The 144,179-nt window shown below is 36.5% G+C and overlaps 4 protein-coding genes across 7 annotated transcripts in view; 2 read left to right on the top strand and 2 right to left on the bottom strand.

Moving 5' to 3' along the window:
- Positions 1-11,086: 11,086 nt before the first annotated feature.
- On the bottom strand, positions 11,087-11,548 carry LOC148944423 (uncharacterized). Its single transcript, XM_089099924.1, has one exon. The coding sequence runs from the start codon at positions 11,546-11,548 to the stop codon at positions 11,087-11,089; it is 462 nt and encodes a 153-aa protein (XP_088956050.1).
- An 18,124-nt stretch (positions 11,549-29,672) lies between these two features.
- On the top strand, positions 29,673-103,027 carry LOC148944422 (gamma-butyrobetaine dioxygenase-like). Of its 4 annotated transcripts, none has more exons than XM_089100133.1 (8): positions 29,704-29,790; positions 35,311-35,427; positions 48,986-49,307; positions 51,292-51,623; positions 60,937-61,042; positions 68,803-68,988; positions 72,638-72,827; positions 101,963-103,027. In XM_089100133.1, the coding sequence occupies exons 3-8, from the start codon at positions 49,038-49,040 to the stop codon at positions 102,097-102,099; spliced, it is 1,221 nt and encodes a 406-aa protein (XP_088956259.1). In that variant the 5' UTR covers positions 29,704-29,790; positions 35,311-35,427; positions 48,986-49,037; the 3' UTR covers positions 102,100-103,027. The 4 variants fall into 4 exon arrangements, with proteins under 4 accessions (XP_088956257.1, XP_088956259.1, XP_088956261.1 ...); XM_089100135.1 differs by having other exon boundaries at positions 35,311-35,444; XM_089100132.1 differs by having other exon boundaries at positions 35,311-35,474.
- Positions 103,028-116,437: 13,410 nt separating this feature from the next.
- Positions 116,438-144,179, top strand: part of LOC148944420 (uncharacterized) — a 72,204-nt gene continuing 44,462 nt past the window's right edge. The window contains exons 1-6 of the mRNA XM_089099731.1: positions 116,438-116,692; positions 127,710-127,852; positions 129,038-129,119; positions 131,375-131,991; positions 139,289-139,533; positions 143,157-143,705. Of these exons, the coding sequence (XP_088955857.1) occupies positions 116,458-116,692; positions 127,710-127,852; positions 129,038-129,119; positions 131,375-131,991; positions 139,289-139,533; positions 143,157-143,705 (1,871 nt within the window). The 5' untranslated portion in view covers positions 116,438-116,457. The remainder of the gene's footprint in view (positions 116,693-127,709; positions 127,853-129,037; positions 129,120-131,374; positions 131,992-139,288; positions 139,534-143,156; positions 143,706-144,179) is intronic.
- On the bottom strand, positions 122,024-124,792 carry LOC148944421 (uncharacterized). The gene is made up of 2 exons (XM_089100382.1): positions 124,756-124,792; positions 122,024-124,103 (listed from the first exon to the last, which is right to left on the bottom strand). Exon 2 carries the CDS (start codon positions 124,101-124,103, stop codon positions 122,433-122,435), a length of 1,671 nt encoding a protein of 556 aa, XP_088956508.1. The 5' UTR covers positions 124,756-124,792; the 3' UTR covers positions 122,024-122,432.

Here is a 144,179-nt window from a genome sequence, read left to right as displayed (position 1 = left end):
TTGTGTGTGTGTGTGTGTGTGTGTGTGTGTAATTTATTGTGCATTTGTGTTTAAGTTTTTTTTGTGTTCATGTATAAGTTTTTGTGTGCGTGTGTGTGTGTGTGTAAGTTTTTTTGTGTGTGTAAGTTTTTGTGTGTGAGTTTTAGTTTTTGTGTGTGTGTGTAAGTTTTTTTTGTTTGTGTTTGTGTCAGTTTTTGTGTGCATGTAAATTTTTGTTTGCATGTAAGTTTTCGTGTGCATGTGTTAGTTTGTGTGTCTGTGTGTGTGTTTTAGTTTTTGTGTGTGTGTGTGTGTCAGTATAGTCGTGTGTGTGTTATTTTTTGTGTGTGTGTGTTAGTTTTCATGTGTGTGTGTGTGTTAGTTTTTTTGTGTGTGTGTACGTTTGTGTGCGTGTGTGTAATTTTTGTGTCGTCTAATGTGAATTTCAAGCATTCAGTCTGGTGGACTAAGACCCCAATTCTGAGCTAGTGAATTTCCACCATTCTGGCTGGTGGACTAAGACCCTAATTCTGAGCTAGTGAATTTCCACCATTCAGGCTGGTTGTCTGAGACCGCTATATTGAGCTTGTGTATTTCATCCATTCAGTGTGGTTGACTAAGTCACTTTGTCTGAGATTGTGAATTTCCACCTTTCAGGCTGGTGGACTGGGACCCTAATACTGAGCTGGTGGACTAAGACCCTAATTTTCCAACTCTTGCATTTCATGACAGAAATTCAAAATGAACAAGCCTGAAATAGCAAACTAGTCATCCCAAACTATTGGTTTCAGACAACAAACACCAATGATGGACTAAGAATCCTAGCTCTGAAAAGTTCAAATAGCAAACTACACATCCCAAATCGTAATTTTCTGACAACATACACCTATGAGAGGCTATGAAACCTATCTAATAAAAGCCGGAAATAGCAAATTAACCATCTCAAATCATAAGTTTCAGACAGTACTCACCTAAGAACGGCTAAGAAATCCAGCTCGGAAAAGTAAAAAAATAGCAACCCCAACATCCCAAATCATAGGTTTCAGACAAAACATACCTGTGAAAGACTAAGAAAACTAGCTTAGAAAAGCCCGACATAGTAATTTACATATCCCAAATCCTATTTTTCAGACAACACTCACCTAAGAACGGCCAAGAAACCTAGCTCAGAAAAGTCAAAAATAGCAAACTAGTCATCCCAAACTATAGGTTTCAGACAACAAACACCTATGAAAGGCTAAGAAATTCATCTCAGAAAAGTCAAAAGTAGCAATCCAACCATCACAAATAATAGGTTTCAGACATCACACACCTATGAAATAATAAGAAATAACACTAAGAAAAGACCGAAATAGTAATTTACATAACACAAATCATAGTTTTCAGACATCATTCACCTATGAAAGACTAAGAAACCTTAGCTCAAAAAAGCCTGAAATAGCGAAACTACTCATCCCAAACTAGAAGTTTCAGACAACAAACGCCTATGACTGAATAATAATCATAGCTCTGAAATGTTCAAATAGCAAACTACACATCCCAAATCATAAGTTTCAGACAACACACACCTATGAACGGCTAAGAAATCTAGCTCAGAAAAGACAAAAATAGCAAACCAAACATCCCAATCATAGGTTTCAGTCAACACACACCTAGGAAAGGCAAATAAATCCAGCTCAGAAAAGTCAAAAATATCAAACTACCTATCCCAAATCATAGGTTTCAGTCAACACACACCAACGAAAGACTAAGAAACCTAGCTAAGAAAAGTCAAAAATAGCAAACTACTCATCCCAAACTATAGGTTTCAGACAACATTCACCTAAGACATACTATAAAACATTAGCTCAGAAAAGCCTGAAATAGCAAATTACACATCCCAAATCATAATTTTCTGACAACACATACCTATGAAAGGCTATGAAACCTAGCTCAGAAAAGTCGAAAATAGCAAACTACACATCCCAAATCATAGGTTTCAGACATCACACACCTATGAAAGACTAAGAAATCTAACTCTGAAAAGCCCGAAAAAGTAATTTATATATCCCAAATCATAAGTTTCAGACAGCATTCACCTACGAAATACTAAGAAACCTTAGCTCAGAAAAGTCTGAAATAGCCTACTATTCGTCCCAAACCCAAAGTTTCAGACAATAAACACCTATGAGTGACTAAGAATCCTAGCTATGAAAAGTCAAGAAAGCAAACTATACCTCCCAAATCATAATTTTCTGAGAGGACACACCTATGAAAGGCTAAGAAATCTAGCTCAGAAAAGTCAAAAATAGCAAATTAACCATCCCAAATCATAGGTTTCAGTCAACACACACCTACGAATGGCTAAGAAATCCTGCTCAGAAAAGCCTGAAATAGCAACCCACACATCCCAAATCATAATGTTCTGACAACACAGAACTATGAAAGGCTAAGAAACCTAGCTAAGAAAATTAAAAAATATCAAACTACACATCCCAAATCATAGGTTTCAGACACTACACACTTATGAAAGACTAAGAAATCCAACTCAGAAAAGCCCGAAATAGTAATTTACATATCCCAAATCATAAGTTTCAGACAGCATTCACCTATGAAATACTAAGAAACCTTAGCTCAGAAAAGTCTGAAATAGCCAACTATTCATCCCAAACCCGAAGTTTCAGACAACAAACACCTATGAGTGACTAAGAATCCTAGCTCTGAAAAGTCCAAAAAGCAAACTATACCTCACAAATCATAATTTTCTGAAAGGGCAAACATATGATAGGCTAAGAAATCTAGCTCAGAAAAGTCAAAAATAGCAAATTAACCATCCCAAATCATAGGTTTCAGTCAACACACACCTACGAATAGCTAAGAAATCCAGCTCAGAAAAGTAAAAAAAATAGCAACCCACACATCCCAAATCATAGGTTTCAGACATCACACACTTCCAGAGACTAAGAAATCTGGTTAAAAAAAGTCAGAAATAGCAAATTACAAATCCCAAATCATAGGTATCAGACAACACTCACCTATGAAAGGCTAAGAAACCTAGCTCAGAAAAGTCAAAAATAGCAAACTAGTCATCCCAAACTATAGGTTTCAGACAACAAACACCTATGAAAGGCTAAGAAATCCAGCTCAGAAAAGTCAAAAGTAGCAATCCACCCAACCCAAATCATAGGTTTCAGACAAAACACACCTAAGAAAGACTAAGAAATCAAGCTCAGAAAAGACAAAAAAAGAAAACAAAAAATAAAAAAACAAAGTAATAACAAACCAAACCCAAACGAAACTAGAAGACCCATATATCGGACAAGACAAACAAATAAAAATATTCATCCCACACGATAGGTTTCAGACAACATTCACCTACGAAATACTAGAAAACCTTAGCTCAGAAAAGCCTGAAATAGCAAACTATACATCCCAAATCATAATTTTCTGACAACGCATACCTATGAAAAGCTAAGAAATCCAGCTCAGAAAAGTCGAAAATAGCAAACTACACATCCCAAATCATAGGTTTCAGACATCACACACCTATGAAAGACTAAGAAATCCAACTCAGAAAAGTCCAAAAAGCAAACTACATATCCCAAATCATAAGTTTCACTCAACACACACCAACGAAATGCTAAGAAACCTAGCTCATAAAAGCCTGAAATAGCAAAATACTCATCCCAAAGTATTGGTTTCAGTCAACACACACCTACGAATGGCTAAGAAATCCTGCTCAGAAAAGCCTGAAGTAGCAAACTACACATCCCACATCAGAGGTTTCAGACAACTCATATCACCGAACGACGGGTGCTCGGGGAGAGCCTTTGTGGGTCTGGGGGTCCCTGGCGGGCCGGTGGTCCTTTGGGCGCTGGGGGGGACCTTTGGGGCCCGGGGTTTGGGATTTGGGGTCCGGGGATGGCATTTGGGGGTCTGGGTGGGCCTTTGGGAGCCTGGGGGACATTTGGGACCGGTGGAGGGCCTTTGGGGCGCCGGTGGCCCTTTGGGAGCTTGGGCGGCCTTTGAGCATCCGGGGGGGGCAGTTGGGGGCCTGGGGGACATTTGGGGACCGGTGGAGGGCCTTTGGGAGCTTGGGGGGCCTTTGAGGACCGGGGGTTCCTTCGGGGTTGGGGTAGGAGGATTGGAACCCTTTGGGGTTGGGTTAGAGGACCTCACAACACTGTTCAAATGAAACTTGTGTATTATAACGACCACAGAATTTCACCATTAAATTCTCTTCTAAAATCGTTCCTAAAATCATCTTTTAAAATGTCTCTAACCGTTTCGCCGAAATAGTTCCATAACCTGTCTAAAACGATTTCGCCCAAATAATCCCTAAACGTAAATTCAGCGTGTTCCTTTGTTATTGGCATCTCTGTGCTAACGCATTTCAAATTAATATGAAACCTTTTCGCGCGCTAAAACAATTCATCGCTAAGATGCTTCTTGCCTAATTGTTTCCATGGCCTTTGGTTATTAATATCCTTTGGAGTTCGACCAAAAGAGTTGTTTCCGCGGCAAAGACATTAATGACTTGGATCTATTCCTGGAGAATCGTTTCTAGGCGAGAATTTTTAAAGTCTGACAGATGATGTCATTGATTGATTGATCTGTCAAGAAAGGGGAATTAATTTGTTGTTTCTAAGGGGAATTATTGATTCACGATAGGTGAATTGAGGTCGACAGCAAAGGTGTTCCAAGGTCGATGTTGTTGTTGTTGTAAGTGCACGCTCTCAGCGAATGTCATGGTCGTTGTTGTTGTTGTGAAATTTAGGTCATTGACCCCATTAACCACGTGTTCTCCCTAATGACTCTATGCCCATATATGGTGTGGGTACCGGAGTAGCACCCCCTCCTCTACTAATTTAGCCCATCTTAGTTCTAATTTAACAGATCACTGTAATAAATTACAGAGTCCCTTCCTTTAATCTATATTAAGTTACGAAATTCGAAATAGACTACTAAAATAAACCAAAATTTTACAGTGATCAACAACAAAATAGCCTACTGTCATGTAGAGTTTGTCATGTTTGAGTATGCCTTTTGTATGCTCTATTTTGATTCTGGGCAAACTCCATAGCCCTTGTGGCATCAGATCAAAATTCGTAGATATTCATTTCATTAAGAATAGTCAGAAGGTCCAAAAATAAAAACCTTTTGGGTGGGACAAGGTGATGCAACTACAACGGCATGACCCCTAAACTACAGTCTTTTACATTATGGCACAGATATATTTTAATAGAAAAAATTGGTATCTTGCACCTTGTTTAAACAAAATTCAACCAATAAATCACAGTGCAAAAACCATCAATGCCAAACAATCAGAGCCAAAGATGAGTGCTAACATGAACCAAATTTAATCCATGGAATTTTTGTGACATGGTGCTAAAACAAGCTAAGTCCAAGCTGCTTAATTGATGGGAAGCGATATGAAAAGGAACAAAGTGCTGACTTGGTGCAAAACCAGCTAAACTTTGATTTGCTGCAAAAACTAGTTTAGTCCTGATTTCATACAAAATGGACTGAAGTCCTTACTTGGTATAGAAACAAGAAAAGTCCTGACTTAGTGTAAAAATAAACTCCCAATTGAGTGCAAAACCCGCTAAGTCCAAACTTGGTAGAAAACCAAGAGTTAATTCTGGAGCCTAGCTATGGGAATGGCAATTATGACTACTTTTCAGATTTAGATATTAATGTTTCACACAAAAAATTAAGCAAGAAAAAACAGGTTTTAATTTTAATAAAGCAGTGAGACAATAAATAAAAACAAATAAACACTTTAATTAAAAAAATTTCTGAATATTTTGGCCCCACGTCTGGGAGCCTTCTCAACATAAAAAAAAACGAAAATATATTTAAAAAAAAGATAACACGCATAGAAATACAACAACTAAACACAAAGGAGAAAAAAAAATACAAATAAATAAGTAAGAAACAAACTCGCATATTAAACAAAACTTCCAGCACTGGCGTTTTAACGCACCAGCAAAAGCAAATATCTATTTTGATACCATGTGTCACTCTCCTCTTACAATCAGCATATAAATGGAAATATATTAAACAAAACTTCCAGCACTGGCGTTTTAATCCAAGAAACAAAAACGAATGTATACTGATACCATGTATCACTCTACTCTTACAATCAGTGTATATCTATTGTACAATGATTGCAATGTACACTGAATATACAGTATAATGAACTTTTACGGAAATATAATAAAAGTTATCACAAAATACTGAATGATATTTTAATGTAAGTTTTCTTGTTTATATATGTTTCCATAAATACATAAATTAGGGTAACTGTCAACTCAGGCAGTGTTTTGTTGATGGTTGATAATTTTAACTAATTTCCAGGAAGATTTTGCACTGAAGGGAATTGAGATAGTCAGGTGTTTGTTATTCAAATAAGAGGAGTAATCTTCAGGGTTATAATTTTTTAAATTGTTGAAAAAATATTTTAATTAGTCATTGGTGAAAGTTGGTTAACAATGGTATGATCAAAATTGGTGCATATATTTTTTTTATTTTTTGCATAAATTATCCAGGTGAAATTACAAAAGGGGATGCCATAAATTCTTATGGCAGGTGCACGACTTGCCACGGTAAGGAATTTAATTGGCCAAAAGCCATATTGGCAAGTGTGTATCCCTCTGAGGAGTACTGATGTGAGGTGATAACTTGGGAAAACTTCCTAAAATTTGAGGTACTTTTGCTTGTAGTTTTACAAAAACATACATTTATTAATGATAACTTTGCAAAAATTGGGACATTTCTATTTGGCTGATTGTTGGGTTATACTGTTTTGTCTTAGGTGATTGGATAGATAAGTAAGGTCAAGACCTAGTTCAAGTACTTATTCATCTCAATTGCTAAAGTAGGAAAACAGTTTTTTTTTTCTAGCCAAATAATTAACTTTAATACATTAAGTTCAGCACAAAAACTAGTTTAGTCCAAATTTGGCACAAGAATGACTGAAGTCCTTACTTGGGGCAAAAACAAGTCCCAATTTAATGTAAAAACAAGCTTCCAATTCAGTGCAAAAACTCCTGAAGTCCTGACTTAGTGCACATAACAGCTAAGTCCAAGTCACAAAATTATGGGAACCCCATGGAAAATGAAGAAATTCACAAATTCAAAACTAGCTAAACCTTGATTGAAAGCAAAAACTAGTCCAAGACAGTGCAAATACAAGTCATGCAAAAACAAGCTGAGTCCAAGCTGTACTATTCTGGTAGCTTAGTGCAAGAATAAGCCAAGTCTTGAAGTAGTGTAAAAACAAAATAAGTCCTAATTCAGCTCTTAATATAAAACAAGCTTAGTTGAGACTTGATGTAAAAATAATCTAAGTTTTTAACAGATAATTTTGGATAATTTCAAGTCAAAGCACATAAGTATATGGCTTCTATAACACTTATGAAAAAACTAAAACTGAAAATTCCACAGTAAAGAGGCAAACTGAAGCTTAGGGTGTGCATTCTGCAGTGTAAAATCAAAACACATTCCCAGTTAAGAGTAATCTTTAAGTCAGATTGAACATACATAGTTAACAACACTCTGAGAAATCTCAAAGGATTCCTTTTTTCATCCTTGTTTGAAATAGTTCAACATCCCCCTCAACTCTGAAGTTGAAAACCAGAATGCATATGGTATCTTTTAATTTAGTTCAACATCTCATTTGACATTTCCTGAAATTTTCAACTTACTAATCTTAGCCATTCCTGCAATACTGCAGCTACATCCATCATCAATTGGGATACACACAGTATCTTTGAGTTCAACATCCCCCTCAACAGTAGCTGAATGTTTCAACTTGATACCCCTCCCTAACTGTTCTTGAAATATTAAGGATATGCTGTTTTGACAGCCTGTATGCTGTCTACATATACTGTCTTTTGATTTTGTTTAACATCCCCCTCGACCTTACGTGAAAGTTCCAACTTAATACCCATAGCTGATCCTGAATCCAATATTGTAAACATTTTCTTGATTATGACATTAGTAAGTTGAAAATGCTCAGACTTCATGAAATGAATATTATTTTGTCCCGGTGAAGGCCTCAAGACTGTAATTAATTCAAATGTTATATGGATGATGAACACATCGATCAATGGAAGTCTGTATTAAAAGAGCTAATGGAAGTTTTTATGGTTTTTATGGAAGTTTTTGTTTTTATGGAAAAGCAGTCCAGGTAGCTAAAAGTGTCATGACACCCACCTCAATACCAAGATGCCAGTGTTTGTGATTCTCCTCTTCAGACTCTTCTCTTTTTTACAAATACTTTGTATATTCCCTATACCTAGAGCAGCTATGTAAAAAGCTTAATAAAAGATTTCATAACCACCAAACTTCAGCATTTCAAATTCAACTTCTGTTCCCTGGCTGTACTGTTGATGCTGTATTAGCTGATGTTGTGAAAATGCTGCAAAATACAAGCAGTTCTGTTTCTCTGAGACTAGCCTCCTTGCTGAGCTAACTGTCTAACAAGCCAAATGGAGGTCTATGGGTGAGTCTCATCATCCTGATAAAGTTTCTGAAACTCTTGGTGTGTGCAACAGCTGTTTTTTTTTCCAACTGTGCATTACCTCTTGATTGTATTCTCCCTGTTACTACAACATCTGCAGAATGTTCATTTAGCATGCTAAGGCAGCTTATAACAAACTCCCAAAGTCAGACATGAGAGGACAGGTTGAATGGTCTTGCAGACATGTCTATCAATTACAATGTCAAGGTGAATATTGGCAATGTTCTAAGCAGCTTCAGGGGGAAATCAAGACAGATCAAAATATAAGAAGCATTGACAGTGCTTATGTTATTTTATTACTATTATTTATTGAAAACCTGTATTCACACAAAAAGAATTGACAGAGCACTACAAAGAGAAAAAAAAACAAAATATCACTATAGAACTATGACAACATAAGTAGAGTTGAAGAGGTTTGCTCAAAACATGTCTTGAAATTTTTGGGTTATGTTTCTCCATAAGTTTAGCAATGGCTATAAGGAATCTTCTATGTGAAGACTATTGATGAGCTTTGAATTGCATGTCCAAATTGAATATCTCAGTAGGTATTTTGTTAAATGGAAAAAGTAGAGCAGATTTTTAATTTATCAGCAGTTGTAAGAATCTCCCAGAAGGGTGCAATGTAGGAGAGGGCAACAGTGTTGTACAGCATTGCAAAATCGTGGCAATTGAAATGAAACTTAGCATAGACTATGGAAGCACATGAAGCTGATATGCAGTGTTTGATGCTGTCTGTTAGGAGACAACAAGTGTAAGAAATGGTATTTCCAACAGGAATACCAAGGTAATTGATTTGGTCAGATCTTTGAATACCAAGTACACTTCGACAAGGAAGTGGGCTTTTCCAGTTAAAAAGCACTATGCTGGACTTTTCAGCATTAAATTCAAGATCAGATTTTAAGTATTCTGCTTGTAGTTTTTGGAAAGTTCCAGAAATTTTTTCCACAATTTGGCTGATGTTAAGAATGTCATCAGCATAAGTGACTAATGAAATATTGAGGCCAGAATGAATGCAAGACATCTTGCATTGGTCATAAGCTTTGAGGACATAGTTATTGAAATAACAATGCACCTTGCCTGGCTCCTCTCTTAACTGGTACAGTTCTGTGCAGCAGCTTAACCATTTCATCTTGCATAAGAGGAATTTTAAGACAGACTTGTAGCTTAGCATACATATCCCTTTGAGATCTGATGATAGCCAGATTCACTCCTCTTTTAAGAGCCCTTAAAAACACAAGAGGGTGGATCAGGGAGTCAAAGGCTTGGCAAACATCATGACTGACAAAGGCAAGTGAACTACCTGCACAAGAAGCATCAAGCAGACCATTAGCAATAACTGCAAGGGTGTCTGCACATCCAATACCATGTTGAAAGCCAAATTGATGTAGAGGTGTGTAACCCTTTTTCTTCAAGCTCTTTTATGAGCAGTAATTCATAAAGCTTACATAAACTGGTCAATAGAGGTACAGGCCTGAAAGATGTGTCTTGATTTAGATTTTGTTGTTTTTTTTTGCAATAGGACAAAGATTTCCCATGCAGGATGTTGATGGAACCAAGCCTTGTGAGAAAATCATTTGCAGCAGTAACATAAGATGTTCTAAAAGTGCAGGGCCACCATTTTTGATATGTAGAGTGTGAATTCCGTCTATGCCTTGTGACAGCTTTGGCTTAAGGCACATAATAGCATCAACCACAGACATTACAGATACTGTAAAATCCGAGTCAGATAATGTATACAGAAATCGGTCAGGCTCATCAGCATATTTGTGTTCAAGTTAGTGGTCTGGTGGACAGGATTTTGCCTCATAGAAAGAATACCACTCAGATAGAGGATCATCAGCAGTGGAAAGGGAGGTTTTTGGGGATCCTTGGATGGAGTGTTGACCAAAGAAAATAAGGATTATCTTTGATTTTTTTTTTTTTTGTGCTAACTGTTCTGTGATGGTTCTGAAGTTCCTTGGCAAAATTTTCTTTGTTGGTATCTTTTTTAGTAATATAGTAATTAATGAGCACAAAAAGGGACTGTGACAGTAATATACTTAGTTACTGGACTTCCAGTGGCTTTTAGCGGGTATGTCCCCTCTGAATGGAAAATCTCAATACACCACTGGCTGAGTTACATGAGGGTTGAATTACACAGATGTTGAGTGGAGTCAGTTTGAGTTGCAAGGATACTGAGTTGAGTTACCATTGGGATTCAGTTAAAGAGGGTTGAGTTGTACCAGTCTTCAGTTAAATAGTAGTTGAGCTGCATGAGGGTTCGGTTGAATGAGATTGAGTTGCAATGCACAAGGGTTCAGTTAAATGAAGGTTGAGTTGCACAAACGTTTATTTAAATGGGGGTCAAGTTGCACAGAGTTTAGTTGTTCCAGGTTTGAGTTGTATTATTCAGTTAAATAGGTTTCAGTTACAGAGTGTTCATGTGGCACAAGTTAAATTAGTTAAAAGGGGCTAGGTTAAGCTAAAAGGGGTTTAGTTACAAGAGGGTTTACCTTAAATTACCTTAAATCATATTGTCCAGCGAAATAAGGAAAGATCCTGTAGAGTCGCTGGTCAGTGACGATGGGGAGTCATGGTTTTGGTGACGTCCCACTCTGTTTTCTATGATTTGGTGGACCAATTCTTTTCAATGGTGATCTTGAATGCATTGACAGAGGGAGCGGTGACAGCTGCATTGGGAAGACTGTTCCAGGGGCCCACCACTCTATTGGAGAAGTAGTGGTTGTAGAGTCTGCTGTGAGCTCTCTTCCTAAGCAGCTTCTTACTATGCCCTCTTGTCCTGGATGATTCGTCAAGTTGGAAAGGACTATGAGAAGAAGAATCGGCATACAGTAGCTTGTAAGCCATAATGACATCGCCCCTCCACCGTCTGTAGACGAGTGTTGGGAGCTGTAGTTTGTTCAGGCGAGATGGATAGTTGAGGTTCTTGCATCCATCAACAGCTTTGGTTGCGCACCTTTGAACAGACTCTATTTTCTGTTGGTCACTCTTATTCAGAGGCGTGGCAACACACATCCCAAACTCCAGCAATGGTCGCACGAGACCCTTGTACAGCTTCGTCATGACTTTAGATGATCTGCTACGTACTGTACACTTAATCATTCCGAGGGTCTGAGATGCTTTGGCAACTGCTGTTTGTGTGTTTGTTGAATTTTAATTCTTCATTGACGACTATTCCCAAATCTCTTTCAGCTGCAGAGGAACCAATCGATTGTCTAGAGCCATCCCCCCCACTCATATGGTACTGCCACTTCTCATTCTTTTTCCCGAAATATACCGCCTTGCACTTCTGGATGTTAAACTCAAGCTTCCATTGGCAGGCCCAAAGGAAAAGTGCATCCAGGTCTTCCTGTATGGTGGCTCTAGTCACTGTCAACTCAGCGGGCCCAATAAGCTTTGAATCATCGGCATAGAGGCTCATCTTATTTCTTACAGCCCGTGGAGCATCATTAATGTAAATATTGAAAAGTGTTGGGCCCAAGATCATTCCCTGGGGCATGCCACTATCAACTCCAGCAACTTCTGAGAGAAACTCTTGCCCGTTATCCCCAAACATTCTAACTCTCTTCCTGAGAGGAACTGCATCACCCATTCAACAACCTCCACATGTATCCTGGTAGCTAAAAGTTTAGTCTTCAAACGACGATGGCAAACTTTGTCAAAAGCCTTTGCAAAGTCTAATAAAATCATATCAGCAGGGATACCCTGGTCTAGCAGTTTGGTGACATATTCATATGCGTCAATAAGATTTGTCTCGACCGAGCGTCCGGATCTGAATCCATGTTGGCTATCAGTAAGTAGTTTGTTGTCAATCAGGTGTTTCATAACAGTGGTGTTTGCAATTCCTTCGAGGATTTTACTGACTGTTGAGGTGATGCTAATAGGTCGGTAATTGGCAGCACAGTTCCTGCTTCCACCCTTGTGAACAGGCGTAATATTCGCATTTCTTCAATCTTGAGGGACTTGTTTTGTGTCAAGAGACTTCTGGAACAGTTTTGCTAGGGGGAGGGCAAGCTCCGCATGAGCCTCTTTCAAAGTTCGAGGGTGTACCCCATCAGGGCCAACTGACTTATTTGGGTTCAATCTTTTGAGCCGTGATTCAACATCCAAAGTGCCAACAGTAATAATTTGCATCGGTTTCTGAATATCATATTCCGGCATTTGTGGCAAGGGGTCATTATCTGGAGGTGTAAAAACTGACTTGAACTGCTGGTTCAGAGCTTCAGCTATATCTCCAGGGTTGCTTATGGTATTCCCATTAACTGAGAGTTTGGTTACTGAATGTTTTCTGGGCTTTTGAGTGGAGGCATACTTCCAAAATTTCTTCGGATTTGTTTTTGATGCTGAAGCTAAAGACTCCTCATACTTGCTAGTAACTTCTCTGGAAAGGTAGCAGACTTTGTTTCATATTTGTTTGAATTTGTCATGATTAGCCTGCGTTGGGACGTCCTTGTACCTTCTCCAGAACTTCTTTTTCTTCCAGACTGCTAGCTTAATTTCTTGTATGATGAAAGGGAGTGTTCTTGGTCTTTGTTTCCAAGTGGTTGTTGTGTGTTTATCGATTGTCTCACAGAGGACCCTTTTCATCTCAAGCCAAGCTCCCTCTACATTATTCTTTTTGACAAAAGACCAATCTTGGTTAGCTAAATCTTGCTTGACCTTGTTGTAATTTGTATACACATGTTTTCTAAAATTGTTTGTCTGCGGGGTACAACTTTAGTCAACAAGTTATGGCTATATGGTTGCTTGCCCCAAAAGGTGGCTCTGGGTCTATACTTTGGATTGCCTCCTCATCTTTGACAAATAGGAGATCAAAGAGAGATGGGTTCTGGCCCTCTCTGTACCTAGTTGGGAAATCGACTGTCTGGTACAATGAATATTCTTCTAGGCATTCAAGGAGTGTGCCAATCTGGTCATCGTTATCTCCTGTAGCACCATAACCACTAATCCATTGGATCTGAGGCAGGTTGAAGTCTCCAACAATTACAATATTATGGCAAGGACAACTCATTACCAAACTTATAAAATTTGCAATCGCGTGGTGAGAACTTTTCTGACAGGGAGAGCTTGGGCTTCTATAAATACAGCCTATAATTAGGGGGTGACCCTTTAGCTCAATTTTCATCCAGATCTGATCCACCCACAGCTCATACTGACAACCAAAATTAAGGTCTCCTACCTTCAGTGATGACTTGACGTACAGGACAATTTCTGTTCCTTCGGGTTTCCACAGATTTGAGATTATTCTGAATCCGGTGATCTGGATTTGCATATCAGTCAGTGGCACCAAAGTATACTTTGGTTTAACTTCAGTGAAGGCAAACACACTCACTTCAGGTCTTGCTGAAACTACAGCTTTTATTTCATCAATTTTTGTGGTAATGCAATCCATGTTACTGTAAAGCATTAATAGTCCGTCTTCATTTTCAATATGAGCATCACCAATATCACTAAATTCCGACTCGCAAGATTCAAAAGTGGAACTATCCAAAGGTTCTCCGCTATGAGTACTTGATAATGCACTTGCAAACGATTCATCATTATTGGTCCCAAATGTGGGGCTTGCGTTTGAATCACTCACACTAAAGTCTCTATGTACAGTACTATTTACATTGTTTTGACAGGCATCAACTCCTAGAACTCCATCGCCTGTGACCCCAGCGCAGCTGGAGACTGCTGGAAATTTTTTGGGACAATCTTGTTGCCTTAATCACAATATTTGATTCACCACCTGCCCGCCTTCTGTATAGTTCTTCATATAACTTCTGCCTTTTGTCACGGTCTGTTTTCAATACATCATTTCTGAACTGAACTGCCCATTTTTTCTCAAATGATCTCTGGAGAATCAGCTTCTTAATCTGTAAGTCAGGGACAGCAAACATGATTGGGGGTGGGCGTAGTGGATTTTGGGCTATGGAGACAGTGGGATTCACTAGGCGGCGGACGTTTGAAATAGGGACACCAGGTAAGCCGTATTTGTTAGCTAGGTGCTCGCCGACAAACTGGGCATCATCAGTTTGAGTAGCAACTCCAAAGCCCACTATATTCAATCTTCTCTTCCATCTGTCGTGGTCTTTGAACATTAGCACTTTCACCCTGCTTTCAAATTGTTTGTTTAGGGCTTCCTTTAGAGCAGATGTTTCAGCAGTCACAAGGTCTCAACACTTTTTGGTCTGTGGCAGCTCCCGAGTACTGCTCCAGGGAGAGTACTCTATCTTCAAGGCCTGTGAACTTAGTGTCTATTTCAGCTTTCAGTTCATCTTTAAAGCTCAAAAAGGAGTCTTTAACCGCTTCTTTGATTTTCACATCCAGGTTCTTTATTGTGTCGCCAAGACAACCTAGTGACATTTTTGTGCTACTGTCCGCAATTTTCGCTATTTCTGAGGCATTAATACTGCCTTTTGGGTTGCCTTTGCACATGGGACATTTCTACTCACAGCCCATGTGGCAAGTCATCTTCGTTAATAAAATATATTCTGGTTCCGAAAGATCAAGGCATTCTGCACACAGCCATCGCTCACAATCATCACAGTTCATAGCATTAGAACCTTTGTTCAAATTATCTTCACAGGCTGCACACTTGTCCATACCCTTCACCGGGCTAACACTTATCCGTTTGCTCACCATTTCTGGTTCGGGATAAATAGCGAAAGTTTATCAATTCTCTTGGACAAATAACTCTTTATCGCATCAGGTTCAAATTCACTGGGTGTGACTTTGTTATTATTTTTGTTTACAATCACTGAAAGGGAAAGGAAACGCGGCTTGCAGCAAAAGCAAAAAAAGGAATAAAAGATACAGACTTGTCCCAATGTGATTGGCTGAATTTATTCCAGCTGGAATGGTGTTCTGATGTCACTGCTAAATATCACTCCTGGCTATACATATTCTTCATATATATTCAGAAAACAGAGTCTGAGAATATTTAATGGTGAGTTAACAATCACTTGCAACTTTTTTCTCAAAGTTTATCACTTAAAAACTTAATAATACTGGGAGAATGCTTAAATCAACTTCACTCAATATCAGGATATCACAGAATATGTAGGAAAATAGGGTTTGTAGGGTTTAGTTGCACAAGGGTTCAGACACATGAGGGTTCAGTCACAGGCCCACCCTGTATAATTAAATGGTCAAAATAGAGCAGAAACTTCAGCTTGAAAAATTGTGAGCTGGAACAGTATCTTGAATTTCTTGGTTAGAATCAAAGAAAATAGAAGGATTAGTCCCCTGCTGCACCAGGTGAGAGTACCAACAATTCTATTCAGTCTGTTCTGTCTTACTATTACCTTAAACTGTACTTGCTAACAATAGGACTATGGAACAGCTGCAGCCTGTCTGAAGCTAAAGTCCAGTCTTAAACCCCAGAAGCCTTCAAGAAATAAGGTTATCAAGACTGAGTCAATGCTGAATTGAGGCTAAATTGAGAAGCCAGAAAAAAAAACCTAAACTTTCAGCTTTGAAAAAAAAAACCTAAACCCTGGCTACTTTTGATGTCTTTGCTGCATCCACCATCTTTACTAAAAAAAAAACCACAACAAACAAATTCTTCACAACAGAAAACAGGAGTGCCTAGTCATAAACTTTCAAAGTCCTAAGTGGCATTCCTTAGGGAACTGTTCTTTGTGCAAATAGCTTCTTCTCTATATTAATGATATATCAGAAGTCAGCAACCAACTAGCCCTCTGTATTTACAACTCAAACTGTTTGGTGCAGTAAAATTCTACTTTAGCTACTTTTGCCTATCTTGGAAAGGGGTTAGGTTAGAAAAACAAAACTTTCAGGAATGGGTCTACAGGCTAAAGTATGTCTTGGGGAGGTATTTTGAAGTACCTACCTCCACTCCTTCTCCCTCTATTGGGTCCTAAAATTTGCCTACATGATGGATCTATACCTATTGAAATTTTGACAAAAGAACATTTTACCTTAATTTTCAGTTATCAGTTTCTTTTTCTCTGGCTTTATTTCTGAAAATGCAATTCCTGATATTTGAGTAGAACTTTGAGCCCTATTAATGTTCTTTTTTCAAAATTTAGGAAATGTATTTGCATATCTTTAAAACTTTATGAATTGGGATTGAGCAAAGTTTTGAAGCTGAAAACAATGTTATTGTACTTCATTACAGCAGAAGATCTACTTTGCAAGGTTTCACTTTTATAACACACAAATTTTTAAAGGTCATCAAAGGTCAGGATCCTCTAGAGGGAGAAGGAGTGGAGGTGGGTACTTCAAAATACCTTCCCAGGACATATTTTAGCCTGTAGAACCATTCCTGAAAGTTTCATTTTCCTAACTTATCCCCTTTCCAAGATAGCCAAAAGTAGCTAAAGTATAATTTTACTGTTTGGTGTCTCAACCTCTTTGGTTACAATAATCTACAGCACTAATGCAGCATGGAAGACAACCTGATATTATCTTTCATGCTTCCTCCATCCTGCCTAAGTGGTAGAGAACTGGGAACCACTACATCTAGTGTCCCAAAATTCCATGAACATTCTAGCCTATACTATTGGTCTTCATAGTTAATTTGAATCCTAGACTCATCAGAAGAGTAGGCCTATCACCAGCTGGTTATATAGAATATTCCAGAAGGTATACAAGGCACTTGTGAGACCTAACCTGGTCTTTCCTCTAAAATGCAAAGGTAGACTAAAGTAACACTACTTTGGAAATTGAAGCTATTTTATTTATTTTTTTGGTTTTGCTATCTAACATCACCTTTTCACCTGCAATTCCCTGATCTAAGCAGCTTAGTCTTTCTAATACTACTTTTATGTCCATGCCTAACCTTTTCTTGAGGCCTAATATATAAAAATAGAGGATTAATGGGTTTGACACTCAAACACTAATTAATTTATAATCTAAGAGTGAAAATCCTTTCCCCTTCCAAAATTATGTTCTTTTTCTCCTAAAACTTTATCTTGAGTAGCTCTTAGTCTAATGGATATCATTATAGGCCTATTAATCAATTTGCCTATTACAAGGATCAAGTTCATGCCTCTGTAGCCTAACTTAAATAGGTTGCTGCACTCTAGATACAATACATGAGACATAATAAAAAAAACAGAAAACATGGCCTTTTAGGAAAAAGTAAATCTACTTAATATAACTGGATAAGGTACAACTTCTTTTGATATTGCAGGTTGCCAAAAAAGAAGCAAGCAGTAGATCCTTAAATTACGCATTTCTTGCTTTGAACACTTTGTATTTCTTGCCATCCATAGAAGTTGTCGCTAACTCACCGATAATCGACTCGCGGTCTAGTCCAGTCCAAGAGTGGAATTATCCGCCTGTTTTGAAAAGGAAAACTCAAGATCCGTAACAAAAGCCACATTGGAAATCATTGCGATTTGAATTTCTTGGACTGAACATTGATGATTTAAATATTTAATAATAAATTGTGTGGTGGCAGGTTCATTTAGCCTAGTCTATCTAAATTAATACGATTCCAGCTACTATGCTGTTCTGCTCATCTTCATCTAGGAACCAGGCACCCTAACATCAGACTTTAACTTATATAGAGCAAACAGTAAAATGTCCCAAATAAACCAATCAAAGCTGAATTTTTAAGAAAAAAACAGATTTCTTAATCATCTACTTGTTTACACTAATTGAAATTAAGTAGGCAATAAGCCCTCCGCAGTAGCAATAATACCAGATACCTCTTTGACCATTCAAAACCCTTTTCTACTATAATCCTTAGTTTTAAGGGTTGAATAGTTGAATTACTCAAGGATGTCAACAATATGCCTTTCAAATTATTTAAGGTAGCAATCTTTTCGGGTTCTGAGACTGCTCTTAAACTTATAAAAACTATAACTTAGAATGTTAAGGAAATCCATCTGCAGGAAATACGGGTGCTAGTCTAAAATTTATGCAAGATCGACCTATCAGTGGGTTTCCAGCATATTCCTAGTCACCTAGACGTCAGCTATAATGAAGTAGTGGATAGTTTTGCTGCAGAATCAACAAAGTCTATCAACCCACAACTTGCTTTAAAGTGTTCAATCAAGCTTAGAGATGCAATTGGAAACCACTATTCTTATACAAAGACACATCCTGCTATGGCTCCAATTCTTATTCAAAAAGCCTGAATACCACCGAGCTTATTCCAAAATAAGAAGCTTAGTAGTAATACTGAACCGAGAAAAATACAGACAAAAGCAGCAGAGCAATCCGAATCGTAGACTCTTTAACTTGGCTAAGCAACCTTACAACACCCTCAATTTAAATGTGCGGCAAACACTATTGGAATTTATAAACTAAATGCCTTTGCTCGAAATTATAAACTTCCACCGGATTTTAACTTGATTGTGGGTGCATCTTTACTAACTTTCATTTAATAAGCATTTTGCAGACAGGCAATCGATATTTTAAAATACTTAAATGTGCCTTGATGTAGGTAACCTGTTCTGTGTTGGCTGATTGAATATTTTGTAAGCTTCTTATTGATTTTTCCTTTGCTGAAAAATTTTGCTATTTGTGCACATTGTTACCTTATGCAAAAGCGATCCAGAACGAGCAGGAAGAGCGTTTTGGTACCAACCAAGTGGGAAAAGGTAGCTCGAGTAATTGCACTTCTCACAAGCCAATCAGAAATCTGTATTATGTTGTGCGCTATGAATGTTGTATTATATGCAGTGTAAGTGCAATGTATTATGATTGTGTTATGTGCATTATAAATGTGAATATATGCAGTTGGAAGCCAAAAGTAGGCTGTTTAGGATTCCATGTGCTTTTTTACCTAGAAAAAGAAGGAAAAGAGTCAGCATAGCAAAGTCTTTACCACTGCTAGAGTCAAAATAAAAAAGACTGATTCTATTTCTTTCTCTAGAGTCCTCCCTGTTGTCAATATTACAGTAAATGTCTCTTCATATATATTTTTTAGAGTTGAATAATGTCTACAAAAGATTCCATTACTTAGCTTATAGAAACGCTAGTGTGATAGGCAAATTTTCAATGTAAAATTAATTTACTTAAGCTTACTTAAGCAATTATTTTGATTCGTAATCCGTTGCAATGGGTCTAAGGTCACGTGCGTTTTGGCTGCTTTTATGTTTTTGTATTATGTTGATCAATGTAGTAACTTTTAAAATGACACTTCCATTTTAAATGTTGTTGATGAAATGCTAATGATGAAAAGTGAAAAATTCTCTCCAAAGAGCCTAATTACTTCGACATTTTGTTTTATGAGAATTTCAATACGTATTTAAATATATTAATTTAAAAAAACAAAGTTTTTCCGAGGGAAGCAAAGAGCAAACTTGAAACTTAAAACGGACAAATATTATTACTTCACAGCCTATTTAATATATATTAATACAACTAGTATAAATAAACAAACTAATTATGTTTCCCTATGCTTTGATGATTATACAAAACTAGAGCTTTACTGAAAACACAAAAGTCAAGTATAAGAAACAGGATTATTGATTTAAGAGTCAAAAGTGAGTATGTAGCGTGACAACGCTAAACGAACCTATAAAGCTTTTCATAGTCTTACACCAGTTGTGACATTAGTAACTTTCAGTATACAATTAAAATTATCTTAAAAACATAAGCGTAAAACGAAATATTTTTTAATTACCGCGAAGTAATTGGACATCATACAGAAATATTGGATTGATTTATCAAGCAGCATTTTGCTCTCACCAGCTATAATACCAATAGTGGGTAATATATAGTCTTAAATTGTAAGAAATATGCTTTAGTATCACTTGAAATAAAGATCAAATAAGACATAATATGAACTTTGGAAATCCGATTATTTCTGTCTATACAAGAGTGAATTTCAAGCCATGATACAAATTCTAAAGCTAGTCTATATTCCCAATACTATCAAGATAGCCCTAATTTGAACTTGTGTACAAACTAATCATGGGATGTCCTTTTAAGAACCAAAACGAGAGCCAGTCATTGAACTCAGCCATAATGCAGAAGTGATACTAAATTAAACGTAAAAAAAATAAACAAAATTCTAAAATGGATTGTTGTTTTATCTTAAAAGGGATTGATCCTAAAAGGGATTGATAATATTTCGATTCTATAAAAAGTGTCCTTAATTGGTTTGATTTTACTGTACCAAAACTCCTATATTATTTTGTGTTTTCAGTAAAGCGCTAGCTTTGTATAATCATAAAAGCATAAGGAAACATAAATAGTTGGTTAATTTGTACTAGTTATATTAATACATATTAAATATGCTGTGAAGTAATAATTTTTGTCCGTTTTAAGTTTCAACTTCGCTCTTTGCTTTCCTCGGAAAAACTTTGTTTTTTAAATTAATCTTTTTTGGTTTTTGATTAAAATTTAATGCACAAACAACACTGCCATGATCTTTTTTATTTATACGGAATAATGTATGTTCGTTTTAAGTTTTAATGTCACTTCTTAGTTTCAATTGAAAACTTATTTATAATACAGTTTCTAATTATCACCGATCTAGGGGAGATAAGACAGCTCTAAAAAATATTGCAAACAACCTTGACAGCTAAGAAAAATTTTAGTCTATAACATTAAGTTCATTATCCATACTTCACAAAATAATGCATGTTTTTCAGGAACGTTTGTTTTTTTATCAACAAAAAGCTGTTTTTACTCGGCCGACTTCGCCTGAAAAGCCATAATGAAGACAGGGCTTATAAATCACCTACTGACTAGCAGAAACTAGAAGGTTTTTGTAACAAAAAGAAAACTGTTTAAGGGCTCATTTAGAAGCTTATATTTATACTTAATCACTTTTTATAAATTTGACTTGATAGCACATTCCCACAAAGTGCACTTTCGGTTGTTTCCCCAATTTTTTTTTAAATAAAACAAGTGCGTTTTCCAATGAAATGACCAAGAACAAACGATTTCAAAACCTAGGCAAGAGCAAAAACTAAGGGGACAAGGACTTCCCTTCTCCTCAATTACCGCCGTTAGAACTAGCACACAGGCTTCATCACAGAGTGAAGTTTGAAGGTTCAATTCAAAACTGTTGATCAATCAAGCTTAATTTTTTTATAGATGTTTAGTTTAGTTGAAAAGTTTTTAGTTTTAGTTAATTTGCTTTCGCAATAATATTTTACTATTAATATGACTAGTTGATTTATGCAACTTACTAAGAGGGTCTGGGGGGAGGGGGGCAGTAAATGTGAGGGGATCTAATAAACCTCCAGTCAAGGGATTTGGACCATAATTATCGTAATGGTACAATTTTGTGATTCCTTACTCTCCCACTTAAGAAGCGGTACCCAAAAGGCCAATTTTAGTGCTATGTTGAACGTTCGGACGGTTGCTTTTATAAAATTAGTGGAGATGTTAGTAATAGGCTTAAATCGGCCTTCCTAGACTAGTCCTTAAAAAATGAATGTCAATAAACATCATCTTTTAAACTTCCGCTGGCCCAAAAGCCCCACACTGTGAAAGAAAATCGTTTGAGATTCAACAAAATTGTTTGTAATATTTATCAACAACAAGATTGGAATTTCAACAACTGAAGTTGAATATTGGAGACCATTTTGGAATTCCATGGATCATTATTGAATTTTCAATTTGTTGAAATTCATATTTTGTTTGTTGTTCTGAGTCCAGTTTAAGCGTGCACCATTTTGGAAAATTATCTTCTTTGGGGAAGCTATTGGTTCCTTTACGTGTAGGTAAAGGACTGAATTACCCTTACAGGCGTCTTCTTTTCTTCGATATATTTGCTTACTTGGTTATTCAGTGTAAGCAGCAAATTTATGGCAAATCCAGGGAAGAATCTTTTTTGAAACGCTTTTTGGGTCTCATTACAAAAATGATGTTCATCGCATCCAACAAAAGGATTTTCGTTCTTAATTAGAAAAAATTGGATTCAGAAAGCAATATATTTTCACCGTTAGTACTGTTAAGGTTAGGGTAGAATCTTAAGAGATTTTCTACCTACAGAAACTCACAAAAATGTATTTTAAAAAAGCGATTGTAAAAGTTAAAGATAATTTTTGTACGTAAATTGCTGCGTGTTCATTTTGCAGACAAGAAAGCTCAACTTATTTCAAAGTAAAAATATATTTCCTTATTTTTATAATCATCTTTTTTTACTCAAAATTCAATTAGCATTCCCCTTATTCTGCTATAATTCAAATATTTGAACTGAACTTATACTGAACATATTACTTTCAATGGTCTATAGTCAATTTTAAAATAATATTCAAGAAACTTCAAACTACTGTTGAAGTTCAAACCGTGTTGATTGATATAGCCTATTTATGGTGAAAATTAAATTTTTTCTATAAAAAGTACATTTTTTTTCAATCTTAATAATTTCAATAATTTGTTGGAATTCAATAAGCAAGTCACAAATGCAATAGAAAAATTGGATTTTTTTTTACTTGTTTGAATTCGAGCAAAACATTTTGTTGGAAATCAATTTTTTTTTTTTTTTTAGTGCAGCCTTTCCACTTGAGACACTACACCAAAAGGGCCGTTTTTAGTGCCATTTGAACTTGATGATGGTGGAATTTATATGAAAGACGTAGATATGTGCAATATCTTTTATATGAGCTATAAAAGATCTACCAACGATGTAGCCTGCTAGTGCCACTCTTTGATAAATAGCACAAAAAGTGCCATTTTAGTGCCGTATGGCAATTGAAGATGACAGAATTTATAAAAAGCTCGTAGATATGAGAAATAGCTTTTGAATGAGCCGTTAAGAATCTCTTTATGATGTTCTGGTAGCCCGCTAGACCTGTTGAAAAAAAAAAAAAAAAAAACGGGATAAATATAAGTGCTACCGATGCAAAAAATTGATTTTCCTTGTTGTTCAGGGAGGGGGACTGTAACTTCCCTGTATAAGGTTTTGACCATATTGATTCCAATGGTACACTTTTCATTTTGATATGATGCCATTTTCGAGGGATGTGAGGTCTATTTTCGAAATCAACATAAATTTCTTTTCGAAATAAACTTTTACTTTTAAGACAAACCGAAATAATAGTTAACGTTCCTGAGTCAGTGTCAGATGGGAATTTTTTTCACTAGGCAGTTTTTTTCAAAACACGTTTTTTAATTTTTGGTTACTATTTGCCGTGGTTCGCTCTTTAGTAGATTGCAGTTGCTGCTGCAACCATGATAACTTGCCGGGACATGCTTTAAAAAAATGAGCCTAGAAAATGACAAAAAAAAACAACAGCGGATACCGATATTCTCGATACGATACATCCGATACACACGATACCAATACGCGCGATATGGATACGCCCAATACCACATACAGCCCTTCCCCAGGGACTATGGAGGGCCATATCATCATCAAAACCATAAATATTGGACCTTTGAACTATTTTAAACAAAATGGCTATCTCAAAATTTTTATATGACTATTTGGGGGGGAGGTGCCTGTAGAAAGGGGGGGGGCTTTTTGCCCTCCAATCTTTTTGGTAACTTAAAAAGGGCACTTACACATTTAGTTCCCTTTCGAATGAGCTATTACACACCTCTCTATGATGCTCTGGCCACCCCCTAGCCCTTCTAGAAAAAAAAAAAAAAAAGAAAGAAAAAAAGGGAGACAGATCAGTGCTACCGTACCCATACAAAAAATCATTTTCCTTGGTGTTCAAGGTGGGGGACTGTAATTCTCCATCAAAGGGTTTTCGACCATGCTGATTCTAATGGTGCACTTTTTATTACGATTTGACACCATTTTCAAGGGGTTTCAGGCTCTTTTTCGAAATCACCATAAATTTCTTTTCGCAATAAACTTTTACTTCTAAGATTAACCGAAACAATAGTTACCACTCCTGATTCAGTTTCAAATCGCAATTTTTTCTCACTAGACAGTTTTTTTGAAAATATATTTTTAAACTTTTGATTATTGTGGGCTGTGGTTCACTGCGGGTCTTTACTAGGTTGCAGCTGCCGCTGCAACCTTGATACTGTGTGGAATAACATCTTGCATTAAAAACATACCACGTACTGCATTTCCGTCCCGGCCAAAGGCAGAGAAACAGGACATTTGTATCTGTGCTACGAAGACCATTGCAAAAATATGGTCAGCATACAAAAATATTGTTGTTAAGTGTGGGAATAACGTTTTGCTGCAATGAGACCCAAAATAAATTAAGTAAAATTTTAATATTACTTTAAAGCATGGTTCTGCAGTTTATTTTTTCACTTGGTGAAGAATAAGCTCCCTGGCACAGCGTTGCCAGGTGCCTGACTTTAGATAGCGCACCAAGGGAAGCGAAAATGCACCATCGGCGCATTTTTGCTATATTTTTTGGGGTGGGGTTCGAAATTCAGGGTAAATTAGATCTTGCAGGGATGAGTGAAAAAAAACGAAAAAAAAAAAGAAATTCAGAGACAATGTTACCAGATAGTGTGAATTTTGCTTTTCAGGATACTAGAACTCAAAATTGATAGGATTCAGTCTTCATTGACAGATTTCGGCACCATATTCCGAAATCTGAAACAGTGAAGCATTTTTCGACTGATTACATGCGCTTTTTTGGTCGAAATTTTCTGTTCTTAGTCTCTGGCTGGACAAGAAAGATATTAGGCCCGTTTTTAGCACTAAGATCTTTCATCTTTCTGCAAAGATTATCGGTTTTTAACTCATCTTTGTTCTAAGATCTTACAGCTCACTGATGTTAGCAAAAAGTGTGAAGAACGCCACTGTTTTGCCCTATTGAACAATGATGAGAGAACTTTGATGATCTACTCATCATTGTTCTCAGACCGCTGATCAGAGCAGAATGATGAAAGAAGTTTGCTCAAAAACGACCAACGATGTAAGATCTTTGTTCAAAGATTTCACTTTTAAGCGTTTTCTGACAAAAGATGTAAGATGTTAGCACATTGATGAGTGAAAAAACGCCCCTAATTTCTTTTGTCCTTGGTATTTCATAGAATTAACTAAAAAAGGGAATTAAAGAAGATCTAACAAAAAAAAAAAAAAAAAATACTTGCTAATATCTAAGGTAGTATTTTACATCAATTTCTGGCTAATATGCTGAATTATTCCTTATCAACAATAGAAATTGTGTTTAAAGTACGCGATGATATCCCCTGCAAATATTTAGATAACTTCAATGACCCTAACCATGAAGTGATCTGGGCATTATGCAAGCCAAAACATTTACCATGAGATGTCTCTTGCATCAATATCGCAAGTATCTACTATCCTGATAGCGCCAAGAACAGACGGCTGTTGGTATCCTACCTTCAGTCTACGTTAGACACATTACGTCAGCGGTATAGCCGCCCGGGCTTCATAATAGCTGGTGACTCCAACCAAACAAAGAAACAATGGCTTGCTAATACGCTAGGTATGTCACAAGTGGTCAAGATACCCACCCATGTGACCGGGAGCACCCTTGACCTTATTCTTACAAACCTTGCTCCATATTACAAAGACGTGTCCTCGAACGGGCCATTGGGCAAATCGGACCATAACACTCTGCTGATGAAGGCAAAAAGTGAAATCAGGAAGCTTAAGAAAATAAAAGTACTCCGGAGACCTATCACGAAGTCTGCTATTAATACGTACGGAATGTGGGTCGGTACTCACTGCTTCAGCGAAGTATACAGTGAAAGCGATGTCAACAGGAAAGCAGAAATATTTCAGTCCCTACTCTATGACAAATACTTAGAAGTTTTTCCGAAAAAGCAATTTGTCTTGAGCGAATCTGACAAGCCCTGGATCACTCCAAAAATAAAACAGCTGATTCGCGAAAAAAACACTGTAAGGCAGTCAAGTGGTGACGCAACGTCGTTACGATTATTAAGAAACAAAATCGTTAGCCTTTGTCGCGAGGCAAGAAAGTCCGTCGGAAAATCCCTTTCGGACCCTGAAATAAAAAGGATCCCCGTAAATGGCACCGTCTAGTAAGGCAGATTGCTAGAAAAACAGTATCATCCAGTATCCGTATTCTGAACGATGATGGGTCACTCGTGCACTCGTGAGTGCAAATGACGTCAAAAATTACTTTACTGACATTTGTACATCCTTTCCTGCACCAACTAACACTGAAATAGAGAATCTACTGTCAATATGCCCTGACGAAGGTGAAATCGAAATATTTGAGTATCAAGTTTTCAAAGAGCTGAACAAGTTGAGTCCATCCAGTAGCTCTTGTCCTGAAGACCTGCCTATAAGGTTAATACGAGAGTTCTCTCTTTTCCTGGCGAAGCCACTTGGACACATCATCAGAGAATGTTTCGCCCAGTCAACTTTCCCGTCGTGCTGGAAACGCGCATTTGTTCGTGTTATACCGAAGACTAAAACACCCAAATCTTGCAACGAGTTACGACCGATATCAATCACATCTGCCTTTGCAAAAGTCACCGAGTCATTCATCCTGCGTGAATTGCTCAAGCAAACGCGGGAAAACATAGACCGTTACCAGTATGGCGGCCTCAAACGTTGCAATACCTCGATATACCTCGTGCGCCTAGTTGACATTATCTTTAAGTGGCCTGACAAGGGCAGTACCTTCATCGACCTAGCTCTCACCGATTTCAGGAAGGCATTTGACCTGATTTGTCATCTTACGGCAGCAAAAAATATGCGAGCAATGGGCGCGCAGAAGCTGTCTCTTGCATTAGTGATGAGCTTCCTTCAGGACAGAATGCAGTGTGTATTTCCATTGTTTGAAGGTGACTTGATCTCATACTGGTCTAAACTTACCTATGGAGCCCCTCAGGGTACAAGACTTGCTGGTTTCATATTTATCTCCCTCATCAACTTCCTCCTTCAGAATTTCGAAGAGCGACTCAAATTCGTCGACGATTTATCATTTGTCCTCAAATACCTCGTGAGAGAAGGTGTAATCGAACATCAGTTCAGCGAGACCCTTCTGGCATCCTTCTCTGAGGACTGTGAACGTTATAAGCTGACACTGAATGCAGATAAATCAATGATCCTCAGGTTTTGCCCCTTAAAACGTGATCTGGAATTCCCGCAAGTCCCTTTCCCTGTTGTTCCATCTGCAAAAATCCTCGGAGTCACATTATTGATGGACTGCACATTCACCGAACACGTGGAGAAGGTTATTAAGGCTGGCAATGCATCACTTCAGACCCTAGTCCTGATGCGCAGGTTTGGCTACGACACTCAAAGCCTAAAAAATGCCTATATTACGTATGTGAGACCTCTACTCGAATACGCCGTCGCTGTCTGGGGACCTTTTGTCCAGAGCACCCACTACCTTTGCAATGACCTTGAATCTTTGCAGAAACGAGCTGTTAACATAATCGTTGGTAACAGAAGTGACGACTACAACAAACTCTTGCAAGAACTGAACCTTGAATCTCTCAGCGACAGACGATTATCACTGATCATGTTCCTCGGCAAGCCACTGCTATCTTAGCCCCACCACAGACTGATGCTCCCACCTGATGCTCATGTTAATCAAAGAACCAAATACCAGTCGAAGCTACAACCCCCGGTCTGCAGGACCAACCGCTACAAAAACACGTTTGTCCCCTTTTTCGTAGAAGCATACAACAAGACTTAGTGTTATTTGTATTCACGTGTTAGTGTTCTTATAGTGTTATTTGTATTTTTTTCCATATTGTTGTAAAGACGACATAAATTAGCCATGGCTACGCTGTTCGATCTTAATAAACCTATGTCAATGTCTATGTCTATTCTGGTCTTGCAATATAGATAAGCTATACAAAAACGTGGAAGTTAAAGCCGTATTTGATAAAGATAACTAATAGATAGGATTTTCTAATGTGAAACTAAAGAGAAGCATGATTCTTAAAGGTCACATCTCTCCAAAATGTCATTTATGTAAGTGACATCAAAGTTTACTTCTTTATACATGTTTTTATGACATTGCAATTCTAAGCTGCAAAAAGATATAAATTCTCGAATTTAGTTCTGATAGCGAGATGTTTCGTAGATTTCAAAATATAAAGTGGAATGACCAGAACGACCTAGTCAAATATAAGAAATTCGGCCGACAGTTTTAATGTAATTCTCCATAAAATTGCAGGCTAAATACAATGTTCTGAGATTTTGTCCTGAAACAAAAGCCAAAGACATACATATGAGACAAAATTATATTTGGCCAGGTCCTTCAACAGTTAACCAAAATGTCATTTAGGTAAGTGACATCAAAGTTTACTTCTTTATACAATGTTTTTATGACATTGCAATTCTAAGCTGCAAAAAGATATAAATTCTCAAAGCTAGTTATGAGAACAAAATGTTTGGTAGCTTTCAAAATATAAATTAGAGCGACCAAGTCAAAGATAAGAAATTAAACTGGCCGTTATTAATGCAACTATCTATGAAATTGCAGCCTAAATAAAATGTTCTGAGATTTTGTCCTGAAACAGATGCCAAAGACATACATATGAGACAAAATTGTACTTGGCAAGGTCCTTCAACAGTTCCGATTGTTATTTCATTTGTGTTTTCCTTTTAATGAACTTCGAATTAGTTTTGTACATTTTTTAATCATATATTGTATTTATCTTCGACTAGTATTCAAGATCATTTTCAAAGTTAAACAGCAAACCCTCCTTCTATATCACCCAAAATTTCCTCAAGACTTTCATCTTCATTTTCATTGGATGGTTTTTGATGTCATACATGCCAAGGGTAAATCTATTCAGCATAGCAGGTGTATGATCGAAGTCCCTGCAGCACTCTCCCTGACAATTTGCCCTAAGTCGGAAGGTCACCATAGAGTTAAGCAATTGCAGCTGCATCCTATTTCGAACGTCGTACTTGACAAGATTCATGACAAAAAACACTCTCTCAACAAAGGGGTTGCTGATGGCTAAGAATCAAACAGAAAGAGCTACTTGAGCTAGATCAAACAAAGGTCAGCTTTTCCCACTCTGTTCTGTATTTTTTATTTTTTTTATTGAAATTTGACTACTTTCCCATTTGGTTTTTCACGCTGAGGTAAATGCACGCCTTAATAATTTAAAATTTAGGTCGTCATGGAGCCTGGAAAGCGATATGAATATCCCTACGGAGTTTTGAAAATTCCACCTGTCTTTATAGACAGATACCTGAATCTGTTAGTAAAAGTTGTCAGTAAACACTAGACTTTAAAATTTTGAATTTTGTCATTGTTATTGTGAAGGCAAAATGCGCCCACTTTGCCCCGAATTTTTTTTGACATGCGCAAAATCGGCGTAATGCGCCAATTTGAAAAAGTCAATGTACAATCAACTCAAAAAGCGCCCAAATGGCGCAAATGCGCACCACCTTGTAACTATGCCCTGGCATTCTAAACAATACTTGAAAATTAAAGACTTGAGCACAAAGAACTAAAATTCGAGAAGAGTAACGGTTGGATAAACATCTTCTTTCTTAAGTATATATTTTTACTGTGTTTTATCCTGCTTAAACATTTGCAATTTCAATTATTGTGCCTTAACTATTTACATTTTCAATTATTGTGCCTTATTAAAGCAGTGAGAATTTGGCTTGTAAGGTCAATATGAGTAACCTAGACCCCCAGTTGGGGGGTCCACCTATATCAGGTGCTTATCAGTCACCACCCTATATGATCATTCAACCAAACACCGGTGTTGGTGGACAATATGGAAGTAATGTTCAGTATGTTTCAGCCCCTATGTCATACAGCCAGTATCAGGCTCGCCATTTTTCTCAACAGGGGCGGTGGCAGCCCCATCAACAAGTTGTTCATGTCCCAGTGAATAACTCTAATGGACAACTTAGTGCAGCCAGCATCAGTGGCTACAATCTACCTGTCAATAACAGGTTCCAGGTTCTTGACAATAATAATGACTTCCCATCTTTACCAGCAGAATTTGATGAAGATATGTTAAGTGTTAATCCAATGTTGGCAGAAAGAATAATAGCCAGTAGTGAGGATAGAAAAATTAGATTCCCAAGTCTTGGATTGACCCCTTCTTTGGGGAGGGAACGAGAAAGATCCCCTGGTGTGAGTATACAGAGCAAAAATAAAAAACAAGAAATGGAGTTAGCAATTACAAAACATTGTTATATTCCTATAAATGAATCTTTTCTAATAAGATTAGAATTTGAAGTGATAGATAAGAATCAAAAATTAGTAGATGAATTTTCCATACTTAAATCACTAAAGGAGTGTGATTCCCCCATCATGCTTGAAATTGAATCAAATAGAGAAAGAAACTTGCTGTCAGTTTATGCGAACAACAATGAAGAATCATAAAAAGTTCAAAAAATTCAATCAATAGGAGGTGTAAAAGTGAAAGCTCAGAAGACGGAATACACGAGAAGAGGGATTTTCAAAGGAGTGCCCTTGTACTTGAGTGATGAACAATTAAAAGAGTGCATAGAGTCATCAGTTCTGATCACTGAGGTTATACGGCAGAAGAGATACAATAGAGCATCAAGGAAACTTGAAGATAGCTATGCTGTTATGGTGGTGTTTTCTAGCAATTACTTGCCACCTATTGTGTGGTGTTGTGGAAGGAAAAAGGAAGTTTTTGTATATAATCGTAGAATTCTTCAGTGTTTTTAATGCCAACATTATGGTCATCTACAAAAAAATTGTAAAGCAAATGAGCCAGTTTGCTTAAGATGTTCTGGAAAGTATGAGTCTGTGAATTGCTCTCGCAAAAATAGTGATTCTACAGAAAAAGTACAAACTTATAGATGTGCTAATTGCAAAGGCTGTCACTCCTCAACATCTAGGGAATGTCCTATCAGGCAACAAAATAGAAATGTATTACTGATGGCAGAAAAATACAACATGGGGTACAAGAGAGCCATGGTTGTGTACAGAACATACGCACAAGCAGCCAGCAAAGAATCCCTCAGCCACAGCTCATTGAGTCAGGAAAGTAAATATAATACATCAGCAGCAGATATTCTTATACCTATTGTTTCAGCCTTGGCTATCACACCTGAGATTTTTCAAACAGTTATCTAAACTTTGACCAGTGTAGAATTAGACAGTCTCAAAATTAAATGTGCTATTTTAAATTCTCACAACAATGAACAGAACAACTAATTATCTGAAGATAATAACATGGAACTCACAATCATTTCTTAGAAATAAAAAAGAAATCTTCCTAAATTGTATGGACAAAGAAAATGTTGATATCTTTTGTATACAAGAAACTTGGCTTCAGAATAAAATAATTCAAAAACTATATCCCTACCAAACTACAAGGAAGGACAGAAGCAGTGGTAATGGTGGTGGTGTAATGGTAGGAATACATAAAAATATACATTTTGTTCCACTTACAATGCATTCTACGGACTCTATGAATGATAAAGGAAGAGGTAATTGGGTGCAATATATTCATCAAAGGTAAGAAACCTCTATATATAATTAATATTTATAATCCTTCACGGAACAATCAAATTGGTACCGAGTTACTTGCTTTAGTCAGTGAAATCCCGAGCAATTGTGATTATATTATTGTAGGAGACCTGAATGCTCATAGTAGTGTATGGTGCTACTGCCCAATTATAAACCAAGCTGGAACCAGTGTGGAATATCTACTCCCAAATACCACATATTGTTTATTGACTCCCAAAGGGTTCAAAACAAGGCATAATTCCCAGAATTTAACATATCCCACCATTGATCTTCAGTTTTGTAGCCCCAATATGCTACTAAAGCAAACATATCTGTTTTAGATTCTGCATCTTTTATAAGTGACCATAATTGTATCTTAATTGAAGTAGTCCAACACCTATCACCACAAAATGAAAAACAAACACCACCAAAATATAACTTGAATAAAGCAAAATGGAATGAATATACAATGAAGTGCAGACAAACTTCATTGTAGGAAATTATAAAGGAAATTTTCATAAAGGAAATTATAAGCCATGGTATAAGTAGTTGTGACCGTATAAATATTTTCCAAAGTGAAATTTTAAAAATTGCAGACAGTACAGTGCCAAAAATTGTTGGCAGGAACAAACATAAATGGTCTAAATGGTGGAATGAAAGTTGTGAACAAGCAAAAAAAAATTTCAACAATCTTAAAAAGAAGTATAATTGTGTAATCTGTATTGAAAATCTCATAGAACTTAAGAAGGCAAGAGCCAGTTTTAGACGAACTATAGTTAAAGCAAAAGAAGAGTCATGGAAGAAGTTCCTTGATGGTCTTGACTATCGAAAACCTTCCTCCAATGTTTTCAGATTTATAAAGTCAATGATGGGTACTCCACCAGCCTGCTTCAATCCTCCTCTATATTTGAATGGTCATGCACTAGTTACAGATGAAGAAAAAGCTATGGCAGGATTGGAACTTCTCCAATGCACTGTGGGTTGCCATGACCCAGATTCTGAGGGAGATGCACGTACTATTTGGAAAATAAACCACATCAACAACAAGAGTAATGAAGAGCCTTATAATGATCCATTTACAATTGCTGAGCTGAATAGTGTGATACGTAGCTTGCCAGCTACTGCACCAGGTAATCATGGAATTTACCCCCACTTCATTTAAAATCTATCTGAGACTTGAGTAACAACTCTTTTAGACATCATAAATGATCAATGGTTCCATAATGAATTTCCAGAAATATGGAAAGAAGGTGTTGCAGTTGTGCTACCCGAGTATGGCAAGGGCATAACCAGTTTAAATAGCTATAGATTTATTACCCTGTTGCCAGTTATTGGTAAAGTTTATGAGAGACTTTTAAAAAATAGAATAAATTACATCACAACAGAGAAAAAGAATTTGAATGATTTTCAATGTGGATTTGTCAAAGCTCGTAGTACAATTGAAAACTTGGTAATGTTTCAAAAAACTGCACTGCATTGCTTCCAGAAAAAATTAATTATGGTTGCAGTATTCTTAGATCTGAAGGGTGCCTTTGATAGCATTGTTCATAGAAAAATTCTTAATAACCTTATAGAAGCCAAATTTAAGGGAAGAATACTTGCAGTAATTTATAGTTTCTTAACCAAACGTAATGTCAAGGTCAAAGTTGGAAAACAAACTACAGTGGACCAAATAACACCTATGAGATCTGTTCCCCAAGGCTCTGCATTGGATCCTGATTTATTTAATTATAGTGTCAATGACATACCCATAGATGATGGATCTACTCACCCATCTGTCTTTGCGGATGATATAGCATTATGGGCCACAGGTAGAACAATCGAAGAAGTAAAAGATGATTTACAAAGTTCACTTCGAGCTCTGGAAACCTGGGCCTGTGATGCTGACATTGAATTTTCCTTGGAAAAAACAGTAGCCATGTTAATCACAAATAAAAAGCTTGTGACAAAGCCAACATTGTTCCTTGATGGGCATCAAATTAAATTTGTTGAAAAGACTAAATTTCTGGGCTGCAAAATTGATTCTAAGTTATCTTGGATAAATCATGTTAATGATGTAAGCAGATCATGCCAAAAAGACTGAATGTGATGAAAATGCTTACTGGACCCAAACATGGAGTAATAGCTCCTTTCCTTGTGGAGTTTTACTGCAAATATGTTCATCCAAGAATTGAATATGGCTTGCAGATATATGGTTTGTCAGAGATTCGTTCTCTGAAAAAACTTGACACAATCCAAAATTCAGCACTTTGGATTGCCTTTGGAGCCAGGAAAACAATGCCTACAAAATTTCTACACAGTGAAGCTGGAGTACCATTAAGTTTGACCCGTATGAAAATTCAAGCACTAAGTTATCTTCAAAAGGTTTGGATCAGTGACAATAATCCTATTAAAACCAGAATCATCAAGACTGGTAGAATACTCACAAAAAATCCATCCAGGAATAGGAATAAGCAGTATTGCATTGAATTTGCTCTTTCATTGCTAAATGAAGAAGAGGTTAGACTGAACCTAACAATGGCATTGAAGGTTCCCTCAGTGATACAAATCCCCCCTTGGACACTGAAATCCCTATCAGGAAGAACTGTATTCCCTGCACTCATAATACCACATGCAATTCCTTTATTTAAGAGACTTACAGAATCCTTATATAAGTATCATATCCAGGTGTTCACTGATGATTCAAAAGATAATCAGGGAGTCGGTTTGGCATGTTTAATACCTAGTTTGCAAATAAGTAAAAAGTATTGTCTCCCCCCTCTCTCTTCAATTTTTCAGGCAGAGTGCATTGCAATTCAAATTGCCGTCAATGTGATCAGAAGTTATTGCCAAAAGCATGAACCATATGTAATATTTTGTGACTCTAAGAGTGTTCTAACAGCAATTCTAAATTTCCATCTAAAAAAGAATAAAAGTTTTGAAATTCATAAATGTTACTCTATGTTGCTTGAATTCATTGAATAGTGGCTGGTCAATATCTTTACAATGGTTGCCTGTTCATGCTGGGATCCCTGGTAATGAGGCTGTAGACAAACTAGCAAAAGAAGCCATATTGGATGGTGAGGTTTTAATGCCAGACACACCAAATGAAATTAGCCAGATTGCTAATATAATACAAAAGATAACAAGAAATGATCAATTATTGCTAAGTAATACAGCAACAAGCAGAATTAGCAATGACAGCATGACCTCAACCAAATCAAATCTTGGCATTTACCATCATCTTAACCGACAAAGAGGAAGAGCTGCTTTTCGTATAAGATCAGGACATTGTGGCACAGGAAGTTATATGGGGCGTTTTTATGGTGAAAATCCCAATTGCGAAATCTGTGGAATAAATGAAACATTGGAACATATTTTGTTCGATTGTCCATCATATGTAAAATATAGGAAAAAGATTAAGGACTTTTTGAATTGTATGGTTTACCATTGCAGATAAATCATGCTACATGGAATAGTGAACATTCATTAACAATAATTAATCTCATATTGGATTTTTTGTCAATGACTGATAAACTTGTAAATGTGTAGTGCCTATCTATAAAATTGTATAAAGTGCCGTCTTTTCATTTGCAGCAGTCGGAAGATTACTGCACATCGAAGAAAGATAAATAACACGAAATTTGGTCACAAGGTCCTTGAAGACGTGAGGTGACCTCAAATCAACTCAACTCAAGAACTAAAATTCAAGAAGTAGGATATTCTTTGAAGTAAAAACCTTCAAAGATCACATATCAAAAGTTTGTAGCATTCCATGCATGGGCGTAGGCAGCATATTGGTAAAGTTCTACAAAATCATATTATTGAGTTAGGAATAAAGTGAATACACCATTTGATGCCTTTTTTATGCTGATTACAAATATAATAATCATTTCTATCGGAAATGAATTTCAGCCCCCCCTATTTATACCAATTCAGGGTATATATTTCTACATTAGGGGTGGGGGTAAAGTTTAAACTTCCCTCCCATTTACATCAGAAACAAATTTTGTCCCCACCCCCCCCTAATGTAGAAATATATACCCTGAATTGGCATATATAGGGGGGGCAGAAATTCATTTCCGATAGAAATGATTACTATATTCGTAATCAGCATAAAAAAAGGCACGAGTGGTAGGGTAAAAAACCAGTATCCAATTGAGCAAATTTATGTAAAACTAAAACCCTCACATCTTGTTACCAAAGAGGAATTGAGAAGGATTGGGTATATTAATGAATAGCAAAAAGTCTAAGCTATGCATCAGTATGGTTATTATTCAAATTATTTAAGATCAAACACTTGAAATTATTAGTTAATTGACTTACCTACAGGGATCTCTTTTTGGAAATACCAAATATCCTATTTTGATGTATGTATCCTTTTAGTGTTTCAGTTTTATTCACATATTAATAGAAAGCTGATTTTTTTATGATTCTTGAAATGTAATTTTTATTGCTTGATATTTATTCTATAAATCACAAATATTTAAATATAGTTTTTCTTTCCAATTGCTTTTCAAAACAGAGACCATATTTTCAATTTATGCTGACAAATCATTGGTGAAAATTTGACCAAGAAGGCGGGGTTTTTGTTACTGCCCTCACATTGCTTCATATTGTAGTAAAAAGGGGTGGTCCAAAAACCCATTGCTATTTTTCCAAAATGCCAAAGAAAAGTGGTCTTTCCCAAAAAGAGGTATTTTACCCCTATATTCACTTTATGCGTAAGACAATAATATGATTTGGTAGAACTTTACCAGCACATTGTCTAGGGGGAGGGGTAGTCGATAATGTGATGACGGGAGCTCGGAAGTTAGGTCGGCAGAGGCGTGGGTAGCTTCGTGCCGAGGAGCATCGCCCGCGCCCCCTTACCCCTAATTTTTGTAGTTATGTAAGTGCCATTACCTATAAATGCAGAACCACTATGGCCGCTGGCGGTATTAGCCTGAATAACGGCATTTGTGAGATCGAAAATATCATATGGATCGAAATATTGATTCTACTTCTGCAAGTAAAAAGAAGGTCTAGGGGGGGCAGCTGCCTCCCCCTCCCTATGCCCATGATTCCATGATATAGGCATCTATAAACTGCTTTGAAGTGCATGCTGTGTTTGCTCACATCAGACAAGAAACAACAATGTATCAATAACTCAGGGTGCTGTTTGGAATGCTAGTGCTGCATTCAAATTAATCACAAGGAAACATGATATAAGCTTAGAATTGTGGCTGTTGAGAATGAAACATCTAAGAAAACAATTCTTGCTTCACAATGTGCAGAGAAACTCTAGTTAGTTCATTTTAAAGGGGCTTCATCTGTAATTAACTCCCTCCCTATTAATGTGATGATATGTAGCCCAAATAATATATTTCCCATAAATTTCACTGTATGCCACTCTTGTTTTGGTAAATTTTTCAATTAACTCATTAATGAGATAGCCTAGCTAAGAGGTAATTTTTTGGCAGTTCATGTTATTGACTTAAAAGTGAAGTGAACATACCACTGGATGCCTTTTTTTATGCTCTTTACAAATATAATAATTGCTTCTATTGGAAATTCAAGTTTACCCACCCCCACCCCCCTAATGTGCAAATATATACCCTGAATTGGAATCTACCATGTTGATGGCAAAGTTTTGGATCACATAATTCAGTGCTATTTTTGTCAACAGCATTTGAAAAACTTGAAATGATAGGAAAACATTTTATGCTTGAGTTGCCTAATAAATGATGTTTGAATTGTTATAAATAAGTGTTTTGGAATATGTTACTCTTGAACAACTTATTTATTAACTAGTTTTATGTTTTTAACCACTTTTCAATAACTTAACTTGTGTTGATAATTATGTTCACTTTATTCCTAAGTCAATAATTTGAACTGCCAAAAATTTACCGGCTAAGAAATAGACATACCTTTAGAATCAAAGTTTAGTTATGAATCCAAATATAACATTCATTTGTGTTAGAAATTAACTTTACCTCTCTCCCCTAATGCAGAAACACATACCCTGATTTTTAGACTATATAGCCTATGACTTAATTCTCCATAAGTCTCTTTTTTCTTCAAACTGATTTAACAATTTGTCAAAAAAATGAAAAATTCATTTGCATTTGGGACAAAAATCTGATTCTATATGCTGACCTATGTCTGTTTCTTACCTTTTTAATTAGTGAGTCAACTGAAATTAAATCTTGTTTCAACCTGTGTACAGGGTTGCCATCTGATGTAAAAAGTCACTAGATTCTTGAAAAAAAATCAATAAATCACTAGAGTTATAATACTGTTTATCATTGTAATTAATAATTGTTTTGTTTTTTTACCATGTTCCTTGCAGGCCCACCTACAGGAAGGGGATAAACTTACCCCCATAGATGTGGACAAATATATTTAGATTGATGTTTTGTTTTCCTCAAGTAAAAATTATCCTTGAAATTTTGAATAATGCCTTTTTGCATCTTTATGCAGAGAATAGAACAAAATCCTTGCTTCCTCCCTGTATTTTTCCGAATTGGTGCTCTTGGCTTATACCCTGATCACTGAAAATTGGTTATTGGTGATCTAATTGAAATATTTGCTTTTTCTTTTTAATTTTCTTTCCTAGTCAATCCAAAACTCCAGTTTTTCCCCCCAAAAATATAGTGATAATTTTGTAAATGGCCTTTTTATATTTTCAAGGAAAAAATGTGTCCCACCCTTAACAAATTTCGATAAGCATCGGTCTTATTGTTTCTTTAATAAAAAAAGAGGTTCTTGTTTGTTATATGGAACCCACCCAAGAAGTAATTTATGTTAATCCTAATGGAATATGCCAAAATATGATGAAAATAGAATACTTTAGTTTATATAATAATATAATTTGAGCTATATATTTGCACTTTAGGGAGTTTAGGGGTAAAGTAACCTAGCCTAACCTTATGCCCACCCTCCTATTGTGCAAATATATAGCCCAAGTTATACAACTCCAATGCATTCTGTTGCCCATTATTTGTCTTTGTGACTATGAAACTGATTTTCATAGATCATACATTATCCTTATAATACTTAGCATACATTCATCTCCAGGCCTATCCTTGGGGGCTGCATAGGTCATATTAAATCTAAAGGTATAATTTTGGAACCTTTCAACTATGCTAAACAAAATGGCTATCTCAAAACTTTGATTGAACAATTTTCTGAGGAAAAAGTGACATGGGAGGGGGGCTAGTAGCCATCCAATATTTTTGGTCAAATAAAAGGGACACTAGAAATTTTAATTTCTATTCAAATGAGCCCTCTCCTGATGTTCTAGGATGTTCTACAACAACAGCAGCAACTCTATAAGAAAATTAAAATAAATTTTCTTGTGACTTATTATTGCTTCTAATCAGCAGTTGTACCAAACCAATCCTGCTCAACTCATCCTCAGGGCTATACTGTGGTGTTTCTCCTCCCCATAGTATAGTGCAGACGGTTTTATATCATTCTATTTTCCCTTCTTGTTTTAGTTTTTTTTTTGTTAAAGCTTTTTCCAATAGGCAATGTTTAGAAGTCCTCCAAAAAAAAAAGTCCCCCCAGATCCCAAATCAAATTTCAGTGAAAGTGCCATAGTGAAAGATACCATCTTGGCTGGTCAAGCACACTATCTCAAAGTTCAAATGATAGCTCCAATTCGGAGAATAGGACTATGATAAGTGTAGGGGCTAATGTAACCATAAATGATGATAATGGGTTTCAAGAGGTCCTCTCTAGAAGCTCTAAAAAAAGGAAAAAAAAAATATCCCCAATCAAAAGCATTTCCCCTCTCCCTGCCCAAGATCCTCCCTCCAAAAACTTAGGAATTTACCTTAAAATTACTCCTACTACCCCCTTTGGAATAAAAATGATCACTGCAATAAGAGTTGCAATTTTTAAATTGCTAAAATCAATGTTCTCTCTTAATATTAACCATGATGGATCTCTGCTAATAGCTGTAGAAGATCAGAAATCAGCAGATACAATAATTAACCAAAAATCCCTTCTGAATACCCCAATTATTGCATCTAATTGGAACCCAAAACAATCAACAACAAAAATAGTAGTTTATAATGTTCCCCCAGAGATATCCACTCAGGAGTTAAAAGAAGGGCTCTCAGATAGGGCTGGAAACACAATCCCAGTTGAGAATGTTACCCTACTTGGCAAACCTAACTTTAATGGCCTAAAAACTAGTAGATCCTTCTTCTTCACACTGAATGAAAAAATTAATATCACAGAAAAATTATTCCTATTTGGGCAAATCAAACCACACAAAGAGTACAAACCAAAGCCTATCCAGTGTCATAAGTGTCTCAAACTGGGAAACATAAAAAACAAATGCAATGAAATTCTCCGAGAGTGTAGTAATTGTTAAACTTTCCATCCTAAAGAGTTGACAACTTGCAACAACACTCAGCCTACATGCATCAATTGCAAAGGCCCTCATGAATCTACAAATAAATCATTATGCCTTGCATACAAGAAAAGAGCTCTAACACTCCAAATATCAACAGAGAAGACCATCCTATACCCCTTTGCAGCAATGGAAGCAAATGCTGCCCAACAATACCAAATAAAGCCTGTAATGAAACCAACTAAAACCCCCAAGTCAAACACCCCCAATTCCTCAAGCAACCCATATAAAACACCATCTTCTCAGCCCCCTAGCTTCCTTCCCTATGAAAAGAAGTCGCTATGCCAACAAGCATCCTTGTCCGGTGATATGAGGTCAGTCTGTCCCCCCCCCAAGAAAAGACAAACCAGAAACACTAGCATGGAATTAATCCTTTAACTGAAAAACAGGAGGCACAGCCAAAAATGCAATCCCCAAATATATGCTTATTCATTCTAAACTGTAATGCAGTTCAGGCCATGAACATACATCAACTACAGAAAACAAAAATCATTGTAGAATTGGCAAAAATCTACATCCCATATGATATGCTCATTCAAGCAAAAAAAAAGATCTTGCTTTACTTTTAACAAAGCTGAAAATTGATACACAGTCATATGAAGAATAAATCAACAACACAACATATATCAATACTACAGTGGAATGTAAGATCACTCACAGAAAATAAGCTAAATGAACTAATATCTTTTATGAATAATAATTCAATTAATATTGCTTGTCTCCAGGAAAATCATTTAACCCAAAATCAACAAATTAAGTCTCTGGGATATACTATCCTCAGAAATAATAGATCTTCAAAGAGAAAAGGAGGTGGGGTAGCTTTATTAGTTAAAAATAATATAAAATTATGTGGCATCAATTTTCCAGATTTTGCAAATGATGTTGATGCAATTGGTATCAGTGTTTGGCTGAATAATTTAAAAACCTACATAATAAGCTTTTATAACCCTAATGGCCAAACCACAGATGCCAAGGATTTCTTTAATTCTATAAATAATTCTAATATGTTAAATAATATCATTATTTGTGGAGATTTCAATGCCCACAGCCTTTTGTGGGGGAATAAACCAGCAAATAAAGCTGGTAAATTCATTGAGCATATGACTTCCAATAATAATGATTTATCTGTTGCTACCCCTCCAAACCTGAATACATATTTCAAACCCAAAAGTGGCAGATTCTCCACAATTGACCTACAAATTGTGTCATTAACTTTTTTGAACAAAATTTACATAAATAAAATTGATAGTCTATGTACTGACCACTTTGATATAGTTTGCTCCCTAAATGAACCTGCTGAAACTTTATCTCATACCTCCAAATATATCAACACTAAAGCAAATTGGTCTATGTTCCAACATAAGCTAAATGATGAAATTACAAGTTTCACCCAAAGTTCATGCATTTCTAACACAACAGTTGACACAGATGCTGAAGCCTTGACATCTTTACTAATAAATACAGCTAATCATGCTGTCCCCAGGACAACACCTAAGAAAACATTCCCTAAACAAATTCCTAAAGCATGGTGGACAAATGAGTGCCTAAATAAATGGTGGAAAAAAAGGCAGCTAGGATAGAATTCATAAAAAAAAACCATCACCTACTACATATTTAAAAAAATTACAAGCAGAATCTAATCTAAAAAAGACTATAATAGATGCTAAATATAAATACTGGAATAATTTTGCAAATAATCTCTCCAGAGAAACACATGAGCCAATTATACATAAAGTCATAAGCCACATCTGTGGGAAAAAGACTTCCCCCAACCCACTACTGTATGAGAATATACATAATATTACCCATCATGACAATAATAATAAAAAAGCCAACCTATTTTCAACTCTATTTGTTAATAAGCTAACATCAATTAATAAAAGCAAACTGTCCACAATTACTATGAACCCAAGTTACCAACCACGCCCAGGATCCGAGTAAATAAGTAATCAATTTTAAATCCAGGAACTGAATAATGCAATACATCATATTAGAACCAAAACTAGTGGCAGCTATGACAATATACACCCTACGTGGATAAAGAATCTCACACCTTCATACAAACAAGAACTGCTAAATTGTTATAATCACGCTTGGGCATCTTCTAGCTTCCCCAATATGTGGAAATGTTTGTCCCTCCTACCAATTCTAAAGAAAAATACACCAAAAGATAACCCTGAGTCTTATTGGCCCATAATGATTACTCCTGTGATGGGGAAAATAATGGAGAATATGATCTATCACAGACTCCACTGGTTTGTTGAAAAAAATAATATGATCCTTCACACTCAAACTGGATTCAGGAAACACCACTCCTCAACAGATGCTTTCATTTTGCTAAAAAATGCAATAAATGAATCTTTCTAAAAAATAATGTCCTAGTTGCAGCTTTCCTAGATTTTGAAGGGGTATATGACAATGTGAACCACCAAACCCTTTTAATTAAACTTGCACACCTTGGAGTACCCCCTAAGCTAGTATCTTTTATTAAATCCTTCATAGAAGTGCGAAGTTTCATCGTTTGTGTTGGTTCAGCCTCTTCACCCCAAAAGACAATAACCAAAGGCCTACCTCAGGGAACAGTTCTCAGTTGCATCCTATTTGCTCTATATCTGTGGGACATGAACCTACCCCACACAAATCTACAATATGCTGATGATATGGTGCTATGGTCATCTGGCAACACCTTTCAAATAGCACAGTCAAATCTGCAAAAGTCACTTTTCCAATTTGAAAAATTCTCTCAAAATTCAAACTTACGCACTGCACCTATTAAGTCAAAAATAATCCAATTTCATCAAAAGCGAACCCACGCTAATGCAAAACTAACTCTAAATAAAATAACTACGGTATTCCAGAAGATAATCAGATTAATTACCGAGGCCTCATGTTTGATCAAAAACTTAATTTCCACCTCCACATTTCAAACACAATAAAAAAATGCTATAGAAAAGCAAATATACTAAAAAGACTTGTTTCCACACCCTGGGGAAGTAAGGAGAAAACCTTACTCCAGTTTTATAAATCACATATAAGACCCCATATTGACTATGGGCTCATTGTCTATGGTGTATGTGCAAAGACCCAGATGAAAAAAAAATTGAAACAACACAAAATGATATAACATGTCTCATAATTGGTCTTAGGAAACCCACAAGCACCAAGTTTCTGCTTATGGAGAGTGGATTAACAACAATAAGGGAGAGACGTAGCTTTCTCTTGACAAAACATCTTACAAAAATTGAATCAAATAGCTCACACACCATACATAATTGGTTAAGAAATCCAGCCATGTATAGAGGCATTGCAGATGAGTATGCCAATATTCAGAAGAAGTTCCCTGTACCAGCAAAGTCTATTGCACCTACTTTCCCCCAATCCCCTCCATGGAATTGGTCAATTCCCATAATAAATACTGAATTTTCAAAGTGGGATAAAGATTTAACCCCCATTGCTTTTGTCCAGAAAAAATTTGCAGAACTTAATACAGTTACCTATAAAAATCACTTCCAAATATTTGTTAATGGGTCAAAAATGAATGAGAAGGTTGCAAGTGGTGTTTTCCTTCCTCACCTGAAAATTGCAATGGGCGAGAGATTATATAATAATTTATCTATAATGTCTGCTGAGTTAAATGCCATAATCACGGCATTACAACACCTTAAGCAAAACCAACCTTTGATTGCAAATTAAAATAATATCATCATATATTCCTACTCTTTATCAAGCCTTGAGTTGCTGGCCTCAGCTACTCAATATAAGTTGGACATTGACACTTATCATTGTCTCAGTATTATTGATAATCTTGCTTCAAGTGGCATAAAAACTAATTTTCAGTACATTCCTAGCCACTCTGGCATAAGTGGTAATCATCAGGTTGATGAAATAGCAAACATGCTATAAATATTGACCAGCCAAGTGGGACACCAATCCCAATTAGAGATATTTACCGATAGAAGCTATCAGATATTAATTTTAATAAGATTAATCCTATCCTTTCCCCCTTTCCCAATAAGTATCCTTCTAAAATTTATCATAGAATTCGTTCTGGAACAAATGGACTAAATTTCCTTGCATTCTCATATAAGCTTTCTAATTCAAGTGGTTCAATTCCCCTGTCCCCTCTTTGCAGGCATTGTAATATGAATAATGAAACAATTGACCATTGCCTATTTGAATGTAATATACTGACGTCTGCACAACAGACCTTGCTTTGTAAACTGTTAAAATACTTCAAACACCACAAAATCTCACTATCAGCCAAGAGCCTAGCCAACTATACCTGCACACAGAGCACAGAAATTGATATCTATCATCTTATATTTGAACTCCTTGAGTCAAAAGATCTACTGAAAGATATCTGAGAATATCTAAAAAAAAAGAGACAACTAAGACAGTAGCTCTGTAGCCCACAGAGTGAAGCAAAAAGAAGAGGGCTAAATAGTACCAACTGAATAGCCCGCCTGCTGTGAATTAGAAGAATTAACATGCATACAAGATTTTTCCTCTGGCAAATAATTTAAAATTCAATATTTTTGCGGATAGGGGCTTGAAACCCATACAGTATGGTTCTCTGAGATGCCAAATCTAATGGTTTGATTTTAATTAAAGTTCTATGACTTTTAGTGGGTGTTTCCTTCCTCTTTCAAAAATCAGGCATTCACAGTTTCTTAGCCTTTTATGAGAAAACTAAGCTTAATGAATCTTATATATTTGGAATCAACATAATAAGCCGATGATATATTGATTGATATCAAAATTCTGTTTCTAAAGTTTTGGTTACTATTCAGCCTTGTTGCTCCCTTCTTACAGTTTGTTACCACAAACTGTTTGATAAGTTAGGATATAAATCCAAAAACTTAAAGAATAGGATGTTATCTGTGCTTATTAGGTGTTAGAATTACAAATAAGAGAATTTGGAGTATTATTGGAATTTTGATTAGATATTAGGAGTAAAGATTAAAATCATTAGACAATTCCTAGAGTAGACTCCCCCCCCCCTTGCTCATTTCTTTTTTTTAATTGGAAAATTATATTCAATATATACCTTCCTTCTTATTTTTCAATGACTTCATTTCTGTTGTATGTGCAGATGTAGAAGGTGTATTCATATCCACCATTCACTCCACTTTCAAAGGTTTTAACAGAAGAAAATCTAATTTAGAACTGATAGATTGCAGAGAAAAACACCCATAAATATGGAGACAAAAATTCGACCTGAGCAAATGTTGTGAAATCGGAAGTATAGAACATTTTTGCAATTTTGCAATTATCTAGCTTCGAGTGTTATGTCAACGACAATTCTCTGGGGTCTATATCTGATATCGACATATGGTGAGAAATCGGAAGTTTCAAAGGCAGTATATTTGCATAAATGCTAATCTGGAACATATTACGGAATGTAGTGAATCACTACTTTGCATTTATTTTTTATGAATTAGCTTCTTGTATGGTTTATTCTACTGAATCATGAATCTAAATGCTATATTGTGAAAAATCACTAGACTTAGGAAAAAATGTCTAGTTTTAAAACTAAAATCACTGTAAGTCACTAGCTAGAAGAAAATCAATAGGCAACATAAAAAATCACTAGAAATAGTGATAAATCACTAGGGGTGGTAACTCTGCCTGTGTACCCCATAAATTGAGTTAACACTGACAGAATCAAAAAATAGAAAACCCATGGGGAATATATAATCTGAGCTAGATATTTGCACATTTGAGAGATTAGGGTAAAGTATAGTAGAATTGCAGTCAAAATATGTTACTACAATTATTCTGCATATTATGAAGTAAGAATTGTTTTCTTATCATGTTTTGTTCTCAACAGCCCTAATTCTAGGCTTATACAAGAAATACTATAAAATTCTGAAAACATTTTTAGATACTTACTATGCTAATATCATTTCTTAAAGCAAACCAATAAACTTTGTCAGGAAATTTGTCATGATCAAGAATCCCAACAAGCCAAATATAGGGGCAAAATCAACAGAGATTTTTCATAAAAATAGTTACTAGGACTTTGTATTTGAAAATGTTGTATGGAAATACTCACTTCTTGTGTATGTTCTAAATCTAACAAATTTAAGAAAAAAATGTTGTTTCTGTTTCTGATGCATATTCAAGCTTTGATGGTTGATATAAAAAAAAACTTCCAAGTATTCTCATTGCCCTATTTTGAAGTACCTGTAATGGTTTTATATGTGTTCAAAAGGTATTAAGATAAACAATTGTACTTTGATTCTAATAATAAGCAGTTCCAGTTCTAAAAATTTGTAGCAGGGTATGTGGGTGTGCATGTAACTGAACCCCCATGTAACTGAACCCCAAGCAACTGAACCACCATGTAACTGTACCACTGTGTAACTGAACCCCTGTGTAACTGAACCCCTGTATAACTGAATCACCATGAAACTGAACCCCCATATAACTGAACCCCCATGCAACTGAACCCCCATGCAACTGAACCCCCGTGCAACTGAACCCTCATGCTACTGAACCCTCATGCAACTTGACCCCATTTAATAGAGCCCTTGTGCAACTCAACCCATTTAACTAAACCCCCGTGTAACTGAACCACTGCAACTGAACCCCCGTGCAACTGAACCCTCATGCAACTCAACCACCGTACTTACATTGGGTAAAACACAATAGGGTTATGAACCATGGTTATTTAACTATGGTAAAGTTGTTTAACCTTTAAACTGTTTTAAATAAAATGGCCATCCCAAAATTTAGATTGGATGTATTTGGGGGGAAAATAGGGTGGGGAAGCCCTCCAATCACTTTTAACTCTGAAAAAGTGCACTGGAAATTTTTATTTCCAATCAAATGAGCCCCCCCCCCCAAAGTTCATACATAATTTTTTCTGCAAAAACCTTATGTGTTAGCAATGAGCAACTAGGTTAACATACATCCCTTGCCCAAGATGCTGCTGGTGGGGTTGTTAACCCCAAAGGCTTGGTTATTTTATCTTCAGACTTTTTTGAACAAAATGTTTATTTTTATTTTGATTGTATTTATTTGGGGGGGGGGGGGTGTCAGTTAAGAGGGAAAGGCTGATTGTCCTGTGATTACCTTTGATTCTTCAAAATTGAACTTGAACTTTCAATTTCCAATCGAATGAGCCTCCTTCAAAGTTTTTACGATCATCCCTTCTATAAAAACCTTAAATTTTAAAAATTGGTAACTTGCAATAACATACAGATTGCTGATACTGGTGTATCAGCAATTTGTTTTGGAATAGCTTAGCATATCAAGATGAAACTTCTGGGGCATCTACCTGCTACTACTGCTATTAATACTGCTACTACTACTACTGATTCAACACACAAGTCCTATGAGTTGCAAACCTTCTCCAAGTAATGGCTTTTGGATTAAATTATTGGGAACAAATCATTGATTAACTGAAGTAACATTTCTAATCAATTTAGATGCGTTTCTTGCTTTGACAGGTAAAGGTATGCCATCTGCTAATAGAATTATAAGATTAATATTTTCCTGCAAACTTTACAGGAGATCATCAATATATATCAAAAATAAAAGTAGACCTAATATTGAACCTTGAGGGACGGCAAAATTTTTACAAATATTTAAATTAGACAGCTTATCTATCAACATCTACCACAATTTATGTCCACACAGGTATGATTGATTATTTCTAGTCCTTTCCCTCTTATGCTGGAATATTCTATTTTATCAAAAAAATTTCATATTTATATATATATATATATGTATATATATGTATATATATGAAATTTTTTTTATATGAAGAGTGGATATCAGCTGATAACCCCTATTTTTTTCGATATCCTATAATGACACTGACCCTCAATAATATCAGCCCAGCAATATTGGTCAGCTGATAAATTGGTTGGGTCCTAATATAAACACTACAGATGTCAAATGGCAAATGAATGCCTAATCAGCAGTACCAAATTAAATAGTATCTACCCTGCAACTTTTGGTTCAAACAGGTTTGTCAACTTTTAGAGAGCCAAACTTGCTTTACATGCCAGTCTTAACAGCTTTAAGAATTAAGACTTTGCAAAAAGTTAAATAAGACTAATTTGTTTGAAAATTAGTCAAAACGTTTGACTGGAATAATACAAAAAAAAACAATGCCAGAACTAAGTAAAATCTACTTTACACATTAATTAGCTAATATAAAACTAAGGAGGAAAAGCATAACAAGGAACAGAAGACTCACATTTTTTTTAAAAATATCATTGATATAGCGAACCAAAAATTATCCTGCATTTTTTTGGTAATTTTTTTGAAACACAAATGAGAATTTTTTTTTTTTATGGTAAATGAGGGATGCCAGTTCTAGAAGGACAAAAATAGGTAAAAAAAATTGAACATGTTTTGGGTTATATAGAGTAGTATTAGCAAAATAGAAGCACATCTTTGGCCTCGTTTTTCCAAGCATAAGGACATTGGATCCACAAAACAGATATACAAGATATTTTCCTTAACAAACAATAATTATAGAGATCTTTTGTGAGTCACCTCAAGTCTTTCTAACATTTCCTTGAAGACACTATACTAACCGAGTCTTTGACTGCATAGTGCTCTTATTAAAACTGATCTTGACTATTCTTACCAGGTGCTCTTCATCATATTGATCATGTTAATGGTCATGGTTCAAACAAGTTTGTCAACTCTTAGAGAGCCAAACTTGCTTTACAACATATGACATATGACATATCATTTGACATATTGCATTCAAAGATTGAATGAAGTGCCTCTCATGACAAAGCTTTGTCTATAGAATTATTTCATCTTTTTTTTCGAACACTAGACGTACAAATTTATTGACTTGGCTAAGATGAAATCAAGAAAATTGACTTGGCTCTTTTTTTCTAGGTTTATTGTACATGAAGCATTTCTGAAAACAACTTTCTCAAAATATGCAATAATGCTTCACACCTCCTTTAAGCCGTTTCTTCTTGTGAGCCAAAAACTGAGATGCACAAATTTTGGGCTAGTTGTTAAACATATGCTGACTAAAGTGGAAAAATGTGAGAACGTTTTGCATGTATCCTGGAAAGATTCTACTACAAGGAGCTACCCACTTGTTTGGCTCAGGGATAACTGCCAATGTGAGAAGTGCTTTCATCCTGAATCAAAATCTAGAACCTTGTTTTTGAAAGAATTTGATACCCACCCAACCGTGAGCTCATGCAAGGTTAAATTCTCTACTACTTCTCATTTTCTCTAGAAAATTAGAATATTCATTGTAAAGCAGGGAAATAGAAAAAGGCCATTGTTTTTTTTTAGTATATATTAATTTAAGAAATCTTTCTAGAAAAGTAAGTTTTTCAAAGAACAATAAAGAGTCATAATAACTCCAAGCAAATTCGAATAAGAGTTCAGCTTTAAAGTTCAGTTAAAACAGAAATTACTATCAATCAATGTATAAGTAAACCTAAAACACTAAAAAGTATTATGAATAATAAATATAGCTCCAAAGTTAAACCGACTGAAGAACGGGTGGCTTTTTCTGCAGCCGTTCTTCTTTTTTTTTATATTCAAATATAGACAAATATTCAATTATATTCAAATATAGACTATAATCTTAAAAATATACAAAATCTTTTTCTAATTCATATTTCAAATTCTTCTTTTTTTGCTTTCTTTTATCCAGCGCTCTTTGGGCTATACTAAATTATCCTGGACGTAACTCCTTTTCTGGTTTCCTCTTCTTTTTCGTTTTCTTGTGAATGGCTTGGTGATGCTTCATGCAATGACTAGAATCCAACCGGGTATTTTTTTTTCGTACTCCTGAAAATAAAATAAAAAATCAATCTCATTTCTTTCTTTTTTTTTACTCTAAGGCTCCTTGCTTAATTGTAATCTAATCCATGACTATTTCACTATCATTTCCTTTACTCTACTACCTATCTACCTTACCTCTTACTCGGCATTCCATAGCTTTCTACCATTCTAATTCCTCACATACCTAATTTTTTCTCTCCTAATCATTTTATCTATCTTTTTCCTAAAAAGATTTTTTTTTTATCAATTCCCCATTCATACGATTCTCCATCCATTAATTTAGGATACAACAATTTTAAAATTCACATTCTAGCTACCCACGGTGGCAAGGGGTTGCTCCCATTCATTAGACCTATAACATATAACATTAAAATACAAATTATAAATAAAAAACATGACACCAATTTTTTCTTTAAATGTATCATATTTCATCATATTCTTCTTTTGCTGGGCCTTACGTTATTGGGTAGCTACAACAATCCTCAAATAAATTTCCCAAAAATTAAACGTTTCACAATCCAGACGAATCGCATCCCCCTCAATACATAAGATAAATTCCACTAATTCAAATCTAAGACTTAAGATCTAAACTCTATAATCTAAGCCTCAAACATTTCAAACCTAAACTCTATATTTTTTTAAAATCATACAAAATCCTATTTTATTTCTTTGCAGCCATTCTTAAACTGCCGACGAGAATAATGTAGCAACGGGAAGTACGTGTGTTTAAAAGACAGGATAGGCATATTTGTAGTATTGTACAAGGATTTTTTAATACTATTTTTACTATGACATTTCATGTGGATAAAGTGGAGGATTTTTATTTATATGGATTGAAAATCTGCATAAATTTGGTCTTTTAAAAGGTTGAAATCATCCTGAACCCCCTTCCTAATAGATACTATTGGATATCTTCTTATCTTAATCCTCTACCATTATATTCTTCTCATTTTTAAGTAGGAAATATGTAGGCTCTGTCTACATTCCCTGTAAGCTTAAAGCCTCTCAGAGATGTAACACATTTTAATGTCCATTTTCAGGCGTCAGGAATCAATACAGCGAAAATTAAATTCAGATTTTGCCCATGTAGGCCTATTAAGCCTATTTTTTCACTCTTTAAATAAAATTCTGTATCAATAGTTACTGTTTTGTTTCTTTTTTATTAATCAAGGCTCATGCCTCCCAGATGAATGAGTGAAGTTTTGTAGTGTTTGTAAATTCTTGAAGTAATTTACAATTCTGTTTGAAAATGTTAGAACACGTACTAGGTGCACTTTGAAAGTATCATCTACTAACCGTAGTTGTTATGGCCAAACCCAAGTTTATTCTTATTTTCTTTTGTTGCTTTTTTCGTTTTTTTTTTCAATAGATGGTATTTGTCTGTTTTGCTCTAGGTATTAAATGGAAAACTGTCTTTGGCATGGAGCGATGGACATAAGAGTGCATTCAATAGTGATTGGTTGTTACTTCGTGGCTTTGACAGTGAAAGCCAGAAAAAGAGGTCAGAGCAAGTGTGCTCACGGAAGATCCTTTGGAATTCAGGTTTAAAAGAGAATTTACCATGTAGCAATTTCTTCTCTGCCATAAATGACAATGCAAGTCTTGTTTGTTGGCTTAAAAGCTTACAGAAGTATGGAGTGGCCATATTGGAAAACGCACCGTGCAAACAAGGCCAGGTGAGAGTACTGGCTGATAAAATTGGCTTCATAAAAAAGACACACTATGGGTAAGTGAAACAGATCTTGATGTTTATGATAATGTCGGCGACTATGTTTATGATCATGGAGCGACTACGTTTAAGATCGTGAGTGCCTCTTAGGCACAACGTAGTAAACAGCGAACGCTAGCCGATAATAATAGAAAATTTAATAAAGCGTTATGAAAAAAAAACTGTCAGGTAAGGAAGAATCTCCATTTGAAGCTGATTTATGAATGATAACTGTGATTTCGATTAATATTAGTGGTAAGAGTTTATTGCGAAAACAAATCTACAGGAATTTAACAAATAGTCCGAATCCCCGCAAAAAAGTGATTCGAAATGAAAATTGCACCGTTAGAACTCCATAGTTGAAAAGGCTCATTTAGGGGAATTGCAGTCCCCTGTCTTGAGAAAGAAGGAAAATCACAAGGGTTGATTTGAAAGGAAATTGCTATTTCTACCTGCATTTTGTAAGTAACGAAACATAATATTGAAGATAGATACAATTTTTGACAAAAACTGCATCTTCATATATAAGATGACACAAAACGCGAATGACGGCATGTATGGTAGTCATGGCTGCAGTGACAGCTGCAACCTAGTAAAGAATTACTTTCAAGAGTAGTGTGGGTAAAATTGATGACAGCGTGGTACGTTCTTTACTAGAACTTGCTAAGAAAAAACCGAATGCTTTTCCTGTGTGTGATATATAATTAACTAAAAAAAGTTTTTTTTTTTTAAGTAATCCCTTTGTAAGATGGAAAACTCGATGAAAAAGGTTGAGCAGCAGGAAGTTCTAGGGTTCTTCAATAGGGCTTCGGGCATCTAAAACTCCAAAATCTCGATACTTTAGGCATTTTAAAAACCAGCTGTGCGAAAAATATGGTTCTATCACATTTTCTAGGGCTAAAATTTGAGGAAGGTGGAGAATATTAGAAGCTAAGGAGCTGCATATGCTTCCTGGAAATGTATCAATTGAATCGTATTTCAGCTCTAGCAAGCTATTTAGTTTGGTTCCGAAGGGTGGGCTTCTGTAAAACTTTTTTCTGTTTTTTCCTGGTTGTAAAAACCATGGATACTCTATAAAAAGCAAAACTAATTATGAAATTCTTGAGACCTAAAACCCTTGTTCTTGGAGGAAAAGGGGTAGAGGCTGTACATCAACGAAGAGTTGTCCCCAATTCTCTCCCGTCTACTGACTTGACTTCCGAGTGTAATTGTTTTGGTAAGTAATGATCCCACCGACACCCTTTCGATATGGATGAAATATCATGGTATCGATTCTACTTTATTGATATCCCAAAGCAGCAAAATTAGCAATCGGCATTCTCGATTTTACATACATTTAACTTTCTTAGGCTACCAAAATTAGCAGACTCAAGCTCCGATTTAAAATTTAAAAAAAGACTCGACCCAGGCTCCGATTTAAAATTAAAAAAAAGACTCGACCCAGGCTCCGAAGAACTGACTTTAGTTTTACCCGAGACATATCAGTGATACACTCAGGCTTAATTATGTGTTATTGTGAAGAACTGAAGGTCCTTAGAAGGAAAATTTTTGGGAGGGATGTTATGGATAGAAGGTGTTTAGAAAATAAAATAGGAAGTAGTTGCAAAGTGGATATTAGAAATATGGGAAATTTTGTGAGCGTGGGGATGAGACATTGGGAGGGTTTTCTATCGTAGTGTTATTTTCAAAAGTGTTTGAAATTAGTTGTTTTTATATTATCCATGGCCCATGGGGCTTTTGTGAGAAATATATCTATATCCATCTATAATTTTCTTCGGTTCTCAAGATGGAGTGCTAAATATCTCCAGTCAAAGGTTTCTGGCCATGGGAATTTCAGTGGTATGGTTTTTATCTCGATCCTCCACCTTTTTTGAGGGTTTTCAAGGTCCTTTTTGACACCCCCATATATTTGTTTTCGTTACTGCTTTTTACTTTTATTCTTAACGTAAATATTAATTGCCATTCCTGAAATAATCTTAATTGATTGTTTTTTTTTTTACGTCTGAAAACATATTTAAAACCCTTTTTAAACTCTAGGTTACTATGGACTGTAGTCCGCTTTTTACTAGGTTGCAGTCGTTGCTGCAACCAAGATTTCATTTTCAAATCACTTAATTTCCAGTCTCTCCAATTGTCAAATCTATTACACCCAATCGTAAAACCAATAAAAGATTTAAAATATTCGATACCCGATCCCATAACCAAGCAACCATTCAAAGTTACTACCTCCAAAAATCCACATTACTTTTTTCTTTAGCATCCATGAAAATTAAAGCTGTCACAGCCATCTAAAACACCTTCACTTGCCGTTTGGGAGTAATAGTATTAGTAGTAGTAATCATACTTGTTGAAAGATTAGCCGTGGGAAAGGTAGTCATGGAAGGAGCAGTCCTCTTGGGAATAATTACGAATGGAATGGTGCTGCGATTAGGGGTACTAGCAGCAATAGTAGTAGGATTGACTATTTCTGTAATGCTAGAATTATAATTTGTGTCAGTTTGAAGTTTTCGAGAAAGGTGAATTTTCTCAAATATTCATATTGTTGTACAATTTATCAAGGCAGTTCATTTTAAATAACTATTATGATCTACCTCATGCATAGATATAAATATTCTGATATATTTTAGCTATTTTTAGAACCATATTTTAGAATTATATTTTAGAAATATATTAGAATTACAAAAACCTTTTGAAAAAAGAATAGTTTGATTGGAGTTTGTGCTATCCTCTTTTCAGCCAAAACGAAAATTTACAAATCTATGTTAAGAATTCGTTAAAAGTAAAGTTTTGCCTTATTTTACGATTTACAGTGGTGCTATCCGTAATGGAAGCAATAGAAATTGAATTTAAGTTTTGCCAAGTTGGATTAATCCCTATTTGTAAAACTACTAATCTAGTAAAGAGGAGTACTTTTTTTTAGCAACCCAAACTTGAAAGCTGAGAGCTGGCGTTTCATGCATTAGGACCAAGATTCTACTATTATGCTTGTTTCAAAAATTATGGATGGGTTCTCATTATCAAGATAAATTTATTGTGAAAAGTACTCAGCATGAGAAACGTTGCTTGATTTTACAAGAACTGGTTAACACATCCATAGCAGGGAACAGATAGTAACGACATTAGAGTGGGGAAAGTGGACAATCTATATCGTAATTTCCCACTCAGCTCTGCAAATAATTCAGTAGACCCTATTCAAACCCTTTAATTGGAAACACCTGAGACTCGAAATAAGAATTGCAGGGTTTAAACAGGGTTTAAAATACTAAATTTGAAGCAGTTTTTAGCCATGCTCCAAGTGCCTTGTGTTTTGAATTTATTGCATATTGGACTTATGAAACCAGATTTTTTTTTGTTTTTTTTTGTTTATCCTGATTAGTAGAGAAAGAATTCATAGAAAATTGAGCAACATTTGATTTTTCAATGTTGTAATGACAAACGCTTTACTTTTCAGTAAAGCATAAATGATACTCTAGCCTTAAGGGGATTAGAAGGACCAGGAACACCCTGTTATTTGTGCTAATTTTGTTCCTTTTAAAGTTGACTCGAGTATTTTTTTTTACATTTTTTTTTTAGGTTCCATTTATTCATTCATAGTGATTATCGTTCGTCTTAAGTTTGACTTCAAACTTTATCTTTTTAGTTAAATAAAACTTAAATATATGAAGACTGAAAACTTCAATAGTGAATTTTAATATGAATCGTGAGGAAAATTTAGATATCAGCCAGAAATTTTTATCACCCGTAGTTTTGGGCTACAATTTCAATATCATTTATACTTAAATATTCGCGTTGGCTGGGGAAGGGAAGATTTTCATCCATTAGGTTTAAAGGCTGCCTGTCTTCTAAAGTCTTGAACCTATCCTAACCTGACCCTATCCACTTTTGTTGAGACATTTTTTTGCCTTTAGTCAAAATTAAGTTTGTGTATTCTTGTAAATTTCTATTTTTAAGGACAAATTCTTTGATTAGTGTCTTTTACTTTTTTTAAAAACGAAAATATTTCTGCCGGAGATATGGCTTGCGACTATTTTTATTATACGATGTGAAATAAAGTATTGGCCCTATCTCAGCGGAAGAGTGTTCCTTAGTTTAGATAAAAATACAATTATTCGTAATTTCCCACTCAGCTCTGCAAATAATTCAGTAGACCCTATTCAAACCCTTTAATTGGAAACACCTGAGACTCGAAATAAGAATAGCAGGGTTTAAACAGGGTTTAAAATACTAAATTTGAAGCAGTTTTTAGCCATGCTCCAAGTGCCTTGTGTTTTGAATTTATTGCATATTGGACTTATGAAACCAGATTTTTTTTTTGTTTTTTTTGTTTATCCTGATTAGTAGAGAAAGAATTCATAGAAGTTTGAGCAACATTTGATTTTTCAATGTTGTAATGACAAACGCTTTACTTTTCAGTAAAGCATAAATGATACTCTAGCCTTAAGGGGATTAGAAGGACCAGGAACACCCTGTTATTTGTGCTAATTTTGTTCCTTTTAAAGTTGACTCGAGTATTTTTTTTTACATTTTTTTTTTAGGTTCCATTTATTCATTCATAGTGATTATCGTTCGTCTTAAGTTTGACTTCAAACTTTATATTTTTAGTTAAATAAAAATTAAATATATTAAGACTGAAAACTTCAATAGTGAATTTTAATATGAATCGTGAGGAAAATTTAGATATCAGCCAGAAATTTTTATCACCCGTAGTTTTGGGCTACAATTTCAATATCATTTATACTTAAATATTCGCGTTGGCTGGGGAAGGGAAGATTTTCATCCATTAGGTTTAAAGGCTGCCTGTCTTCTAAGGTCTTGAACCTATCCTAACCTGACCCTATCCACTTTTGTTGAGACATTTTTTTGCCTTTAGTCAAAATTAAGTTTGTGTATTCTTGTAAATTTCTATTTTTAAGGACAAATTCTTTGATTAGTGTCTTTTACTTTTTTTAAAAACGAAAATATTTCTGCCGGAGATATGGCTTGCGACTATTTTTATTATACGATGTGAAATAAAGTATTGGCCCTATCTCAGCGGAAGAGTGTTCCTTAGTTTAGATAAAAATACAATTATTGCTGAGATATCAATCAAGACATATAGTCGTTGGCGTTAGGGAGGGTGAGTCTCTGACCTTCTTTCAGTTTCTAGACCAACACACAGGGTATGTTTGGTTAGTTTTGGGACAAACGGTGAGACTATCAAGCCGAAAGGTGGTACACTCGTCTGGAATTGATTTGATGAGACCGACAACCTGTCAGGAAAGTGACCAAAAAGACGTAAGGGCTGAGATAGCATTGAAATCTAGTAGACACGCAATCTACACCCAAGCAAACTTTCCTTAAAAAACGTTAGGCCACTGCTATTTACAATTTAGGTACTAGAACGGTTCAAATTTCCCTAGTTCGGAGAATCCACAGCTTTTGAAACCTATGAAACCTGCTAGCACCTCAACCTAAAAAGCCAATGGTTTAAGATATTTTATATGCGGTCTTCTTGACTGACTGTGGCCATATGCCCATTAAATATGAAGCGGGTCAAGGTACTTTAATTCAGAAGGTAGATATGGATCAGAATTGGCATACACCTTTAAAAGTTCGTCCTCTGTGTCCCCTTGCTCCAAGGTTCTTGCCCTATAAGTTTCCAGTGAATTAGGACACTTTTGTGGAAAGATTGCAGAAGGGATAGGATCCACTGTGAATTATTATACTCACGTCTCATTCGTCCAAGGTGCTCTCCAGAAGCTTAACCCCTTCACGCAAGATATTTTTCCCAAGGGGAAAAAATCTGAAATCTTGTTGGGTTAATGATGCATAGCTGAAATACAAGGGGTAAAAGTTTCTAGCTGAACCTGTGATGGCAAACCTGATTTTTTCAGTGTTCTCAGTCGAGGAAAGTGTGCTTCACTTGATCAAAATCGGCCCTATTTTAGGTAAAAAGCATACAAAAGGCAAATGCTGAATAAACATACAACTAATCACTTAGCGTGAAATTCACCAAAACAATTGCGCCCATTGACAATACACAGAGGGATTTTGTATTTCAAACACATTGTGCGAGTCTTCATAACGCATGGTGAGTTCTTGCAACAATTCTGCTTGTCGGTTGTTTCTGGCCAATAAACCCTCTGGTCAAACCGAGTGATCCATCCAGTAGCACAAAAATCCTGTTCCTTTTCTTAGACGGCTTGCTAAGACCTTCCTCTGTTTTGTCAGAATCCAAGTCACATGAAGTCCATGGCCTGCCTTGCTACTTGCCTAGAACAGCGGCATGGGTGAGATCCTGTGCGATGTCAAGACAAAAGGAAAGTAGGTCAAGACGGCTTTTGTTGCTGATTTTCAGTTGATCACAGTCACTCGTGTATTCTAGCCATGAGTTACAAACAGCAAGATCCACCATGTGGAAAATCATGCTGAGGGTCCACTTTTTTGATTGGATGAATGTTCATCAAGACAAAAGCTGGTCTATTTTGTCAACTCCACCCATACTTATGTTGTACTCCTTGACAATCTGTGGTTGTGTGATTTCTATCTTTTTCTTTGCAGCCTTTGACCATCTGTTTTACTTTGCTGACCTCACCTCCACCCACATATGTTGAAGCTAGCTGCACGCTGCTGTTATCCAACCTGCATATCAAGACAAATTCATTTTGACCCCCAACTACTTCAGAAAAGCTGCCCTTTCCTGTTCTCTTCAGGTCTTTCTTGGTTTTGAGTGGCACACTTTGGATCCTATCTGCCCGGATAGTACCTGTGCAAAGTACTCCTTTTTCTTTCAACTCTAGAAGAAGGTTGATTGAAGTAAAGAAATTGTCACAATAAACTTTTGTGTATGGCAAGGGATTGATTGCATTCACCAGCTGGAGGACTATACCAGCTCCCAGACCATATTTTCTAAAGTCTTCCAAGATTTGTGTATTCTTCCCTTGGTAAACTTCAAAATTTAGCACGGTACCACCCAAAGTACATAAGAGAAAGACCTTGATGCCCCATGGACAAGGTTTACCTCTTATATATTATTTTATTTCAAGATTGCCTGTATATGGTACCATCTGCTTGTCCACTGACAGGTTTTCTGTTTGTGATAGTTGATGTGCTTGTGTCAAGATTGTATCAATTGCTGGTCAAACTTACCATAAACGGTTGCTTGGATTCCTATCATTCAAGTCGTCAACAACATGGAGTGAGGTCTGTAGACACTGGAATCTGTTTACATTCATGACGTCAGCAATCAGGGGTATCCTAGTGGCTGGGGACCAAAACATCCTATATCTCGGGAACTTGAAGACATGCCATAGCAACATGCATGCCAATGAGTCTCTTGATCTCTTCTCGAGTGGTAACAATGCTCACTCCATTTTTCTGTATGGAGTACAAGTTTGTGTAGTTGGCACAGCTCTCATAAAATTCTTCAGGAAAATACTTATCAAAGTAAACAATGGGGTCAAGATCTTTGTCGTCATCAGAGGCTAAGGCTATTGTAGGAGGGTTCCACTTGCCATTATTGGTGGGAAAGGGCCTCTTATGGTAACGAAAGTTCCTTTTCCGTTTTTTCCCCATCTCTGCAGTGGGCTGTTGTGTCTCAACATCTAAGATATCAGAATCTTAGGTGTCTTCTTCATCAGGAGTTTCGTCACAGTCCCATATGCTTCCTCATCCTTGCTATCAGATAGGTCCTCCATTTCAGACTGCTCACTATCAATCTTGTCGAAGATATCCTGGATTTGACCTTCATTTTGGATGGGCCGACTTCTTCTAAAAGGTCCAAAAAAGGAACTATTAGACAAGGATGAGAAAGAGCAATAATCACCAGCTGGTATCACTAATCACAGTTAGTATTGTATCTTCCGTTACACACTGTCCTCAGCTGAGGACACAAAAAATAAGACTGCAGATGTCCTTCAAAACTTGATTGACATCTGCATTATGCATTTTTTTAACGACATGGATATATTCTTGTGCTCCCTAACCAAAAAAAGTTGCAGCCATTCAAAATAGTTTTCTCTATTACTGTCAAACATGCAATTATTCATGCTAAAACACACAAATGCCTCAGATTTATACATACCGAGTTATAAAATTTCAACTCTTACCTGGTTCAGGGCTTTTTCTTCCATCTGACATGATAAATCCAAGAAAAATCTCCAAAATTCTGTCTATGCCTGGACTAAAGCAAAAACAAAGATGGCACGCAGGACTGACTTTTGCAAAACTACATATATCACATGAAAGGGTTACGAGCTACCTAGCGGTACAAATTAAATCGAGAAGTTGACGTACTCTGGTGAGGACACTATGCGTGAAGGGTTTAAGGCTGACTGGAGAAAAGAAAACCTGACTATCTTTTTCCTGAAAAAGGGGTATGGCCCATACCGTATGGGGAGGAATGAGTTTAGTTTACAGTTACGGTTCAAGGAGAACTACAACAGAAAAAAAGAATATATATATATATAAAAGAAAAGAGGACAAACATATGCTCTGAAGAGAATGGGGTTTTGTTTTAAGCACCAGAAAAATTAACTACCACATAAAACAAAGTTTTTGCTGGGTTTAGGATAATTTTTAGGAACATTTTGACAACCGTGATTTTGGCTCTTAAGGATTTGCCTTTCTTCTTCTGATGATTTCCAACTGAGCTCTAATATATGATAGCTACGATTTTGTAATGCAAGTCAATGTTCTGAATTTAAAATTATACGAGTTGTTTCGCATGATGTCAAGCTATTGTGGAATTCCAATTTTAGACCCTTACTGAAGTAATTACTAATTAAGAAGTCAGTAGCTCAACATAAATGTGCTAAACGTAAAAGCATAAAATGTAAATGTGTCATATAATTGAACATAGCATATGGAACCTAGTAGAATTGTAATTTCTGACGTCTATTTTTTGTGTATTGATTTAGACTTTGGGCATCTGTTTAGATTCTCTGCTTTGCAAATGAAATAAAGAACAGAACTTGAAAATAGCCATACATATTGCATACTCATTGCAGCACCAAACCACCTTAGGCCAATATACATGCACACGCTGTAGCTGTAGCTATGTAACGGGGAAATTTGAATGATTTTTGGTCTTGAGGCATTATTCTTTGCTTTCCTGTAGTGGAAGGGGCGAGGGATCCATTTTAAATTATTCATATTATATATGACTTGGCATGTTATATTTCTATCCTTAATCAAGAAATGAAGCTAAGAAAAAAAAATATTCATGAATGATTTAGGAAAGATGAAAATATGATGCTTAATGACGAATAATATTGAACATGCTGAAGAACGGAACTAATTTTAGTTCCCTAATAGCTCATTTTTTTTCTTTAGTTAATGACCTTTGTTTTAGGGAAGAATTTCAAGTGCAAGCAAAAGACCAACCAAATAATGTTGCTTACACGTCTACAGAATTACAGCTACACACAGATTTACCCTACTATGAATACAAGCCCGGTGTAAGTTTTTTTTTCTGTTACTCTTTGTTCTTTTTGTGTTTTTTTTTTCACCCAGGAATTTGATATTGTCGTTTTCTTAGTACTGCAAGGTACTGGTCCTAGTCTCTTTAAAGAATTGACATCACCTTTTTTAGGGTAAGCATTAGGTCAAGAGCCATTCTCGATCTTATATTGTGCGTATGAGCAACTTACTTGTCATAAAGACATGGCGAGCATTGATTGTTCCACAAAAAGTTGTGGCCCAGACGACGAAAGCGCGAAACTAGACCCTAAAGGAATACGGATTTTCAATATTACCAGTGTAATGACACGATAAAACACGAGTCCATTAAACAATATGTTTGAAGTAAAAATGCTGTTTTTTTTTCAAATTAATAATATTTGAAAAAAATGGATACTGGTTACGTTTTCCACCAGACGATGCCTCGATGTCGGTTGAGTTTATTGAACCGCTCATTAATTTTTCATTTATTGCACGTTGAAACTCGATTCTCTTGTCCTTTCTGAAGTTTTATTTGGCTATTTTTGTTTTATTTTTGATTTAATTGAAATTTTTCTTGTTGGTTTACTGTCCTTAGACGGAGGATTATTTTGCTAGTCGGTTTCTTATCCCGAATTATATGTCAGAATACAATGAAATAAGTTACTTTTGCTAGCCTCTTTTTCGCCACATGAAAACCACGCTCCCTGTAATCCGCTATCTTGCTTGCCCGACATCCGTAATTTTTCCATCAGAAGTTTTCCATGAGGCACGGTTATGTGCAACAGCTTTCACGTGGTACAACCAATCACAGTCCCAGCGCCGACCGAAGAGGCGGAAGTAATCTGCTATCGCAACTATGACAAGGTTTCAAGAACAAATTCAGAAAGAACTGGGTATAAACCTACTAAAACACACTGACAAGGAAGTCTGTCAGAAAACTAATGAGTAAGCGGGTTAGAAAGTAAAGCTGGTATTGTAGACCAATCCAGTGTTTCCGGAATAACCACCAAAAAATGAGTCATGTCCTCTTCCTCATCTAATTGAGAAATGAATAATGCTAGTACTAATATCAACTCATTGCAGCACCAAACTGTCTGATTCCAATATAGCTGCGCACGCTTCTGCTTCACCAAAATCTATTCAAAGCTTCACTCTTTACTCCCTCACATGAATATAATTTCCTTTAAATCTTTTCATGTGACCCTTCCACCACACCACACACGGGCGACCTGCTTAATGTTTGACCCCATATAGATGGACAAAAAGCACGATTCTTGACAATCTATAAACTTCATCTTTAAACCATGACCTAGCCATCTTAATCTTTCTTTTATTATAGCTCTAGGAAGTGGGTTGACCTGTATTTTTTTTTGTATTAATTAAAAAAAACTTTTTCCAAAAAATAAGTTTTTCAAAGAAAATTAAAGAACTCCATTAAACAAAAAATTAACAAAAATAAAATAATGTACCAAGCGTGAAACTACCAAAAATCAGAATCAATAAATAAATGAAACCGAAAACGAATAGAAATTACAATAAATAACCGAGTCAAACTCATAACGAGCAGAAATTAACATAAGTTGGGCTCAAAACCCCTATGCCATCCTAAAGCCAGAACATATTTTGCACCTTACTGAAAAAAATATAAATGTTTTTACTTTTATAACTTTAATAAATCAAATAATATTAATCTTTTGATAACTAAATATCAGTGTATGTACATTAAACTGACAATGCGCATTCATTTGTATTTTTTCAGTAAAGTGCAAATTTTGTTCTGGCCTTGGGAAGGCATTGGATGTGTTTGGGGAAAAGGTGGGTTTGAGAGGGGGGTTAGTTGCCCTCAAATCACTTTTAACTATTAAAAAGGGTACTAGCCCTTTGAATTTCAAATCGAATGAACCCTTTTTCAAGTTTCTACGACAAAGATTTCAATAAAAAAACCTTATATGCCCCCAGGGCATAACTTATAATCCTTGACCTGAGGGTTGTGGGGGAGTGTCCTCCTCAAAAACATATTTTCTATCTGGAAATCAACTACGCTGAAAAAAATGTCTATCTCAAAATGTTCATTGGATGTGTTTGGGGGGATGATGGGCGTGGGGGGGGGGAGCTAGTTGCCCTCCAATCACTTTGGACTATTAAAAAGCCCTTTGAATTTCCAATCGAATGAGCTTTTTTTGAAGTTTCTACGACAACGTGTTCTTTAAAAACCTTATATGCCCCCAGGGCATAACTTACAACCCTTGCCCTGAGGGTTGTGGGGGAGTGTCCTCTTCAAAAAGAAATTTTCTATGTGGAAATCAACTACGCTGAACAAAATGGTTATCTCAAAATCTTTATTGGATGTGTTTGGGGAAATAATGGGCGTGGGGGGGGCTAGTTGCCCTCCTATCACTTTCGACTCTTAAAAAAGGCAGTAGCCTTTTGAATTTCCAATCGAATGAGCATTTTTTGAAGTTTTTACGACAACGCCTTCTATAAAAACCTTATATGCTCCCAGGGCATAACTTAAAACCCTTGCCCTGAGGGTTGGGGGGAGTGTTCTTCTCAAAAACATATTTTCTATCTGGAAATTAATTATGCTGAACAAAATGGCTATCTCAAAATTTTGATTGGATGTGTTTGGGGGAATGATGGGCGTGGGGGGGCTAGTTACCCTCCAATCACTTTCGACTATTAAAAAGGGCACTAGAACTCTCAATTTCCAATCGAATGAGCCCTTGTTGAAGTTTCTAGCACGACCCCTTCCATCTAATGTGACCTGCTCTAAAGGAAAAAATAATAAATAGTACGGTGTGCCAACAACGCTTTTGTATACCCTGAAGGCTAAACTTAAAACCCTTGCCCGGAGGGTTTTGGTGGAGTCTCCTCCTCAAGAACATATTTTATATTAGGAAATCAACCATGCTGCACGAAATGGCTATCTCAAAATTTTGATTAGATTTATTTGGGGGAATGAGGGGCGTGGGGGGGGGGGGCTAGTTGCCTTTCGATCACTTTCGACTATTAAAAACGGCCCAAGCCATTCTAGTTTCCAATCGAGTTAGCCCTTTTCGAAGTTTCTACGACAACTCCTTCGATACGAAGTGCCTGGGTATGGAAAAAAACAAAACACATTGTGCCCACGTCGTTCTTTACTTAGCATGATAGCTTATTGTTTGAATTACGGTTGCTCAACAAGCACCTATTCTTAGACTTCAAGAAGCACCTATTCCTCAAGAAAACATCTTGCATATCTTTCTCAATTTTTTGAAGCAGTCACTTTTTATACCCATATTGACCACTGGCATTACCGTTGCATCAAATATTCCAATCTTAAATTGAAGAAATATCTTCCTATTCTTCCAAACTTCTTTCAACTACGAAGAAACACCCTATGTCTTGACTCGTCTACTTTTTACATTTTCAGTGCATTCGCCATCTTTACTAGTAATGCTAACCAGGTAGATGGGGCTATCCCTTTGATCGATAACACATACCACAGCAACCATGATTACCCCAAGATGGGGAGGCCATTTTTTAATAAATTGTATAGTTCGAAAGAGGCCACTTAGTCCAAAAGAAACCACAAAAATAAATGAAACCCAGACAAATTATCCATTAATCGAAACTCAATGCAATGTTTTGCCGTTTACTAGGCTATAGTTTTTCCGATTGAGGGATCGGACAATTGATGAATAATTTCAGTGTCTCACTCGCCTTGAACGATTGTTTACTATATTGTTTTAAATTTGGTCGACTAAGTTAATTCGTTCTATGTTGATTCGATGCCATAGAAGCCAGGTGTCAGCTGATAATGTGGTGATATTCCACATTATCAGCGGACACCTGGCTTCTATGGCATCGAATCAACATAGAACGAATTAACTTAGTCGACCAAATTTAAAACAATATACTAAACAATCGTTCAAGGCGAGTGAGGCACTGAAATTATTCATCAATTGTCCGATCCCTCAATCGGAAAAACTATAGCCTTGTAAACGGCAAAGCATTGCATTGAGTTTCGATTAATGGATAATTTGTCTGGGTTTCATTTATTTTTGTGGTTTCTTTTGGACTAATTGGCCTCTTTCGAACTATACAATTTATTAAAAAATGGCCTCCCCATCTTGGGGTAATCATGGTTGCTGTGGTATGTGTTATCGATCAAAGGGATAGCCCCATCTACCTGGTTAGCATTACTAGTAAAGATGGCGAATGCACTGAAAATGTAAAAAGTAGACGAGTCAAGACATAGGGTGTTTCTTCGTAGTTGAAAGAAGTTTGGAAGAATAGGAAGATATTTCTTCAATTTAAGATTGGAATATTTGATGCAACGGTAATGCCAGTGGTCAATATGGGTATAAAAAGTGACTGCTTCAAAAAATTGAGAAAGATATGCAAGATGTTTTCTTGAGGAATAGGTGCTTCTTGAAGTCTAAGAATAGGTGCTTGTTGAGCAACCGTAATTCAAACAATAAGCTATCATGCTAAGTAAAGAACGACGTGGGCACAATGTGTTTTTTTTTTTTTTCCATACCCAGGCACTTCGTATCGAAGGAGTTGTCGTAGAAACTTCGAAAAGAGCTCATTCGATTGAAATTTGGAGTGGCTAGTGTCCTTTTTAATAGTCGAAAGTGATTGTAGGGCAACTAGCCCCCCCCCCCACACCCATCATTCCCCCAAACACATCCAATCAAAATTTTGAGGTAGCCATTTCGTTCAGCGTAGCTGATTTCCAGATAGAAATTATGTTTTTGAGAAGGACACTCCCCCACAACCCTCGGGGCAAGGGTTTTAAGTTTTGCCCTGAGGGCATATAAGAACGATGTTGGCACAATGTACTATTTATTATTTTTTCCTTTAGAGCATGGCACTTCATATGGAAGGGGTCGTGCTAGAAACTTCAAAAGGGGCTCATTCGATTGGAAATTGAGAGTTCTAGTGCCCTTTTTAATAGTCGAAAGTGATTGGAGGGTAACTAGCCCCCCCAAGCCCATCATTCCCCCAAACACATCCAATCAAAATTTTGAGATAGCCATTTTGTTCAGCATAATTAATTTCCAGATAGAAAATATGTTTTTGAGGAGGACACTCCCCCCAACCCTCAGGGCAAGAGTTTTAAGTTATGCCCTGGGAGCATATACGGTTTTTATAGAAGGCGCTGTCGTAAAAACTTCAAAAAGGCTCATTCGATTGGAAATTCAAAGGGCTACTGCCCTTTTTAATAGTCGAAAGTGATTGGAGGGCAACTAGCCCCCCCCCCCACGCCCATTATTTCTCAAAACACATCTAATCAAAATTTTGAGATAGCCATTTTGTTCAGCATAGTTGATTTCCACATAGAAAATATGTTTTTGAGCAGGACACTCCCCCAGAGCCCTCAGGGCAAGGGTTTTAAGTTATGCCCTGGGGGCATATAAGGTTTTTAAAGAACGCGTTGTTGTAAAAAATTCAAAAAAAGCCCATTTGATCGGAAATTCAAAGGGCTTTTTAATAGTCCAAAGTGATTGGAGGGCAACTAGCTCCCCCCCCACGCCCAACATTCCCCCAAACAATAATTCCCATCCGGCCATATCAGTCGACCAGGGGCGTTTCTTATGATACCACTATATCATAACTTACACATTTATTTTCTCTAAAAGCCTTGACAAGGAGTGCCTGAATCGATTCTCTTACTAACTTCATAAGGAATGCCTACTTTGGCAAATAAATCCTTCTCTGAAAAGCAGGGGCGTCCCGAGGGGTGGGGGTGGGGAGGTGCGTGCCGCCCCCCCCCCCCAACTATTTTGGAATTCGGTAAAATTTGCGCCAAAATTTCGAAAATTTTGGTAGAAATTTTGCAAAATCGGCCGCAATTTTGCAGAATCCTTAATTTCTGCAGAAAATTTGGCATAAATCCGGTAGCAATTCTGTAAAATTTACTAAGATTGCCCCCCCCCCCAATAAAATGAGCCTCGGGACGCCCCTGCTGAAAAGCCATTTTGGGAAGGTGGGCTGGGAACATATGCTTGACATGACCTTACTACCGAAGCTGCTGTACTTATAGTGTGTGCATGATTGTACGCAAGTGTGTAAGTGGGAATATTGCTACTACTACAACTAACAAATCACTGCAGCACCAAGCCGCCTGCGGCCAACACATCTACTCACGCTACTCTTCCCTCCCTATGTATTTAAAGCCTCCATCTTTACACCTTCCCAAGAAGTTCCAATTTCACTTAGATCCTTTCTTATGGCCTCCTCGCAATTCGGGAATGACCTACATCTCATTTAGCCCTAGATGGTTGGCCGAAAGTGTTACGATCTTTGGCAATGTGTCATCCTTCATCCACAGAACGTGTCCTATGTGTCTCAACCTTTCTCTCACTATAGCGCTGGAAAGCGGAATTTAACCAAATTTTTCTTACAGCTTACTGTTGCAAATGCTCTCAGTCAGACGTGTACCCAAAACAATCTTTTGACAATTTCTCTGGAAACATCTAACAAATCCTCCTCAGTCTTACGGCGCGCCACCGTTTCCGAACCTATACTTGACCACTCTCATCACTGTAGCTTCCAATATTCTAATCTTGGTTCGGAGACTTATCTTCCTATTCTTTTAAGCTTCTTCCAACTGAGTAAAAACACCCTGGGCTTTGGCTATTCTACTTTTAACATCTTCACGGCATCCACCACCTTTACTAATAATACTATCTAGTTAAGTAAAGTTATCCACTTGGTCGATCTTCTCGTTACCCAAAATCATCTCTTCACCATCACTTATTCCCAGTCTAAGCGACTTAGTGTTCTTAACATTAATTATCAAGCCTGTTCTTGCGCCCTAAGTTCTCAAAACCTAAAAATCATTCATTGTGCTTTCATCTTTAAAAACTTAAAAAGGGTAGTAAATGTGGTCAATAATTGTGTCAAATTGAAAGAAATGCAAGGATTATGAATTATCTAAGAATATATCAACCCATAGAGGGGAATAAGGGAAAGGAGACAGGCAGTGGCGTGTTTTGAGCAGTTGTTGGGAGAGGTAAAATGTATGACCGTGTATTTCACATGATTGAGCTATATTTTTTTCTCGACATATACTAATATTCATATCGCCAGTAATAATTGTATATGCCGCTAGTCTTAGTGATTATCATTATGAAATTATTTAAACTCTTTTTGATGGAGTTTAAGAATGGTATCCTAGTAGGCTATTTTATAGCCTAATAATGATATTCTATAGGCTATGTTGGCAAGTTAGAAAAATAGCCGTATATCAAATGGGGATTATCAGAGAGAAACTGGTTGTGTAGATTAGTTTTATAGTAGACGAATCTAATATTTCGGATGGAAAATCTTCATAAACCAAATTTCATTCAAGTCAAAGTGATACATTCAATGTCAAATTTGAAAACTACTATTATTGAAGCCGAATTCTTTAAGTCAGCTTTTTGTAGGGGTGGTAACCTCAATAAGCTAATATCTATAGATATATCAATGTTGTTTTTTTTGTGTAGGATGATAATAGTAGCATATTTTTTATAGTTTCTTTTATGATATAGACTTTAATAATTCCAGATTTTGCTGTCATAGCCTGTGTAAATTGAACTTACAACAGCTTGAATTATTTGATAGCTTCAAGTTCTGTGAGGGAAGTCGGCAAATTTTTCATAACTGTTTTTTGCAAAACCCCTCCACATATTGCAACAGTGGTTATGTACGTATTGCTAGTAAAATCTGTGTTTTATTTGTCTGAATCCTCTGGATGTTGTCAGACTTGCTGATGAACTTTATGAAAACTGTGTCTTCTTCGAAGGTAAACATCCTTCATTGCATAGCGCAAGATACAACTTCAGCAGAAAGAGGTGAAAATCAATTAGTGGATGGCTTTGCTGTAGCAGAAAATATGAGGGACAGATATCCAGATGCCTTTAAACTGCTGGCAACAACATTAGTTGATTGGTCAGATGTAGGAGTTGATGACAGTTTCACTTTTAATAAGGTAAGAAATAGATTTTTGACTTTTAAAGGTAAGAATATCTCTGTTGCCAGGGGATTTCCATAAAGTTGACACTGTAATTAAACCAGTGTGATAATTAATCAAGCTGTCATCGTCCGCATTTCTGCTCTGTGGCTAAGAAATAAAACGATTTTAAGTTTATCCTATTTCTTGGTGAAAGAGAATATGTCCTTACTGTAAATCTGAAGAGTAAAAAGAGTCAGAAAGTCTGTCATGTATACCGAATTGATGATGCTTTTAATGGGCTGGTTATGATTTGACTATTGACAATGTTCCTCATATGTGGGAATTTTTTTTTATTGTTTAAAGGAAATACACTTATAAAACACATTATCCTCAAAGCATTTTTATGCCATGGGTAAGTCTAATAAATGTATGGAGCGAGGGTTTGAGAGTAGCCCCCCTTTTGGCTCCATTTTATGTACGGAAACCCGCATATTTGTTTCTCATGGAAAAAATGAAGATTTTTTCACACATTGGGTTTCTGTGGTAAATTGATTTAGTCCCAAACAACCGTGTCTAATTTTATGGTCTTGACCTTGATCTATCTTGTTGTAAACCATTCCCTAGTAATTAATTGAAACCGACCATTAAAAATAGTATACTTGTCTTGATGGAATTACTAAAATTTAAAGGTAAACAATTTTTTTTTATAAAAAAAAAGCCGAACGCGAGTCCCTTGAGTGCATAATAGTGGGTGACTTTAACTGTAATTTAGAAGTTGATATTAGTGCCCAAAATAGTCGTTGTTGCATTCTAATAGGGATACTTGAGAACCGTTTTACTATTCACCGGAAGAACCAGAACTTTTCGTATATCCACCAATCTGGCTCTACGTCCAATCTAGACCATATTGTTAGCTCTAGTTCTTTGCCAGTACGTGAGGTTCTTGTCCTTCCGAATAGTTTTACTTCGGATCATTTCCCAGTTCAGTGTATTATCAGTAGGCCTACCTCGTTTTCCGCTGTGAATAATTCGTCGATATTCACTCAGAGGTGGCATGAGGTTCCGGTTTGGCGTAAAATTCATAAAGAAAAGTTTCAAGTTTCTGGTGATCTTGTGATCTTGTTCTGCCAAAAATTGCGTACCGTTTGACCTACTTATGAAATTCTCTCATCGTGATGAAAGAGATGCGCGGCTACGTCTTAATATTTATTACGCCGAACTGACCCATGCTCTTCTGTTTGCCGAATCTCAGGGAGTACCCAAGTCTCGTGCCAGACAAAAAACTCTAGAAAAGGGATGGTCTTCTAACCCTTTGTTACAATTAGCATGCGACCGAGCTACCTTCTGGTACGGGATATGGAAAGAATGTGGTAGACCACACTCAGCAGTAGTTAAAGAGATTAGAGTTGCACCTAAGCGTAGGTTTGGGAAGGAACTTGCTCGTCACCGTGTGCAGTTGAAATCTGAGCTTTCTGAAAAAGTAATCAAAAATCCTAATCTGTTATGGAAAATGTTTGATAAGAAGGAGTCAGCGGGTCCCGAGTTAGACATCCCATCTTTAACATGGATAAACTATTACCTTGATGAGTTTTCAGCCCCAAAACAGGATCTTAACATTTCTGTTCAAGAAAAGCTTTCATCCCTCCTCTCATCAATTCCAGATACGGATTTCATAGTTACCCAATCACAGGACCAGGTTGCGTCCGCGGTCCGACGGTTGAAAAAGAAGAAGTCGGCTGGCATTGACCGTGTTTCCGCCCTTCACCTTAGCCACTGCAGCCCAACTTTCTTGGGACACCTAACTCTTCTCTTTCAGATGATCTTCACTACTGGACTCGTACCATCGGCATTCAGTACTGGGTCGCTTATGCCTGTCCCGAAGAAAGGAAAAAGTTATTCGGAATGTACTCCGTTTACACCAATCGCAGTGTCGCAGACGTTTTACAAAGTCTTTGAACTTTCGGTCACTAATGAAAACCACGAAAAATGATAGATTCCTTTTTTACAGTTTAGGCACCAGAAGGGTTTCGGTTATAGCCACGCCATTTCTTCTTTAGTGTATGTCTTGAGTGGCGCTAATGAATCGAAGGAGTCCATTTTTATAGGTCTACATGACGTCTGCCGTGCCTACGACTCACTTCTCCATGACCAACTCATTCTGGATATGGGAAAGAGAGGTGTACAGAAGGACATCCTACTACCCATTAAAGACATGTACGACCACATACAGGCTACTTCCTACTTCCTGGCCATAGTCGAGCCCTCACTGAATATACACCAGACGTGATGCTGTCCTACCGAGGGAATCCTGTAGTCCCAGTAAAAAAGGGTACTCGACAAGGATCAGTCACATCTCCTTGTGCCTTTAATTATTGTATTATTGAACCACAGTCTACTATCGAGACTACATGCATAGTTCGTGGCATAGACATTACAATTATAACTTACACCAATGACATTCTGAACCCCAACCGCACAGTCGCAGGTACAGAGACCACCTTCTCCAGACTACAATCAAATTACAGTCACATTGGCCTTGAATTTAACCCGCAGACGTCGGAAGCAGAATTCTTCTGTTCAACTGGCGCCAAGAAGAGGTCTCGTCTCTGAGGCTGGGAAAACTGTCTGTAGCCCCTGTCTCAAAAATTATTTACCTTGGTATACCAATTGGAAAGGATCTAAAAACTACCCGCTCCCTTCTTATTGATCATCTCCGTAACCACCTGGCTTTTGCTTACAGTAGAATAGTTGCTCCTAAAATCCGTTTAAACCGTTTAATTCTGGCTCGACTTTATAACGCGGCATCTCTTCCCCAGTTCCTGTACCTAAGCTCATTATGGAGAATTTTTCCCGAGCCAGAGAAAAGAAAGCTCAGATCCGCGTTTCTTAAGTATGCGAAGTTCTTGTTGCGGCTCCCGCCGTGGACAAGAAATTCGCACCCTGTTAAAAATTTTAAAATTGCGGACGCAACGGCAACTATAATTGAACAAACTAAACGGTACAACGAGAAAGTTTCTTCCCACCCTTGATACCGTTTGCTAAGGCAGTAAATCGCTGTCCCTTTAATTTTATTTGCACATCTCTTGTCATATTTAGTCTTTTTACCGTCTCTTGTCATATTAAGACTAGTTGATTGAGTCCGTTGATTTTGAATTGAAGTTATCACCTAATTTGCTGTAGGTTAGGTTAGTTGGATTGAAGTTATCAATCATATTGCTTATGTTTCTTCAGTACTTGGGAGTTTAAAAAGTAAAATTTCTTACGTACCTGCAGTGCAGTATATAATTGAGTTTTTGTTTCTCGTCTTTGTAATTTGTTCGATTATGTGTAATGTGTTGTAATTTGTTTTTTGTGTGTATTTTTTCTTTTTTAGTGATACTCCGTCTTTTGTACCTTTTTTTGACGGGTAATAAATAAACAAATATATATATATATATATATAATATTATGCAGTATGAGTAATAAAAGAATCATCAGAACATACAATTTATGAAATCCATTAGGGCTTTAAAAATTGAGTGTAGTCAGGCTATCGGAAAAATTACGTAAAAAAATCTAGATGCTGCTGAAATATATCTTAGATGGCTTGGAGAATACTAGCTCTATTTGCTTTTGTTTTTCTTCGGTTTTGTCGTTTTTTTTCTAAACTGTTTTGCCAAACATTTATTATAGAATGTATTTTAAGGTATATCGGGCACCTGTTTTTAGCCAAGACTTCACTGGCCAATTAATAAGAATTAACTATAGTCAGCCGCAGCGGGATTCATACTTCCCTGGTCCTCTGGAGATAGTCCAAGATTGGTACAACGCGCTAAAGCTCTTTTGCACAATGCTCTATTCAGAAGAATATCTTGTACGACTTAAGCTAAAACCTGGTATTAATCTTATTTTCCTTTTTAATTTAGTTCGTTTATCTAACGTTCGTTTAGTTTGTGTTAATTTAGCTTTTTATTTTAATTTAGTTCGTTCATCTAACGTTCGTTTAGTTTGTGTTAATTTAGCTTTTTATTTTAATTTAGTTCGTTTTAGTTGGTTATAACGTATAAAGTTAATTTGTTACATTATCGAATGTTTGTGTCATGTAAAATCCCAATTGAAATTTTGACTCTACGCAGGAATCGAGCCTCAAATCTCAAAAATTTTTAAGTGGAGCTAGACAGTCTGGCTTCTCAATCTGTCAGTTTTGGCTTACATTTATAGAATATTATCTTGTATGGTATGCATTGCTATTGTGTATTATTTTGTATTGTTCTGTTTGATATTCAAATTTAATAGCGCTTTTGCCTACTCATGGGGATTCAACTGTTTTTGCGTATTAATTAAAAACTTTTTCCACAAAATAAGTTTTTCAAAACGAAGTACAGAACTCAATTAAACCAAAAATGAACAAAAACAGAATCAAATAATCTACCAAGTATACAACTACCACAAATCAGTATCAATAAATAAATGAAACCCAAAACAAACAGAAACTAAAATAATTAACAAAGTCAAACTCAAAACGAGCAGAAATTAATAAGAGCAGGGTTCTAAACCCCTATGCTTTCAAAAAGCCAGAATATAATTTGTACTTTACTGAAAAAAATTCAAATGAATTTACTGAAAAAAACACGCATTATCAGTTTAATATACATATGCTGATATTTATTCCGTAAAATCTTAATTGATTTTTGATTTCTTAAAGTTATGAAAATGAAAACATTTAAAAGAATTTTTTTTCACTAAAGTACAAATTATATTCAGGCTTTTAGAAAGCATAGGGGTTTTGAACTCTACTCATATTAATTTCTGCTTGAATACATATCAAGAAAACACGACGTGTTTGTGTTTGTGTGTGTAGGGGGGGGGATAGCTGCGCTCTGATCACTTTGACTCTTAAAAAGGGCAATAGAACTTATCATTACCAATCCAATGAGTTCCCTCCAAAGCATATACGGCCACCCTTTTTATAAGAACCTTATATTCCCCCAAGGCATAACTTACAACCCTTTCCCTGAGAGCTGTATGGGGGGGGGGGGGTGTCGTCTTCCTCATAGACATAATTTCCAAAACATTCAACTAGGATGAATAAAATTGTTATCTCCAAATTTTGATTGGAGCTGTTAAGGCCAATGATGAATGTGGAGTGGGGATGGAGCTGTTTGCTGTCAAATCACTTTTACTCTTAAAAAGGGCGCTAAAACTTCCTGTTTAAAAATCAAATAAGCCCCATCTGTTGTTTACAAGACCGCCCATTCAATAAAAACCTTATATGCCCCTATAAAAGAACTTACAACCCTATCCCCAGGGTGTTCGGGGGTTTTGTCATCCCTAGAGACATTATCATATGTTCTTTGGACTATTTTGAAAAAATTCGCTTTCTCATAATTTAAATCAGATACGTTTGCTGAAAGGTGAAAGGGGAGGGGGGAACTAAATACCCTCCATCACTTTTGACGCTGAAAAAGGAACTAGAGCTTCTGATTGTCAACCAAATGAGCCTCTTCTAAAGTTAAACAATTATCCCTTCCATAACAACCTTAAATACCCCCTGGGTATAACTTACAACCCTTGCCCCTAATCTTGGGGTTTGTTTCAACCCAAAAGCCTTGTTATATGATATTTAGACTATTTTGAATAGAATGGCTATCTCAAAATTTCAATTAGATGCATTTCGGGACAATACGACGTGTGTGTGTGTGGGGGGGGGAGATGGCTGCCCTCCGGTCACTTTGACTCTTAAAAAGAGCACTAGAGTGTCTGATTACCAATCCAATGAGTCCCCCCCCCGAAGTTTATATGAACGCGCTTTCTATAAAAAACCTTATTTGCCCCCAAGGCATAACTTACATCCCTTGCCCTGAGGGTGGGGAGATTTGTTATCCTCAAAGACATAATTTCCAGACCTTTCAAATACCTTGAACAGAATGGCTATCTCAAAATATTGATTGGAAGTGTTTGGGGAAATGATGGGCGTGGAGGAGGGGGGGGGTCAAATGCCCTCTGATTGCTTTAGACTAATAAAAAAGGCACTAGTTCTCAATTTCCAGTCGAATGAGCCCTTTTTGAAGCTTCTAAAACAACACTTTATAAAAATCTTATATGCCCCAAGGGCATAACTTACAACCCTTGTCCTCGGGGCTATGAGGGGGTGGTTGTCATCCTCAAAGACATAATTTCCAGACCTTTCAACTACGTTGAACGAAATGACTATATCAAAATGTTTATCGGAAGTGTTTGGATAAATGATGGGCGTGGTTGGGGGGGGGGTGTGACTCTCTCTCCGATTACTTTCGACTATTAAAGGGCAATAGCGCTATCAATTTCCAATCGAATGAGCCCTTTTTGAAGCTTTTACAGCAATGCTTTATATAAAACCTTTCTATAAAAACAAGTTATGCCCCAGAGCATAACTTATAACCTTAGCCCTGAGGGCTGTGGTGGTTTGTCATACTCAAAGAAATAATTTTTGTTCCCTTCAACTACGTCCAACAAAATGGCTATATCAAAATGTTGATCGGAAGTGTTTGGGGAAATTATGGGTGTTAGGGGGGGAGGGCATTGGCCCTCCTGTCGCTTTAGACTATTAATAAGGGCTCCAGCCCTCTCAATTCCCAATTGAAAGAACCCTTTTTGAAGTTTGCACAACGCTTTCTATAAAAACCTTATATTCCCCCAGGGCGTAACTTACTACCTTTTCCCTGGGGGCGGGGGGCGGGGGGGGGTTGTCATCCTTCAAGACATAATTTCCAGACTTTTCACCTATGTTGAAAAAAATGGCTATCTCAAAATTTTGATTGGATATATTTGGGGAAATGGTGGGCGTGAGAGGGGGTTAGTTTTCCACCAATCGCTTTCGATATTAAAAAGGACACTCGCCCTTTCATTTTCCAATAGAATGAGCCCTTTTTGAAGTTTCTACTACAGCGCTTTCTATAACAACCTTATATGCCCCCAGGGCATAAAGTACAACCCTTGCCCTGAGGGCTGAGGGGGGTTGTCATCCTGAAAAACCTAACTTTCAGATCTTTTAGCTACGTTTAACAAAATGGCTATCTCAAAATTTTGATTGGATGCGTTTGGGGAAATGGTGGGCGTGGCAGGGGGTTTAGTTGCCATCCAATCACTTTCGGCTATTAAAAAGGGCACTAGCCCTTTCAATTTCCAATCGAATGGGCTCTTAATGAAGTTTCTACTATCACCATTTCTATATTAACCTTATATGCCCCCAGGGCATAACTTAAAACCCTCGCCTTGAGGGCTCTGGGGGGGGGTGTCATCCTCAAAGACATAATTTCTTTCCGGATCTTCCAACTACGCTAAGCAAAATGGATATCCCGAAATGTTGATTGGATGTGCTTGGGGAAATGGTGAGCATGGAAGGGGTGTTAGTTGCCTTCCAATTACTTTCGGCTATTGAAAAGGGCACAAGCCCTTCCAATTGCCAATCAAATGAGCCCTTTTCGAAGTTTCTACGACAACTCCTTTCATACGAAGTGCCTGGGTCTGAAAAACAAACAAACAAAAAATAAATAAATAGATAATACATTGTGCCAACATCGTCCTTTACTTAGGCAGCGCTATTGCGCTGCCTATGATATACCTATGTATATATCATATGTGTATATGTATATATATACTACATATATGTAGATATATATATGTATATATATATATATATATATATATATATATATATATATATATATATATATATATATATATATATATATATATATATATATATATATATATGTATATCTATATATATGATCTACTAAATAAGTACAAAACTAGTTCTCCCTTGCTTCGTTAACCCCCCACAAAAAATATCCAATGAGTGAAATGAGTACCTAAAACAATCCTTGAAAAACTCCCCTGGAAAGCAATCCTTGAACAACTCCCCTGGAAAATACTTAACAAATCTTCTTCACCCTTTTGAAGCGCCCATGTTTCAAAGCCAAATTGACCACTGTCAATACCGTGGCTTTCAATATTCTAATTTCAGTTTGTAAAGTCATCCTCCTACTCTTCCAGAAATTTTTTCACTGTGAAAAAAACCCTGCGCCATGGCTTTTCTACTTTATACACCGTAAATACATCCACCATTTTTCTGATAACACTACGCAGCTCAAGTGCCCCTAGGTAGAGGGCACTTGATAAGGAACAACTTGACCTCTTGTGTATTTTTTCAAGTGAAGATATGGACTTGCTTGATTTTTTCTTGTTACCTAGAAGATGCAGCCAGGTGGTATAATAGTAAGATATTGTGTTCGCATTTTAAGAAATCAAGAAGAGGTAGTCAACATAAGCTTATCCTAGCTAAATATAGGAACAGGGCCCCAATTACTGATAAGGAAAGTACTAGTGAGAGATGGGCAGAACATTTTGAAAATGTTTTAATCCGTGATATAGCTGTAAGAAATGATTTAGAAAGGAATGAAAAGATTTTGATAATGTGGAAGATTAATAAGGAAGATTTATTTTGTGAGGAGGAGCTAGAGACACTACAAAAGGATGAAAAAATAGTAAGGCCTCAGATGCTGATATTTTGGTAAATGGGTTTTTGGAATTTGGTGTTACCTAAGTTAGAGATAAATCATTATTATTATTATTATTTATTTGTAACCCACACTATACAGAGGTACAATACGTGGAGTATCACAAAGAAAAACACATAAAAATGCAACGTAAATCAATATAGAAATCAAAGAATACCAGTTACAGAGTTACGTATAAAATTCAAAAGAAACTAAAACAAAAGAGAAATAACATAAAAGGAGAAAAAAACTCACAACTTGCAGAATCTAATAAGCAGTAGCATACAGAAACCTGGACAAAAGCTGTCATTATTGTTGTCATTATTTGGTTTTTACTCACTCTTTACAATATTAAAAAAATGTGGAGTGACCAAACAAAGAAAAACAAACAGACAAATTAAGGAAAAAATAACTTACGACTGAAAAAACCTGATAAGGGGATGGTGCGGAGAAAAACGGATACAAGCAGTATTTGTTTTCTGTGTAGTGCTTCCAGTTTTACAGTAATATCAGGAACAAGAAATGTATTAATAATTACCTGGTTTTTAGTCCAAGGTGGAAGAAATCTAAAACAATTAATCCGGATTCTTTTTAACTCATTTTATTAAGAAAGGGATCAAATTCCAGAAGCAAAAAGAACTGAATGGTCACAAAAAGTTGAGTAGAGCTTGGCCAACGCGAGTTTATTATATTTACCTCTATTGGCAACAATCTTAGCATATCCTAATTGAATTTTCATATTAATATCTGAGACCGTGCGCTGGCGCAAGCTCGGAAGACTATTAGTAATAGAAATACCGAGCCATTGAAGAGAGTCTACGAGAGGGATTGTAAAGCCACTACAACGAAGGGGAGTACTAGAATTGTCGTTAAAAGAAAGAAACTTACAATTATCTACATTAAGAGAAAGGCCCATATCTGAAAAAGAAGTAGCAACACGAGAAACCATGTTAGATAGACCAGTTTTAGTACGGCTTATAAGAAGCAGGTCATCAGTATAGGCAAGATATGAAACATCAGAAAACCCAGAGAGATAGGTAGCCGATATCTTTGCCAAAACTCCTGAAATACATAATTTAAATAGGGTCGGAGATAAAACTCCACCTTGCCTTAAACCTCTTTTCACTTTAATAATAGAAGCTGGCGGCGATTTCAGCCGAAGAAAAGAATTAGAGTACCAGTAACGAAGAAGCCTTATAACCGATAGATTGACACCGCAACCATGAAGAGCAGAAAAAAGCTGGCTATGACATGCACTATCGAAAGCTTTTGATAGGTCTAAGCACAAAGATATATACTCTTTCCCTTAGAAGAATTCTCAAGGAGTAAAGAAGATAATACACGATGTGCATGCTGACAACCTACTCTGGGCTTAAATCCAAACTGGTTATCTCTCTAAAGCATATTATTAGTCACAAAAGGTAGTAATACATGCTCAAGAACTTTACTAAAAGTGCAAGAGACAATAATAGGTCGGTAAGAAGAGGAAACTAAAGAAGAATTTTCCTTGTTTTAAGTTGAAGAAATAGTACCACACAAAAAACTCTGCGGTACACTTGAAGTACAAATACGCATCTGGAAAAGTAGGTGTAGATGGTCAATAAGGGGGGGGGAGCAATCTAATAAAAGGTGAAATCTAAATATACCATCATTATCAACATAATCTGATTTAAGTTCCTTAATTGCTTCAACTACGGATGAAAGAGAAATGGGAATACTAAGACGCTGAGATAGAGGGGGTACCAAAAATAGCAGAAAGAGAATGAGTATACGGAGAATGCACACGGTAATTAACATTAGAAAAAATAGACGAGTAATGGTCATGCCAAGCAGATGCAGGAAGACAATCACTACTTGTCATATCACTTCTAATCAACTCAGAATTAATAACTTTTCGCCATTCTCTCTTTGACAATGGAAAATCCATTCCACGATAACGCATTGACTTAAGATATTTTTTATATTCACTGCGCGTCTTATTCTTAAGGTCAGATACAATTCCACAAGGCGGTCTATCACATTCATTCCATACTTTTAACCAAAGCTATGCTTTATTTTTCAAAGTTTTTAAATAAGGACCTAAGGACCAAATAGGTTTTTGCGTACCACATCTAACACGTTACAGCGGCACTGCAACTGCCTCGGCATCTTTTAGACATTTAACTATTTGATTATAATAGCAATCCAGGTCCTTTTTGCAATTCACTGGTATAGAGAACTGGAGCAGGTGATAGGGAACTCATATAGCAGACATCTGGTTTGTTAGTGTAAACATATAGAGAGGGACATTAGCTTTCTTCTATTTACTTTTTTCAAACCATTTTGAAGACCGGGGTACTTTATAAATACTTACAAGGTTTATATTAAGCGTAAGAGTGAGTGAAATAGGGAGATGGTCTAAGTCTTGTTCTTCAGCATGTACAAACATTATTGATGTAGTAATACTAGATGAGAAAATAATGTGATCAATATTGCTCTTACTGCCTGAATGGTGAATGTAAGAAAAGGGATGAGCTTTGCGTATAAATGATAAGATGGAAGGCAATTTTACAACGAATCGCTTCTCACTGACGAATTATTTACATCCGTATTGAGGTCACCAACGATCATATAATCTAGAGAACTAGAAAGAATTTTATCCGCTAAAACTTCAACGTGTTGCAAGCTTTAGAATATCTAGTCATCGATCTGGCAGAACGATCATCATAAGGCAGATAAGAATTAACGAAAACTGTAGTGCCCATCTGAACAGCCAAAAAAAACTCATCCGAGTAAAAAGTCACCGGCGAAACTAAATTCGGATTGCGCTTAAAAACACAAGCTAGCCCACCGGATGGGCGGCCTCTTTTGGCTTTTAAAGTAGTAAAAAACACATCATCATGAGGGTTTCGACGCAAAAGGTTAATACTAAAGTCTATAAGAAGATGTTCCTGTAGACAGACCAAATCAAAATCATTGTAGAGCTAATCAATAATGAAGTCCTTATCCTTTATACCATTAATATTAAACGATATTATTGAAAACTCCAAAGTCAATGCAAAATGGGGGAGCGCAACATTAGTTCCTTAGATACTGGGCAGGACAGACTATAAGAAGCATTTTTACCACAGTTAGCACACTTGGGAGCAGCGCTACAAGGACTATCCTTAGTAGAAAGATGTGGCCCAGCACATCTGGCTTATTTCGGGACATTGCTGGTGCAATGTCCCGCACCCTAGTTAAGTTATTAAAAAGTGGTTAAAAACATATCACTAGTTTATAAATAAGTTGTTCAAGAATAACATATTCCAAAAATACTTAGGCCTATTTACAACAATTTAAACCTCATTTATTAGGCAACTCACATATAAACCATTTTCTGAAATGTAGGCTTAACTCAAATTCAACTCAAATCTAAAATGTTTTCCTACCATTTCAATTTTTTCAAATGCTGTTGACAAAAATAGTGCTGAATTTTGTAATTCAAAACTTTGCTGTTGACAATTAATGGTATATTCCAATTCGGAGTATATTTTTGCACATTGGGGGGTGGGGTAGGTAAATTTCATGGCAACTTTGCGGTTGGCCATATGATTGGGCTGGGATGGGGGTGGGAGCGTCATTTGATGCTTTTTTATGCTCTTTCGTTACTATTATGAAATACCTTCACCCCTTTAAGGGCTCAAGATGCAACTAGCCCCAGAAGCAATTCTTGAATTTCAAAAGAGCATAAAAGGGGCATCGGGTGGGGTTTTCGCTTTCGTCTTGGCTGAATTGTGTGGCCCACTACAAATTTACCAAATAGTCTTGGTTAACACATTGCACTGGGGGAACCTTTATCTTCACTTCTTTCATTGTTCACAATTTGGTAAAATTCTAGTTTAGCTACTTTTCACTAGCTTGGAAAGAGGCTAGTTTAGGAAATCAAAACTTTCAGCAATGAATCCAGGGCCAAAAATACTCTGGCAAGGTATTGCCAAGCTTCTATTTTAACCCTCTTCTGATATCTAAGTCTTAAAAATTTACCCAATTGACAGGTTTATACCTATTGAGACTTTGATAAAAACAATATTTTACCTTAATTTTTGGTTATTAATTTATTTTTATCTGGTTTTAGTTCTTAGTATTCAATTCCTGCTATTTGAGTAGAATTTTAAGCAATATCAATGGTTTTTTTCTAAATATAAGAGATGTATTTACAGATCTTTGAAAGCTCATAAATTGGGATTGAGTGAAGCTGAAAACCATTTTCTTTTACTTCATTTAAGCAGCTGATCTATTTGGCAAGGTTTTGCTTTTTTAACACAGAGATTTTTAAAGGTCATCAAAAGTCACTGCCCTCTAGAGAGAGAAGAAGTGGAGGTATATACTTCAAATATCTTCCTAGGACATGCTTTGGTACTTGTCTGTTATGTGGGACACGCTTGAGAAGTGAAGTTTGGCTAATGCTAATGAAAAAAACGGAATGTGATGAAGGTGGAATACTTTATTTGCAAAATTGTGCCTTATTAGCAAGAAATGTCCTAAAAAATTGTGTTAAAATGAACTTGTCCTTCTGCCTTTACTGCTGCCTGCCACATGTACTCTAATAAGAACAAATGGAAATGATGGCAGGATCTACATTGGTGCTGTTTGTTCCTCCACTTTGTAGAACCCCACATTCTCTACTTTTTTGACAGAGGTGCTGGTTTCTGGATTAATAAAATTATTTTTGTGGTTCACTTTCAAATGAGTGAAACCTGCTTGTTCCCAACAGTCTGAAATTATTCTTGATTGTCCTTGGCAAATCCCAAATTTTATTTTGAACATCCATGGTGAGACACTACATTCTATCACTAGTCAGAGCAAACTAATGGGTGTCCTCAAGAATTATGTTAATAATGAACTAAAATGAACTAGGTCAAGAATTATGTTATTAATGAATTTTTTCTTTGTCTTTGAGATGGTCAGCTGATGCCAAGGCATCAGCAATGACCTTCACAATTTTGCTAATAGGGTATTCTACTTTCATTATATTTTATTGTCACCAAACTTCACTTCTTGAGTGTGTTTTATGTAATAGACAAGTACCCATACTTTAGTCTGTAGACCCATCCTTGAAAGTTTCATGTTCCTAACCTAATCCCTTTAAAGCACCATCTAAATAATTAGATGGTGCTAATAGGGTTTAATTTGGATTTGAAAATAGAGAAAATGCTTATTTTTCAGTAATATGTTAAAGAAGTGAAGGTAAAGATATTAGGCTAGGCTTTATACAAAAGTTCTACTGATTTAATGCAGCTGGGGTACAATTGTAAGGGCAATGGTAATTATACATGGTAAAGGAGTTACAAGATAAGGTAAAGGGGGACATCCTATAGGAAGAAGATCTGTCTAAAATAACACTTGAACCATGTGGAAATTACTAGAATACATCTATAATTTTTCTGAATCCAGGGATGAGTATCATTCTTAAAGTATTTTTATACAGAAGTAATGTTAAAATTCTAGACAAGCTACTTTTTGCTATCTTGGAGGGTGGTTGGGTTGGGAGAGTGAAACCTTCGGTAATGGATCCGCGGCCAAGGCATAGCCTACTCTGGGAGGGTATTGCCAAGCTACTATATTAATCTGCTTCTGATTTCTATGTTTTAGAAAGTTGCCTAGGTTCCTTGACAGGTAGGCTAGCTTATTTTTTTTAATGTTATACCTTAATTTAGTTTTCAGTTTCTTTTTCTCTGGTCTTAGTTTTGAAAATGCAATTCAATTTATTTGTGTAGAATTTTAAGCTATATCAATGTTGTTTTTTTTAATTTAGGAAATATATTTGCAGATTGTTAAAACCTCATTAATTGGGATTGAGCAAAGTTGTGAAGCTGAAAATACTTTTCTTGTGCTTTATTTAAGCAGAAGATTTATTTTGCTATGTTTCACTTTTATAAAACAGAGATTTTTAAAGGTCACCGAAAGTCAATGCCCTCTAGAGGGAGAAGGAGTGAGATAGGTACCTCAAAATACCCTCTCAGGACATGCTTTGGTGTGTGGGTCCGTCCCCGGGGGTTTTATTTTTCGGACCTGGCCACTTTCCAATATGGTGAAGGGTAGCTTGTCTAGAATTTCACCAAAGTTATATTTGAACATAACCTTTGGGGGCATTGGTAGAGGGGTGGTTCCCCCTCAGACTTAAGACATCATTGTATTTGACAATTATAGTACCTAAGCTATGAAGAACAACTATTCAAACTGATTATGTCCACCCTGACATATAGACAAATTAGAAAAGACCAAATACAACTGTACAAAGCAAAGCATGACTTGTGGAAACTGTCTTTCCAGAAATATTTTCACCCTTCAAAAATAAATATCACAAGAGGACACCATGAAAAAATATTGAAACCTATAACAGTAAATAGATCAAGGGCCAATTTTTGGAGAGTCCAAGCAGTTACTGACTGGAACTCACTCCTAGAAATAGTTGTGAAAACTGAAACTTTAAATAGTTTCAAAAACGGCCTGGATTTGTTTTGGAGGGAACATTTTTACACTGATGACTCATAGACTAGGGTAAGGGAGACCCTTACCCTTGGTCTAGATTGCAGAATTCAGATAGCCTTTGACTCAGAATCATGACTTTGATGAACCAACTGACAGTCATCTAGAGACTACTGAAACAGGGACGTGTCCTTAATGGCACTGAGGATCCTGTAAATTAAGTTAAAGTAAATGCTGCCCCCCCCCACTGTTATTTTTTAGGGGAGGAAGGCCAGCATGTTAAATCTTGTTTCAAATGGTGTAATGAGAAGATTTTCAATCTGTATAACTTAAGCACCAAATTATACCATTGGCTTCTCTAGTAACCTCACCCCCTCATTCTTGCACATTTTAATACTTTAATTTTATTAAAGAGGTAAGCATTCACTGTTAAGTAGCAAGATACACCAAAAGACACCATGCTTTGCCAGGTTACCAAATTGCCACATTCGAAATATCTTGAGAATGATTTGGTTTGTAAAATTAAAACTTTAATGGAGAAATTTGAAACTTTCAGAAAGGGTTGAGATGGGGGAATTGACCTTGAATCTGGTTTAGGCTGAGGGGCATAGGGAAAAATTCTAAGGGCACCGTCCACAATCTGTTATTTAGCCCCTTTAAAACTTTTGGTATTATTAGCCCCTGTTGGAATAGAATGTATTACTGGTGGAGTAACAATATAGATGAAAACAAACATTGTGTATCCAGGTTGTCAATTTTTGTATCTGCATCATCTCAGAAACTGCTATGAGATTGAGTCAAAATTTTCAGGCAATATTATGGGGTTAAGTAAATAAAGGACTTAGTCATTTTGGGTGGGGCAGAGATAAATTATTTGCAATATCTTAGAACTTCATAGGAGGCATCAAGTTGAAACTTTGGTATGTGGGGAAGGGAGAAAGAAATGAAATGAAATTAGTTCATTTTAGGATTTATTTATTCATCCATAGTAGTATCTTTAATCCTTATATTTTATGTGATATTCATTTTAATTTATGTCTATTTTGGGTCCCGTTTATTCCTTGATGATAATTGCTGTTGGTCTTAAATTTCAGTTATTATATGACTTTATTTCTGCTCATCTTGGGTTTTAATATGTTTTTTTTTTCTTAGCTCTACTTTTCTTTTTGATTTTTTTTAATTATTCACTACTAAGAAGCAAGTATAGGGACCCCTCCCCCCTGAATTTCTTTAGCAATGGAAAAACTATTAAAGGAGGTATAAGTTTTGGCGGTTGATTTATATGTATCTGACTAGGTATTGTAATCAAGGTTGGTAACAAAGCCCTTTAAGTTACATTTTAACTTTAGTAACTAATGTTATATTATTTCAGTAATCCTTAAAAACAAACCTATAAAAAATTGTGCTTCTATTCTTCTCAGTTTCTGCTCAGTGTAATAAACCCAGATGAATGCTGTAAAAGATACGCAAGAGTTCTACTTTTCGTGATTGTCCTTGTCTGCTAAATGTACCTCTTCCTAGGATGCTCTTTAATTTCTAATATTTTCAGTAATATTATTTTTAATAGTTTTTAATAATAAACTCTTTCCGGGATGCTCTGTAACTTTTTAATATGGCTTCAAAAATGAAAAAGAACGCACATTAAAAAAAAAAAAAAAATAAATAAAAAAAATACAGGCTTGACATTTAGGCAGGGGTTAGACGGTCTTTTCCGGAAGAAAAGGTGATCCTCTCTCTCCCCCTTTCCAGAGAAAGGGGAGAGATTCAAAGTACCTAAAGTTGTATTTAGTATAACTAACTGAAACACAAAGAACTAACTGAATTGAAGGATGATTTTTTTATTTCGAAAAAGTTGTTGAGCTCCATTCTGTAAGTAGTGTAATAAGGCCTTTGCAACACAAAAGTGATCAGTTTATCTGGCCTCCCCCAGGCCATTCAGCGTGTCCCCAGGTGGCGATAGGGGAACTCTCTACAGATATGTGGGGTACCTCCAAAGGAGGCACTAACCAAAGGAGAACTTTGTCCCTGGTGGTCCATAATATAAACTGGGACACCCTTGCCAGGGGTCATGAATACAGGCGGAGGAGAAAGAAGGCCCCTCAAATTTACATTCAAAGGGGCCCACTGGTTTGTTCACAAGTCCCATGAGTTGCAAACCTTCTCCCAGTAATGGGTTAAATTGCATGGTAATACAGAACACCCTCCCGAGAGGATCTTTTATAGAAGGACAACTCCTGCAGGTCGTAAGATCCAGATCTATTGCCAACGACCTCTGCAAAGGGCTGCCTCAACCCTTTCGGGGTACCCGCAAGACTGGGGACCTTACGGTCAACTCTATTCTCGCTTGAGGAGTGGCGCCTCTCGAGGAAATTATAGCCTAGTAAACGACACAGCATTCGCACGGGATTCTGACTAATGGGCAATTCTTCTGGGCTTGGTATGTTTTGATGGGCGTCTTTGGGCTGAAAAACCTCTTCCTAGTTAATTTATCTATTATGGCTTGTCTCCCCATAGTAGCATAATATTTGTTGACTTAGATATGGAACATGTAAGAGTCAAAAAGCTAGGGACTTTTTGTGCATTTTTCTAACTCTTTTTAATAGAAGAGCTCTACTAAGAGCTAATTACCATTCAGGGAACACGATGAACTCAGAGTTCCACAAAGTTTTCGTTCATGGAGGCTTCAGTGACTTCCTGCTGTCCGGGGTTAGGAATAAGTTATTGAAGATTATGAATATGATTTTTGAAGAACGGGAAGTACCTAATGATTTTAGGAAAACCTTAATTAAGCCACTTTATAAGAAAGGTGATAAAAGTGAGTGTGGTAATTATCGAGGCATTAGTCTGGTCTCTGTAGGTAGTAAATTATTTAGTAATATGATACTTTTTAGACTGAGAGATGCCGTAGACAAAGTTTTAAGAGAAGAGCAGTGCGGTTTTAGAAAAGGTAGAGGATGTGTCGACCAAATATTTCACTATTAGGCTAATAATTGAGAAGTGCCTGAGTTTTCAAACACCTTTGGTTCTCAGTTTTATAGATTATGAGCAAGCGTTCGATTCTGTTTATAGAAGAGTTTTGGTAAAGGTTTTTATCCTTGTTTGGTATACCAGACAAATACATTAAAGTGATTAGTGCTATGTACGAGAATAACACTGCTGTGGTTAAGGAAGGAAATGAGGTTAGCAGCTGGTTTTGTATTAAATCAGGAGTTAAGCTGGGTTGTGTTCTATCCCCCTTTATATGGATTATTTTGATGGACATTGTCTTAAGGAGCACAGGAAAGGCAATGGGAGATCACGGAATCAAATGGGGAGGAAAAATTAACCTGGACTTAGATTATGCTGATGATTTAAGCATCCTAGATGAAAGTGTGAGCAAAATGAATGAAGTTTTAGAGGTTTTGCGAGTTCAGGGTGCTAGAATTGGTTTGAAAATCAATGGCAGGAAGACTAAGTCACTAAGGCTAGGAATAAGTGAAGATAAAAAGGTGATGTTTGGTAGTGAAAAGATTGATAAGGTGGGCAGCTTCACTTACCTTGATAGTATTATTAGTAAAGATAGTGGGTACAGTGAAGATGTTAAAAGTAAAATAGCCAAGGCCCAGGGTGTTTTTTCACAGTTGAAAAAAATCTGAAAGAATAAGAAGACAAATCTGCGAACCAAGATTAGAAGATTGGAAGCTACAGTGATGACAGCGGTCAAATATGGTTCTGAAGCATGGGCGCTCAAAAAAGTGGAAGAAGATTTGCTAGATGTTTTCCAGAGAAATTGCTTAAGGGCTGTTCTGGGCAGCCGGTTGACTGACTGTATTTCAAATAAAAGGCTATACAAAAAATGTGGTTCAATACTGCTCTCTGGGGCTATAATGAAAGAAAGGTTGAGGTGGCTAGGGCACATTGTGCGGGTGAAGGATGACAGATTGCTGAAGATTGTTCTTTTCGGCCAACCATCTACGGCTAAACGGAAAGCAGGTCGTCCCCGTCTGGGGTGGGAGGACGTCATAAAGAAAGATTTAAAGGAAATAGGAACTTCTTGGGCGGGTGTAAAGAGGGAGGCTTTGAATAGATTGGGGTGCAGGAAGAGCGTGTGTAGCTGTGTTGGCATTCGGTGGCTTGGTGCTGCGGTGAGTTGTTAGTAGTAGTAGTATTGCTGGTGCAAGCACTTTGAAAGTGATTTTATAATCGGTATTTGAAGCAGCATTTAGGTATTTCCTTAAATTCATGAATTCGAAAAAATTCATATCCAACTTTAATTTCTTCTTTGATATAAGCGTACTGAGTGAAGGAGTCTTCAAATTCAAGCTTGACTGACGTAGTCTGGCCCAATCGATTTGCACTTTTTATACCTTGCAGTCTATTAATAACTGAAAGGTCGACATCAACTGGGAAACCTCTGAGAATCCCAAAAAAAGTGCTTGGATTGTATTTTAACTGTTGCTCCGGTAATAAAGTTCTGAACTGATGTACAAAAATCTTCAGTTGCAGATTTATTAATATTGACATACCATCTGTCATTAACAGATTTCACGTTACAAACTAATTCATGCCCAGATTTTGATCGAGAACCGATTTGCGTTTAGTCGGATCAAACAGATCTGAAACCACTTTAGAGACAATAACTGTCGCATGAGTGTCAGTTGCTGGGGTAGGTTTGGGTAGTTGAGGAAAATTCAACTGATAATTGTCAAGTTTCCTTGACATTTCAACAACCACTTGTTGCAGCTCATTAAACTTAGAGAGTAAAGAAGTATAAGCAGTGGCAGGGAGACATGGCACCTGAGTAGGTCACTTTGTCACAAACGGTACAAAAGTGGCGCTACTGTTAAGAGATCTTAACAGAGAAATAACTTAGCTAAAATGACTAGAAGGTGCATTGTTCCCCTTACGTACTGGGCAATCCGAATCAGGTGCACTTATTTGCCTCAATAAACTTTTAGCTTCTTTGACTATATTCACCTCAAAAAACTCCGTACCATATATTTTGATAATATCCTCCTCAATTCCGCTTAGCAAACTGCTTTGAATAAAATTCAGCACCGGAGAATATACAAGTTCAGGCGTTTCGTCAGTGCTTTTCATGGCTATCGCAATCGCCACACAGATTAAAAAGTCACTGTATTAATTCAAGAAAAAGTACCGAATTACTGAATATCGAAATATAGGGAAATTAAAAGCAAACGAGATTCCAATTTATAATCCTCTTAAAGTTGACTCAGGTCAACAACTCACTTGGAATAAATTATGACCTCACCGAAATCAATTCAGACAGGCAATATTGAAGATTATGAATGTGATTTTTGATAAAAAGGAAGTTACTAGTGATTTTAGGAAAACTGAAGGAAGATTTGTTTTGTGAGGAGGAAATAGCAACAGTACTAAAATGATTGAAGAATAATAAGGCTCCAGGTGTTGATAGGGTGTTAAATTAGTTTCTTAAATATTGTAGCTCTGAGGTCAGAAATAAGTTATTGAAGATTATGAATATGATTTTTGAAAAAGGGGAAGTACATAGTAATTTTCGAAAAACCTTAATAGATTAAGTTTATAAGAAAGATGATAAAGGTAAGGGTGGTAATTATCGTGGCATTAGTCTGGTCTCTATAGGTAGCAAATTACTTATTAATATGATACTTTTTAGACTGAGAGATGCCGTAGACAAAGTTATAAGAGAAGAGCAGTGCGGTTTTAGAAAAGGTAGAGGATGTGTCGACCAAATTTTCACTCTTAGGCTAATAATTGAGAAGTGCCTGAATTTTCAAACACCTTTGGTCCTCAGTTTTATAGATTACGAGCAAGCGTTCGATTCTGTTGATAGAAGAGCTTTAGTAAAGGTTTTATCCTTGTATGGTATTCCAGACAAATACATTAAAGTGATTAGTGCTATGTACGAGAATAACACTGCTGCGGTTAAGGTAGGAAATGAGGTTAGCAGCTGGTTTTGTATTAAATCAGGAGTTAAGCAGGGCTGTGTTCTTTCCCCCTTTATATGGATTATTTTGATGGACTTTGTTCTAAGGAGCACAGGAAAGGCAATGGGAGAACACGAAATAAAATGGGTAGGAAAAAGTCTCCTGGACTTAGATTATGCTGATGATTTAAGTATCCTAGATGAAAGTGTGAGCAAAATAAATGACATTTTAGAGGTTTTGCGAGTTCAGGGTTCTAGAATAGGACTGAAAATTATTGTTAGGAAGACTAAGTCACTAAGGCTAGGAATAAGTGAAGATTAAAAGGTGATGTTGGGTAATGAAAAGATTGATCAGGTGGGCAGCGTCACTTACCTTGGTAGTATTATTAGTAAAGATGGTGGGAGCAGTGATGATGTTAAAAATAGAATAGCCAAGGCTCAGGGTGTTTTTTCACAGTTAAAAAAATCTGGAAGAATAGGAAGATAAGTCTGCAAACCAAGATTAGAATATTAGAAGCTACAGTGATGACAGTAGTCAAATATAGTTGTGAAGTATGGGCTCTTCCAAAAGGCGGATAAAGATTTGCTAGATTTTTACCAGAGAAATTGCGTAAGAATTCTTTTGAGTATCTTGCTGACTGACTGTATGTCAATTACAATACTAAACGATAAATGTGATTCAATGTCTCTTTCTAGGGCTATAATGAAAGAAAGGTTGAGGTGGTTAGGGTACGTTGTGCGGATGAAGGATGACAGATTTCCGAAGGTTGTTCTTTTCGGCCAAACATCTAGGGCTAAATGGAAAGCAGGTCGTCCCCGTCTGGGGTGGGAGGACGTCATAAACAAAGATTTAAAGGAAATGGGAACTTCGTGGGCGGGTGTAAAAAGGGAGGATTTGAATAGATTGGGGTGGAGGACGATCGTGCGTAGCTGTGTTGGCCTCAGGCGGCTTGGTGCCGCGGTGAGTTTTTAGTAGTAGTAGTAGTAGTAAATTGAAATGTTGAATGTTGATAAAGTGATAACAGTGAATGCGGTAATCACAGAAGCATTAAGTTGATTTCTGTAGGAAGCAAATTTCTTAGCATGGTGATACTTATTATTCTAAGAGTTCTTGTGGGAAAATTAGAGAAGAAGAATGTGGCTTTAGGAGGGGAGAGAATGGTTCGGCTAAAGTTTTACTCTTATTTTATGAATTGAGAATTGTCTTAATCATCAGGCCCATTTTGTACTCAGTTTTATATATTATTAAATAAAAAACCAAGTTTTTAACTTAAAGTAAGGAGCGACATTAAAACTTAAAACGAACAGAAATTATTCCGTATATGAAAGGGGCTGTCCCCTCCTCAATGCCTCGCTCTTTACGCTAAAGTTTTTTGTTGTTTAAAAAAATAAAGTTATGCGACAAACTCAAACTTTAGCGTAAAGAAGTAGGGGTAGTATTAGTAACGTCACCTCTTCTAAAATTAATAACCAAAGATATAATAATCAAATAAGATACGGGAAAATATATTCAACTAATGGATAGAGTGTGTGCTGAGTTTATTACTGTTGACTATAGGCCACAGAAAAATGTCACATAACTCCTTTTGAATTATCGCAACCGGGCTATTTGTGCCTTTTTAACATTTTTTTCTATGCCGCCGGTTTTGGTTGTTTGCAAGATAGTGGTATGGGCAGGTTCGTTACTAGCCAAAGTGTTTGCGGGGTGGGGGGGGGGAGGGAGAGCAAGGGATTTTACTGATTGGCTGCTCATTTTTACCGAATGTTTTTAGTCAATAATTAGCATGATATTCGTTTCGAATACAATACGTAAAAACACTGCACGAGTCGGTAAAACCGCTGCATTTACCAACCGAGATTCAGATTTTAGTACTTATCATTTCACTGTTTTAATGCTCTTTATTTAACTAAATGGAAAATTGTGGCACCATCTGTAAACTCACGGTATAAGTCGGTAAAACTGCTGCGCTTACCGACCAAGTTCGAACTTTCTGTAGATGACTTGTCAGTATTTTTCTGGTCTTTATTTAACCAAACAATGAATTTTAGCGGCGTCGGAAAAATCATGGCTCTTCGCTTCACTATTTTACCAACTTATTTTTTTTACCGAGTGACCAAAAAATTGGGGGGGAGTCCCCCTCCCCCCATACGTGACGGCCCTTAGTATGGGTATAACCTCCTGCCCAAAATTACTGCCTGGGGGCCAAATAGGATTGTTTTTGTCGAGCTAGAGCCTATAGTAGTTAAGATGAAATAGAGTTTGTAGTCTATGGCAAAGAGGACTATGTGAAAACGCCCCGCTAAGCTTTTGTTTCTTCGAACCACGTTTCTGGTTTTCAGTGGAAAGATCCGTTTAAGCAAGCAGACAGGATTTTCAAATTAGGTTAGATTAAAGCCAAAATGAATATGTGTGTGGATTCCCTGGTCCCATTGTCAAAATATTTTCCTAGAACATTAAGGGTATACAAAGATAATTTTTTCCCCGAATCCAAAATTGTTGCAATCTATTTTTAAGTTATTTCTGTTTGTGATTACGCTTAAATTTGTTATTTTAATTTGTGTGCTTGGGATTGAGGTAGAAGAATGGATGGTGTCATATGCGCTTCCTAAACTCTAATAGTTTGTTCATATAATAAAATCAGAGCTTACCGTTGCTCCTTAATTAGTATTCAAATTAGAAAGTACGCCCTCTGCAAGCAAATCAATTTTCGAACTAAGAGAGCTATAATTTTTTTTTTTTTTAATGTTGCTCAATAGTCCTTGAAGAGCGGATGAAAGTATGTTACATAAGTTTTTGTTTGAACAAAAATTTGTGAATAAGATACACTATATTGAAAGCTTTGAGGGGAATAAAACCTCCTAAATCAAAAGAAACCTAGCTAGTGAGCTAAGCTGTACAAGAATGAGCTAAGCTCTGATTTCATGCTGAAACAAGTCAAGTCGTGATTCGGGGCAAAGTTTAGCTATGGGCACTAACCTGACCCGTGGCGCCCCTTCCCCACCCCTATTCTTCTCGGGTCCAATTCTTTTGAAGAGATTTGAAATAGAAACACAGAACGATTTTCAGTTTGTTGGATTAGAGAACCAAAAAGGGTTATAGGCCCCTTTAACACCCTCCCCCCTCCATCCTCCCACTACCAGTTTTGTAACAAAAAAAAATTGGATGGTGTACTTTGCTTTATCTGGATCTATGGAAGAGTTTTTATTCCTTATGCTTGGATAACCAAAATTGATCATTGACCTCTCTAAAACCCCCTTCCTTCAACCCACCCACCAATTTTCTGGTAAAAATATAGGTATATGGCACCTTGTTTGAGTCAAAATTACGCAAGGATTTTAAATCGGGATGACTAGAGAACCAAAAGGGTTCAGAAGCCCCTCTTGCCAACTTTTTTGTGCAAAGTTACGCATAGCTTGCCCAGTTCGAATCTCAAACGTGGAATAATTTTTAATCTACATGGCTTGAGGCACAAAATGGATTGATGGTACCTCTAGCCGCGTCTTTCCCCTAATTTTCCTTGTTTAATGCGGAATCATACATGAATTTTAAATATTTATTGTTTTAGACGCAAATGCTTTTCAGCAGAAAAGCCTTGCTGTTTTACTGAATGACTTGAAATTTATGTCAATTCTTATATCTACTGGCTTAATATAAATTTGTCCTGACTACGCCATTGTAAGATGGCGGGTATACCAAAATTTTGACTTTTTGGGTTCTTTACCATTAAAATTTTTATGGCGAAAAATCCGTAACCGGATGCATAAAATCACCCTCTTGAATGCTCCCCCTCCGAGGTTCTTTAGTAAGTGAAAATTCAAACACAAGTTTTAGAAAAAAAACTGCTTAGTGAAAACATGTTTTTACTCAAATTCAAAACTTATTCAGGAATAATAATCTGTATTAATTATACTTATCCTACTAGCAAAAGAAAACTTCAAAAACACATTTTTGAGCATTTCAAAATAAAGATTGAAACAATTATGTCTTTTTTTTCGGTGCTATCGGGATACAGGGACATGTGGGGAGTGTCGAAATGTGTAACCAAGCAAAGTTTTCGTAAATAGGGTTTTATTTCCTCCACCCTGTCAGGACCTGCATAGTTTGGTCACTGGTTTTGACGTCACACACAGACCTTCCGTTTTTCTTTTTTCTTACACATTTTTATTCAAATATTTGTTGTCCTTTATAAGCTCATCTGGGTCCTTCTAAGTCAAAATTTAAAATCTACTTGATTTCTCCTCCAATACTCTTTCAAAAAATTTAAGGTGGGTCCCGTAAGCCGTTAATTTATATTCTAAGCGGAACCTGAGGCATTGCAGCTGCGGCCTTTTGAAAACGTGGAGTAGTGAGTTTTCATTTAGTTCAACAGTTTGTTTAGCACTGAGGATGACTTGGCGGAGGACCTTGTCGAAATATTTGCTTGTTTCTTCGTCTTCATGGTTCACCACTGGCTGATAAAATCCTCGTTTTTCACCCTTTTTGATTTTCTTTTTGTTATTGTCTTTCCTCTCTGAGTTTCATTTGTCATGTATAGCCAGTGTGGTCTTAGAATGTATTTGCAACATCCCCTCAGCATTCCCTGAAAGTTTCAGTTTAGTACCCTTAGCTGTTCCTAAGATTTTGCAGATTTGCCATTTTGACGATCTTGTTGCACTTAGTGTCTTTGGATTTAGTTCAATATGCCCTGAATTTTTAAACTTAATAACCTTAGCTATTCTGAGATATTGCAGATTCGCTCTCTTAACATCTTGAATGCACATAGGGTCTATGGATTTAGTTACAGATGCCTGTCAAGATTCCCTGAAAGTTTCATCTTGATACCTTGATATCCTGAGAGATTGCTGACACGCCTTTTGAGACCTTAGTGCACTTCGTTTATTTAATTTAGTTCAAAACCCCAAGAACACCCTGAAATTTCAACTTAATATCCTTAGCTGTCCCCAAGATGGGGATACGCCCTTTTGACAAGCTGGGTGCAGATACTGTCTTTTGATTTACTTGAGCGTCCTCCTTAAGATTCCTTGAAAGTTTCTACTTGATATGCCTATCCGTCTCTAAGGAATTGCAAATACGCACTTTTTACAACCTTTTTGCACATAATTCTTCAACATTCCCAAACAGTTCCAGCTTGTTGCCCTTTAGCCGTTCCTGATGTATTGCTCATACATTCTTTTGACAACCGGGACACACATAGTGTTTTTTTTTATTTCTCTAACATCCCTCTCAGCATTCCCTGAAATTTTAATTTAACACCCTTAGCTGTTCCTGAGGTTTCGCAGATTCGCTATTTTGATAACCTCGATGCTCTGAATGTCTTCGGTTTTAGCTCAATATCTTCCTCAGCATTCCTTGAAAGTTTCAACCTAAAACCCAAAACCGTTCCAGAGATATTACGGGTGTGCCCTTTGGACCAACTGGATGCAGATGGTTTCTTTGGATTTAGTTACACATTCTCCTAAAACCTCCTTGAAAGTTTTAACCTGATAACCTTAATCGTTCCTCAGATATTGCAGATACGCTCTTTTGACAACGCATAGTGTCTTTTGATTTAATGCAACATTCCTCTCATCATTCTATGAAAGAATCAACTTATTCTTACCTGTTCTTGAGACATTGTAGATGACACTTTTTGTGAACCTGGATACACCTAATGTCTTCTGATTAAGTTCAGCATCTCCCTCAACATTACCTGAAAGTTTTAAATTAATACTCTTAGCCGTGCCTGAGATATTGCAGATGCGTCATTTTGATAATATGGATGCAAGTAGGAGGAGTACTGCCTGCCATCCAATCACAAGGGGCGTCGTTTGGGGGGGGCAAGGGGGCATTTACCCCTCCAATAATGTGGAGAAAAATCTATTATATAGACCATGCTACTTGAATATCCGGATCTTGAATCCTCTCCCCCCCCCCAATGAGAATGCTGTAGATTTGCTCCTGCCAATCACTTTTGACTCTTAAAAAGGGCACTAGAAATTTAAGTTTTCAATCGTTTTAGCCTCGTCTAATGTTTCTACGACAGACCCGTCAATACGAAGTGGCTTGGGGAAAAAAAAATTATATTGAAGCCATATTGCTCTTTGGTAGCACTATTATGATGCCTATAATAACTAATGTTCACTTATTTAGTTCATCGCCTAAGTTAGATAAAGATCTTTTTGTAAGAGGTATTGTGAATGTTTAAGAAAATTAAAACGAGTAGCAATCAGTTTCCTCCTGAGACTTGGCGCTCCCATTGGTTGACACTCCCACAAAGAATTTGTTGTGGAAGGATATACTATCTAGCCAAATCTTGCGTATCTTAAAGCGCTCTTCGTGCCTGAAACGCCATATATGATTTTCTTCAGAAAGTTTCTGATTTTTAGTGCATATTTCGAAACTAAAAAGGCTTAAATCGAAGATGAAAATAAACAAAAGTAGGAAAAAATGAAAGTGTTAAGAATAAGCAACACTAAAAATAAGAGGTAAACTTTCGAGTCTAGACTTTGCATAGACAGTTTTGCCAGTAGTTAGTCTGATCAGGCGGCTCTAGTGTACCCTTGAAAACCTTCATGTCCAGGATTATGGATACTCGGTTCCAATTAAGTATTCGACAAAGCCAAAATTGTTTGGGTTTATTTAGATAGAGCTGAATTTTTGTTTTAATTTTTTATCATTATGATTGGACGTGTAATTAATTTTGCAAGGTCTTTGCAGAAAAACTTTTCTGCAGAAATTTCAAAGTAAAAGTTGATCTCAATTAGAAAAGTAGTTCTCCAGACAATATTCTGGGGGATTTTGGGAAAAGATTTTCAACTTCATTTTATTGTTATCATTATTTTTCTTATCTTTGCATCTTGCATTATTGTGTTATCTGGTTTATCTTGTTTGTCTTACCATACTTTTTCTGTCTTATCTTATGGTTCTTAATACAGTGGCATAATACTATGGATAAAGGAAGTAAAATATTTTTTAGTCAAGAAAGATGTCTAATTTGTATTTCAAAAACATATTTTGTTATAGTAATTTATCATATATGTCACTATTGATGATGGAAAGAAAATTGGTGTATAACACGAATTATTCTGTCACAGACGAACGCTACTGTAACATATTTAATTCCAAAAATAATCGGAAATTTTGTGAATTTTATCCCTTCTTGACAAAGTAAGAAGTATTTGGTTTTAGTGCATTTTTATAGAGCGTTTTGCCGGCCACTTGTAACCATGCTTCTGACTATGAATTTGCCCAATCTCATGAAAGATAAGGAACGTTGTGAAACGGGTAATAAAATGAACAACAAATATACAATGTTCGTGTTTATATTGATTCTGAAATAGGGAAAAGCGTCATAACATCTAACCCTCAGGACCACTAACGTCAGGACATCGACAAAATCCGTCATAACATCGACAGAAAAATCCGTCAGAACCACTACCCGTCATATCATCTAAAATTTTAAAACTTTAGTTTTTTTGGGGTTTAGGGGGGGGGAAAGGTACCTAGGTTAGGTTAGGTTACGTATTTAATATATGCTATACTTCCCCCCCCCCTGATGTGCAAATATATAGCCGAAATTTGTTTATAAACTATTTTGTCGATATTATGACGGTTAGTGGTTCTGACGGTTAGATGTTATGACGTTTAGTGCTTGTGACGGTTTGTCGAAATGGTAACACCCCCTGGAATAGTAGAAGAAGAAAAAAAAATTATATAGACTTTGCAAGGTTCAACCGATACTTGAAAAGTTAAGCAGAAATGAAGAAGAATGGCAGAGAATTTCTGTTATAGCTCTGCGCTCAGACTAAAAGGTAGCAGTTACAGAATGATATGATAACAAAGTGATTCTCCTGTCTTCAAACTACAAAGGTATAGAAGATGAGATGGGCGACATACCGTAATACAAGCACCAGAGGTCATACATGCAGGTCAGATTACCACGAGTAGTCTCAGACTGTAACACTTACAAGAGTAGCTTCGACCTTGTGTGCCGCATGGTTAGCTGACATTGTATTGAGACGTGTTCTAAAAAGCGGACTATGAGTCTGTTCCATCATTTCGTAGATGCAGTACTACCGAGTACATTCAAAAAGTTGAAGGATTTATGACCCAGAACTCTATGGTTATATAAAACAGCTGCTTAACCTTTGTTTAAGTGTCAACGAGTTTTTGCTTAATTCTGGGAGCTCAGGGCCATAGGTTCAAAAGAATAGCGAGGAAGAACTCTCGGATGAACTCAGCATCGTATCTTGAGACTGAACAGCGGACCAATTCCACAACCACAAGCAAGAGCAGTGCTGCACTTATCAGAATCATGTTACTTGGCAAATGCCACTCGATGCATACGGTTAGAATGTTGTAAAAAATCAAGATAAAAGGGCTGAGGGTGTAAAATTATTCTCTGCTTGACAAAGAACAGCAACTGTTTGAAAAATCCTTTCAATGCTTGATTTTCCTCTCTATACTTTCATTTTGATAAGGACACAATGGCCACATCTGTGGAAATTCTCCGGGGGTTGAGGTCGGAGGCAAGATATTTTGATTCCTGATTAGTGTTAAAATTATTTTTTTTTTTTTTTTTAACTCACTATAAGGAAATCAACAAAATTAGAATAGTATTTTATGTTCAGGCCCAGGAGGTTAAAAACAAAGTTTTTCTGGTGGAAGTAAACAGTAAAGTTGAAACTTAAAACGAACAAAAATTATTGCTTCACAGTCTATGCTACATATATCGGCAATACCTTGCCTCCGACCTCAACCCCCGGAGAATTTCCACAGATGCGGACATCTGAAATTTGACTCTTAATGTTTCCCTATATTTGTTGAATTTTCAAAAACTAGCACTTCAAGAAAATTAAGGTTGCTTGCCTTTTCCAGAAAACTTAAATTGTATACTAAAAGTTATCGTTATCTTGGCCAGTGAAAGACGATTGAGAGCCTTATAAATTAGTCTTTTATTTTTTGTAGACTATTCAAGGACTTTTCTACTTCTAAGAAATTAGCCTGTTTTTTTAGTGGTTTTTGTGCTTTCAGTATGGTGCTAGCTTTATCAGAATTCTACTGGCGTGGAAAAATATCATGAGTCAGTTTATTCGAGCTAGTTTTGCAGATAAGTGTTACATTTTATGTTTCAACTCCACTGTATACTTTCCATCTGAAAAACTTAGTTTTTAAAATTTACAAAAACAAAGATAGGGTTGGATTTAGATTTTAGTGCAAAGCAGTAAGGCGTAAGCTTGAAAAAAATTTGCATTTTAAGAATTACAAGAGTGATTTGGTTTTCCGAAATTGAGAATAAAGTTGGCTTTGGGCAAAAGCAGCATATCTTGAGACCATCTTTAAATAGTGTATCATCGCTTTTTTAAAGAAAAATATTGTTAGGTCGTACAATTTCAAAAATATTGACTGGTTGACAACTTCAGCGTTTAATCGATTGCGAAGAAACAAAACCAAACCAATAAAACCTCGGCACTTTTTTTGGTGAAGCCGACCAAAGGCTGCTACGATATTTCACGTCACCCAAGCATTGTGAATGTAGTTTTTGCATCAGACCTGTTGTTTTTTTTATAAGAAGTTTCATTTTTATGTATTCATTTAGGTAACGCTAAATTGTCAATAACGATGGTAGTTTTATTGTTATTCAACCGGTGGTAAAGCCCCAAAGAATCGTTTCTATTCAGTTTCCTAGTTTATATGCTTGAATGTTTTTGTCTCACTTCTTTACGTGTCACTTATTCTTTTCTTCGTCATTCTTAATCCGATTCTTATATCCGAAGTAATTAAAGAAGAGAAGACACTGGAACAACATGAAGATAAAATCATGTGATAAGATTATAAAAAAAAACTCACTAATATATCTTGGCTGTTTGAAAAGACACGTTTATGTTGTTTTCTCTTGGTGTAGACAATGAAAAGGTGAAGTGACAGGCAAATAGGAGATTTTGAAATATTTTGCTGCGAATAATGCACTACCATTCGTAGGATATATGATGTCATAAGGTTTTGTTTCTTTAAATTGAGAAATAAAACTGGTCCAAAGTTGTCGTTACTGTCTCAACTCAAGACCAGATCTGCCCAGGTTTCATGGAAATATCAAAAATTACGTGCTCTTCTAAGCGTTGGGAGGAATGTTTTAAGGTGAAATATCAAGGTATTGGGAGTGTTGATAGCCAAGAACAAATTACAACATTCAAACGAGACAAGAGAAAGAAAACACAATGGTGAGGTTAGAAATCTATTAGTAATGTATCTTTACTGAAACTAATGCACAATATTCTTTATTTGTGTGTCCAGTTTACATCGAATACTTAAAGTTGAAAAATGGAGCTTTTCAATTTGATTTCTATTTAACTATAATGAGGTGTAAGTAGATCCTGCGTAGGAGTTGCTTAGAATATATATATATATATATATATATATATATATATATATATATATATATATATATATATATATATATATATATATATATATATATATATATATATATATATATATATATATATATATATATATATATATATATATATATATATATATATATATATATATATATATATATATATATATATATATATATATATATATATATATATATATATATATATATATAAAACACTTGCACAACGCCACTCGCTCTGACCAACTCAAAATCCGAGTCTAGACCAGACTCACCTCTGTTGTGTAACTTACATCGTTCCATGGGCTCATTCATCATGGTTAAAGATCAAAGGCAGTCAGAGAGACATTGAAAATTCATAGAAGATTTCCATTAAACAAAATTATATAGAATTTTTAAAGTGGATTTTCTTTTTAGAGGACGCTTTTACGGCCAAGACTCAGGCACATAAGGATCATGCCAATGTGTCTGATGTTCGTATTTATAATAACAGTAATGAGTGTCACAGGAAATGGTGAAGTCTTGCATTCTCACTATTGAATATTTTTTGTGTGAAATTTCACGAAAAAGTTTTTAATTTTTTTCCAAGATGATGTGATTTTATCCCGCTATAAATTTTGTAGTTTTTTTTAGTTGAGTAAACATAGACAAGACATAAATAATTTGATGAGCTAAAGATAAAAATATTAATTGGCCAGTAATTAATCCATCTGTGTAATAAGTCAAACAAAATGCAAAAGGTCATGGTACAGTCCTTAAACAATTCATGCTTACTGACCCAGTCAGAATGTATATTTGAGTAATGTATACGTGTAATATTAATAGATTGTGTTCTCAATAATGATATATTTCGCTTTACCAAAAAGGAACTTCTTGCATATTTTTGGATGATACCTTATGCAATTAATACTAACTAAGATGCTTTTTGCTAAATAAATATCAAATAGGTATGTATCATCTGTCTAGCTTTCTGTTAATATTGTCGAATTTTCCTTTTTCAAAACTAGCTTGAGTTTCCTGTTAACATTATCAAGTGCTCAATAATCAATTTAAGTTTTTTTTCAATTTACGTTAAAATTTATATATTTTATTTATAGTCAAACAATACTTAATTAGCGCTTAATAAGGACATGAAAGCTCTTCCTTGCTAGAAAACTAATCGAGTGACTAATATTATTGATTTGGATGATTTGTGGGTGAAACTACTCTTCAAATTTTGAGATAGCCAATTTTGTTAAAAATTGTTCAAAGATCATATAGTGAAAACTCCCGTGTCGCCACAACCACCCAGGGCTCGGGGGCAGGCGTTGTAAGTTATGCCCTGAGGTCAAATATGGTTCTTATGGAAGAGATGCTCGTATAAACTTCAGAGAGTGCTCATTTGATTGGAAATTGAAATTTCTTGTTCAATTTTTGAAATTCAAAAGATATTGGAGGGCAACTATCCCCCCCCCCTCCACGCCCCCTTTTCCCCAAATGTGTCAGATAAAAATTTTGAGATGGCTATTTTGTTAAAGTAGCTCAAAACTAGCTTGAGTTTCTTGTCATCATTATCAAGTGCTCTATAAACTATTTAAGTTTTCCTTAATTTATGTTAAAATTTATATATTTCTTTAGAGTCAAACAATACTTAATTAGCACTTAATAAGGGCATGAAAGCTCTTCCTTGCTAGAAAACTAATCGAGGTACTAATCTTAGTAGTTTGGATGATTTGTGGGTGAAACTACTCTTCAAACTAGTCCTTTATTTTTAGGTGATATCTTGACCTTTGATAATCGACGGGTTGTGCATGGACGTAGCGGCTTTGGAGGAGGTAGACACGTAGAGGGCGCGTACATCGACTGGGACGAGATTAATTCAAGACTTAGAGTGCTAGAGTTTGGTATCTAATTAACGGCAATTCAATTTGTATTTTATGTTCAATAAGTAGCTTTGATGGTAAAATTCTTGCAAAATATTTAAATTGCTTTTTCATTGTACATTGGATAGAGTAGAGTAGAGTAGAATATTTTTATTTATAACACGTACATAAATAAATGTCACAAAACAGCGCACATGCCTGGTGGCATACTTTAGCGCTGAAAATATTGCCAACGAAAATACACAGCCATTTTCTAACTAAATTTTACAACAACGAAAAAGAAAATCCTGATAAACAAAATGCTTAGCATGTCATAAGATATTTCTTCACCAGTCTTAGAAAATGTCGCTTGTTGCTACATTCTCGAACTGATGCAGGAATTGAGTTCCAGATTTTTGGGCCAATGTGACGGATGCTGAATCCCGCTCTCGATGTCGGGCGAATTTCGCACGAAAAGTCTGAACGATGCGTAGTAGGATAATTATGAAATTGAGAATTAGTTGATAAAATGCCGGAGAAATTTACAGGTAAATTACTATATTGATAATCATGACAAATAGCATTCTATGATAGGATTGTTTATTAAGTTTGTGAGTTCAAGTATATTTACTGACCTCTGAAAGAGGAATTGGGAAATTAAGAAGCTATTGAACACGTTTAATGACTTAAGTAGGAAGTAAAAAGCGAAGTACAAATCTTTGTAAAGTTTGTAATTTTAGTGCATGCTCTAACCTATAGCAGTTTGGAGATTTTGCTGAAATTAAAGCATAAAAGCTATCCGCCAACGTGGTCCCCAAATAGAATTGAAATAATGCTAATTACATATCTTGTTCTTATTTTGCCAGACTTTTAATTTTTATTGATTGTTGATTTTTACTGTTCCTTAAGTGCCTAGTTGTGAGATTTTTTTCTTGTATCGTGTTGATTTTTATCGAGGAATAAATTATGTTCTTGACACTATTGTATCAATCAAAACTCAAATTCTCTCTCAGGTCACTGGTGTAAAAAACAAAGATCGCTAAAAATACGATAGGAAAATCTTTTCTGATGTTAGATTGGTATTGTTCATGCTATCAACCATTTGTGGTTTGATAAACCTTTTAACTTGGTTGACAATCTTTTTTTTGGTACTCGATATTTGTTTGCTTAATTTGGTTTTAGTTGTTGCGACTGCATGAATTGTGCTTGTATTCAAATGTTGTGGTTTCTAGGTCTATCACACACTGACAAACACACATACACACACAAATACATTTATATATATTGAGAAAAATCGTTAAGAGCCTTAATTTTGGTTTTTGCAAATGACGTCATGTACTATGTTAGTACATCAAATAAGTATTTCTTATGACATCATATATGGCATCATATAAGTATTTTCTTATATGATGTGATGAATAGCATAAATAGGATTGTTGAGTTTCCAACGCAATAGTTATTTATTAAGATATGGAAATCGACAATTAAAGCTCTGGGGAATCCCCTCCCCCCAGAGCCCCTGGGGAAATGACTGTAAGCTATGCAATTTGCCTATTGTCTACACTTAGTATTTGTTATTGAGAATATACCTAATTTTTTTAGAGGGGGAATTTCAGCGGGAGGGATTTCCACGGGGGAGAATTTTTCGTAAGGAAAAAAGTTTCCAGGTAGAATTTCCAGGATAAATTTTACGCGAAGTAATTTTCTGGAATTCATATACAGAATTATTTTTGTCTGTCTTAGTTTCTCTTTAGCTGCTCAGTTTTACACATGGAGATAATTTTTCCGGGGGGATTGTCCGTGAGAATTTTCTGAGGGATTTTCCTTGGGTGATTCCCGCGGGAGGAATTTTCGACAGGAGGAACTCCCCATGGGGGGATGTTCCGAGGGAAATTTGCCATGGAAGGGGGATTTCTGACTTGATTTAAAAACGATCAGAAATTAAACAAAAAAATGAAAGTAAGGAGAATTTCCAGGGGGAAATTTTCCAAGGAGAATTTTCACGAAGGGCGGATTTTCTATGGTGGAAATTTTTTGTAGGGGCATTTTTCGGGGAATTTTCACGGAGGGGGGAGGTGGATATGTCGGCATAATTTGATTCACAATTAGAAATTAAAGAAAAAAAAACAACTTTTTTCAACTGAAAGTAGGAAACAATATTAAAATAACAGAAATTATACCGTATATGAAAGGGGCTTCCCCTCTTCAACCCCTAATTGAAAAAACTTGTTTTTTGTTTGAATTTCAGTCAAATGGGGTATGCTTTCTACTCAATTTGTGCTGATCAGTGAATGCTTTAGTAATAATTTGTTATTTTACTTTTTCTTATGCTGTGATGGTGCTTGTGTGTGATGCATCAGTGAGTCAGGGGTACACGAAGGGATACAACAACACAAATACTGAATTTCTGAGGCGATATATTCCACTTCTCCATGCGCAAGCATCAGGTAAAATTTTTTGAAAATCTACAACTGCTCTTCTTACGTTGAAAGTCCTGGGTCGGTTTCATTGAAAAACCTCATGCACCAGTTTCAAAAGGGTTGTGTGTATGCCAAAATTAGGGACATAATAGCCTAGTCCGCTTTTTAAGATCGATGAAGATAGCCCTTTACTTGGTTTAGTTGGTTCTCAAAACATATCTGAGACCCCTATTGAAAAACGCTTACCAGTTTTCTTATCGATATATTTCTTCAAGTGTACCGAAAATCTACTAATTTTAAGTAACCTTTAGCACATTTTCGAAAAAAAAGGAGTGGAAGCAGCATTAGGTAGTTAATTGTGTTTCGCGTAGGCCCAGTAAAACTAAGAAAAGAAATTAAAGGAATAAAATTTCCGAGAAAGTTTCTTCATAACAATGATACGTTCTACAACAAAAAGGACATATCAAAAGCTAAGGACGTATCTGACATTGCCTTTGTCTTATAGGAGACTGAAAATTGTGCCTTCAAGGTTTGTTTGTTCTTTTTTATACCAGATTACTTTTTTTGAAACTATGCCCAAATTACTGCCAAACCTGTTATGAGGCCAACAAATCAGGTGGATCTGAGGACCACCAATGCCTTCTTTTCAGAAAAGATCCCCCCGCGCGGAAAATCCACCTCCTCCCCCCCCCCCCGTCCAGAGGTTTCAAGCTCCTATATGCATATGTTTAGAATTGTGTATTATTTGCCAAAGAATGATCAGCCACGTAGAAGACCAAGTCATGCAGAATTTTCGTCGACATGAAGAATTATGCCCGTCTCTGTTCACTCGAACTTCTATTCGTAAAATTATTATTAAGAACTTATACCACAAAACTACTGTTCATCAAAAATTTTCACTAAATAATCAAACTTTGTCCAAAATTTTCTTACAATACAATATTTGAATTCTCAAACAGAAAATTGAAAATGCGGGAAGCTACCAACGAATTTACAATTATTGGTACATACTTAACAGCAATAAATAGTGCGTTTATCAGGCTGGTAGCTAGGCCAGGATTAACGCATAGGCCCGTGCCTAAGGGTGCACAATACCGAGGGGCGCAAAAAAAAACAACACTGAGCGATTTTTTTCTTAACAAAAACTGAATTGATGTGATTTTTCATAGGCAGCCCGCTAGCGCTGCCTAAGTAAAGAACGATGTGGGCACAATGTGTGTGTTTTTTTTTTTTTTTTTTTTTTTTTTTTTTCTTCTTCATTACCCGGGCACTTCGTATCGAAGGAGTTGTCGTAGAAAGTTCGAAAAGGGCTCATTCGGTTGCAAATTGGAGTTGCTAGTGCCCTTTTTAATAGTCGAAAGTGATTGGAGGGCACCTAGACCCCCTCCCACGCCCATCATTCCCCCACACACATCCAATCAAAATTTTGAGATAGCCATTTTGTTCAGCGTAGTTGATTTCCAGATAGAAAATATCTTTTTGAGGAGGACACTCCTCCACAACCCTCGGGGCAAGGGTTTTAAGTTATGCCCTGGGGGCATATAAGGTTTTTATAGAAGGCATTGTCGTAGAAACTTCAAAAAAGGCTCATTCGATTGGAAATTCAAAGGGCTAGTGCCCTTTTTAATAGTCGAAAGTGATTGGAGGGCAACTAGCCCCCCCACCCCACGCCAATCATTCCCCCAAACCCATCGTATAAAAAGTTTGAGATTGCCATTTTGTTCAGCGTAGTTGATTTCCTGATAGAAAATATCTTTTTTAGGAGGACACTCCCCCACAACCCCCGGGGCAAGGGTTTTAAGTTATACCCTGGGGGCATATAAGGTTTTTATAGAAGGTGTTGTCGTAGAAACTTCAAAAAAGGCTCATTCGATAGGAAATTCAAACGGCTAGTGCCCCTTTTAATAGTCAAAAGTGATTGGAGGTCAACTAGCCCCCCTCCTCCCCCCGCGCCCATCATTCCCCCAAACACATCCAATCAAAATTTTGAAATAGCCATTTTGTTCACCGTAGTTGATTTCCAGATAGAAAATATGTTTTTGAGGAGGACACTCCCCTACAACCCTGAGGGCAAGGATTCTGAAGTTAGGCCCTGGGGACATATAAAATTTTTATAGATAGCTTTGTCGTAAAAACTTCAAAAAAGGCTTATTCGATTAGAAATCAAAATGGCTAGTGTCCTTTTGAATAGTCAACAGTTATTTGAGGGCAACTAGCCCCCCCCCACGGCCATTAGTCCCCCAAACACATCCAAACAAAATTTGAGATAGCCCTTTTGTTCAGCGTAGTTGATTTCCAGATAGAACATATGTTTTTGAAGACGACACTCCCCCACTACCCCCGGGGCAAGGGTTTTAAGTTATGCCCTGGGGGCAGGTAAGGTTTTTCTAGAAGGCGTTCTCGTAGAAACTTCAAAAAAGGCTCATTTGATTGGAAATTCAAAGGGCTTGTCCCCTTTTTAATAGTTGAAAGTGATTGGACTGCAAATAAACCCTCTCTTATGTCAACCTTAACATAGGCGGCGTGTTAGCACTGCCTCAGTATCGAACAAGATGGGCAAACGATGTTGTTTTTTGGGTTTTTTTTTCTCTATACCAAGGCAATTCGTATCGAAGGAGTCGACGTAGAAATTTCGAAAAGGGCTCACTCGATCGGAAGTTGGAGTTGCTAGTGTCCTTTTTAATAGTCGAAAGTGATTGGAGGGCAACTAGTCCCCCCCCCCACGCCCATCAATCCCCCAAACACATCCAATAAAAATTTGGAGAAAGCCATTTTGTTCATTGTAGTTGATTTCCAGATAGAAATTATGTTTTTGAGGATGATACTCCCCCACAACCATCAGGGCAAGAGTTTTAAGTTATGCCCTGGGGCATATAAGGTTTTTATAGAAGGCGTTGTCGTAGAAACTTCAAAAGGGGTTCATTTGATTGGAAATTCAAAGGGCTAGTGCCGTTTTTGATAGTTGAAAGTGATTGGAGGGCAACTAGCCCCCCCCCCACGTCCATCACTTACCCAAACACATCGAATCTTAATTTTGAGATAGCCATTTTGTTCAGCGTGGTTGATTTCCAGATAGAAAATATGCTTTTGAGGAGGGCACTCCCTTACAACCCTCAGGGCAAGGGTTTTAAGTTATGCCCAGGGGGCAGATAAGGTTTTTATATAAGGCGTTGTCGTAGAAATTTCAAAAAAAGTTCATTTGATTGGAAATTCAATGGGCTAGTGCCTTTTTTAATAGTCTAAAGGGATTGGAGGGCAACTAGCCCCCCCACATACATCATTCCCCCAAACACATCCAAAAAAAATTTTGAGATAGCCATTTTGTTCAACGTAGTTGATTTACAGATAGAAAATATGTTTTTGAGAAGGAAACTCCGCCACAGCCCTCAGGGCAAGGGTTTTAAGTTATGCCCTGGGGGCATATAAGGTTTTTATAGAAGACGTTGTCGTAGCAACTTCAGAAAAGGGATCATTTGATTTGAAATTCAAAGGGCTAGTGCCGAAAGTGATTAGTAATATTTTTGGTTGTTGTTGTTGTTTAGACCAGGGCACTTCGTATTGAAGGAGTTTTCGTGGGAACTTCGAAAGGGGCTCATTCGATTGAAAATAGAAAGGGCTGATGCCCTTTTTAATAGTCGAAAGTTATTGGATCAGAAATTAAACAAAAAAATGAAAGTAAGGAGACTTTCCAGGGGGAAATTTTCCAAGGAGAATTTTCACGAAGGGCGGATTTTCTATGGTGGAAATTTTTTGTAGGGGCATTTTTCGGGGAATTTTCACGGAGGGGGGAGGTGGATATGTCGGCATAATTTGATTCACAATTACAAATTAAATAAAAAAAAACAACTTTTTTCAACTGAAAGTAGGAAACAATATTAAAATAACAGAAATTATACCGTATATGAAAGGGGCTTCCCCTCTTCAACCCCTAATTGAAAAAACTTGTTTTTTGTTTGAATTTCAGTCAAATGGGGTATGCTTTCTACTCAATTTGTGCTGATCAGTGAATGCTTTAGTAATAATTTGTTATTTTACTTTTTCTTATGCTGTGATGGTGCTTGTGTGTGATGCATCAGTGAATCAGGGGTACACGAAGGGATACAACAACAAAAATACTGAATTTCTGAGGCGATATATTCCACTTCTCCATGCGCAAGCATCAGGTAAAATTTTTTGAAAATCTACAACTGCTCTTCTTACGTTGAAAGTCCTGGGTCGGTTTCATTGAAAAACCTCATGCACCAGTTTCAAAAGGGTTGTGTGTATGCCAAAATTAGGGACATAATAGCCTAGTCCGCTTTTTAAGATCGATGAAGATAGCCCTTTACTTGGTTTAGTTGGTTCTCAAAACATATCTGAGACCCCTATTGAAAAACGCTTACCAGTTTTCTTATCGATATATTTCTTCAAGTGTACCGAAAATCTACTAATTTTAAGTAACCTTTAGCACATTTTCGAAAAAAAAGGAGTGGAAGCAGCATGAGGTAGTTAATTGTGTTTCGCGTAGGCCCAGTAAAACTAAGAAAAGAAATTAAAGGAATAAAATTTCCGAGAAAGTTTCTTCATAACAATGATATGTTCTACAACAAAAAGGACATATCAAAAGCTAAGGACGTATCTGACATTGCCTTTGTCTTATAGGAGACTGAAAATTGTGCCTTCAAGGTTTGTTTGTTCTTTTTTATACCAGATTACTTTTTTTGAAACTATGCCCAAATTACTGCCAAACCTGTTATGAGGCCAACAAATCAGGTGGATCTGAGGACCACCAATGCCTTCTTTTCAGAAAAGATCCCCCCGCACGGAAAATCCATCTCCCCCCACCCCCGTCCAGAGGTTTCAAGCTCCTATATGCATATGTTTAGAATTGTGTATTATTTGCCAAAGAATGATCAGCCACGTAGAAGACCAAGGCATGCAGAACTTTCTTCCACATAAAAATAATACCCGTCCCTGTCCACCCGAATTTCTTTAGTAAAATTATTATTAAGAACTTATACCACAAAACTACTGTTCATCGAAAATTTTGACTAAATAATCAAACTTTGTCCAAAATTTTCTTACAATACAATATTTGAATTCTCAAACAGAAAATTGAAAATGCGGGAAGCTACCAACGAATTTACAATTATTGGTACATACTTAACAGCAATAAATAGTGCGTTTATTGGGCTGGTAGCTAGGCCAGGATTAACGCATAGGCCCGTGCCTAAGGGTGCACAATACCGGGGGGGCGCAAAAAAAACAACACTGAGCGATTTTTTTCTTAACAAAAACTGAATTGATGTGATTTTTCATAGGCAGCCCGCTAGCGCTGCCTAAGTAAAGAACGATGTGGGCACAATGTGTGTTTTTTTTTTTTTTTTTTTTTTTTTTTTCTTCATTACCCGGGCACTTCGTATCGAAGGAGTTGTCGTAGAAAGTTCGAAAAGGGCCCATTCGATTGCAAATTGGAGTTGATAGTGCCCTTTTTAATAGTCGAAAGTGATTGGAGGGCAACTAACCCCCTCCCACGCCCATCATTCCCCCACACACATCCAATCAGAATTTTGAGATAGCCATTTTGTTCAGCGTAGTTGATTTCCAGATAAAAAATATCTTTTTGAGGAGGACATTCCTCCACAACCCTCGGGGCAAGGGTTTTAAGTTATGCACTGGGTGAATATAAGGTATTCATAGAAGGCATTTTCGTAGAAACTTCGAAACAGGCTCATTCGATTGGCAATTCAAAGAGCTAGTGCCCTTTTTAATAGTGGAAAGTGATTGGAGGGCAACTCGCCCCCCCATCCCACGCCCATCATTCCCCCAAACCCCTCCAATCAAAATTTTGAGATATCCATTTTGTTCAGCGTAGTTGATTTCCAGAAAGAAAATATCTTTTTGAGGAGGACACTCCCCCACAACCCACGGGGCAAGGGTTTTAAGTTATACCCTGGGGGCCTATAAGGTTTTTATAGAAGGTGTTGTCGTAGAAACTTCAAAAAAGGCTCATTCGATAGGAAATTCAAACGGCTAGTGCCCCTTTTAATAGTCAAAAGTGATTGGAGGTCAACTAGCCCCCCTCCGCCCCCCGCGCCCATAATTCCCCCAAACACATCCAATCAAAATTTTGAAATAGCCATTTTGTTCACCGTAGTTGATTTCCAGATAGAAGATATGTTTTTGAGGAGGACACTCCCTTACAACCCTCGGGGCAAGGGTTTTAAGTTATGCCCTGGGGGCATATAAAATTTTTATAGAAAGCGTTGTCGTAAAAACTTCAAGAAAGGCTTATTCGATTGGAAATCGAAAGGGCTAGTTTCCTTTTGAATAGTCGAAAGTGATTGGAGGGCAACCAGCCCCCCCCCACGCCTATCATTCCCCCAAACACATCCAATCAAAATTTTGAGATAGCCCTTTTGTTCAGCGTAGTTGTTTTCCAGATAGAAAATATGTTTTTGAGGACGACACTCCCACACAACCCTCGGGGCAAGGGTTTTAAGTTATGGCCTGGGGGCAGGTAAGGTTTTTATAGAAGGCGTTGTCATAGAAACTTCAAAAAAGGCTCATTTGATTGGAAATTCAAAGGGCTAGTGCCCTTTTTAATAGTTGAAAGTGATTGGACGGTAACTAAACCCCCTCTCACGCCCACCTTTTCATAGTCAGCGCGCTAGCGCTGCCTAAGTAAAGAACGATGTGGGCACAATGTGTTGTTTTTTGGTTTTTTTTCTCCATACCCAGGCACTTCGTATCGAAGGAGTCGTCGTAGAAACTTCGAAAAGGGCTCATTCGATTGGAAATTGGAGTGGCTAGTGCCCTTTTTAATAGTCTAATGTGATTGGAGGGCAACTAGTCCCCCCCCCCCACGCCCATCATTCCCCCAAACACATCCAATAAAAATTTTGAGATAGCCATTTTGTTCAGCGTAGTTGATTTCCAGATAGAAAATATGTTTTTGAGGAGGATACTCCCCCACAACCATCAGGGCAAGAGTTTTAAGTTATGCCCTGGGGCATATACGGTTTTTATAGAAGTCGTTGTCGTAGAAACTTCAAAAGGGGTTCATTTGATTGGAAATTCAAAGGGCTAGTGCCGTTTTTGATAGTTGAAAGTGATTGGAGGGCAACTAGCCCCCCCCCCACGTCCATCACTTACCCAAACACATCGAATCTTAATTTTGAGATAGCCATTTTGTTCAGCGTGGTTGATTTCCAGATAGAAAATATGCTTTTGAGGAGGGCACTCCCTTACAACCCTCAGGGCAAGGGTTTTAAGTTATGCCCAGGGGGCATATAATGTTTTTATAGAAGGCGTTGTCGTAGAAAATTCATAAAAAGCTCATTCGATTGTAATTTCTAAGGGCAAGTTCTCTTTTTAATAGTCTAAAGTGATTGGAGGGCAACTAGCCCCCCCCCCACGTCCATCATTCCCCCAAACACCTCCAAAAAAAATTTTGAGATTGCTCTTTTGTTCAGCGTAGTTGATTTACAGATAGAAAATATGTTTTTGAGGAGGATACTCCGCCACGGCCCTCAGGGCAAGGGTTTTAAATTATGCCCTAGGGGCATATAAGGTTTTCATATAAGACGTTGTCGTAGAAACTTCAGAAAAGGGCTCATTCGATTTGAAATTCAAAGGGCTAGTGCCGAAAGTGATTAGTAATATTTTTTGTTGTTGTTGTTGTTTAGACCAGGGCACTTCGTATCGAAGGAGTTGTCGTAGGAACTTCGAAAGGGGCTCATTCGATTGAAAATAGAAAGGGCTGATGCCCTTTTTAATAGTCGAAAATGATTGGAGGGCAACTAGTCCCCCTTCCACTTCCACCCTCCCATTTTCCCAATATGTTTAAAAACTAAATGTTGCCTCAAGATTAAATCAAAATGCACTGTGATAATACTAATTCCCAATAAGGCATCACAGCAGTATCCCAAAAACGACTGAGGGTATTATGTTCAAACTTTCGAGGCTACTTCTGCTCTTAAAATTTAACCAAATCAAAATAGTGTAAGTGTATCAAAGCTATCAAAGAAAGTAAACAGATTTTTTTGCGAATGGTATCAAGTTTTCCATTTTAGGTCAACTAGAGGAGGTATGAAACTAAGTTAAACAGTACTGTTTTTGTCAAGATTTTTAAAATGGTGTATGTTGTTAAAAATTGCTGAAAGTTTTTCTCCAGCATACAAATAGCAGGCCAAACTATAAAGTCTTAAAAAACAAAAATATTTAAAGTATTATTTTCTCTTTCCCTGAAAAGACTATCTCAATATAAGACGAACAGAAATTAATTAAAAAAACTTTTTCCACAAAATAAGTTTTTCAAAGAAAAGTAAAGAACTCCATTAAACAAAAAATGAGCAAAAATAAAATCAAATAATCTAGGCCTACCAATACTCAAAACTACCACAAATCAGCATCGATAAATAAATGAAGCCCAAAACGAACAGAAATTAAAATAAATAACCGAGTCAAACTCAAAACGAGCAGAAATTAACATAAGTTAGGCACAAAACCCCTATGCCTTCCCAAGGCCAGAACAAAATTTGCACTTTACTGAAAAATATATAAATGTTTTTACTTTTATAACTCTAATAAATAAATACTTTTAACATTTCGATTACTAACTATCAGTATATGTATATTAAACTGACAATGCACATTCATTTGTATTTTTTTCAGTAAAGTGCAAATTTTGTTCTAGCAAGGTATAGGGGTTTTGCGCCCAACTTATGTCGATTTCTGCTCGTTTTGAGTTTGACTCGGTTATTTATTTTAATTTCTGTTCGTTTTGGGTTTCATTTATTTATCGATGCTGATTTGTGGTAGTTTCGAGTATTGGTAGGCCTAGATTATTTGATTTTATTTTTGCTCATTTTTTGTTTAATGGAGTTCTTTACTTTTCTTTGAAAAACTTATTTTGTGGAAAAAGTTTTTTTAATTAATCGTCAAAGTGCCAGGTGCGCTTTGCTGTTGCGCTACTATTCACAAAAAAGTGATTTAAAACAACACAGGAATTCCGTAGCCGCTTATAAATGGTCAGATGTCTCCTATGGATGGTAGCAAAGACTCGGCATCACCTCTCTATTGCATTACTTTTGGCTCGTCACTCATCAGATGCCTTCTGTTCAGGGCTTCCGCTATCCCCTAATTTTTGGGGATTTCCCCGTACATCTTTGCGTCTCCCCGAGAAAAAAAGTTGCTTGGGCCTAAGGGTGCCAAAGATTTAAATCTGGCCCTGTTGGTAGCCCACACCATATCTTGGTTAAGCCTGAGCATGATTTGAAACACGTTCAGAAATTAAACTAAAAACAACTTTTAAATTGAAAGTAATGAGTAACATTAAAACTTAAAACAAACAGAAGTTATTCCGTATATAAGGGAGGCTACCCCCTCCTCAAAACCTCACTCTTTATGCTATAGTTAGACTTTTTGTCATTTTTTTTTAACGACTGCTAAAACGCAAGGGTCCTTGAACTAGAATAAGAACTTTTTAAGACACTGTATTCGGTAACAACTCATTTGGTAGCAACTGGATGAAAAGCAGGCTAAATCTTAAAAAGGGGTATTGGAACTTCCAATTTCCGATTGAATGAGCCCCCTCCAAAGTTTATTCGAACACCCTTCCCAGTAAAACCTTATATCTTAACAATGGGCAACAATCTTAGCTCAGAGCCGTTACCCCAGGGGCTGGAAGGGGAGTTTTCAAACCCGGAGGCATGGTTATTTGACCTTTGGATTATTTTGAACACAAGGGCTATATCAAAATTTTGATCGGATGCAATTTAGGAAAAAGCAGTGTGGCGGGTGGCTAGTTGCCCTCCAATCACTTTTGCCTATTAAAAAGGGTACTAGAACTTTTAATTTGCAAACAAACGAGCCTCCTTCGAGTTTTATACAACCACCACTCCTATCCATATGAACTGCCTCTGGCCAAAAAAAATAATACATTGAACCCTTATGGCTCTTTACTATAAGGAACGCTATAGGATTGCCTCTGACTTAAACGGTGGCCGGCTTTTTCCCCCCTCCCCCCGGTGATATGCCTCCCGGAAAGTGCCACCCCCGGAAAATCCCCCCCCCTTGGAAAATAAGGCTTTCCAATTTTGAGGATCCTATTTGAGTTTTATATTTTTAATTCCCGTTGGGTGAAGGAATTTTGGTACTTGCGTATTATGCGCCACTCACTCAAGTTTACGCTGTGTAAAATCCGAGAACACACCGGTTTTTTTCATTAGTTTCTTCGTTACTTTAGAAATAAATTTGGGCTATAGATTTTCACATTGGAGGGGGGAGGGTAAAGTATAGCGGGTCTGCATGCAAAACTGGTTTGGCGCAATTATTCTGCATATTAGATAGATAGATAGATAAGTTGGGAAGTCTTCAGGCCGTCCATCTGTCTGTATCCTTACACAATCCTTAATAAAAAAGACAAAAAAATTCGTATGAACCTCTAACCGTCATAAAAAAAACCATTTAAAAGATTTTGTTTTTCGGGATTAAGGGGGGGAAAGGTACCTAGGTTAGGTTACGTATTTAATATATGCTATGCTTTACCCCAACCCCTGTTGTGCAAATATATAGTCGAAATTTGTTTCTGAACTATTATATACTTGTTACTATTATATAAACTTATTAATTTTCTTAGATGTTATGACGGTTCTAGGTTCTGACGGTTCGATGTTATGACGTTTCGTGCTTGTGACGGTTCGCCGAAATGGTTGCACCCCGATAAGTGTATTTTAAAGCCAAATAGGGCCATGAACACAGTAAAATAACATAAATGAAAGGCACAAATAGCATAAACTTTTATCAGAGAACATCATAAGACACTTAAACGAAACACTACATCAACCTAATAATAGTACTTAATACTTGGAAAAAACACTTAAATGAAACATTACATTTACTTTATACTGGGATTTTTTTTTTTTTTTTTTTTTTTTTTTTCAGTTAACAAAATTTCCAGATACCTCGCTATTCTTCTGTAATTTTGTAGTGGCCATATACCTAGAAAGAATTGTTTTCTGACTTTAAACTTTCCAAATACTTTACCCCCTCCCCCTATGTGCAAATATAAAGCCCAAATTATATATTTCCCATATATTCTGTCACTTGTCTTTGTCTTGTCTCACGCTAAGCTGAAAAAAAACTAACGAAGAAACCGGTTTTGTTCTTGAGTTTTATACAGCGTAAACTTGAGTGAGTTGCCCATAATAAACAAGTAACAAAACTCCTTCCCCCTACGGAAAGTCAGAAAAAATTCATTCTAGGTATATGGCCACTGAAAAATTACAGAAGAATAGCGAGGAATCTGGAAATTTTGATACCTGCGTACGTGCCAGGTATATACTATATAGGTATACTATACTATGTAGGTATATTTTAACTAAATATTTAATTTATAGAGTTGGTGTTTTGGTTAGGTTAGGTATTTAGCCTAATAAAACGTGTTCTGGGCGGCCTGCTTTCGTTAATTCTTTGTTGTGGCTTCTATAAAAACATTTCTAAGGAATTATATTTTCATCATATTTAGGTGTATTTCATTGGGATTAACTTCACTTCTTGAGTGGGGTTGCTATAATACATAAGTACCGTAGGCTACACCCTAGGACTCCTTCTAATTGACGCACGACGTTGAAATACAAGAAATACTTAGTTCTGCCTATCTATCCGATATTAGTTAAATGCGGCCTTAAATAATAGTTATTTTGGTGCCAGATGTGGTTAATCTGACGTAAGTTGAAGGATTTAACAAATGGCGAAGCACAATTCAAAAGGAAATCCGGGACCATGAACTAAAGTTACATCAATCACTTTTTTCCCTTAAAATAAATCCTAGTTCAAACCATGCCCGTTTTCTCATAGGTGCCAAAAGCAGCCAATAAGAACCGCTTAAATCTTAATCATATTCCCACACTAAAATATCAAAACCCTGTAACAATAGTAAAAGCGTAATCATTCATGTTGTAACGATCATACTGTTCAGAGACTATCCAAACCCAAGTGAAAGTGATGGGATCGAAAGATCATGGACATCTATCTATTATTCTTTTGTGTTGTCTTATTGGACTGTCAGAGCAGTTTGGAGAGCGATTTAGCCGATTGACCCCTGGGTCAGGACTCGAGTCATCCATAAATTATGCTATTCCAGGATTAGATCGGACCACCAAAACTTTGGCCACACGATTAAATATCGAAACTTTTCTCAGTATCTGGAAACGTCAAAGCAGCGAGAATCCGGAGAGACGTAAGTCCCAAATAATCAACTATTAGGCTACAATATATTTATGCAAATGAGCTACTCCAGAAACCTGGGGTAGAAAGATGAGAGGGTTGAAACAAAAGCGAATTAGAGGTTTTTAGATTAAACTGTGGTGTCCTTCAAGTCTATTCCCTCTTCTAAAGCAAGCACTATAATAAGTAAAGAGGAGCACCATTTTAAGATAAATATTTCATCTAAGATAAATGTTTCGTCCTTCAAAGCAGGAAAGCCATGGAAAGTCCTGAAATTTAGATAAATGACTCCGTTTTTTTTTTTTTTTTTTTTTTTTTTTTTTTTTTTTTTTTTGCACGAAACTAGTTTAACAACAATAGTCTGAATTCACCCATTTTAACAGCAAACGTTGAAAATATACTATTTCTGAGATCTCTTAAAGTGTTATGTCACAGGGTGGGGCCAAAGTAATTTGTATATGATTTTGTGAGGCAAACTATATAGTAAGGCTCATCTGTTTTTGGTTTTTTTTTTTCTGTATATATTTCTACATGTACACTATCGGCAATAAAAAAGAAAAGACGGGTGAAACGAATTTCTAATACTGTAATTTTTACGAATATCAGCAATAGTTCGAAAATGTCCTATGAAGCATTATGTCTTTATTTCTAAACGCGAGGTTGGTAAAGGTGCGAAACCCAACATTTTCTATAGTATGTTATATGAATTTTGTCGTTGAGCTAAAACTGATAAAATTAACCTTTTGCCGCATTTTCTTAAATTTTTACTGGAGGGAAGATCCTTCGAAACAGTCCTTGGGAAGGTATAATTAACCGTTCGTCTTGTTTGCAGGTAAGAGTGCTTGTAGCCCCCCCCCCCCGTCCATCAGAGAAAAGATCTGGATGCCACAACGCGGAAAGGGCATTTCATTGTACAGAGTTTTCATACGGATACTTGAGAGACGTATGCTTCAAGTAAACTTTGTTAGTGTGCAATTAAAATAAAATGCTGAAAATAAGTTTTTCAAAGCCGTCTAAGGTTTAACTCATTTTCAAAATTGAATGAGTTAAAAAAGATACAACCAAAAATCCTTCATTTCAACAACACCAACCTATCTTTCCCTATTAAAATACAATCTATCCCGAAAACGCCAAGGCTTGTTTTAAAGATAATCTTAAAGCTTCGCTGCCAATTTTCTAGTGGATTTTTTTTTTCAATCAGGATTTTCAATTGTTGCCGCTTTGAAACTTACTTAAAAATGTGATTGCTTGAACCACAAATAACTTAAAGGCGTTATTTGAGAAATATTTTTGGTGTTTCATCACTGCAAGTAAATATTAGATACACCTTTTAGTTTGAAAAAAAAATTCTGGTTTCTGGTTTTACCTTTGAGATGGAAAATGAATTTCCGAAAATTTTACAACAAACTGGAATCAAATATTTTCCAATCATTTCGTCTTAGAAACTATAAACCCTTTTTTTATGAATGAAAAGGGTATTTCTCCTTTGTCTGTAATTTTTCCGCTCTTTTAGTCTCACAGTGTAGGCTTCGATGTTTTCTTATTATTTATTTTTGTAGCCACTTCATATGGAAGGGGTGGTCGTATTAACTTTGGAGGGGATTCTTTCGATTGGAAATTACAAGTTCTAGTGCCCTTTTAAAAGTCGCAACCATCCCCCATCGCATGTCCTTTTTCCATCAATGCGATCAAAATTTGGCGACAGTAATTTTGTTCAAAAAAGTTCGAAGACCAATTAACTATGCCTCCAAGGTTGACATAGCCCCCTACAGTGCCCGGGGCAACGACTATAAGTCATGCAAGTTACCCATTTTTATGTATAAGGTTTTTTATTGAAAAGGAGGGCATGTTTGATCCTGGGTCTCCAAAGAGGCTTAGCGTACTAAAGTGAAACTGTAAGGAAATGTTGAGAGGAAATGTTGAACAAAATCAGAAGACAGTACGTGCATGTTGATCGTCGAAAGGGCATATCTGCAATATCTAAGGAACGGCTGAGGGTATCAAGTTGAAACTTTCTGGGTATGTTTAGGGTGATGTTGAAGAGTGATCGGAGGGCAACCAGCCCCCCTCCCTTTCTAGATGTCCCATTTTCTCAACACTGATAGAAATTCTAAAAAAGTCATTTTGTTCGCAATAGGCAAGGGTCTAATAGCTATGCCTCCGGAGATGCCATGCACCACGGCCCCGGTGTAAGGATTGTACGTTACGTCTTTTGCCCATTGTTTACACCTAGAAATTATCCTTAGGAAATGGGGAATGTTTGATTATGGGTGTGTACGAAAAGACTAAAGATATTGAGGTGAAACTTCGGGAAATGTTCAGAGGTATATTGAACTAAATCAATAAATCAAAAGACACTATGTACATCCAGTTTATCAAAAAGGCATATCTGCAATAGTGTAAGAACGGTCGACGGTATTAAGTTAAAACTTTGGTGATTGGAAGGCAACCAGCCCCTCCCATGCGTTTTTATCTGCCCTCCCCCCAAAGATGTCTGATTAAAAATTTTTCAGCTATCTTGTTCGAAATGGTCTAAAGATAAAATAACTGTGCCTCCCGGGACGACATAACCCCCCACAGCTGATGGGGTCAGGGTCGTTAGCTATGCAAGTTGCCCATTTTTTACTTGCAGGATTTTTCATTCGAAAAGGGGGTAATGTTTAATCCTGGGTGTATCCAAAAAGGTCACGATTATTGAGGTGGAATCTCGGCGATTTTGAGGGGTAGGTTGAGCTAAATCAAAAGAGACTATGTGCATTAAGGTCATCAAAAAGGCGTATCTACTATATCGTAGGCAAGGATACGGTATTTACTTAAAACTTTCCTGGTCACTACTGCTGCTACTGGTACTGTGACTGCAAATGCAACTACTTACGACTGCGACTACATGCAACCGCTACTGCAATGGCGACCACTCTCGATTGGGACTGCAACTAGTTAACTAGACTTGCGACTACTTTTACTTGAAACTACTTTCATGTCATTTTGAGGGTGGGTATTGAACAAAGACAAAACACATTATGTGTATGCTGTCTGTCAAAAGGGCGTATCAGCAATATCTCAGGGATTTCTAAGGTTATTAAGTTGAAACTTTCAAGGCATGTTCAGGGGGATATTTAAAAGTGATCAGACGGCATCCATCCTCTCCCTTTTGACCTATTTAGATGCCCCCTCGCCAGCACTGATTAAATTTCAGAAAAAGATTTTGTTCGAAATAATCAAAAGGTCTAATAACTAGTCCTCCGTGGATGCTAAGCCCCCACAGGCCTGATAAAGGTTCCGAATTGTGCAATTTTCCCATTGTTTACATACAGAATTTATCAATGGGGAAAGGGAAATGTTTGATCCTGGGTCTGTCCGAAAAAGCTAAGGATGTTATGGTGAAACTTAAAGGGATGTTAAAGGGGATGCTGAACTCAATGAAAAGACACTGTGTGCATCCAGGAATCAAAAGAGGGTATCTACAATATTTAGGGATTGGCTAAGGTATCAATTTGAGACTTTCTGGGCCACTAGTAGCCTACTACTGCTACTGCTGTCGCTACAACTAGCTGTAACTACGACTGTGACAACTTGCGACTAAACCTGTGACAACTTGTGACTGTGCCTGCGACTACTTATGACTGCAACTACTTTGACTTGCGAGCAATTCCAGTAAATATTAAGGAGGGCGTTAAACAAATAAAAAAGGCACCAATTGCATGCTGGTTGCCATAATTTTGAAAAAAGGTTTTGAAAAAAACTACCAAATGAAAAAATTTATTCGAATACACAGCTGCTTCATTAATGGTGGAGGCTATTTACTTATATTTCACCACTAAAATTAATTGCGAAACAATTCTTGGAAATGACAAAAAGTACCCGGTCGTGTCTGCTTTTTGTTTATTTTTTTCAAAGCCCTAGCCGGTCTTTGGAACATAGTAGGGGTGCTGTAATGGGTATACATTTGAGGTTCTCGGAATTTTTGTTATATTTTCCCCACCCCATAAAAGGGTGTATTAAATGGTGACTGGTTTCGATGTTACATAACACACTTCACCCGAAAGCTCCAAAAAAAAAGACTGCTGATTCACTATCCAAAACCTGCTTACAAGTATAATAATTGCTACCGTCACAACGTCATAATATTATTTTATAATATTTTTTTTTCACTAGAGACTACATCCTAATAAAATCTAAGTCCGACCATAGAAAACCCATTTCTAATCTACCAAGCGTTTGCTTGACTGGCAGTGACGAAAACTAGTTTCAATCGTGGCTTTGCCGTTTCTTCGTCTCTGGTCAAAATTAGCTTAGCTTGCCCAAATGGGTAATATAAGTTAGAAACTGCGAACGAAGCAAAAGCAAATTTTTAGCTTCTAATCAGGGCTAGTTCAACTTATTTTTAGGCCTAAGGCTGAGTTCAGTGAAACAGGGCTTGATTTAAATTGGGGTTGAGTTTCACAAGGGTCGAGTTTAACGGGATTGATTTAAATTAGAGTTCAGTTTAACGAGGGTTCAGTTAAATGGGGTTTAGTTGCACGAGCTTTCAGGTACACGAGGGGTCAACTGCATGGGGGTTCAGTTACCCAGTGGCTCTGTTAAACGGGATTTAACTTGCACCTGGTGTAAGAGGCACGAGGGTTCAGCTGCTTTGGGATCAGTCATGCGAAAGTTCAGTTACACGCAAACCCTATCGTGTATCTTTTTTTTCTTTTTAAATGCTTTTGAATGTGACATCATTTAAATGAAAAATATTTTTTTCTTAAAATTAAGGCTCTAAGGTATAGTCAGCCGCAGGGTTCACGTCTTGCCCATGACCCACCAAAATATTGTCATTCCCCACCGGTGGGGCCGGCACCCCCCGTCAGGAATCACGGCCCTAGACACTGCTGAAGGGTGATGTTTACTTTTAGCACCAGTAACAACACTCATATATACCCTAAATCTCAGCTTTGGATTAACCCGAGACCCTACTAAATGGCGACTTTTACTTTTAGCTTCAATAAAAGCACTCCTGCAGGCTATACCCTAATATCTTGCATCGATCCTGCCAGTCTTCTGTTGACAAAAATATAATCAATAAGACTGGCCGTCTTACCATCATGTGAGTAGGGGAGGTCGGGGTTGACCCGGACGATTTTTTTCTTTCTCAAAAATAACGTTAACTAGCAGATATATCTAGGCGCTTCAAGCACCCAAAAGTGTGTTCAAAAAATCCACAGAATTTATTCCAATTTTTATCTTCGCAGATTTTTTCAGAAACGGTTTAAAAAACAAAACAAAAATCGTCCAAAACCACCCCAGAGGGTGGGGTTGTTTCGGACATGCCACGGGTTGCTTCGGACACCACGTAATATAGTTATAAAACTTTATATTATTATTAAAATTCTTAATACAAAACTTCTTTAGCGAATGATAAACTTGGAAAAATCAAAGTTGAAGCCAAGAGCTTTTGCAGCTCTTTTTGTACCACCTGTCGAAACTGGACAAGGAAGCTTCAAGATAATGTCATCTTTTGAAACTGAAGCCTGGTCAACAGGATCAGGGAAGACGAACTTTGTCCCATTTTTTTTAGAAACGTCACCTCCACATCAGCATCAACAAGGCCTTCTACACGTCCAACATAAAAAAAAGTTTCCTTTTCTTACGACAAATTTCACGAGAACAAAGTTATTAGTGGCTAGGACATTTACATCAAACAGATCGTCCGGTTCAGTTTCTCAGAGATTTAGAGATTTATCAGAACTATCATCCATGATTAGACATTCCTGTTACTCATCTTTACTATCTTCACCTCGGTAAGTGGCTCTCGGTTTTCTTGCTTTCTTTGGAAGGGTGGCGACAACTTTCTTCTGAGACCCTTTTCTGTTTTTCACCATTTGTTCTAGTTCTTCCTTTTCTGGTATTTCTGTAAGCATTCTAGTTTTTCCTCTTTGTTTTACTCCTCTACCCATGGTTGTTGTAGGGGGTACACGAGGAAACGGTCTTAGTTGCTCGGGAGTTACGGAAAAGACTACAGAAGGCCCTTGAGTTTCGTCACCACTTTGCTCTGGCTCGTGTGGGTCAGGCACAGCATGTTGAGGTTGCCTGTCCAGCAATTGACGATCTGTAACTGAAGCAGCAGAAAAGTCAGCATGGCAGAAAGTGTTGCGGTCGAATGGCCACAGTCCGAGCTTTCTGAAGCCAGCCACAATGTTACTCATGCTGAACTTCTCGAGATATGGAACACGGCTGAGCTCTGCTACCTCATATATAGAGATACGCTGGCCTGGATGAAGGTTCAACCACTCACTAAAACTGTTTCTCAACGCTGCTTTGAATGGTCCATAGATTAAAATATCTAAAGGTTGCAAGCGGTGCGAGCAGTGAGGTGGGACGATAAGTAAGATTACTCCATTTTCTTTGCAATAGTTGACTACTTTAATGTCCAGATGACTGTCATGATTGTCCAGTAAAAGTAAAGTTTTAGGTTCTTTTGATGATCTGGTATGCTTCACAAAATGTTTCATTGTCTCCAAGAAAGTTTCAGAATTAATCCAACCACTTCGATGAGCTAGTCCCAGAGCACCAGGGGGCCCATCTTTCAGCATTCGTTGTTGGAAATTAATCCTTGGAAAGACAAAAACCGGAGGTACGTGGTTACCTGTCGCACTAACAAAACAGACCATCGTTACATTTTGACCACGTTCTGCTGATGTTGTCTGGGCTACTTGCTTCTGGCCCTTCTTGGCAAGCACTCTAGGAGGTGGTAATACAGTTGGAACACCTGTTTCATCTGTGTTCCAAATACGGTCCGGAGGGATTTGGTATTTTGCATAGACTAAGGCAAGGTTATCAAAGAATCTCCCTACAACCACTTCGTTAAAACCACTTGCTCTAGCTTGACTTGTTGCCTCGGGGGATCTGATAGAAATTTCATTGTTCCGCTTGAGGAATGCAGTCATCCAGTCTTTCGAAGCTTTTGCTTTGATTTCCCAGGATGAAGGGCATCTAATTTTATTAGCTTGGGCAAATCGATAAGCGACCTTGCGCGCTTCGATGGTGCTTAAGCCGTGATTCATTGCTGAAATTGTTTGAAAGTAGTCTGAAAGTGCCTTCTCCTCGTTGGGGTTGAAGAATGGCCTGTTATGAACTATCTTCTCTGAAAAGGTGAAATTAAGATCTGGTACTCTCCCTGTGACTAAAGCTTGTGTAGGCTCTAGGGCTTGAGACACTGCTGCTGCGGAAGTCCCTACTTGGTCTTCTAATTGTGTTTCAGCTATAGTGTTTGATAAACTCTTTGAACGTTTAAAATAATCCTGTAATGTAGATTTCTTAACGCCAAACTCTTCGGCAGCTTTTCGGATTGAAACATTGTCGAGGATAACTGCTGCTGTAGCCCTTTTCATATCCTCCATATTCGGTGGTGGATGGTCACGCTTCCTTTGAAAATTTCTTGGCATCTGAAATGATAATAGGTTACTTGTCTGTGTTTCAATAGCGGTGAATATTGAGCGATCCCAGTTTCTGACCTAAGAATAAAGTAAACATAGCACTCAATGCCTTATTTATGCTTAATGAAATGAATAATATGGGCTAGAAATTTGAGTAAGGTTAGGATGGTTAGGTTATGTAAAAAAATTGCGACAAAAGCGAGTGTTATATTTGGAAAGAGCATAAAAAAGGCATCGAGTGATATGTTCTCTTGATTCACAAGTCAGAAATGTGGATTGCTCCATATTTACTTCAACAGCAAAGCCATAGCCTATATCGTTGCGCTAAACACAAATGCGATGTATCGGATGCTATAAATGGCCTTTGTATTTTTTTTTGGGCTTGTCTCTCCTTCCTGGGGTTAATTTGACAAAACGGGATTGTTTCGGACACTTTCAGAAAGTCGTCCGAACCAACCCGACTATGGCGTCCGAATCAACTCCACATAGACCGTTTCTAAAAAATGGCTTCTAAAAAAAAATAGTTAAGGTGAGTCCAATTTGTGGCTAGATTTAGCTAGTGACATGATAACGCTAAGTTCCTGCCAACACTCAAATATGTACTCACGTAAATAGCACAGCTACAAAGCCTGGCGTATATTAGAGGAAATAAAAATAATACCTTAAAAATTGGTTCAAAGGGAATATCTTTGAAACGCATGTTCGGAAACTTTTGAAACTTTTGCGCAAAGTCGGCCACTCGTCAATACTTGAGCTTGATTTTAGGCAGAATTTTTCGGGCGAAACTGGATTTTATAATAGCATTGTCCGAACCAACCAGTGTCCGAAACAACCCCGACCTCCCCTACCATGTTAACTTATGGTCCATTTTATAACCAAATGCTGTATTGATTATGACTAGATCGTTATGGTAAAATAGCAGCAGTCTGAGCCTGCAGTCCTTCTGTGGTGGCTGTGACGGCCAAGAAGAAACCTAGTGTATAGCCCCTTATTTGCTTCTTTTTCATGCAACATAATTCAGTATCTTACTCTTTGTGTCAACCTTTTCGCCCTTCGTGATCATCATACTTGGCTGCAAGTCATGTTTCACCAAAATTCTGGTCCCATCTCCTACTGTTTTTTCTCTTGCATCAATTACAGTCCTACTGAGATTTAATTGATTCTTATTGTAAATTCCTATATGCATCACGACAGTAAAAATAAGGCACTTGGGAAACCGGAGCTATTGCACGCAGCATGAATCCTGTTTATTCTATTGTTGATAATTTGTCAAATAGTCACGATTTTACCTACCGCTTGTTAATGGACCCGGATCCTCCGTGTTGATGTTTCCATTCTCAGTCTACTTAAATCTTAATTATTGAATGACAGATGTCATGCTTATGATTAAACATCCTGAGTCTTTGTTCCATGATTTTCTTTGGTTATTTTTAAGCTGAATGGGCTCTTCTAAACAGATCCAAATTCACAGTTCTGTCATCGAAAACTGAAAAGAACGATTTTCTTTATACTCTAGAAAATTAACGTGTTTTGCATACAGGGGTGTCGTTTGGGGGTGGCAAGGGGGGCAGTTGCCCCCTCCCCCAATAACGTGAAGAAAAAATTATTGTACATCCCATGCCCTTTGACTATCTGGATATGGACCCCTCTTGCCCCCTCCCCACAATAAAAATGCTGGAGATTCGCCCCTGTTTGCATATTGGATAATGAAAAACTCAAGTTCAAAAATGGCAATTCCCGTGAATGGACACTGCTAAAACGTAAGAGGGATTGGGTGTTTTTCTCCCTATCTAGAGATGAACAATACCATCAGATTTAGGTAAAATTGTCATAATTCCTTCCCCCTAAGGATAAAATATTCATGAAAGCTTTTCCAAAAGAAGGAAATTATCCATAAGAATAGTTTTATATACCAAGTTAGGCTACACGCTCCCATCCCCTCCCTTGGCTGGTTATCGAAAAGACATGTTTCTTGTAATACTATTTTCATTTTGAACAAAACGGTGGGGCCCACAGGGGTGTAAATGGGGAGAGCATTGTCCACCTCCACACATTTTCAGGAATAACTGCCCCTTGCTGTCCATTAAAATGATATATCTGTGACAATGGTGTTAATTGGAGAGAGCACGTGTCTCCCCTAGAGTTTCGCCCCATCAAGATAGGGAAAAATACCTTTTTTGGGGTGTTTTTGTTAAAAATTCTTTTTTTTTTATATTTTCGTTGAAAAAATGGCAAATTTACCCCTCCTATATTTTGAAAAATGCATTTTGCCTCCCTCTCCTTACCATTTACTTGTTTAGCAGGGGGGTATTTTTGTGAATTGACGTTACGAATCTATGAAGCTCATTATAAAGTCAGACACAAATTCAAACCCTCCTTTTCCTAAATCGTTTAACTTACCGAATTAATAGAATGTTATTGTTTCCTTCGGCTCACTTGATTTCATTCACATAGTATGTGGTGTTGTTTGTCTCTCTTTTTTTTTAATAAAGTATAGGCTAGAAACGAAACAAACCCAAAAAAGAAGATAGCTAGATTAGGGCATACTGCGCAAAAAATACGGACATTAAGGACAAATTTGAAACTGTAGAAAACTCCTAAGTAGTTTCATATTTTTTGTTTTCCTAAATTTCATATTTTTCTATTTATCTAGTTTTTATCTAGAAAAATAAAAACTTCAAAACTATAAATTTTTACTGTTCTGAAAGTTAAGATGTTGGCGTTTAAAGACTTTCAGTCATATTTATAAAGGGCTGAGTATTTAATTTTTTTTTTTAATTTAGATTTGAAGTTGTCAGATGCGTCAAGCGTCTTGTTAAAATGAACGAATAAATCACTTTGTTTCGATTTCCGGTTGGGTTTTCTAATCAATCGAAACCGGTTAGCTCTGTTTAAAACCCTTGTAGTATTAGAATGAAATAAAATAAAAAACTTTCTGCAGCCTAGTGCATTTGGTCATTCAAGTTTAAATATTTCGCTTTATTTTGGCCATAATGAATTCTTACTTTTCCAACAACTAAGGTTCTTTTTTCAAAGCTCTTTGATCCTTAGATATGCTTAACCTTAACACAGTCAAGCAAAAAATATATATGTAGAAAAAAAAATGAAGCCAATGTTTTAAAAATAAGGAGTAAAATTCCCCGGCTAGAATTAAAGCTTTCATTGGTTCGTTTTTAATGCCATTTTACAGTCTCGAAATATGTGACTAGTTTTTGGTCTTAGTGTGAAGCATTCGTGCACTTTAGTTAATGCATCAACTTTTAGCGTGGTATTTCTTCTTTCGGAATAATAATGTTTTTCTTGACCTATTTTCTTGCTGGAGCTAAAAAATAAATTTTACTGGAGCGAAAACGTAATTTCTTAAGTAAATTTCAATATTCTGAGGCCGTTACTGGCATTCTCTTCAAATAGAAGTGAAACTTGCTTTCGACAATTGCATATATCGTTTTTTCCTTAGGACTCTAGTTCTCCTCTTTTTGCGAGGATTTAACCCAAAGTAAGGCGGGGCAACAAGTTTGAATATATGATGATGTATTGGCACTAAGGGTATACATCCACTAACGTGAATAATTTTTTCTTGTTTATTGTAATTGAATCTCTATGCAAATTTTGCAGTTGACTACGATGGGTCCTACACGATATTTGCTCCCATTGACGCCGTTTTCTTGGCTCGTCTCCCTCTAGATATATCCCAGCTACTACTAAGAGACGACACTTTCCAACATATGGTACTGTTCAACCACGTTGTGAAGGGCAAGGTAAGATTTACGAGAGTGAAATAAGACAATTAAAACATTGAGAATTTTTCGTGTGACTTTTTGTTGAAAAACAGATGTTTTTAATGCCCTTGTCATTTAATCAATCACTCCACTTCAATAAAACAGTTTATTGTATCTTGTCATAATACTGTCATAAACGACAGCTATAAAATATCATAAATTCTAGCATTGACTAAAGGAAGCCTTGAAACTTTGGACTCCGTTTGCCTACTTATTTTATTCCATAAATCCAAGCTTTCGTGAACCAATTTGTTTCCGTGAACCACCCGGAATTTTTCTAGGGGATGAGACCGAACAATAAAATCCAGATGTAACCGCAATTCAGTTTTTGACTGATTTGCCAGTTTTTGGCATGAATTTTATGACTTTTTTACGTCAGGCAGGGGGATGGGGAAGGGGAAGAGGGTCTACCGGTCAGATCCTTCACCTAGAAATTTCATTGAATAGAACTTGCCATTCTTTAAATAAAGTTAATCTGTGGGGAGAAAATAGTCATGAGTTACTGGTTGCATTTTAATAAAGGCACAAGAATAAAAGATGTAAAAAAAAATTTTATAGCTGGATATTACAGAGTATCCCAATGAACACTGGACAATTTTGGGTAGTGAGACACTTTAATTTTGTGATGGAGATATTCATTAACCCTAGATATACTATAAAAATGGTAATATATAATTCGAGTCTAGTGCAGGTCGGCGTTAAACTCAAAAATTTTAAGCTGGAAAAACATTGCATATTTATGAAAAACTGAAATTTACGGGGAATTATTTTTATTTCCCCCGTATTGAAATTTATTTTTCAAGAATTTGTTTTGAAAATGTTCTAGTCAAAACCCTGAAGCTTTTCAAGCTGATTAAAATTAATTCTCTGAAGCGGACTTTGGTTTATCCAACCATTTGAAAGTTTCCAAATGGTTGTTTCGACTAGGTTTTTTCTTAAACGTAATTGTCAGCAGAATGTACTTCGCTTTTCACATCAAATTCAGATTTACTCATGTATGATTTTACTGTATATATGATTATACTATATGTACTGTATCAAAAAAGATTATACTGTGGTCTCACAAATGACCAATCGCTTTTTAGACATCATGCATAACGGTTCATCTTTATTTGTTATCCATTTTTAATTAGCTACCTTTCTTAATAATCCCTTTTACTGTAGGTTGATACGTCCAATTTCTCAAAACAAGAGTTCAGAAGTCTGGGTGGCCATGTTCTATCGCTTGAGCACAGTGGAAAAAAAGGTAAAAATTAATATCCGTTGACACTAAATGCTATTGCTCTTGCCAGGAGGTTTGTCAGAATTTAAGTTTGGAGAGGATTGAAAATACTCCTGGAAGAGGAACCAATATTTCTGTTCAAAATTCCGACTTAGGTTGTAAGGTTCATTGTACTTTTGCCTCCCCTCTCTCTCTTTGCTTACGGGGAATATTTTTTTTTCTTTTTTTGTAATGAACGTGCTCAGATATGGTAGATTCAAATCTTTTGAAGGTTAAACTTTGTTCAGATTGTAATAAATAAACTAACATTTTATTCGTGAGTGTGTAAAGAGGGACTTCAAAACTTAAAAACAAAGCAAATTGTCATAAATATAAGGGTGCATATTTCAAAACGTGCACTGTTTGTGAAATTCTTTTAGAGTGAATGCCCACTTTTAAGTGCGGATGCTTTAAAATGCTAAGCTCTCAGTGAGACTTGAAATGACAAAGTTTTCAGTTTTTTACCCTTTTGAAAGACAATAAATAGATAGACAATAGGAATTTCAAGCATATCCTCAAAACAGGTGATAAATTACGTGTTCTGAATCGTGGAATCTGAGGATATTTCAAACTGCATTCTTTGCCAAAATGAACATTTTTGGTTTTTGTATTTTAGAAAGGACAATTTGGTCATTACTGGGACAGCCACCATCTTATTCACCCCATCAAGACCTACATTTTAATTTTACAGGATTATAGATTAAGAAAGTTTTTAATTGAGATAAAAAAAAATTACTTTTTTCATAGCTAATTTTGGAGCTGCAATCTTTTAAACTTTCATATTGGTGAAATGTGTTCAGAAAAAAACGTTTGCAACTTAAAAGCAATCCGTCGAGTCAAAAAGCCAACATATATGGCTTTAAATATGGCTTTATGGCATTATGGCTTTAAAAAGCCAACATATATGGATTTAAATGGAATTATTAGCGATATATACGCTTAATCCGCTTAACCCAAACTAGGCAAGAGTATGAATGAAAATGAAAATGATGCGTAACAAGATCTTAAATCACCCAGAGCTAGCTATTCATTTCGAATGAGATAGCGTGTATTTAGTAAGGTCTGTAGCTGAGCAATGGTCGGTAGTCGTCCCGCGGAATTGACTTTTTACTAGCAAGGCTTGCTCATTGGCTAGTCTAAAACTACTTCATATAATCATTTAGCTAGAAGTAATGTTTTTATTCACAAAAATGAGCCCCCTTCTCCCCCCTAAACACTATGATTTAAACAAACTTCTGAGATTACATTTCAAATAATAAAGACCCACTATAAGACACTTTGGAACAGAACAGTGGATTTTGAGAAAATAATGCAACGTGTACCCTTTGTGTTGTGGATCTGGTAATTTTTTAATACCAAATGTAGAAAATGTCTGATGTTTCTTTGTGAGTAGTTTTTATATTTCTTTGTGAGTAGTTTTATATTTCTTTGTAATGTAGAAAATTTCTGGTGTTTCTTTGTGAGTAGTTTTATATTTGTATACTGCGTCGTACAAAACCTTTTCCTCTTTTGGTAAGGCTGCTTCCAAAGGTTCGTTTTATTTTATAATAATATTTTTTATAATTATTTTATCTTACAAACACTTTTGAGCACTGAAGACGGCTTATCAAAGGTTTATGCCAAAATATCTGCATTGTTTGTGTTTGTTATTCAATGGCTAAAAATTATTCTCGTTGTCGTTTTGTCTTTTCGTTTTCTTGATTTTTTTTTCTTTCTTCTTTCATTCATACCCAACGCATAGCATAGCCAGTGTTGTCTCATAACCTTTTTGTGTATTGTGTATACTTCTTCGGCGGAATAAATCGATTTTTCCGGCTATTGTCATTATTTGATAAAATTTCCAATAATTTTTTAATATTTTAGGAACCATAAAGATTAACGAAGCCGAGGTAATACGCCATGTTAGGTTAAGTAAACCGACTATTTTTATCATGTAAATCAACTTTTTTTTATCAAACAAAGAAAAAAAAATAAATAAAGAAAATCGTTATTCTCTAAAATTGAATTTTCCTCTTTAAAATCATTGAAATAAACAAAAGAATATACTGAAAACCTGAGACTTAGGATAAGATTACATTTATTTCCAAAAGATGTCATAAACCCATGTGCCCTTTATTTGGATTTGAGTGCCAAATTTAATAACAAACTGAGTAAAACACAAATAACAAACGGAATAAATCGATTTGTCCGGTTATTACCATTATTTAATAAAAATTTCCAATAATTTTCGAATATTTTAGGAACAATAAAGATTAATGAAGCCGAAGTAATACGCCAGGCCATAGAAACTGAAAGATTCATTATTTATGTGGTAGATGAGATGATCAATATCAACTCCCAGGACATAACCACAGCAGTTGAGAGAGTGCTACAGAACAGCCCTAAAGTGAACTTACAAAGGGGAAAAGACAGTGTAAGGCCTCGTGGTCCTCCAAGACCTTTGAATCTTCAGCAAACTGGGGGTACTCCACAGCCTCCGGCTATCCCCCTGTTTATTCGTTCTCCATCACCCCCCTTAGATGGACCCCAACCACCAGCATGGATTCCAGAAGAGTTTTCAAGACATGATAATGGGGTAAGAAGAAAGAGGAAGAATGTTATTATTCTAGGAAGTTTGACGAAGAAACGACAAGTTAATGAAAAGGAGGTAAATGCTATTGATAGAGATATTGAAGATGCCAGCAAAGCTTTAAATATTGCAAGTCTTAGGAACGAAGATCCCAAGCAAAGATTGTTGCTAGCCGAGTTGATGTCACCGCTTATGACAGCATCGGCTAAGGAAATTTCAGAAATGATGAAAGACGATATGGATTTTGGACAGCGTGTGGTTCCACATTCAAAATCTTCGATTCGACAGGTATGTATCAAATCTATGGGAAACTTAAAAGTTTCAACGGTCGATTAAAGCCTTCTTCCGTTGATATATTTTCTTACTAAGCTAAAAGAAAAAAAAGTGTGGAAGATTTTGCTAACTAGCAAAATATTCAGTGCACCAACTTGTAAGGACGAGTCATTATAAATTTCTGCTTGTGAAAAAAAAGTGCGGTTAAAAAAAGTAATAAATTTAAGAAAATCATAAGCCTTTACATGTTACAATAGTTTAATCTACTGTTCGTGATTATATAGCAATTTGAAAAATATTGTACATTTTACTGGCTTTTTTAACATAAGTCTGTTATAAGGAAACGCAAAAATAAATTTGACCATTTATCTGATAAAATGAACTGATTAAGAAAAAATTACACAAATAGAAGCGGCAATTGGAGGATTTGAGAGTAGTCGTGCCATTTTAGATTGACATTCTCAAAGAGGTGTCTGCTAACCTTGTTTTGACTCATTCAGTTCCGTCACACTTGTTCCTATGCCCAAATATCCTTTTTTGAAGGCTGCACTGTCCTATATCGTGAACCTTTCATAATTATAGAGAATTTATGGCTCATTGTTTTACTGTATCAGCTCTGAGTTTTACTTTCACGCAAAACCAAAGCATAATTAAGGATGGCCAACGAATGCATTTAACTTGCAAGAACTTCAAACTGTCGGAAGACGGAAGCAATATTAGAGTGTTGAAAACTGTCTGACAAGTTTTCTTTTCGATGTTGAATTTTATTGAGACTAAACTATCGATGTAGCAAGGTGATGATATGATTTCTGTCACATGATTAAAGGTAGTTTTGGTGAAAAATTCATCCACACTAAAATAACAAAAGAAGGATATTTTCCCTTGTGCCTATACCACTATTTACTCTTGGATTAAGTTGCTTCAATTTACGGTTACTAAGTTTAAACAAAAGAGTTACGTAGGGCAAAATGCACGGGAAATACAAAATTTGGGTCGTGGATTTGCATGTAAGGGGGGTTAGGGGGAAAGTAAAGTGAAGCACTTCTAGGAATGGCATAAGTAATTATCCTAATTATCCTATAAATCCCAAAATACCGTCTTATATCATCCCGAAAAATGTTTCCCTCTGATTTACCCGCAACCCCCTTATATCCAGATATGTAGCCAAAATTATATATATTCCATGCATTTTGCCGCAAGTCACTCTTTTGTCACATTTAATACCCGTAAACGACCGAAAATACATTTTAAGCAGCGGTATAGGTGTAACAGAAAAGTTCTCAAAAGAGTAATACCATTCGATTCCCCACTAAACACCTTTTCCGGAATCAAAATTTGCTACCTTACCCCATTCCTCTCCTCCCTTAATGCCTGTATGTGGCCCTAGGCTATATGCAAAAATTTTACTGATTTCGCTATTTTTCTGATTTTCATAATATAAAATATCGCCAATTTGAAAAAAAAACAGCAAAATTTGTATACACTCTAGGGCTACATTCAGACATTAGGAGGAGGGGACAGGGACATAATTGTTATGGTATTGATATTATATTTGGAAAGAGTGCTGGATGAAAAATTTAATGGTTTTATTCTATTGCTGTTATAGTGTTTAGTTCCAAAAAGGAATTTGCCACCAAAATTATCTGATTACAATATAGCTTGTTCTATTGTGCTTGTTTTTATATTTCAAGTGCAAGAAAAAATAAATAGTTGTGCCCAACCATAATAATTAATGTTGAGGAGACCATATCCCTTAGACTAGGAGCAAATTGGGGAGAAGAGATGGTGTTAGGTAAAGAGAAAACCGATCAAGTGAATAGCTTGATTTGGCTCGTATTGTTAGTAGACTGGTTAGTATTATTAGTACAAATGTTGGATGCATGCTGTTTTTTTCGCAATTGAAAAAAGTTGGGAAGAATAAGATAATCAAACAGTTCGTGGTAACGAACTGTAAGTAAGGAGCGACCCGGCTCAATAGTAACCGAAACTCTAAAAAACGGAATTTTGATACTAATAGATACATCAAAAGAATCAGATTTTAATGGTGATGTAAAATATATACGTTTTACCAAGTTTAGTCCTACACATCAAAAGTTACGCGCCTGAGTAAATTTAGATGATTTTCGAAAAAAGGGGGAAAGACCCCCTAAAAGCTATTAAACCTTAATGAAAATCACACCATCAGATTCAGCGTATCAGAGAACCCTACTGTAGAGGTTTAAAGCTCCTATCTGCAAAAATGTGGAATTTTGCATTTTTTTTTTTTTGCCAGAAGAAAGATCACGGATGCGTGTTTATTTGTTGTTTTTTTTCCCAAGGGTTGATCGTATCAACCCAGTGGTCCTAGAATGTCATGGGAGGGCTCATTGGAATAGAAATGAAAAGTTCTAGTGCCCTCTTAAAGTGACCAAAAAATGGAGGGTGACTAGGCCCCCTCCCACGCTCATTTTTTCCCAAAGTCACCCGATAAAAATTTTGAGATAGCCATTTTGTTCAGCATGGTCTAAAATATGATAACTATGTCTTTTAGGATGATTGAATCCCCGAAAGCCACCGGGGGGAGGGCTGAAAGTTATGAACTTTATCCAATGTTACCATATAGTATTGGTTATTGGGAAGTATACAGACGTTTTCAGGGGGATTTTTTCTGGTAGTGGGGGGGGTAGTTCGGGGGTTATGTGGGAGGATCTTTACACGGAGTAAGTTTTCATGTGGGAAGGGACATTGCTATGAAGGGGGTACCTGATTTCCCAGCATTATTTAAAAAAAGATCAGAAATTAAATGAAAAAAAAAGTTTTTCAACTGAAAGTAATGATCAACATCAAAACTTAAAACGAACAGAAAATATTATGTATATGATTGGGTTCACCCCCCTAGTCAATACCTTGCTCTTTAAGCCAAAGATTTTTTTAGTACTTTCATAAGAGCTATTTATTCTAATTAACGGCCTTTGTGATTAAGGGGTCATTTTTGAAGATTTTTAACAAAATTGGAATTTTAGCGTAAAGAGCGAGGTATTGACTAGGGGGCAAATCCCCTAATATACGTATTAAAAATATATGAATATAGAAGTTCGTTACGTAAGTTAATTCGTAAGTTACGTATATTTCTAACTAATAAAAACGTTCGTAAATAAAATTAAACAACGTTCGAGAAAGCCATTTAACCAAATTAAAGTAAAATTAATATGGAAATTTGGTTTTAATTATTTATGTACGGTGAGCCAAAATCAAAACCTGCATTAATTCAAAAACGTTCAAAAATTAAATAAAAAACAAGTTTTTTTTTAACTGAAAGTAAGGAGCGACTTTAAAACTTAAAACGAACATATGTTATTCCGTATCTGAAAGGGGCTATCCCCGCCTCAACGCCTCGCTCTTTACGCGAAAGTTTTTATTGTTTTAAAAAAAATAGCGTTGTTAGAACGAGTCTAACTTTAGCGTAAAGAGCGAGGCGTGGAGGAGGGACAGCCCCTTTCATGTACGGAATAATTTCTGTTCGCTTTAAGTTTTAACGTCGCTCCTTACTTTCAGTTAAAAAACTAATTTTTTTATTTAATTCTGCGGACAAAGATCGATAAATTGGAAGCTAACAGAGGTACATTTTGGCTATGGAGTTTGAGTGCTTTGAAAAGCCGGGGAGACTTATCATATTTATACGAAAGTAACTAGTAGAAGCCGGGGGAGACTTAGAATAGAATAGAATTTTATTTTAAAAATTTCTTTCACAGCATGTTTGCCGAATTTGAATTTTACGTAAAAAAAGCACTATATATATCTCAAAAGAAAAAAGCACATATATATATATATATATATATATATATATATATATATATATATATATATATATATATATATATATATATATATATATATATATATATATATATATATATATATATCCTCAAAGAAAGTGACGTTCACGTCAAACATAATTCATTGTAAAAAAAATACATGAAAAAAATCAACACTTAGTTAGAAAGTCAAAATAAAAATAAATACAAAACAATAAAATTAATGAAAATACATAAAAAATATGATGAGTCAAAACTTAGTTAAAGAGTCAAAAAGAAAAAGAAAATGGATAACAATAAAATTAATGACTAATTTTCCTGGCTATTATATAACTCAACACAACTGAAAACAAAACTTTTCCGATATCTTTCATGTTTAGCGGGGATGGGAGTCAGTTTGGGGAAAACAGACTTATTATATTTATACGAAAATACGAAGTCAAATGACAGCTGTAGGTACTGGTTTGACTAACTGTATATCCAACTGTAAGCTGTACAAAAAAAAAATTGAATTAAAATATTTAGAACCACACAAGTTGTGTGAAACACTTTTTGCAATAAAAATAGTATTCTCATAAAAATGCTACATATATTTGTCGGTCCTGCTGTATTAATAGATAGCATTTGAGAAATCGCTACACTGGGAAATCGCTTGCTTAAAACACAAGATTCCCTGAAATTTCCGGTTGAACATAGATTTCACAACGAGCGAAATTTGAAGGAATAGGTATGATAAAACTCTTACGCAGGCCATATCTAGAATTTTTTTCGGGGGAGGGGGGCATTTTCCAAAAAACATCCTGTCGTGGACTCTATACAATAACGGTGTCCAATAAGGTTAGTCCTTTAGTACGCCCCTTGCGAACAAGAATGCATCCGATAGGCATATTATTGTATTTATTGAGGCACTTGTCGTTGTTTTTTGACGCTATATTAGCAAGGAAAGTAGTGATGAATTTCTATTGAATTTCTTAGCCATGTTTTTAGCCTTCTAAGTGTGGAGAAGCCTCTTTCTGGAGTAACAGTGGTTACTTGTAACGTCGCAAAACAGCAAAATGAAGAGTAATATTTGGGGAAAAAGAAGAATCATAATCCTTAAGGTTAGACAGAGCACAAGAAGCCCATTATGATATCAAAAATATTCCCCATTTGCAGCACTAAAGCCCAACCTCTTGCTTCAAGTACTCTGTTTCCGGTAGAATACACAAGTTCTTTTCGCTCATACAGGCACGTCACAAACCGTGGTTGATTCATGGTATCAAGCATCTGTGACGCTTTTGCAGACGTGTCTATATTGCTATTGTCCTCAAGAGCTTCGAGAGAAAGTGAAATAGGTCGATATAGCTCAAGAAAACGCATAACTGAATCGTAGTGCTTGACCTATTTCATTTTGCAGAGTCCAATCAGATTCTGCTTTTGCTAATCCGGTAGGCGTTGTTAATTTTTTCTTTGAGATTCTTCGTTCTGAGTGGGAAACACCGTCTAAATTGCATACTTGTGATAAGGTTCCGAAGAATTGCTTAAAAGTGGGAATTGAACAGATAAAAGAAATGATAAGGCTGAGACTGTGTGCACTACAGTCCACATAAAGTTCCTTCTGATACCGTTCACGTGTAACTGCTTGAACACCTTTGAGATGACTACTCATTGCTGCTTCTTCATCATAACTATGGCCAACGACTTTTTTCAGATTAAGCCGAAGCCTTTTAAGAGAAAGATGGATTGACAAAGTAAGACCTTGTCCAGTTAAATAAGTAACCGAGATCTGGGAAAATCTTCATCAAGGTTTCCAGCGGAGGTGTATTGGATGAAAATAGATTGCTGTTCAGTATTGGAAACATCCGTCATTGCATCAGCAAGCACCGAAAAGCAAGAGCTTGAGTTTATTTGTTTACAATAGAACACGTAGCAGTCAAATCATCCTGAGTGATTGGAAAAATGTATGTATCATTTCTAACCACCGAAAGCAGATGTTTCGTTAGACTTCCGTTACTATGTCTTGCCCTCAGTCACAGAAGAGCTCGGAAACTCCCATCATTATGAGGTGGTTCTAGCTCCGTGATTAAAATGGAGCCGGAATCCTTTGTACCCGAAGGGCAAGCTGTTGCCTCCCGCAAAATTTTACAGTTTCCGCAGTTGACCTCAGTTTTCGAAGATTTTTTCTCAGCCTGCACTTTCCCTCCTGTTTCTAAATGATCGATAATGCCAATCTGTCATTTCTCGGAAGCAGAAGTGAAGTTCTCTGCGGTTACACTGCAGTTTTTGTGAAGCTTTGTTTGTTGGTGACTTACACAACATTCGGTTGCATCCTTCCAGTTTCTAAACGGTTTCCTGACAAGGTTGCCGAGGTGCTGATGGTTATCTTGGCCAACTATTTCGGAAGAAAAAAAGCAGTCGTGTCGTTTTGGAGGGGCAAGGGAGGGGGGCAGTTGCCCCCCTATAATTTGGAGAAAAAATATTATACATCCCATGTACCTTTACTCTCCAGATGTAGACCCCTCTTGCCCCCCCCCCCCCCCCAATAAAAATGCTAGAGCTACGCCCCTGGAAAAAAGAATGGAAAATCTGCAAAAAAAACGTCGTCAGTAAGAGAATAGGACAGCCAGCTGAAACGAGTCAGCTAATTTAACTGAAATTTCAACTTTCCTTTTCAGATGCTAGAAAAGAGTTAGAGATATTTGGAATCCAAGGACTGTGCAACGGACTATTTTTAGGCAATACATCAATTGTTGCTAAATATTTGAAAAGTGGCCAGTATCATTTGGAACTGACGAAGAAAATATTGGTGGTGTGTGTCGACATACAGTTCATAAACTCCCCTCTCAGAACATCAGCACTGTGGAGGCTCCGAAAGAGTCTGTTTTAGACTATTAAAACTTTCAAAGGTGGATCCACCCCGCAAATTAGGGAATCAGAAAGCTTTTGAGCTCTTGCCTCTATTTCTTCTCTACTGTTAAGGTTCGGAAGATTATATATGAAAATATGTCCTAGTTTAAAAAAAAAAAAACTCAAATTTGGCTTAGAACCCAGCTTAAACGCTGAGAATTATTTTTCAAGGTAAAGATAGATAACGCTTCCATCTTCAAAATATCTCGCTAGTCACTTAGAAATGACAATCTGACTCTTTTGGCTCCCTCCGACTTGGCTCTCCATCGTCTTGGAATTTCTCTCCCTGCTTTGATTATTCGTAACAGAGCTTGTGCTAGTTGATATATAGTCTATAATCCATCCATCCTAGGGCAGACCTAAGGTAGATGGTCATAGAATCAGGGTAATTCAAATAGTCTATGAGTTTCTATGAGCCATTTGAAGGCAATTGGAGACCCTAAATAAAAGGTTTTCTCAGATTTATGACTGACCTTGTCCACAGGACTTTGAAGGCAATTGGGCAGCTGAGATTGTTCTTATTATGGTAGGTCATAATTTGAAAGCACCTATCTGTTGAATCATTTAACACAGATAAACGGTGCAAAATTACTCTTATTTAATTTTACCCCTGTTTCTTATGCTCGTTTTAGGCTAAATTAATCGATCGGCCTGTCCCAACGAATCGCATTGGAAGAAATCGAAATTTGGCAACAGCATCTATATTTTCAAACTTACCTATTTATCAATTCCTTGCTGGTGCAGTAGCTGCCAGAGTAGATCTTAGAAATGGCAATCTGACTCTTTTGGCTCCCTCTGACTTGGCTCTTCATCGTCTTGAAATTTCTCTCCCTGCTTTGATTATTCGTAACAGAGCTAGTGCTATTAAACTAATAAGGTAAGTGTATTTTCAACTATTCTAATTTTCAGTTCAACTCTTTGTACCAAGGATGTCAAAATCAAAACATTTTTACCTACTGGTTCCATCATAGCTCTATTTATACCCGAAAACCGGGATTTTCTATGATTTTTTTTTGTTGATTGTAATAAGATTATAAAAAAAAATTAGTATGTGCAAAATTTAACGCCTGACGGGCTGGTTCATTCAAAAAGCAATGAGTCTATCTTCCAATAGACAAGAACATTTGAATGCATCGCACCTGATTGAGTTTTTTCTTCGAGTGACCGAAACAAAAAATTGAATTTTATATTTGTGCTTTAAAAGCAAAAATCAAGCAATAAAAGTGATATTTTCGGAATGAGAAGAAAATGAGGATTTTTGTTGATATTTGACAAAAAATAAAATACTAAAGGGATAAATATAATAAAACGGGATTGAAACACTAAAGGGATAAATATAATAAAATGAAATAATTGGTCTTTTCAAGAGATGCTCGTGAAGCCAAGTCAATTAGCTAACAATTTGAAATGTTAAATCTTGTTTTTTTTGCTATAGTAATCAGAAAAGTTACATTTTCTAGAGAAAAATTATTTATATTTTCTTTCGCTCTTTTTCTGTTGATTTGTCACACATATTCCTTGTTTTCAAAATTGGCGCCCTCTAACTGTTAAAACTGTATAATGGGACAAGGTGATCTTTTTCATTAAGAATTAAGTACCCAAGTTTTCCTAATTTTTAAAGAGGTATGAGGTTATGCAAGTTTCCACTAAACCAGTTTAAAGAAACAGATTTCATTTTTACTCTCCTTGGTACCATTAGTATCATACATGTCCAACTTTTTCTTCTTGTCTCATTCTGTGAAAAAAGAAGGGAAGTTTAAGCTTTAGCTTCAGCATGGAGATTCTTATTGTAATCTTTAGAACCCCGGTGACCAACTCCTCATTGGGTGTAAAAATAACCATAATTTGGGACACGAAATTTATACAAATGATGAGAAATTTACGGTAGTTTTTTTGATGCTAGAATTCTGAATGGTGTTTGTCTTTGAGTCACTTTCATCATATAAATGTGTTTAGGTTTAATGACCTAAACACACTAAAATGGATGCAATCTCGATGAAAATTATACACGAAACTTAACATCTTTGAAGATTAAAGAAATTTAATACAAAATTTAGCAAAATTTATAATTATAAATTTTTATGACTAAAGATGAAGGTTAGTCATGACAAGGAAAGTTATCCTTAAAATAGCTTACTTCTACGCCTGACTGAAGATACATCCTCGTATAGACGCCACATCAATAACATAGTGACTGAAGAGGCCCCAAGACAACTTCAACCTCAAGTGACTAAAGAGGCCCCAAGACAGCCCCAGACAACCTCGTATAGACGCCACATCAATAACATAGTGACTGAAGAGGCCCCAAGACAACTTCAACCTCAAGTGACTAAAGAGGCCCCAAGACAGCCCCAGACAACCTCGTATAGACGCCACATCAATAACATAGTGACTGAAGAGACCCCAAGACAATCGTCATTAATGTTCTTGTTCTTGCTGTGTATCGCAAAATAAAACCCTTCAAAAGGACTGCATGTAGTTTAAGGCTCCGTGTCTTTTTTTAACCTCTGATATTGACTGGTATGGTTGGTGCAAGACGGTTTATGACTGATTCAGGATCTTGACCAGCTAGTAACTTTAAAAAATCAAATTCTTTCTGATGGAAGTAAAGAAAGAGGTTGAAACTTCAAACGAACCGAGCTCGGCAGCCTGTGCAACATATATTTGTTAAACTAGTGAAAATGAACCGATTGATGACATCTCTCTATGTTTGTAGGATTATGCAAAGGTAAAATCACGCAGAAGAATATGCTTTTTTTTCATACCGTAGAAATATCCTACAGTACCTTATGTTTTTGCTGTACAGAAATCCTATTTTGTTTCTTGTTTTCAGTAATTTTGAAGGCCCTTTTTCGAACTTCTGATTTTTTTTTTTTTTCTTAATTACAGTTATCGCACTGTTAGTTCGCTCAAAAATGTCAAAACGCTGAATACTAATCATATTTACAGGAACGAATATATGATTTATTAGAATTAATACATTTGTACTTTTAATCTAATTTTACCATTTGAAACAGACAGTTTTTTTGTCAATACATTTCTTTTTGATTTCACCTCATTCAGAAATATCAAAAATGGGTTTCTAAATAACACTTTTAAGAAATCAGTTGAGAATTTCTTAGGCGTTCCGTTTAGTTTGCTAAAACCCAATTTTGAAGTGGTGAACCCGTATATTGCTTGGAAGTCGATTTTCTATACGTTTGAAAAGAATATATTTAGAATTAAGAAAGTATTGATGACAGTTTATAACATTTTAGACTAGTGCAACTACATTGACTGTTTAAAATATAACGATAAAAAATATTCCATCAAGTTTAAGCAGTTTTAGCTTCGAAATGGTACAACAACTCACTGCAGCACCAAGCCTCCCTCTTTACGCCCTCCCGAAAACTTCCACTTTTCCCAAAATCCTTTCTTACGTCTTCTTCCCAGTCAATGCAGGGACGACCTGCTTTTTGTTTGGTCCAAGATAGTTGGCCGAAAAGGACGATCTTGGGCAATCCGTGATCCTTCCTCTACAGAACGCGTCCTAGCCATCTCAACCTTTTTCTCGTTATAGCTAGAAAGTGAATCCCCTAGAAAGTGGGGTAGAACCACATTTTTCGTACAACATACTGTTTGAAATACGATCAGTCAAACGGGTACTCAAAACGATCCGTAGACCATTCCTCTGGAAAACGTCTATTAAATCTTTCTGCGTCTTTCAGAGCGCCCACATTTCAGAACACTGCTTCACCACTAATTCAAGGAGTGGAGACCTCACTTTTATATGTGGTAATTTTCATTGCATTTCTTTTCGAGCCTATAAACTGAAGTTTTGCTGGCTGAGACCGCTTCTAGATTCACTCTAATTCAACTAACTTGTTAGGTTTGTTCTATTATAATTCTTTTTGTTTGTACTCTTTCATTTACACCAAAAATGCATTGAACCAACGCATTTATTGTAGCTTTAAGTATGTTTAAATATTAGAAATAACACTTCATGTTTTTACTAAATTGGAACAAAATATTTTTTTATATATAGATTTTTTTTCCCTAGGATTGCCAAGCAATGCATACATACATACATGCGTGTATTTAAAAACCAGTGGCCATATCCACAAAAACAAATAAACAAAAAACAATAAGAAAAGAACAATAACGCTCAACAAATTTAAACTACAGCTTCTTTCCGCGTCATCAGACAATTCTCTATAAAACAACCTAACGCAATAATTAGGTCCCTCGAAGTAGTCCCGAAAACACCCGGATGTGTGATTCTATTTCTGTTCTTTACTTAATTTTTAAATTTAGATTTTATTTATTTGGTTTAAATATTACAAATAACGCTTAATGTTTTTGTTAACTTGCAACAAAATATTATTTTGATCTATGGATTTTTTTTTCAATATTGCCGAGCAATGTGAAACTATTTGTGTTCTTTATTTATTGTTAGGGTTCTTAAATGTTGATTTTATTTATTTATTTTTTATATCAACAAAACGTTATCTCTGCTTCAAGGAACCATGTCATAACCGGTAGTGTCACAATGCGAGATGGTGTCGAGGCTGGAGCTTTGGCGTCGATTGAGGGCCACGAATTAAGTTTTGAAGGTGAAGATGGCACATACAGCGTGAACGGTGTTCCTGTTTTAACACCAGATGTTGTCCTCAGCAACGGCGTAATACATGTTATAGATGGAGTATTAATCCCTGATGATGAATCTATGGACTTGGAACTTGAACAGGATATACGAAACAAAGATACAGATGTAGTCGCAGCCGAAATCGAATCGATTTTACAGGATTTTTTCCCGCTCTCGAATGTTGATTCATCCACCGAAGAAATAACAAATGGCCAAACAATGCCAACTATTGAAATGAATTTAGATGACGAAAATATTGAGCCACTTCCTCCGATGTTAAAATCAAATTCTTTTCCAAGTGTGTTTTCAATGTTAGAAACAGATTCTAAAACTATTGAAGAATATGTCCCTGGTATGACGATCCCTCAGCCGAGTGGAGAGCCTGTTTTTGTTGAAATGAGAGCTCAGAAAAAGAAGCCTAAAAAGTAAGTCTCTTTTTTATATAGAAAAATTTCAAAACTAAGGTACATAATTTTTAGAGATCCTAATGCTGGTACTAATATAAAGTTTTTGGCGGAGGTATATTTATCACTTCAGAATACAAGTAATAATCGACAAATTCAGACCTCTGGGGCAGGATATTATGGGAGAAATCTGTTGATGCGTTTTTGAAAGTCTCGAATCTTGCGTAATTGCGTCTCGTATCATGAGGATACTTGAAAGTATGAATTATACTCTACACACGAAAGAAGTCAAGTTTGGTCAATGCTAATGAAATAAAATAAAATAGGATGAATATATAATAGTTTAGAGACAAACTTGGGCTATATATTGGTACATTATGGGGGTGGGGGGTATAGCATAGCATATATGAAATACTTAACCTAACCTAGGTACCTCCCCCCCCCCCCTAAACCCCAAAAAACAATCGTTTAAAAATTGGGAACTCGATAAGAAAC

Source organism: Artemia sp. Qi Xiang Cuo, chromosome 14 (genome assembly GCF_049724085.1).
Source record: "Artemia sp. Qi Xiang Cuo chromosome 14, ASM4972408v1, whole genome shotgun sequence".
Taxonomy (NCBI): Eukaryota; Metazoa; Arthropoda; class Branchiopoda; order Anostraca; family Artemiidae; genus Artemia; species Artemia sp. Qi Xiang Cuo.
Note: the sequence above shows the minus strand (reverse complement) of the source record. Positions and strands in the feature narration are given on the sequence as shown.

Excerpts from the sequence above, each read along its gene's own strand:
- LOC148944423 (XM_089099924.1), bottom strand. The coding sequence starts at position 11,548 with ATGACGAAGCTGTACAAGGGTCTCGTGCGACCATTGCTGGAGTTTGGG.
- LOC148944422 (XM_089100131.1), top strand. The coding sequence starts at position 49,038 with ATGCTTCACACCTCCTTTAAGCCGTTTCTTCTTGTGAGCCAAAAACTG. Across the intron at positions 51,624-60,936 it reads ATAAAAAAGACACACTATGG|GGAAGAATTTCAAGTGCAAG; the intron begins GTAAGTGAAACA and ends CCTTTGTTTTAG. Across the intron at positions 68,989-72,637 it reads ACAGTTTCACTTTTAATAAG|GTATATCGGGCACCTGTTTT; the intron begins GTAAGAAATAGA and ends ATGTATTTTAAG.
- LOC148944421 (XM_089100382.1), bottom strand. The coding sequence starts at position 124,103 with ATGCCAAGAAATTTTCAAAGGAAGCGTGACCATCCACCACCGAATATG.